This window comes from Pelophylax lessonae, assembly GCF_965119305.1.
Source record: "Pelophylax lessonae genome assembly, chromosome: 1".
In the NCBI taxonomy this organism is placed as follows: domain Eukaryota; kingdom Metazoa; phylum Chordata; class Amphibia; order Anura; family Ranidae; genus Pelophylax; species Pelophylax lessonae.
In genome coordinates this window covers 541,632,575-541,770,540 of record NC_138768.1, presented here as the reverse complement: position 1 = coordinate 541,770,540, position 137,966 = coordinate 541,632,575, and the positions used below count along the sequence as shown (strand labels likewise).

Here is a 137,966-nt window from a genome sequence, read left to right as displayed (position 1 = left end):
CCATGTGAGGACACAGCAAACATGTGGAAGAAGGTGTTCTGCTCAGATGAGACCAACATTTAACTTTTTGGCCTAAAAGCAAAACGCTATGTGTGGCAGAAGACCAATACTGCACATGCCCCTGAACACACCATCCCCACTGTGGTGGTATCATCATGTTGTGGGGATGCTTTTCCTCAGCAGGGACAGAGAAGCTGGTCAGTTGATGGCCAAATAACCCACTAGTCACCAAACCGTGGAAGAGCCTGCAACAAAATCACACCAGAGCAGTGTAAGAGACTAGTGATTGCCCATGGCAGCGGATGTGTTGAAGTCATTCAGAGCAAGGACCTGTACTCTTCCTACTAATTGTTGTATCCTTCATGTGTACAACCTTAGTTGTAATCTTTCCACATGCTACAGTCATAGCAGTTCTCCTACATGCTACAGTCATAGCGGTTCTCCAATTTTAGTACTTGTGTTTTCTACAAAATAAAGCTTTTTTTTTTTTTGTTGAAGTGCCTTTGTTCTATTAGCATTGTATAGCCACAACAAAAATTCCATCAAACAATGAGCAATGAAGATTACGTTGATTTTTTTTCAGAAATAAGTGTTCATAAATTGTTCTCAAATTTTGATCTCCAGTGCATGTGCCACTGTGTTTTGGTCTACAACAAAAACCCAATAAAAATGGATTTTTGTAAAATCCTCTTCTCTTAAGCTCATTGACAGACGCAGTCCTCTTTGATTAATATCAAATTGGGTTATACTGCCCTCTACAGAAGTAGGACACTAGGCAGAAGAAAACGTTCTGGCCACACCTTAGGGGCAGTCCCAGAGGTATCCTCTCTCTCTCTGCTACAGGATGTTAGTTACAGGGTTCGTACGGTCATGAAAATCCTGGAAAAGTCATGGGATTTTGACATGACACTTTCCAGGACTGGAAAAGTCCTGGAAAATGGGAAAACTTACTAAGTTTTGGAAAAGTCATGGAATTGTGTTGTGCAACTATTTAATTTTGTCTCAGGGCCCCCTGTATTCTGTGGGAGCGGGGACAGTAAGTGGGACTATTTTCTGTGTTTCGGGTTTAGGCGGATTAATCTTCCGCAGCGCACAGCTGAAGCCTGATCACTGGTCTCTTCAATATGAACAGACTGTGACAGGCTCGGAACTCTGCGGCGGATTGATCCACTGAAACTAAGAAATCGTGGCTATACTGTCCCGCTCTCAGGGACGTACCAGCGAGGGGGGGGGGGCGCGTGCACTGGGGGGTGTCAGGCCGGTGTCCGCGGGGCCGCCCGCATCTCCGCACTGGGGGGGGTGTCAGGCCGGTGTCCATCGGGCCGCCCGCATCTGTGTGAAGAAGGCAGCGGCAGAAGGAATGTCAGTGAGGAGTCTATTGTGGAATGTCAGTGAGGAGTCTATTGTGGAATGTCAGTGAGGAGTCTATTGTGGAATGTCAGTGAGGAGTCTATTGTGGAATGTCAGTGAGGAGTCTCGTGTGCTGGATAGGAGGGGGATGGGATAGCTGCATAGAGAGGAATTGAACTTTCATATTCCTCATGTCACTGAATGTTGTTTCTCCTCCTCTCAGAAGCTGCACTAGGAATATGGAAAGTTAAATTCCTCTATATGCAGCTGCCCCATCCCCCTCCTATACAACTTCCTCCGTGCTCTTAGTCTGGCTCCCCCAGTGATCTCCCCCCCCCCCTGGCTCCCCCTCAGTGATTTCCTGTCCCCCCCCCCTCCCCCTGTGCTCTACATCCCCCCTGGTTTTCCCTGCCTGCCCCCCCCCCCAGTGCTCTCCGCTCCCCTGCGCCTTCCAACCCCCCTGCAAGCCTCTAACCACCTCATGTATTATGTCCGCAGCCTCTAACTACCTCCTGTACCATGTCCGCAGCCTTTGACCACCTTCTGTACCATGTCCACAGCCTCTAACCATCTCTTCTATCATGTCCGTAATCTCTGACCATCTCTTGTCTTTTATCATGTCTGCAGTCTCTGAGGGGGTCTGGAGAGGAGTCAAAAGTGGGAGTGCTGTCGGGATGGGGATCACAGGAGAAGTCAGACATGTGTGGACTGGGGAGAGGAGACTACAGGATAAAACCAGAGCATGGTGCACCTAAGAGGAGGTCAGTGACAGTGCTGCCCGGCCAGTCTGAGGGGGGGGGGGGGGTCACTGATTTAAGGGGGCACTGTTATAAAGGTTCCTCCTTGTATCAGGACCCCCCCCCCCTTCCTTAGTGCATTCACTCTGTGGAAAGTGGTCTTTGGTCACCATAGTCCCTCCCTACATCAGAGTTCTCAGCTTTTTCACCCGTGCGCTCGAAGTGACACCCGCTCCCAGCTGCGGCAGTGGTGCTTCCATCTCATCCACTGTAAAACAAGGGAACATTTTTAGTCGCGCTGTATCCAGAAACGAAACCCTAACTGCAGAGGTATTGTACACTACTAAGATTGTCATTTATTTTAGTAAAAATATGCTGGGTGTGATATGGATTTTCTTCTTATTTAACATGTATACATAGACATTTCATGAAACTTTAGGTCATGAATATTTACGTGAAGTCATGGAAAAGTCATGGAATTTTATTGGTTAAAATGTGTATGAACCCTGTAGTTATGTCACAAAGCAGTGTCAGAGAATTTAACCCAACCGAACTCATAAATAGAGGGGCGGGTACTGCGTCTGTCAATGAGCTTAAGAGAAAAGGATTTTACGGTAAGATTTTACAAAAATCAATTTTTCTCTGTCGCTCATTGACAGACGCAGTCCTCTTTGATTAATATCAAATTGGGACGTCCCAAAGCAGTGCCACAAATGAGGGGTGGGATAACGGAAATCAAAATCCAATCTAGAAGGCCCAACCTTTGCCGACTAGAAGTCTTAAAGGCTCATCAGACAAAAGGATGAGACTCAACTGAAAACCCAACAGAAAAAAAACCCTCGAGGTAGACCAATGGTCTCCTCAAATTGCGGCCTGCAGAACCTTGCGGCCAAAAGAGGCATCCGCCGATGCCAACACATCAACTTTATAAAATTTTGTAAAGGTATGAACAGATGACCAGGTAGCCGCCTTGCAAACCTGGACCACTGACGCCTGATGGCGGAAGGCCCAGGAAGCACTAAGCGCCCGAGTGGAGTGCGCCTTAACAGGGAACGGGGGATTCCGACCCTTACTAGAATAAGCCTGTACCACCGTCTGTCTGATCCATCTGGAGATAGTCGCAGCAACCCCTTTTTGGGGCCATCCGTGATCACAAAAAGTGAATCCGTTTTACGAAACGAGTCCGTAGTTTTCAAGTATACCCTGATTGCCCGAACCACATCCAAGGAATGTAACGCAAACTCCCGAGGATGACTGGGCTTAGGACACAGGGAAGGTAGCACAATATCTTCATTCAGATGAAATTCTGAAACCACTTTAGGAAGGAAGGATGGATTCGGACGAAGAACCACCTTATCCCTATGAACCACCAGATATGGGGAACGACAGGATAATGCGGCCAGTTCTGACACCCTGCGTGCAGAAGTGATGGCCACCAAGAAGGCCACCTTCTGGGATAACGTAAGCAAGGTAATCTCCCTAATATTTTCAAAGTGAAGTTTCTGAAGAACCGACAACACCAAATTAAGATCCCAGGGCGGTAAGGGCGCGCGCACTGGCGGAGCCAGGTGCCGCACCCCCTGGATGAAATTCCGCACCAAGAAATGAGTAGCCAAAGGTTTCTGAAAGAAGATTGCTAACGCTGAAACCTGACCCTTGACAGTACTCAAGGCCAGCTTCTGCTCAACCCCCTGTTGCAGAAAAGCCAAGATTCGGGTCACCGAATAGGCATGTGGAGGAAATCCAAGGGATTCACACCACGCAATATAAGACTTCCAAGTGCGATGATAGACTTTTCTGGAAGTCGCTTTCCTTGCTTTAATTAGAGTAGGAATAACTGAAGTTGACAATCCCTTGTCCTTCAGCACCTGGGTCTCAATAGTCAGGCCGTTAAAACCAGCGATTGTAAAGCAGGATGGAAGATCGGTCCCTGAGACAGCAGATCCTCCCTGAGAGGAAGTCTCCGCGACCAGCCTGACCAAGTCGGCGTACCAGGGTCGACAAGGCCAGTCCGGAGCTAGCAGGATAACTGGAATTCCCTCCACCTCTATCCTGCGAAGAAGTTTCGGCAGCAACTTGAGAGGAGAGAAGGCATACAGTAGCTGATACTGTCCCCACGGGGCGACCACCGCATCTGCTGCGTCCGCTAGAGGATCTCGGGAGCAAGCTACAAACCTCTGCACCTTCCTGTTGAGCCGAGATGCCAACAGATCCACATCCAGGGTGCCCCAATGAAGGCACAGCTGGTGAAATACCTCTGGATGAAGAGACCATTCCCCTTGATCCAGAATCTGACGGCTGAGATAATCTGCCTGCCAATTTTCCACCCCCGGAATGAATACCGCGGAGAGAGCCGGAACAAACCATTCTGCCCAATGAAGAATGCTGGCCACTTCGATGGCCGCCAGGACACTCTTGGTGCCCCCTTGGTGATTGACATAAGCCACGACCGTGGCATTGTCCGACTGGATCCGAACCGGGCTGCCCTGGAGCTGCTCGGTCCAGTAAATCAGACAAAGTCTGATCACTCTCAGTTCCAATACATTTATCGGTAACCTGGATTCTATCGGAAGAAATTACTTCCCCTGGCTGAGCATCGGAGACCGAAGCCACCAGACCAGAGACTCCCTGGTCCGCTCGCTCAACCGGATCCGATTGTCCAGGGAATCGGGATTCCGATTCCATTTGAGAATAATCTCCTTTTGGAGAATTCGGGTATGAGACTGGGCAAACGGTACTGCCTCTAAGGAGGCTACCATCAGTCCCAGGACCCTCATGCAAGACTGAAGGGAAGGCCATTTGACGGACAGCAACATCCGAATCGTTGACTGAATCTTCTGGAGTTTTTCCGCAAGGAGAAACACTCTTGCCAAGGATGTATCCAAAGTTAGGCCCAGATAGTTCAGTCTCCTGGTGGGAACCAGGGATGATCTTTGGGAAAAGCGAAGAAAACGCTGATGTCCTGAAAAGATGGGGATATGAAGATAGGCATCCTAGATGTCTCTGGACGCCAGGAAATCCCCCTGATGCAAGGAGGCCACCACTGTACGGATGGACTCCATCTTGAATTTTTGTACCTGGACAAAACACTTGAGTGCTCTCAAGTCCAGAATTGGACGCACCTTGCCCTCTTTCCTGGGTGTTGTGAACAGGTTCGAATAGAACCCCTAAAAACGTTCTGTCCAAGGAACGGGAACTACCACTCCTTGTTGCATCAAGTCCATTACTGCCCCCCGCAAAGCTTTTAAGCGATCCGGGGATAGTCGAATATTGGAAGGGAAGAATCGCACCGGTGGAAGTGATCGAAACTCGATCTTGTATCCCGACCGTATGACCTCGCGAACCCATTTGTCCGGGATTCTGGAAAGCCATGGATACGGAAACCGGTGAAGACGTCCCCCCACCCCAGAGATGGGTGGGGGCGCACCTTCAGGCTGTATTGGTCTTATCTTCAGGTTTGGCTGAGCCGGACTTTTGTTTACCCGACCAGCGCCCTTTGAAACCCCCTGAAGGGGCTTTGGAGGGCTTCACCTTATCACCCGCCCCAGCGGAACGAAAAAACTTTTTATGAGCGGAAAAGGAAGGTCCTCGTCTGTTACGAGGTCCTTTACCCTTAGCAGTCTGTGGCAAAAAAGTGCTCTTGCCCCCAGTGAGATCCTTTATAATCTCATCCAAGGTGGCCCCAAACAGGCGATTCCCTTGAAAGAGGAGATTAGCCAAAGCTTTTTTGGAACCTTGATCCGCCGACCAGCACTTTAACCACAACACGCGTCTGAGGACTACTGCTGAAACCGATGCATGCCCCAACAATGGAGTGGCGTCCAGGGCGGCGTCACAGATGAACTGTAGCCCTTGTATCATCTGCTCCAGAAAATCTGATACTGCCGGGGGGATACTTCTCCCCTCTAGGTCACGGCGTAACAATTTGGTCCATTCTGTCAAAGTTTGTGAAACTAAACCAATGGCAACCACTGGCCTAAAGGCTGACCCTATCAGGGAAAAAATGGAGCGGGATTCCGCTTCCACCTTACGTCCTAAAGGACGGAGCGTCCTCCAACGAGATTACAGTGGCTTTATTTAGTCTGGAAATCGGTGAGTCCACCACTGGTGGTACCGTCCATTTTCTAAGGAGGGATTCCTCAAACGGATAGCGCCTAGCAATGCGTTTAGAAATAGCAGGGGTTCATCTCGGACGACCCCATTCTTCTTTAATTAGATTACCAAAACATTTGGGCAAGGGAAAAACCTTCGCCATTTTGGTAGGCTTGCTAGTACCAAAAGGAATTTCAGTATCAGCTACCTCTGCCGGTGTAACCTCAAGACTTAAGGTTTCCCGGACAGACACAACTAGTGCGTCCACCAACGCTTCTTCTTGTGCTATGGCGGAGGCAGAAATGTCCTCCTCACTGTCTGAGTAGACCGCCCGAGACAGCAGCCCCAGAAGAGGGACCTGCAGCTGCAGTGACAAGCTCAGAATCCGTATCTGAAGTGTCAGATGAAATAGGGGTAGGCGGGGGTCGCTTTTTTGCCCCCCGTCCCTGACAGGCCACCTCCACCCGGGATACAAAAGACTCCAAAACCGCTGACAATGCATCAATCATAAGTGGGGCACTGGAGAGTCCTGCGGCCACCTCGAGGGGATCAGGTGGGGATACATGTTTGGCAGGGTCCATGATTAATCCAAGACACTTGCCAGCAAACAAAAATTGCAAAAGAAAAAAACTTTTTTTTTTTTTGTAATCCCCCAGCGCAACAGCGCCCCTCAATGTTACCTGCTTCGGACCCCCACAGAGAGAGAGAGAGAGACCCCAAGGGCTCACCACCTGATGCACAGAAGCTTCTACCAAACTGCTCTCAGCGCTGTCCTTTACAGACAGGAAGTCTTGTGGATCGTTTTCCCGGGTAAAGGAGGCGGCTCCGCCCCTTTACACGCCTTCCGGTGCTGCCCCTGCTACTGGCGGCCCTGCGGGAGGATGGCGGCAGCCTGCGCCTGTGGAAAGATGGCAGCGGCCTGCTACAACGTGCGGCCTGCGGAAGGAAGGCAGCGGCCTGCGGGAGGATGGCGGCGGCGGATGGCGGTAGTCCAGGTAACTGCAACCTTATGTATAAGGTAGGATCATATCACCCTCTTACATGGCCATCTTAAACAGTAACGCCAGCCCCTGACCTCAGTCATGGTCCCTTTACAGTGCCCACTCATACAGTGACTATCCGATAGTCAGCTCCTAAACCAAGCCTCCTGGTTCTTATTCACCAAATCACACTCAAGAGGGAGATCTGTGACACATGCTATAGGATAGAGGGGGGACCCAGGATCAAGAGGGTCCGACCATCCACAGAGGGGCCCGTGTCTATTCCCAAAACCCGACAGGGGAGAGGGGGAACATACTAACCATACCGGAACCGGCGGGCACCCCCTCCTAACAGAACCCCTCTCCACCGAGGTGGGGTGCTGTCGACCAATACGGACGCCGCGACTCAGTTTCCAACTGGTCGTCGGCGTCCCGGCGAGACGTTTAACTCGCAGGGCCAGTCCCCGTCCAGTGGGACTATGTCGTGGCCGACCCAGCGCGGAGCTAGGGCCTGCACGCGCTCGTAGGCTGACTGGGGTGACCACTGGATCTTAACATCCAGCCCGTCACCCAGCTCAAGCATAATTGTTTAAATGTGTCGCGGCCGATCCAGCGCGGAGCTGGAATCTGCACGCGCTTGTAGGCCGGCTGGGGTGACCACTGGACCTCAAAATCCAGCCCGTCGCCCAGATCCGGCATAATTGCTTGAAGATCTCACAGGAACAACTGGAGACAAAAAGCTGCCTAAAAAAAATTTATCAAAAAAAAATCTTGCCAGGACCAAAGATCCCAGCAAGGAACTTAGGTCCTTACTCCTAACTAGACAGAAAAAAACTAACATCCTGTAGCAGAGAGAGAGAGGATATACCCTCTGGGACTGCCCCTAAGGTGTGGCCAGAACGTTTTCTTCTGCCTAGTGTCCTACTCCTGTAGAGGGCAGTATAACCCAATTTGATATTAATCAAAGAGGACTGCGTCTGTCAATGAGCGACAGAGAAAATTTGTTTTTGGTTGCAACATGACAGTGGAAAAATTCAAGGGGGTGTGAATACTTTTTCAAGGCACTGTAAGGGGGAGATTTACTAAAACTGGAGAGTGCTAAATCTGGTGCAGCTCTACATGGTAGCCAGATTCTAACTTCAGCTTGTTTCATTAAGCTTTGGCGAAAAAAAACCTGGAAGTGGATTGGTTTTTATGCAGAACTGCACCAGATTTTGCACTCTCCAGTTTTAGAGAATGAACCCCAATGTACAGGTGCATTCCAAAAAAATTAGAATATCAAAATGTATTTATTTCAGTATTTTAATTCAAAAGTGAAATTCATTTTATATAGATTCATTACACACAGTGATATTTCAGGCATTTCTTTTAATTTTGATGGTTATGGCTTACAGCTAGTGAAAACCCCAAATTCAGCATCTCAGAAATTTAGATTACATAAGACCAAAAAAAAAGAGAACAGAAATGTTGGATTACTGAAAAGTATGCCCAAGTACAGTATAGCATATACTCAATACTTGGACGGGGCTCCCTTTGCATAAATTACTGCATCAATGTGACATGGCATGGAGGTGATCAGCCTGTGGCACTGCTGCAGTGTTATGGAAGAAGCCCAGCTTGCTTTGATAGCTGTCATCAGCTCGTCTGCATTTTTTGGTCTGGTGTGTCATCTTCCTTTTGACAATACCCCACTGATTCTCTATGGGGTTTAGGTCAGGTAAGTTTGCTGGCCAATCACGCACAATGATACCATGAGCATTAAACCAGGTATTGGTAATTTTGGCAGTGTGGGCAGGTTCTAAGTCCTGCTGGAAAATTAAATCAGTATCTCCATAAAGCTGATCAGCAGAGGGAAACATGAAGTGCTCAAGAATTTCCTGCTAGTATTGAGTGCATACTATACTGTACATGGACATACTTTTCAGTAAGCCAACAATTCTGTATTTAACTACCTCAATACTGGGCACTTAAACCCCCTTCCTTCCCAGACCAATTTTCAGCTTTTAGCGCTGTTGCATTTTGAATGACAATTGCGCGGTCATGCAACACTGCACCTAAACCAAATTTGTGTCATTTTTTCCCCACAAATAGAGCTTTTTGGTGGTATTTGATCACCGCCATGTTTTTTCTTTTTTGGCGCACAAATAAAAAAAGACTGAAAAGTTTGAATTTTTGAAATTTTTTGTTTAGGTTATAAAATTTTGTAAATAGATACGTTTTTTCCTGCACGGATGAGCACTGATGACGCCGCACTGACAGGCACTGATGAGGAGACACTGATGGGGTGGCACTGATATGCAGAACTGATAGCACTGATATGCAGCATTGGTGGGCACTGATAGGCAGCGCTGATGGGCACTGATAGGTGGCACTGATAGGCAATAATGGGCACTGGTGGGCGGCACTGATAGATGGCAATAACAGGCACTGGTGGGCAGCACTGATAGATGGCATTGGTGGGCAGCACTGATAGGGGGGCACCACTGGCAGGCTCTCTGAGCCCTGTTTGCCATCCCTGGTGGCCATGGTGGGCATCCTTGGTGGTCATGGGTGGGCATCCCTGGTGGCTCTAGTGGCACCCCCTCCCCCCCAGGGCTGCACTGGTAATCAATCATCTGATTACCAGCACAGACCCCCCCTGTGATCAGTGAGTAATTATAAATACTCACTGATCCCCCCCAGCTGCAGCACCGATCCTCTCCTCTTCTCCTCACTGACAGGATCTGTCAGGAGGAGAAGAGATCGAAGCCGTTACAACGGCTGTATTGACATTACATGACGGCTGTGATTGGACACAGCCGTCATGTGATCAGGAGTGCCAATCACAGGGCCCTCCTGCCGCATCTTGTTGCTCTGTGTCCTAGGGACACAGGCACATTGAGATCGCGCCGCTGCGCGTGCCCGATCTCTCTCCTTGAGGACGTTCCGGAACGTCCGATCAGAAGGACGAGACTCCCACCCGGCCGTATATGTACAATGGCCCGGGTGGGAGGTGGTTAAAATCCTTTTGTTTTTATTGGTCTTATGTAATATTCTGAGATACTGAATTTTGGGTTTTCACTAGCTGTAAGCCATAATCATTGGGACGCATTTGTGATGCCATTACTGATCGACAAGCTTCGTGCGTTTTCGATTTTGCCACGCTTTATCATGGCAAAAATCACACCACGATTGGGATGCCATTAAGAAGTAAACGGCACAGTAAACGCACCCCGCCTTTTGCTGTGATTTGGAATTGTGGGCAGAATCGAGGGGATTCAAAAATTGCCTAGGTGTGAATGGAGCATTACAGTTTTTATGTAAAAATACACACTTTTTGTCAGCCCTGCCAGCTGTGGGTCTCCCTGGCCCAGAGAACTAGGATATAAATAGTTTTTTTTGGGCGGGGAGCTGCCTGGTTTCATCATGGGATCGAAAACCAAAGCTACAGCAACATGCGGTTTGTTTAGGTTTGTTATTGAGCTACCTCTTGGGGGGGGGGGGGGGAGAAGCAATGTAAATAACAAAATATCCATACCTGGAATTGTTCTGTAAGCACAAATTGCAGTTTCAATTTTCTATGTAATCATATGACTGCAAATACCTGGTCCCGGTTTGTGATGTGCTGCTGGTGGAATTTCCAGCTTCCATGGGGATCCGACATATATGGCACATGCATACTTAACATACAAGTGCATTTCACGCTTGGTTCACATCTTTGCATGTCAGAAATGTGCACAAAAATTGCAAGGGAACGCGCTGCACCTTAGCGGAATGGGTGGGGGGTGCCATTAATTCTTAATGACACCCACACACATTGGCAAACACCTGCCGAACCAGTACAGTGTGATTTTTTTTTTAAAGGATATCAGACTTTTCCCTGCGTTTCTCGTGGGTTGGACAACCAAGTAAAATAAATGTGCTGCCCGACATGTAGCACGCATACATGTGAACCAAGGGTCGATGCTGGGAGCACGCTTCCAGCATAAACATTTATTCCTGGGTGCCGCATATAACATGCTCCCTAGATGCCATATATGTGTTATGCGGCTGTGAGAGTTCAATCATGATCACCACCACAAAAAAAAACATAAACAAAAAATCAGAAGAGAATTTTTGTGTAGGAGCTTTACTGAGTATTTTCATTTGTTTACAAATTTGTTTGTTTACAAATCAGTACATGTTATTGACACTCAACAGAATGAAAAAAAAAATTAAAATCCAGTCGCTGAAATAAAAATACGCATTGCATTCAATTTTACACATGGACTTTGAAAAACTTTCAAACTTCAAGCAGCTTTCTTGAAGCCTTTTAAAAAACTTTGTAAAAGCTTCCTGTACAGACTGCGCTTATTCAAGCCAAAACATCCTTCATCCATGTTTGAAGTGACAGCACTCACGTTAAAAGCTGTGCTTGACATCCACAAACCTAAGCTAAAATCGTGCTTTAAAGCTTTCAAGAAAGCTGCCTGATGCTTGCAAATGCTTTCTAAAACACTTGCTCTACACACTGCTCTTATACAGGTTTGAGCTTGTGTGTACAAGACCTAATGCCTCGTACACACGCAACGATTGTCGGCCGTGAATTTTTGGCCAACGTCCGATCGGCCGATTGTCGGCTTGTTAGTATGATGCTTCCGACAACCGACTGCGACTTTTCGGCTGAACAAAATCTGGTGTGCATGCTATAAAATTTTTGTTGGCCGTCAACAGAATGGCCGATTGTTCGTCAGTCAGTACAGATTTCGGCAGACAAAAATCAGATGAGCAAGACTGGGCATGCTCAGAGAAGAAAAAACACACGGAAAGTAAACCAGCACATGACATCACTTCTGAAGTTGGTTGTTGTTGGCCGAAAAAATTAGTGTGCAGTCTAGAGCACTTTTCAACCAACACAACAACACTGGACAAAAGACGGCCGATAATCGTTGCGTGTGTACGAGGCTTAAGGCTATATTTCCACCTTCTTAGATTTAGTATATGGTGTTAAAAAAATGCTACTTGCTGCAGCTTCGATGTGGTTTCCATCCATAGGGATTAATGGTAATGCATGTAAATACATCCTGCAATGCAATGGCATTTCATGAAAACCACATGTAGCCTCATGCTAGCCACACACAGTGGCTTAATGCGTAAGCAATCTCAACAAGCATTCCATTGAAAACGCAACCAGACAAAAGCATTGCACCATTAACGTTTTTTATTGAGATCATGAAAGTGGTTGAATTTGCCTGAATATTGATTGCCATGTGTATTGCAAACATTGAAAAACATTTTCATTTTTTATTTAGCATACATATAAGTAATATTTCATCAATATGATCCACCTGAATTGTATGGTGGGTGAGGGGGGACTGGGCTTCTTCCAGCTGGTCACATGCACTCTGTTGGAGGATCTTGGATCACCAACTGTCAAGCAATCGGTACAGTGCATCCGGAAAGTATTCACAGCGCTTCACTTTTCCACATTGTTATTATGTTACAGCCTTATTTTAAAATTGATTCAATTCATTACTTAGCTCACAATTCTACAAACAATACCCCATAATGACAACGTAAACAAATATATTAAAAATATAAAAACGATAAAAAAAAAAAATCACACGTGCATAAGTATTCACAGCCTTTACCATGACACTCAAAATTGAGCTCAGGTGCATCCCATTTCCACTGATCATCCTTAAGATGTTTCTACAACTTGGGAGTCCACCTGTGGTAAATTCAGTTGATTGGACATGATTTAGAAAGGCACACAACTGTCTATATAAGGTCCCACAGTTAACAGTGCAGGTCCGAGCACAAACTAAGCCATGAAGTACAAGGAATTGTCTGTAGACCGCTGAGACAGGATTTATCGAGGCACAGATCTGGGGAAGGGTACAGAAAAATGGCTGCAGCATTGAAGGTCCCAATGAGCACAGTGGCCTCCATCATCAATAAATGGGAGTAGTTTGGGACCACCAGGACTCTTCCTAGAGCAGACTTCCCCCCCCCCCCAAACTGAGCGGACTAAACCCCCCCCCCCCCAAACTGAGCGATCGGGGAGAAGGGCCTTAGTCGGGAAGGTGACCAAGAACCCGATGGTCACTCTGACAGAGCTCCAGCGTTTTTGTGGAGAGGGGAAAACCTTACAGAAGAACTACCATCTCTGCAGCACTCCACCAATCAGGCCTGTATGGTAGAGTGGCCAGACGGAAGGCACTCCACAGTAAAAGCACATGACAGCCTGCCTGAAGTTTACCAAAAGGCACCTTAACCACTTCTCCCTGGGCGGACGTCATATGACGTCCATAAACTTTGCGGGAGTATACTGGGATGATGCCTCTAGCTAGAGGCATCATCCCGGTACCATGGTTTAGAGCCGACGGTTGGCTTTCCGTCGGTACCGACCGATGCGGCTCGGGAGCCACTCGATCGTTACCCGGGGGGGCGGGAGGGGACGTCCCCCCCTCCCGCCGCCTTCCGTGGCTTTTACCGGGGCTCCCGTCCCACCGGGAGCCCCGAGCACCCAGCCGGCGCGTCCGCCGGCTGGATGGAGTCCCGATCAATGCCGGAAACGGCTTCAATCGGGTCTCCGATGACGTAACCCGGAGGCGGCGTCCATGACGTCACTTCCGGGTTAGTGTGCTGCAAATTCGAAAAACGGCTGTATGCAAAAACGCTGTTTTGTAGTGGAGGGGTCTAGGGTCGCCCCCGTCACCGTTAGCTCGCACACAAAAAAAAAAACGTATACGGAAGTCGAGCCGCAAATGAAATCGCTGTTCAAACCACACGTGAGGTATCGCTGCGATCCCCAGAGCATGATCAATAATTTAAAAAAAAGAGCTACACTCTAACTCTAAACTGGTAACCGTTAAATTTAAAGCGTCGCCTATTGAGATCTCTATTGACCGTAGTTTGTCGCCATCCCACGGGGGGGCGCAATTTTAAACCGTAACATGTTGGGTATCTATTTACTCGGCGTGACATCATCTTTCAAAATATACAAAAAAAATGGGCTAACTTTACTGTTTAGTATTTTTTAAATGCAGTGAAATGTGATTTTTCAAAATTTTTCCCAAAAAAATGGCGTTTTAAAGACCGCTGCGCAAATACCGCGTGACAAAAAATATTGCAATGACCGCCATTTTATTCTCCAGAGTCTTTGCTAAAAAAATATATATAATGTTTGGGGGTTCTAAGTAGTTTTCTAGGAAAAAATACTGATTTTAACTTGTAAACAAAAAGTGTCCGAAATAGGCCTGGTGGGGAAGCGGTTAAAGACTCTCAAACCATGAGAAACAAAATTCTCTGGTCTTGTGAAACAAAGCTTGAGCTCTTTGGCCTGAATGACAAGCGTCATGTCTGGAGGAAACCAGGCGCTGCTCATCATCTGGCCAATACCATCCCTACAGTGAAGCATAATAGTGACAGCATCGTGCTGTGAGGATGTTTTTTTAGCGGCAGGAACTGGGAGACTAGTCCGGATTGAGATAAAGATGAATGCAGCAATGTACAGACACATCCTTGATGAACATCTGCTCCAGAGTGCTCTGGACCTCAGACTGGGGCAAAGGTTCATCTTCTAACAGGACAATGACCCTAAGCAGACAGCCAAGATAACAAAGGAGTGCCTACGGGACAACTCTGTAAATGTCCTTGAGTAGCCCAGCCAGAGACCAGACTTGAAAATGTTTATTTTTAACCACTTAAGCCCCGGAAGATTTTACCCCCTTCCTGACCAGGCCCTATTTTGCGATTCGGCACTGCGTGATTTTAACGGACAATTGCATGGTTGTGCGACGCTGTACCCAAATGAAATTGAGGTCTTTTTTTCCCCACAAATAGAGCTTTCTTTTGGTGGTATTTGATCACCTGTGGGATTTTTACTTTTTGCGCTATAAATAAAAAAACTAGCGTAAATTTTGAAAAAATAACAATATTTTTCAAATTTTTTTATATGAAATTCCCAAAAAAAAAAAAAAAAAAAAATGTAAAAATCTAAATTTAACATTTTTGGCCAATTTGTTTTCTGCTACATGTTTGGTAAAAAAAAAAAAAATCACAATAAGCGTATTTTGATTGGTTTGCGCAAAAGTTATTGCGCTTACTAAGGGAAAGATTTCTGTTATTTTTGGTGTTTTTAACGAGTAATGGCGGCGATCCGCGTTTTTTTTGCGGGACTGCGACATTGCGGCGGACAGATCGGACCCTTGACTGACATTTTTGACACTTTTGGGGGTACCAGTGACATTACTACAGTAAGCAGTGCTATACACATGCACTGTTACTGTAAAAATGACACTGGCAGGGAAGGGGTCAACTTTATTAGTGATGCAGGGGTTAAGTGTGTCCCTAGGGGCGTGCTTCTAACCGTAAAGGGGTGTGGCTAGTGATGTAACCACAGAGACATATGATCCTACATAGCAGGATCGTATGATCTCTGCAGTTAGATCAGGGAGAATGACAGGCGGCTTTGTTTAAATTAGCCGCCTGCCTTTCTCCCTCTTCACGGGGAGATCGCGAGTGATCGGCGGACATCGGGTCCGCCGGTCACACGCGCGGGCATGTTAGGGAACGAGCGGGGAGCGGGAGCTCGCCCCCTAGAGGCTCACAGGCTAGCGACGTAGTACTACGCCACTTTGCCTGTACGGGGCTGACCGCTGCAGTAAATAGTCGTGCGGCGGTCGGCAAGTGGTTAATACATTTGCAAGGATTACAAACAGACTTCTTTCACGTTGTCATTATGGGGTATTATTTGTAGAACAGTAACATCACAAAATGTGAAAAAAGTTAAGCGCCGTGAATACTTTCCGGATGCACTGTAGATCTGCCTGAACAATCTCTTGATGCCAGGCCCCCCAAGATCTTTTGCATCAGTAGAGACCACAAACCAGCCACAACAGAAAGCAATCCAAGCTTTTAACATATTTAGGAAAAATGTACTTAAATGCATGTTAAAGAATAAAAAAAAGGTTTTCAGTTTACGTTCTCCTGAATGGTCCATAAACCTGATCAACAGCTAAAATCATAAAACAAATTAAAACAAAATATATTCTATTGCAGCATAGTAGTAGTGTTTGCATTTTTTAATTCAACATACATTAGACATTTGTTTGCGGAGTACGCACTGACAAACTTATAAAAATTAAAATGTTTCCCTTTAACCCCTTTCATTAAAGTGGAACATAGGTTTAAATAAAAAACTGCAAGCAGGCAGATTTTTTTTTTTTTTTTTTTTTGCAGAACTGACATAGAATTTCTCCTCTGCAATAAAATAAATCTACCTACCTGCTTACAGTCATTTTAAGAATGTACACCAGGCTGCGCATGCGCAGTTCACTTTACATTCTGGCACAGATCCTCTGTGGTGGAATGACTACACTTGAACACGTGCAGGAAGGGACATCCTGCTCCTGCCAATAAAGACTGCAACATTATGGCACCCAGAAGCAGCTGGGTGGAAGATGCCAGCGCGGAACCTTGAAGAGGTAAAATATTGTGGACCATAGCCTCGCTTCAGTTGCTTTTTGCGAGTAAGCCACAAACACAAAATACATTAAAAAAGTGGAGCAGGTGGACAGCAAACTTACGACCCAGAAATTATAGTCTTAAATGTCCCAAAGAAATGACTTCCAAATGTAAATTCCTATAGTTCTAACCATGTTAGGCAGATGCTACAAAGCAGCTCAAATCTTCCAGAATATCCTCTTTTTGTAAAGAATATAGGCAATCAACACCCAGAGGGAAGTAGCAACAAGGTTCTGGGTGAGGTGCTGAGCATGAGACTGACTGTCCTGCATCTTCCACTTGAAGGGGAAATAATTTTCAAATACTTCATGTCCAACGTAAACAAGAATAGAGTTCATTCCTAGAAAAAAAGAAATAAAATTCTAAACGTATTGTAATTAATCTGCCCTGTGATAATGTGTGGCTGCTGGCAAAGTTTCATATACCTAAACCTAAAGGCTTACAATATGGTGTAATAGTCTAGCACCCGTGAATAGAACAAAGACATTATCGTCACTGGTGTTGCATCATTACACGATATTGTAAACAATACAATTGCTCATCACTCCGAACTACACTAAGTTACTCTCAGATGCACTTTTTCCCACCACGTACAATACAATAGTCCTACATTGTATGCAATAGCTCCCTGTACCCTCCAGACTTCAAGTGATTGTAAAGTCTCATCTAAAAAACAAAAATGCGATTTTTGTAAGATCTTACCGTAAAATCTTTTTCTCTGATGTTCATTGACAGATGCAGCCTCATCTTCATGAGCTGTGTAGGTTATGCTGCCACCTGCAGAAGTAGTCTAGGCAGTATGCTAGTACAAAGTTTTAGCATATACACGCCCACGGGGCTGTCCCTTCAGACATGACCCTCACAGACACAGCCCAGCACATCAGTTTTTCTGCCTAGAGAAGGAGTAGGACCTAGGTTTCCTGCTGGGACTCCGGTCTCAGTTTTTGTATTATTTTCAGAATATTTTCTTTTATTTCTCTTTACTCAACTACCAGAAAGGAACGTAAATGCTAAAGGCTAGGGATGCATCGATCCGATATCGGCCCCTATACGGGGAAAATAGCTGGATCGGTGGATCGGTAAAATTAACAGATCCACAGGCCGATCCGGTTTTTCTCTTTATAGCTTGTGAGGGAGCAGAGAACAGCTGTCAAAGAAAAAAAAAAAGCCTCCTGCAAATGCCTTTCAACTCTCCCAGTTAAGTAAACACAATGATAACAATGTATCTTTTTGTTCCATCTGCCAGAGGAGGGAAGTTTAACCTCTTAAAGAGGAAGTAAACCCTCCTCAGGAAGTTGTACCTATAGGTAAGCCTATGATAAGGCTTACCTATAGGTACTGTAAATATCTCCTAAACATGTACGGTTTAGGAGATATTTACCTTTAATGCAGCCAGTGACGTCACTGGCGCATGCGCTCTGAAGGAACGGCTGATCGTGCCGTTCCTTCAGAGCCCCGTGCCGTGACCGTCGGCTCCCGCGCGCGTGCGCGGGAGTGACGTCACCGCGGCTCCGGCCAATCAGATGGCCGGATGCCGCGATCCCGGAAGACGGGCGACTGAACATGTCGCTCGTCATACAGGTAAGAGAGCGGCACGGCGGGGGCTCGTTCTAAGGTAAGTATTTCATAATGAGCTAGTATGCGATGCATACTAGCTCATTATGTCTTTCTCTTGCAGGTTGTAAGAAAAAAAAAAATTTTTGAACGAGTGTACAACCTCTTTAAAGACTAAACCCATGACATTTTAGATTATGAATGCACAATTGTTATCTGCCGATACCGATCCGGAAGTATTATTTTGTTATAAGCTCATAAAACAGTACTTCCAGATCGGACTCGGGATCGGCAATTTCACAAAGCAAAAGATCGGGACCAAAAAAGTCAGATCGGTGCATCCCTACTAAAGGCTAAACCTAGCCAACTGGGCAATATGAAGCTCAAACAAAACAACATGAGCTCACCCAGGAAAAAGACCCCTAAGAGAATAAGAAAAAAAACAAAAAAACATTCTCTTAGGAAATAGCAGCCTGCAAAACCTTACGGCCAAAAGAGGCATCCATGAAGCAAACAAATCCACCTTGTAAAATTTGGTAAAGGTGTGCACAGACGAACAAGTTACTGCCTTACAAACTCTGAACCGAGGCCAAATGGCGAAAAGCCCAAGAAGCACTCGGCGCACTAGTAGAATGAGCTTTCACAAGGAAAGGCGGAACCTGACCCTTGAGTGAATAAGCCTGAACAACCGTCTGCCTGATCCATCTCAAAATGGTCGCAGTGGACGCAGCCAAACCTTTGCGAGGACCATCCGTAAGGACAAAGAGTCAGAGTTTCTAAAGAACTCAGTAACTTTTAGATAAACCCTTATCGCCCAAACCACATCCAGAGTGTGCAAGGCAAACACCTTGGGATGTTGAGGCTTAGGACATAAGGAAGACAACACAATGTCTTCATTAAGATGAAAATCCGGCACCACCTTAGGGAGAAAAGACGGTTTTGGCCAAAGGACCGCTTTATCCCTGTGGACCACCAAATAAGGCGGACAGGATTGCACCGCCAACTCAAACTCTGCGAGCAGAAGTGATAGCCACTAGAAAGGCAACCTTCTGTGACAAGGAAAACAGAGAAATCTCCCTAATATTCTTAAAGGGAGGCTTTTGAAGAACAGACAAAACCAGTTTGAGATCCCACGGCAGCAACAGGGATCTCCTCGAAGGAGCCAGATGACACACCCCCCTGGATAAAAGTGCAAATCAAGCTATTAGTAGCCAATGGACGTTGGAAGGAAATAGTTAAGGTCGACACCTGGCCCTTGATAGTACCCAACACCAAGCGCTGCTCAACAACTTTTGCAGGGACAGGGAAGGGGGGAGGATAGGACACACAGACCGGGCAGGCCTGGGGGACCTTTTGGGAGGCACAAATCCCATTATCCCCAGGAGAGGGCCCACATTCCCCCAAGGCCAGCAGGGGCAAAAGGGAGGCACATTTACTCACCATACCATGGACCAGGTGGGCTCCGCTCCGGGCAGACTGCCTCCCACCCGAAGTGGGGGTGCTGACAGCCAAGGGGTACGCTGCGACTCAGCGCATTCCAGGTCGTCGCGTCCCGGCGAGGTATCTGTTTGCAGGCTCGTCCCCATCCGGAAAAGTCCAGGCACTGTCGTGGCTAGATCTAGGTCGGGAATATAACTTGCTCACGCTCGTAGTGCAGGCTGGGGGGACCATAAGGATCTAGCATATTCAGTGCGAAGCCCCAGCCGGCATCGTTGCTTGTAGATCAGGAACATTCTTCCCTGAACACTAGATAGCGAGTAAAGAGAAATAAAAGAAAATATTCTGAAAAGAATACAAAAACTGAGACCTGAGTCCCAGCAGGAAACCTAGGTCCTACTCCTTCTCTAGGCAGAAAAACTGATGTGCTGGGCTGTGTCTGTGATGTGATGTATGCTAAAACATTGTACTATCTTACTCCCTAGACTACTCCGGCAGATGGCAGCATAACCCACACAGCTCATGAAGATGAGGCTGCGTCTGTCAATGGACAATAGATAAAATCATGTTATACTTACCTCCTTTGTGCAATTGGTTTTGCACAGAGCCGCCTGGATCCTGCTCTTCTTGGGTCCCTCATCCGTGTGTCCATTTAGTCACGGAGCTGCTGTTTGGTCCCGCCCCTCTGTCTCCTGAGGAAAGAGTCCTGGACAGCCGAGGGACTCCTTGAGATCACTGGACAGAGATGGGGCTCAGGTAAGTATTAGGGGGTGCTGGGGAACCCAGAAGGTTTTTTTTTTATCTTTATACATAAAACGCAATAGGATAAAAAAAAAAAAAAAACTTCTGATTTACAACTTCTTTAATGCGGAAGTAAAGTCACTGTGCGCAGGCAGGCTCTTTATTGCAAAAGACACACGCAATGTCTTATCTGTAATGTCTTTCTTTAAATATAAACCCATCTATAAACCCATCTACCTGCCTGCTTGCAGTCTTCTTTAGAATGTACACGCTCTGCCAATTGTGATCTCCCATAGGCCTTTGTAATTATTAAATACAAAAAAAAATATATATTTTGTATTTTTTTTTATATAGATTTTTGCCACGTTCTTGGTAATCCATCTTTTATAAAAAGTGCAAAACCCTTATATACAATTGGCAGGGATTGCAAATTACTGTACACCCCATACCAACATTTCTTCACAGGATGTTTCCCAGCCAGAAAATTCCAAAACGTTTTAAATTTATTAATTTTACAAATCTTTTTCAGGGAGGGGGTCTGCCAATAAGTTGGATATGTTATAATAGGAAATCTCAGCCAAAAGTTTAAAAACAAAAGCCTCATCTATGGGGCCACAGACCGTCAGAAGTTATCAGGGACAGTGTATGCACACAAGGGGCCAACGATATTCCCAAGCGCAGCTCAAGGAGAGAGCAACTTCTGTAGCATCGAAAGTCCTTATAATCTGGAGCCACAGACAAGCAGGTCTTATGGCAACATCAAACTTACTGGCAAACCCTTCCCTGAAGATCTGTAAAAATGAATAAATTGAAATACATTGAATTTTCTGGCTTTTCATCCTGTGAATAAATTCTTGTATAGGTGTACTGTGATGTAATCCCTGCCAGCTATATGTGGCTTTTGCACTTTATAAATAAAAGATGTATTACTCTGCCAAGTGCATTTTATTAAATAAATGACATAATGAAACAGGTTGTATTTTTTATATTGGTTTTGCCACAAAGTCCTATTGGAGGTCACAATCGGTATAAAACGTAGAATAAAGATGTTGGCAACCATAGCCTCCTACAAACCCAATATTTAAAATTTAGGTAGAGTGGAGAGGGATTAGAACACCTGTTAGTTTAAATTGCTGGCTGTGTCCCCGATAGGAAGCTTCACTGTCTCCCTTTGTTCTGCTTACGGTTATCATTATTGAAATTAAAATAAAATCCCAGATTTTGAATTCTCACCAGAACCGTAATGGAGGGAAAATCTTCCAATGGGGACAATAGTTCTGGTGACACCCCAGGATTCCCTCACTTTGGAGGGATTTCTTTGCATTTCTTGTTTGAGCTATGGTACAAAAAGTGAAGGGTAACATCCCCATTACGACACACATTTTGCCTTAAAGAGGTTGTAAACTCATAATTTTCACTTTAGTTTGTTGTAATCTGCAGAAACAAAGCAGTCGATAGATGCCTGTAAAAGATGTCTTACTTGTTTATTCTTCCTGTAATTCTTCCTGTAATTTTTGCTGACGTCATCGGCGCATGCCCAGTATGTTATCTAATCCACGGCACGCTCTGCATGCCGTTTCTGAGCTCTCCCTGTATCTGTCAGGGCACAGCTAAATCTCGCGATTAGCTGTGCCGTTCTTACCAGCTTCCTGTCATCTCACGGGGGAGTGAGCATGACAGGTTACACAAGGGGAGGGGGGAGGGGGGAGGAGGGAGCGAGTGAGTGAAAATTCCAAGCATTCCAAGACAGGGAGAGACTGAGAGCATGTCTTACACAGAGAGACTGCATTACAACTTCAGTAAGGGCGGAAATGACGGCAGCAGGGGGAGCAAAAAACAGGACTAAACATGGCGCTGCCGAGACCAGGAAAGAGGAAAAAGATAAACTTTAAAATAAAGGTATTTCTAGACGGTTATGATGTGAATATTTAATGTGTAATGTAATTATATTGCATGTACGTTTAATACATTGTAAAAGTTTGATTTTCATAGCTGAGTTTACTTCCTCTTTAAGTTCTATGTCAGAGAAATGCCTTTATGGCCAGAGTTCAGTTTTAAACTTTTATTTGCTCCCTTGCATAGTTCCAGTCCCCACTTACCTGGATAAAAAAATGGGCCACCTTTCCAGTAACATTTAACATCCACTAAGAAATAAATGATCAGTAACAGGATGAAAGCAAAGCAGCTGAGGGTTGTCACATAAGAGATGGACCTGTAGAATTTTAATATTAAAGGGTTAGAAATGAAAGGTAAAATATACTGAAAAGAGAAAAATAAGAAAAAAATCATGAAAAGCAAATACATAAACACCAGTTAAATTCTACAGTTTTTACAAACAATAGATGCGTTGTTCAATGGGGGATATTGTTCAAGGGTATTACATTAAAGATCAGAGCCCAACTGCTGGAAAGAGTAGTGAGCTTGTAATATTAGCAAGAAAAGAAATGCCTATGGGCATGTGCACAATACACCATGATGCAAGGTTATAAAACCTTCTGCTCTGTGAAGATGACGAATGACGGAATGCGTAGGGAGGGGCTACAACGCTGACATCACAGCGCATGGTCGGATCATACTAGCGGCTTGTGATTAACAGCTGGAGATGATCGGCAATACGAATAAGCGTTTATACCTTTGTGTGGAGGAGACACTTTAAGCAGGTGAGTGGATTCATATTCTTTTAAATAAAGCAGTTTTAAAAAATGTTATACAATGGAAGCCTTCCTTTGTTTCACTTATGTGTGGCCCTGACCTGCTTGAGGGTTTTCGGATTGAAAGACGATAGTGGTAGCCAGTATCTTAGAAATTTATACCAGCAGCAGCTGGTTTATATATTGACCAGCCAATAACTCTGGTGAGTCATAGTGTGGATGGTGAAGGATCACACCGGGTGTCACTTTTAGGGATTCAAAACACTAAGTTTATTTCTACAATTAATTTCATTAGATTCTCTGGGAGACCTTTCCTTGGATCACTTGTGGACTTTTTTTGAGTGGATTAATATCCTGCACTTTTTTCTTCAAAATAGCACTGGACTTTGCACCTCAGTATTTTGCACATTTTTTTGCAATAATTGCACTATATGTATTCGAGCATTAACCATAAATTGCAAATGCTACATAGAGCAGTGATAAAATTGCATTGCAGCGTTTGATATATTTTTTTTTACAGCGAAGTCACTTGATTGTTATATAGATCTATGCAATTGATATCAATATTACTGTTTTTGTATCTAGCACGTCAAGGTCTAGGATTACACATATAAGTAGTGTGCTATTTTTAGAATATACATTGGTCGTTTATATATATTGGGTCAAGAATTACAAGAGAGCACCACTTGCGGTTTCTTTTTATCAGTGCTGTAGGTATATGACCGAATTACTAGTGGTAGCTGTTTGAGATGATCCTTTCCTTGCATTCTCGGGTAACATCTTTGGCGCTGTAATCTTTGCTTTACAAGGTTATAAAGAAGCAACATCTGAGTTTGTCATTTAAAGAAATTGTTTGCCAAAAAGAGGACATGGAGGATTTGTTTATTGTACTGGTTTCATAAACTGGTTTGTATTAGCAGTAATAGAACATTTTTCACAAGTGTTTTTCCTTCAAGTGCATTTTTTCTAAACGTATCCTCTATTCTTGTTTTGCCATAGGTACTCCCCTCTGTTGACACCCAGATGAGGACATTGGTCTTTTGCACTCCTTTAGGGAATAGACTGAATTCTATGCAAAAATTAGGTGCATACTTTGCCTAACATTCACTCCATAACATTGATTTATGCTTACCACAGATTTTTGTTTACTGGAATAAAACCTTCATTTGTAGAACATTTTGTCAAAATTGCAGAAATAACACCCTGAATAAAAAAGGGTAGAAAATATTTAAATCACTTGGCAGACATCAGTTACTTTATTAAATCAATAGAGAGAAAAAAAAAAAAAAAAAACTTACGTCAAAGTGAAAAACATATGAAATCCACTATAATTCAATAACAAAAAAAAACAGAAAAAAAAAAAAAAATGGTATTTACCCCCCTTTTTTTTTTTTTTTAATAGGAAATGTATGCAACGCCTGTGCAAATATCAATTTCTTTTTAGAGGTTATAGTACAGGAAATTGTCTTTAGGTGTTAGCTCTATAGGGTGAAGTATGCACAAAGCTTTTTTTGGCCATAAGTTTCTTGCAGGTTATTAGGAGTACAATTACTTTTGCCGCTTGTGGCTCAGATTTTGCTGACAGCAGGCTACTGACTGCTTTCATCTGACAGGATTTAGCTCCCCCCCCCCTCCCGGTGTTCCAGTGAGTGCTAGAGAAGCAGAGCGGAGAGCAATGACTGACAGTCAATGCTCTCTGCTTGGAGCAGACTGAAAACTGAGCATTCAGCAGTCATGTGATTTGCTCAGTTCTCGGGCTTACAGCCAATGTGAGACAGCTGCAGCATCATATTGATACTGCAAAAGAGGAGAGTATGGATGTTGGGTGGATTGGACACTGGTAAAACCTTTCCTGAAAACATCCCCTCCATGCACCCTCCTATAAACCGCACCCATTTTGTGGGACTGCAATTTGATAAGAAAGGAATACGAAGACAAAAGGAAGAGAGGGGAAGGACCTCTGACCTGTACTGTATTCCAAGATGTGGAATTTACAGGCAAGTCATAATTCCAATCCTCTTCGCTGTACAGTACAGGACACAGGATCTGTAATAGACCAAAAGATGTCCCTAGGCAACAGAGGGGTGGTTAACAATACAGAAAAGAATGGTAAATCAGCCAACAAGGATCCACAGACCTCAAAATACTCTCAAGCAACATCTTGAAACACCTTGCATCAGTCAAGGCTTGGAGAGCCACACAGTAAAAAAACTTTAAGAAGGTATGAACAGAAAACCAAATGGCAAGCTTGAAGGCCTGCAAAACATGGATACTTGATGCTGAAAAGCCCAAACAGACAGATCTGGAAGGATTGGTCCAAACAGGAAGGATGGGTACCCTTTCTTTGAGGGCATAGATCCTGAAAATGAAATGCCTGAGCCATCTAGCTATACTGGAAAAGGAATCAGGATGACCTGAATCTCTTCCCCCTTCTATTTTGTGGAACAGTCAATGAAGAAACTTCACTGTAGGTAATTAATACACCAGATGGAGTCTGAAAAATGACCATGGCATCCACTGCAAAGGCAAGGGGATTGAATTAATCTGGGTTAGGCCATGTCACAGCCTGGCTTTCCCCATATCTGACAAAGCATCAGGAAGATCTTTTTATGGTGCCGGGACCGCTTCAGGGGAGAGGGGTTCAGTGTACGAGAATCAGTCTTCTGGCTCTCAGTTCCAGAACATGGATGGGGAGCGTAGACTCCTGTGAGGACCAAGTGCCCTGGACCATTAGGGAATTGTAGATCCCGCCCCAGCCTGGCAGGGAGAGAGGAGAAAAGGTTTCCCAGATTGTAGGGCCGAGTTGGACATCTACCAAGCCAGGGAGATCTTTGCCTGGCTGGATAGAAGTAGTGGGCGATAGAGAAGGGATCTATCTGTACCACATTGGGTCTGTAAGCATCTGAAGTGGAACTAAGCAAAAGGATCTACCTCAAAGGAGGCCACCAGGAGGCCCTCATGTAGAACCTAGTCAAGGAATGCCCAAGTAGGACATCATTTGCCTAGGCATGAAACCAGGTAGTAACTGAAGAAAGGTTAAGGTTAACAAAAAAAGTAACAAAAGTATATACGATATAGTTTCCTATCTATTTACTAATGCTAGCAGCATGAGGATTAAAAATAATCAATGTTGATTGGGAGAGTGAAGTTCCAGTTTAACTTGTGTGTGCTCAGAGGAAAGGTCTTTTTAGATTGGGGTAGCCATTTAGTGCAAGTGGTGAGCATTCCTCTACAAAATCATTTTCTGCATCAACCTCGTCCTCCATGATATCTTCCACAAAGAGGTTAGGAAGATCAGGGTCATACTCCTGAATAGACTCAGGTGGTGGAGAGCCAGAAAATGGGATTTTTGACTTACCGTAAAATGTGCATGAGCTGGGAAGCACTGGCAACTAGGTCACCACCCAAGCAGCAGTGTTGCATGTGGGACCAAAAAAAATAAATAAAAAAAAAAAAAAAGGTAAAATGTTACCCTTCCCTGATGGAGCAGAGACATTTACAGAAGGGGATAAGACTCTAGGTGAAATAACACCCTTTGTGTAAAACAGGACATGGTTAAAATTACAGGGAAACCCTGGCTTACCTTATCCACGCTGCAGATTCCTCAAGGGGACCAAACTAAACCAGTCAGTGGACATACCATCAACAGGGTCTGGGTGCAACAGGAATGGTCCACGGTCCTGGACCCGTGAAGCACTCTGCAGCTAACTATACTTGTTGCACCATGTGCCAAGATGGATGCCAAACGCAGGACCCAGTGCCTGAAGCAAACATTACAGGCTGGTCCCACTGATGCAGAGCCTGGGTGGGTTTCCCATGATATATATTGGAGGGCAACCGATCTGCAAACTGCAAGTGAGCCCTAATGCAATAACTAGTTGGATCTTGATAGAAGTATCAGTTGAAGGAAAAAAAAGATTCATGTAGAAACTTCCAGGAAAGAAGAAGATCACCTAAGAACGCTAGCAAAAAAAAAAAGTCCCACAGATTGGGTGGGGTTATAAAAGAGTGTACAGGGGGTGTTCCAAGCCAAGCTTTTGCCAGTGTCCAATCACTTGGCAGTGGAGGATTATAGCCCATGGTCCATGACTCCAGATCCTATATCCTGTACAGCTAGTATAAAACTTTGGTTTGGATACACCCAAACATGGTAAAGCTTTTAATATTTTAGGACTGTAGTATATCTAAAGCCAAAACGTTTTTTTAAAAAAATTTGGTCAGCATGTAATAGTAAAAACACCCATCAGTTTATTGCCATCTGAGCTCCTTTTGGAACATTTCCTTTCAAATATCTCCAATTACATAAATCCCCCTCAGTTTCGACTTTAGATATACTGTAACTACGTAATCAAATTTAAAACAGCGCTAGCATAAAATACAAATCAACATTCATAAAGTGAAATATATGGTGTATATAAATAATTTAAATCACATAAGTATATATCTCAAGTCCTTTCATTAAGTGATCAAATTCCAAAGTGGTCTCTATACTGTAACTAGCTCTGGTTTTAAAAAAAAAACCCTAAAAAAAATGTACAGGTTTATCTTTGTGTGGCATAGAAACTATTGTACATAAATAGTTATGAAAAAAAAATGCATCTTCTATGGGCTAATTGATCCCACACCTTATCCTCCTATGATCCTTCCCTCTGTCGCTGACCAACACCGCACAACCCCAGCTAGTCAGTCTGTGACAAGGAGAGCACCCAGATCGCCTTCAACTTATCACCTGCCCGAACGTTGGGCCGAGAAGGGCCGCGACCTCGGCCGCATTAGAGCTCCAAGATGGCACCCGGCAGCCTCTTCAGTAGTGACCCCCGCGTGGCTGGGAATAGTCTAAGGACATCAAGTGGAACCCCTAAGCCTCTGAAAGCACTCTGGGAAGGAACCCCCCCAGTTGGACTTGTTTTAATGCGCAGAAACTGTCCAGCAAGAGTCGTCAAGGTGTCCTCCCTAGTTCCTGAGCCTATATTTGTGGATGGGGCAGCCATCTTAGCAGAAGATATGTCAGAGAGGGTACAGGACCCAGAAACAGAATGAGGCATTGATGAGCACCCACAGCCTACACTACAACGGTACACAAAATGCACCGCTTCGGTAGATTACCTGAAGGAGAGATTTGGTGAATTGAGTGAGGTTTCCCTCCTCCACCAGGATTTACAGAAAATTTGAGAACGTAAAACATCAGCTGAGGGCAGAATCAGAAACTTGGAGGACCAGCTCCCCGCGATCACATGTGATGCCAAAATGGCTGCCCAACAGGTCTCCACTGCAAAGAAACGGGCAGATTACATTGAAAAACCTCTTCATTGCAATAATATCCGCATTGTGGGGTTGCCTGAGAAGGTGGAGGGATGCGACCCCATGGCTTTTGTGGAAAAATGGCTGGAGATCTTTGGCAAGGAGGCCTTCATTCCTCTGTATGCTGTAGAGGGCGCATCGTATGCCATCGAGACCACTACCATCTGTTATAACTTACAACTGATTACAAAAAATTTGGACTATAATTTGACAGTTGCAGAAAGTGGAGGGGTTTACATTGTACAGCCTGATATGGGGCAACCGGACATATGAACTTGCTAAACTACAGCAAGGCACTAGATTAGTGGTGTTTGGGACGACTAATTTAAATCACATTTTCGACCAGGGGACTCTAATACAGTTCCCAGTTCTGCGTAGAAATTCTCCCTTCCTCAATACATGCAATTATATTACGCCCAACTGCATTACGCTGTTAAGAGCCCAGGGTCGAGATACTCATTGGGTCTTGTCACCGACTCCAGTATTCCATCCCATCTCTTCACTCACTAATGCCAAAAGCCTTATATCGCAATGCTATAGCATGCTGCTAAATCATTTTCTTGATGGACACCCTTCAGGGATGCATTAGAGATGGGAGAGGGATGTAGGTCAACTATCAGGGGACCAACGGGTTGGAGGTGTTACAAGCTGTGGTAAAAAGTTCTGTGATTTCCTCGCAGAGATTATCCTAACTCCCTATAATTCTGAGAGCCCACTAGACTTCAACTAAGCTCCACAATATGGGAGTCATTGTAGAGCATGTATGCTATAGTTGTCAAAGAGATAGGAGTGACCTGATCCACCTCCTTTGGAGGTGCCCTAAGCTCCACCGATACTGGACAGAAGTTATGGGTACCCTTAACAAGGTTTTCCAGACCAAGGTACTCCCTTGACCCTAAATACTGCTTATTCAGCATTCTTAAATGACAGAATTCTGGAAGATGGTTAACTCACATGGGCCATACACATTTTTGAAAAGTACGTATACCAACATAGAAGTTGCCTTGTTGGATATGAAAGATTATGGGCACCATGGCTAGTTTCTCCAGGTCTTAGCCTGCGAGAACTGGTTCAAATACAGGTGATGCAGTGTCTAGCTAGGCCTGCACAAGAATAATGGGCTGCAAAATGTCATTTGTACATCTTTGGAAGCTTTGTAAGATGACATTACACAGCATGGTATTATAATGTGATGATTACACTGTTCATATCAGTAATTTAGCTGCAAAAAATAGTACTAAATCCTGCACTGTAACCTGTGAACTTGGCAATTGTTCTGGATACAATGTCAATTTAACTTTGTTGTCACCACATGGTTTTTATTTAGTTTAACACATCCAAATACATTTTTGGATAAAAAAAAAAAAAAAGGAGATATAAAATATAAATTGCAGTACGTACCATACCAACACTCCATGTGAAAAACCTCACCATGATCTGCTTATGTTGATTCTTGTAGAACACAAGCACTTTGCCAGCCTGTAATACAGGGTGAGGGATAAAACAAGAATATGGTGTTACAAGTCAAAACATAATGAACCAACCCACTGTGGCAGCAATGGATTGTTCTGTTGTGTGTAGACAAGAATAGGCCATCAAGAGAAAAGTCATAACATTTTCAGGTGAAAAAAAAAAATGTTTTACCTGAAGCCCAAGATATGCCATCACTATGGAATTCAGCGTTCCTAATATTCCTTCGGGATCATAAGGCACTGTTGTTTTATAAATTACCTGCATAGAAGCCATACATAATAGCTATTATAAACTGACTTTTTATTATAAAATAAAGAACATTACATTACTGTTTACCTTGTAGAAGATTGTATAACAATAGTTATGAGAGCCTGTCACTGGAATCATCAAGAAAAGGCACTTCAAGGTATCCTCTATCCAACAGTTAAAGCAAATCTGAAGTGACAAACTGCTGCTGGCACCAGAGAAGATACGGTACCTATGTGCAGGCACATCAGGATCATTTTCCACATCAATTTCCTATGCCAACATTAGAGCTTTCTGGGTAGAGAGCTTGGCCCCATCCCCACCTAAATATACTGGTGGGTAATCACCATGATAATCTGCCTCACTGACCAATAGCGAGGCTAAGGAGGTGAGAGAGTGGGAAGAGCTAGAACCTTTCAGGAAGACGAGTTGATTTGTTCATAGCCCACATAGACTTATCAATAAACTGCAGTCATTGAGCATGGACTCCCATATTGTTGAGTGGATTAGGCAGTGGCTGAGTGACAGACAACAGAGGGTTGTAGTCAATGGAGAACATTCAGAACAAGGTCATGTTACCAGTGGGGTACCTCAGGGATCTGTACTGGGACCAATTTTGTTTAATATCTTCATAAGGGATATTGCAAAAGGCCTCGATGGTAAGGTTTGTCTTTTTGCTGATGGCACAAAGATATGTAACAGGGTTGATGTTCCTGGAGGGAAACGCCAAATGGAAAAGGATTTAGGAAAACTAGAAGAATGGTCAGAACTCTGGCAACTGAAATTTAATGTGGATAAGTGCAAGATAATGCACCTGGGGAGTAAAAACCCAAGGGCAGAATATAGAATATTTGACACAGTCCTGACCTCAGTATCTGAGGAAAGGGATTTAGGAGTAATTATTTCAGAAGACTTAAAGGTGGGAAGACAATGTAATAGAGCAGCACGAAATGCCAGCAGAATGCTTGGATGTATAGGGAGAGGTATAAGCAGTAGAAAGAGAGAAGTGCTTATGCCGCTGTACAGAACACTGGTGAGACCTCACTTGGGAGTATTGTGCGCAGTACTGGAGGCCATATCTCCAGAAGGATATAGATACTCTAGAGAGAGTTCAGAGAAGAGCTACTAAACTAGTACATGGAATGCAGGAAAAAACTTACCAGGAAAGGTTAAAGGACCTTAACATGTATAGCTTGGAAGAAAGAAGAGACAGAGGGGATATGATAGAAACTTTTAAATACATAAAGGGAATCAACTCGGTAAAGGAGGAGAGCATATTTAAAAGAAGAAAAACTACCACAAGAGGACACCGTTTTAAATTAGAGGGGCAAAGGTTTAAAAGTAATATGAGGAAGTATTACTTTACTGAGAGAGTAGTGGATGCATGGAATAACCTTCCTGCAGAAGTGGTAGCTGCAAATACAGTGAAGGAGTTTAAGCATGCATGGGATAGGCATAAGGCTATCCTTCATATAAGATAGGGCCAGGGACTATTCATAGGATTCAGATATATTGGGCAGACTAGATGGGCCAAATGGTTCTTATCTGCCGACACATTCTATGTTTCTAGGTTTCTATAGCCGAACACCCTGGTATTCAGGGCAGTTGGGCCAGTAAAGGAAAACATGACCAAATAAACAGGTGTCTGGTACTGCCTACTATGTGATGGCAGCAATGTTTTGCTTTAATTTAGCTTGACAATGTTTACATTACTACAGGGTACTTTAAATGCATTGATTGCCTACTTTTACATGTTTACACTTATTTCTCCTCCACTATTTTGCGTTTTGTTGTGCTTTCAGTGATTCGTGAGGCAGAAACTCACATTGGATGAGGGATGCTGATAAATGTGATTTTCACCAAGAACTATTCGGTCGATGTAGCCAGCTGCCCCTCCTGTACAGTTTGGATACTTGCCCAAATCTCCAATACCTCCAGGTCCAAGGTAACCCCTAAAAAAATAAAAAGGAGCACTGAAGTAAGATGGCTGTCAAAGATAACTTCAATAATGTTGGTTTAAAGCAGAACTCTTCTTTATTTCTATCCTGTCTGCTTATGCCTCTGGTGCTTGATGGAAAACTTTACTCTTCAAAATGATCCCACTTCCCCTCCCCACTGGGTCCCACTGAAATGTAGGAGGCACACCCAGTGTCTCCACAAGGCTCACTGGATTTAAACACACCACTTGGGCTACAGAACTGTCAATCACTGCTGCTGTGCCCAGTGTTTGGACACACAACCTTCACTGAGCCAGTTTTTTTTTTTTTTTTTTTATTTCAGATAAAAGTGGCTGAAGAGCCTGTTTCATCCTTGTGCACAGCTGCGTGGTACTTAAACATAGCAAATGAAAAAAATCTGAGGCACGAGAAGGCTTGAGCTACATAGTTGAATTCTGTATTATATTATATTATATTATATATATATATATTATATATATATATATATATATATATATATATATATATATATATATATATATATATATATATATATATATATATAGATCTGGCTCTATTAATCATGTTGGTAAGTGTTACAGAAACTTCAGCTTGAGCAATTTCACCATATTTTACTGCCCAAGTATGCAACAAGTTTACTCTAACACTTTAAGTTTTCCTGAACATGTATGGCAGCAGGAGCAGAGGCTACAAAACATGACGACAACTTAAGTTTGTGCACCCGGGGTTGGCGGAAACATTAAGGAAATGTGTAGTATGTTTTTATTACTCACGTGGGGCATTCAGGAACAGGTAGCAAGAGAGTCAAGCTAAGCCAAGCAGCTTCCAAAGCAAGAATTATAAGCCACTGCGGCCAGAATAGAACCACATCTTGCAAAAGAAAACAAGTCCTATTCTGGAAAACAAAAATTTATTTAAAAGCATCAATATACAAAAGACTGGGATTAAAGAACTCCCTCAAATGTTTATAGTGGAATAATGAAGTGATCTAGGCATCCCCGTTGTCACAATCCACCAATCCATGAAGATTATTTGGGCCAATTTCAATATAAATATTATCGCATTATCTGTATTACACAAATAAAGCTAGCTATAACTGCAAAGATTTATCTCATTCAGCCCCTAGGCTGCACAATGTGGATGAAGGAATCTCCCCTTCTGGCTAAAGTATTCAGCAGCTGGTGGGACCCCCCCACACCTGAACAATAACCGCATCAGTTTGGATGCAGTTGCTGTTCAGCTGAAAATGTACCACTTAGCCCACCTGCAGCTTGAATTCTTACAGGAATATGTCAACAAGAACTAGAATGTAACATGTCTGCTAAAAAGCTCAGCTTAAAATCAGCCACGCTACTCACAAATAGCAAGTGTGCCTCCCACAATAAAAACAAACAAAGATAAATGTGCTCATGTGAACACTAAAGACTATTCTATGTTACCTGAGGAAGAGCATCTGGTAGTGGCTTAGTAAATAGCAACTCCAAAACAGAAATCACCAAATAGGTCAAGCTAAGGCGCTGAAGAACACCCATAATCCGAATATCACTCCATGACACTACAAACAGAATGAAATGAATTATACACATCATTTTTGGTGTTCTATACCATGTACACTTTGTGACTAATGCATGCTGTAAATGAAATTTCCAACTGTTCTAATATACTTGTAATGCAGGGAACTATTCGGCACTAAACAAATAAGGTTGTTGGGTAGAATACACAAGAAAACAACTTACATGGACCACGACAGTAATTCTCATTTATCACAAATAATCCAATGAGGAAAAGCTGAATACTTCTCCAAAGAACTTTCCAAAATAGCTTCCATCTGGAGTTCCCTTTTCGCAGCATTGAATTTAAAGACAGATGGATGGAAGTTCCCATGATAAACACAAACCTAAAAAATATTTAATTGTTCATTAACAGATATTACATTTTTGGTGGTAAGTGGTAACAAAACATTTTATAAACCCTACCAGCAACAAACTAGTAAAATGCTCAAATTCTCTTTTTAAAAAAAAAATGTAAACTGATTCAATTGCTTCTTCTACAAATATTTATTATCATATACATGTAGATGTCAGTATCTGTAGGCCATGGTTGGCCCTTTGTTGAGTCCTGCATCCGGACTTTTTTTTAGGTCTCTGAGGATCTCAAAAAACATTTTTTACATTTCCTCTCCTTTGCAGATACGAATAGTGAAACATATTTTACTGTCAATTATACATCTTGGAGTACAGTACAGGACACAGGCAACTTCTTCATAAACCATGAGTTATAGAGCAACACTTTCATCAGAGTTCATCCGGGTAGATCATACAATTTACGTTTAATCAGCATAGTATTCATTAAAAAAAAGAAGAAAAAAAAAAAAAGGAGGGAAGGCCAATCATTTGTCCGATATTCTGATCGTGTGTACAAGGCTTTAGGGATGGTAGCAAGTGTCCTGTACTCCAAGATATGAAATTTAAAAGGTAAAACAAATTCCTCTTATCTTAATCATACATTACAGGACTCGGGCAACTGATAAGGTGTTTCCAATGCTATGAATGTAAGGGTGGGAAACAACTAGGCAAACAGAACTATGCCAACAGGCCCAAAAACAGGGGTCAAAAGACCCAAGTTCAGAACTTTGTGCCAAAAGCTGCATCTGCAAGATCCATGTGGCCGAAAGCTGCATCTGCAGAAGAAAGGACATACACCTGATAAAAACTTTGAGAAAGCATGAACAGAAGACCAAGTGGTGGCTTTACACAGCTAAGGCTTGGTGCCTAAAAGGCTAACAATATGCAATAGATCTGGTGGAGTGGAGTGAGCAAGCAAAAGCACAGGAGGATTCTGCCCAATACCATAAGCTTGTGTTAATAAACTGTTAAGCTACAATTTAAACCACAAATAAATCATATACTGTAGGTATCCAATAACTAGTGTGTCCTTATTGTGCTTCAAAAAAAACTTAAGGTAGTTCATAAAGTGCTAGTGCATGAAATTAGCATAACGTGAGATCCATATGACAATCTTCAAGTGCTTAACCACTTCAAAACTTCTGTATTCTCAATGCCCTTACCTCAATAGTAGGGTATATAATGCACGTACAGACACATTCAGCTTGATATCTCCACTGATAGGCGATGGAACATTCCACTTTATTCTAATATGGCCTCTCTTACACCAGGATAGTCATATGTAGCCAGGTACTCAAGAAAAGCAAGAAGGGGGAAAAAACAGTACTGGTCCCTTTAAAAGCTTCTTATCTTGAAAATAATTGATTCCTGGGCCATGTTCAATTAAAGGGGACACCCCCAATAATGTAACAAGAAAGTAAATGAATACAGGCATTCACTGGGGTTACAAACTTCCATGTTCTGAAGTCACTTCCGAGCCGCAATCCCTCAAGCTCCGCCCTAAGTGTTACATCGTGCACCAATAGAGGACGACTGATATCAAGCCGGATGGGTCTGTACATATGTTGTATGCCACATTGAATTTAGCGGAAAAAACCCATGGTCTAAGAATTAAGTTCCTGAGTCCTGTACAGTGCAAGAACGTGATTTCCATATACAAAAGAAAATGGATTTTTGTATTACCGTAAAATCCTTCCCTCTGATGTTCATTGACAGACACAGCTTCACATCTTCTTTTACCGATGGGTTATGATGCTCTCCTTAGGAGTAGGACACTAGGTGGAAAAGGAGTAGGACACTAGGCGGAAAAGGGGTAACAAAGCTTGACTACGCCTATAGGGCAGTCCCAGGGAGTATACTCACTTCCTGCAATAGGATCTCTGTGGAGTTGGGTTATGCATTCCTCTGACATGCTTGTTATAAAACTGAGTGGTGGGTGCTGTGTCTGTCAATGAACATCAGAGAAAAGGATTTTATGGTAAAATTGATGGACACAGCTTCATATCTTCTTTGACCGATGGGACGTCCCAAAGCAGTGTCAGCATGAGGGGGTGGGAAAAAAAAACAAAAAAAAAAAAAAAAAAAACACAGCAATAAACATATTTCCCCCAAAAAAAGGGCTAAACGTAGCCAACCAGGTAAACCAGGAACAACTGGAGCTCACCTACCAGAAAAAAACAACCTCAGGAGGCAGAAGTTTATGACACAGCGGCCTGCAAAACTTGCTGCCAAACGCAGCATCTGCAGAAAGGCGAAAATATCCACCTTGCAAAACTTGGTGAATGTGTGTACAGACAACCAGGTGGCCGCTTTGCAAACCTGGTTCCCCTGATGCCTGATGACGGAAGGCCCAGGAGGCACTAAGCACCCTCGTAGAATGCACCTTACATAGTTACATAGTAGGTGAGGTTGAATAAAGACAATAGTCCATCCAGTTCAACCTGTGTAGGTGTGTGTGGCCGTAATCATCTCTCATAGCCCTGAATGTTTTTCTCCTTGAGATGTACGTCTAAGTCTTTTGAAAGCCACCATACTTCCCGCAGAAACCACCTCTTGTGGTAGAGAATTCCACAATCTTGTAGCCCTAACAGTAAAGACCCCCCCACATTGCCTGAGGTTAAAACGCTTCTCCTCCAATCGCATTGTATGCCCCCTGAGTCCTCATGCAATCCTTTCGACTGAATAGCTTTTTTTCTATGCCGAGATCCCCATTGAGATATTTATAAATTGCCATCATGTCTCCTCTCAGGCGTCTCTTCTCCAGGGAGAATAAATCAAGCGATTGCAGACGCTCTTCATAATTAAGGTCCTCCAATCCCCTAATTAGTTTAGTTGCCCTTCTCTGGACTCTCTCCAGCTCCAACACATCCCTCCTGAGGACTGGTGACCAGAACTGGACAGAGTACACCAGATGTGGTCGGACCAGAGTTTTATAAAGTGGAACGATTATAGTCTTATCTCTGGAATACCTTAACAGGGAAAAGGAGGAACCTGACCCTTGATGAATAGTAAAAAGTAAACAAACATTCTCACAACAGATGTGAATATTGCACATATCAACATATTCGATATAGGATCTCCAAGGTAGCCAGGGTACTACGCGATGCTGGATGGCATGCGGTGTACCGCATGAAAACCGCTGCGGCTAGGCTGACGCGGTTCGAGAACGAGCCCCCTTCCTCAGAGCCAGCCAAGGAATGCTGCTTGCTCAGAGACCATGCGTGCAGAAGTAATAGCTACCAAGAAAGTCATTTTCTGTGACAAGGTAAGCAGAGGAATTTCACTAATATTTTATATAAGGGTGGTAGATTAAGATCCCACGGGGGGACCGTACCAGAGGAGCCAAGTGGCGAACCCCCTGCACAAAGGCGCGAACCAAGGAATTTGTGGCCAACAGCCTTTAAAAGAAAAATTGCCAAAGCTGAAATCTGGCCCTTTGGTGCCCAGGGCCAAACGCTGATCTACACCCCTTTGTAGAAACTCAAAGAAAAGAGTGCCCAGATGGGACTTTAATTGGGGTGCACGCAATAGTCACTACTATGGAATAACGAATGTATTGGTTTATTATAAAAAAACATAACTGAATATGAACAAGTACCGACAAGTAACAGATGTCAAGATATTAATACAAAACATGATAAACATGACAGGATTACAGAGCAACATACATCTGAAGCAATAGACTTAGTATATAGCTTTAATTGAGTAAAAACATACAATAAAAGTTTAATGGTTAATTCACAGGCCAATGAGCATCCGTGCAAGGCATATGTAGCAGTAATACATGAGTAGAATGTCTTGGATTAAAACAACAGAAAATCTTGTAGAAAACTCAACGCGTTTCGTGGGTCTGTTGGCCCACTCATCAGGAGTGAATTATGTAAGCCTGAGATACTGAGATGTTTATCCATGCGTTTTTCAGATGGCTCTCCATCCCTTTGCCGCCAATCCTTGTCCCTTCAGCTCCTGGGTCAGACTTCTGGTACTTTTACCACATGACAGCATTCCCTCCACTAGTCATATTTAGCAGCATGCAAGTATGGTTTTCCCCACTTGGGTCATACACTTGTTGATACTCCATACTTGCTTCCTATTTTATAACATGTACACTATTGTCTTTGACAGGCTTACATAATTATTTACTCCTGATGAGTGGGCTAACAGACCCACGAAACGCGTTGAGTTTTAATCCAAGACATTCTACTCGTGTATTACTGCTACATATGCCTTGCACGGATGCTCTTTGGCATGTGAATTAACCATTATACTTTTATTGTATGTTTTTACTCAATTAAAGCTATATATTAAGTCTATTGCTTCATATGTATGTTGCTCTGTAATCCTGTCATGTTGATCATGTTTTGTATTAATATCTGTTTCTTGTCGGTACATGTTCATATTCAGTTATGTTTTTTTATAATAAACCAATACATTCATTATTCCATAGTAGTGACTATTGCGTGCACATCAATTAAAGTCCCATCTGGGCACTCTTTTCTTTGCATTTGAATTAGGGATGGAGGTGCACACAATGGCTAGTGTCAGACTATTCCCCCTTTCTTTCTTTGTAAAAACTCCAGCAGGCATGAGACCGAAAAGCAACATGGGAGAAACCACTCGAGACTCACACCAAGTAATGTACGCCTTCCAAACTCTTCCAAACAGTAAATCCTTAGAGAAGAACATTCCCTAGCTTTCAATAGCCAGGCCATTAAAGCCAGCAACCGTAAAGCAGGATGGAAGATCAGCCCTTGAGATAAAAGATCTTCTCTGAGAGGAAGCAGCCAAGGGGCACTAGCTACCAGTCTTACCAGGCCCGCATACCAAGCACGACGAGGCCAGTCTGGGGCCACCAGAATTACTGGAATCCCTTCTGCCTCAATTCTGCGCAGAAGTCTCAGCAGATGCTGTCGTGAAGGAAAGGCATAAAATTAGACAATACTAGCCCCAAAGGGCCACCAGAGCATCTGCCAGGGGTTCTCGAGACCTTGCCACAAAACTCGGAACCTTCCGGTTGACACGGGAGGTTAACAGGTCCACATCGGGGGTCCCCCACCAGAGACAGTTGTTGAAACCGGGTGAAGGGACCATTCGCCCGGAATCAGAGGCTGTCGACTGAGGTAGTCCGCCTGCCAATTTTCCACCCCTGGAATGTGCACAGTAGAAAGGGCTGGAACAAAGCTTTCTGCCCACCTTAGAATGCTGGCTACTCCTTTGGCCGCTAGAACACTTTTGGTGCCCCCTTGATGATTGACATATGCCACAGCCGTGGCGTTGTCCGATTGAATCCTTATCGGACACCCCTGTAAAACAAGCCGTCCACTGGGAGGCCAGAAAATCCCCTTGATGAAAGGAAACCACTACCGTGCGAATGGACTCCATTCTGAAGTTCTGAACCTGCACAAAGTGGTTTAGGGCCCCCGAGGTCCAAGATTGGATAAACCATGCCCTCATTTCTGGGAACCGTAAATCGCTTTGAATAAAAACCCTGAAAACGGTCCGACTCTGGAACTGGTACAATGACTCCTTGTGACAGTACATCCTGAACCACCCCGAGAAGGCCATGAAGCGGGTCCAAGGACAGGAGCAGGTCGGAAAGGAATAACCTCGCCGGGGGCAAGGACGGAAACTCGATCTTGTAACCAGACCAACTCGTGGACCCATTTGTCTTGAACGAAAGCGGTGCATGGGTCCGGAAAGAAGCAAAGATGTCCCCCCAGTCCAAGGAGGGGTGAGGGCATCCCATTAGGCAGAGGAGGGCTTGTCTGCGGAGCCCGCCTTAGACTTACTAACCCAGGGTCTCTTGAAGCCTCCTGAGAAGGTACGGAAGGATTTAGAACTCTTCTCCTGAGACCATGCAAGAAAACCAGGACCCAGTTTGGAGCGAGATCCATCAGCACCTTTTTGGAGGCCTGGTCCGCAGACCAGCATTTCAACCAGATCATGCGGCGCAGAGTCACTGCTGTCACAAACAACCTGCAGGCTAAAGGGGCCGCATCCAGGGAGGGTTATACTGTAACCCCTGTATCAACTGGTCTGCTAGCTCCGCCAGTTCAGGAGGATGCTGACCCCCTTCCAAATCCTGACATAAAAGCTTTGCCCATTCTGTCAAGGTCTGGGAGACCAAGGTTATGGCAAACACTGGCCTCAAGATTGAACCTGCAACAATAAACAAATGGCGGACCAGAGATTAAGCCTTCCTATCTACAGGATCTTTAAAAGGACAGAGCATCCTCCACTGGTAGCAACATGGACTTAAACCTAGAAACCTGAGAGTCCACCACCGGTGGCACTGTCAGTTTTTTTAAGAGGCACTTCTCAAAAGGATACCTCCTACCTAAACACTTCGGTATCCCAACCATGCGTTTCAGGGACCCCCCCACTGACTAGTGACAATCTCATTGAAATAGGCAGGAAAAGGGAACACCTTAGTCACCTTGGATAGTCTGCGGGTGCCAAATTGCACCGGCGCGGCCAACGCAGCATTAGCTGTGTCTTCCACTTTTAAAGTTTCCCACACTGATACAATCAGTGCCTCCACAAGCGGCTTTTCTTGAGCAGATGTAGTGGAAGAGGAATCATCCTCACTGTCAGAGCACTCGGCGTGCGTGGATGCCGACTCTCATCCACAGCGGCCAAATCAGCCACAGAATCTGGGAGCAAGCAGAGGATGCAGGAGGCGGCAGGTGAAGGCTGCTTTTTTTACTAGGTCTGTTTTGGAGAACAATGTCCACTTTTGACACCAATGACTGCAGGACCACCGTCATGGCCGCCATGGCAGACTGAGACCCAGAGGGTCCAGCAGCTTCTGAGAGCAGGTCAGGTGGTGACACATGTTCTAGGGGCTCCATGACACCCTGGGGACCGCCAACAAAAATGTGAAATTATAAAGCACACTGAAAAAAACAAACCACCACTGTCTCCGGTGGCACTACAGGTCCTAGCAGCTCTGTAATAGCAGAAAATAGGGAGATATACTGCCCTAGGACTCACCGCAGAGAGAGAGAGAGATGCCAACAGCCTGCCGGTCCAAAGAGGAAGAGGAAACGGTCGGGCTGTCACTAGAGGCCCCCCACCAAGTACCGCTCCATTCAGGCTACAAGAAAATGGCCCCACCATTATACAGTATAGGAGCCACCAAAAACATGGCCACCCAATTCTCTGCATGCAGACACTGGCAAAATGGCGGCGCTATGCGGCGAGGTGCACAATTCCTGGCCAAAAGGGACCCCTAAGACACTGATAGCAGGGCATTTACAGGGATCCCCCTCCAGGCCACAAAACCCACAAATAGCATAGGAGCCGTCAGCGCGCTCCCTCTCCCCTGTTAGCCATGGCTCACCCACACCACAGGAAATTTCAATAGTATAAAAGTAACATTTCTTCTTATCCCTAGAAGGGAGCGGGGGGGGGGTGCTAGAGAGGGTGTAACCCCACTAGAGGGGGGGGGGGGGGGTTTGCTTCAGGTGGGAAGGACCGATGGGGGGGCCTACTGACCCTGGGAGGAACCCGCATCCACCCCAAATTTGCCCGAGGAAGAGGGGAGCACTACTCACCAGACCATTGGAACCGGGCGGGCACCACTCCGGGTAGAGCACCTCCCCACCTTGGAACGGTGAGTGCTGCGACCAGGTCATGTGTGTCCTCGCAAGCTGTTTTACTCGCAGGCCAGCCCCCGTCCTGTGGGGCTATGTCGCAGCCGACCTAGTGCGGAGCAGCGGCCTGCATGTGCTGCCTGGCCAGACTGGGGAGACAAAGGATCTAGGATATCCGGTGTGTCACCCAGTCCGGCAGTTGATTGTAGTTCACACAGGAACAGACTTGATAAAAGAAGAAAGAAAAAAAAGTTCAGTTAAAGGAAAAAAATGCCAGGACCATAGATCCCAGCAAGGAGCTGGATCCTTACTCATGACTAGGCAGAAAAAACAGATCCTATAGCAGGAAGTGAGAGTATACCCCCTGGGAATTCCCTATAGGCTTAGTCAGGCTTTGTTAACCCTTTTTTTGCCTAGTTATCTACTCCTAAGGAGAGCAGCATAACCCATCAGTCAAAGAAGGTATGAAGCTGTATCTGTCAATGAACAAAAGAGAAAATCTACATATTTATTTCTGTGTTGATCAACCTGAACTAATAGGTGGTAAAGTCATTTTCTGCATGGAAAATCATCAAAATTTAAGCTGGAAAATTATGCTCACCATGGAAAGACGAGGTCTGCTAGTGTCAACCCTGCCAAAAAAATAAAACAAATAAAATATATTATACCATGCTTGGAAGTGAAATACTTGCAAAAAAATAAAAAAATATTTGGAAAGAGTTTACACACACACACGGATATTAAAGTGCTAGTTTTGTGCCTTTTGGGATAAAGGTTTTACATAAATGAATAAAAGCTGACCCTTGCAAGCACCCATTAGTATTAAAAAGGTTTGCCTCAAACCTCTGATATTTTGTCTGCACAACCTAAAATAGGTTGGTAAAATACCAAAATGTACTGGCCGGATCACCAAGTGAAAGCGGAGAACAAAAAAAAAATCCTAATAAATAAAAATACAAACACCATATCTAAGAATTGGTAAGCTGCAACTTGAAGCATTTATTGCGTTTACTAATGCTTTAAAGCAGCTCTTCAGTCATTTTTTTAAATCTTTCCATCTATCAAATCGTCTTCCCTTGGTGTTTCAACTTAGCATAGTAAAACTTTTCTGCCAGTAAATGCCTTATACAGCCCACTTCCTCTTTGTCTGGTCATTAGCCTAGGCCTTTGTTAGCTTTAGAATCTGCAGCTTGGCAATTCACGCTTTTAAGTCTATGATCTACCAGAATACCAAGATCCCTTACTACCGAATTCCCAAAATGTGTCCATAGTATGTGTGATGCATGCATTTTTTTTAACCCCCAAGTTCATAACTTTTACATTATTAACATTAAACCTCATTTGCCACATAGTTGCCCAATTATATTGTTTATTAGTGTCTGCTTGTAAGTTGGAGACATCCTGTAAGGGAATTATTCCACTGCATAAATTGGTGTCATTTGCAAACACTGAAACTGTATGTAGCACCCTCCTAGGTAGGTGCTAGAGAGAGAGTATAGTTTTTGGCTCTGTCTGCCTATCAGAGGAACAGAAGTCAAATCTATATTGCTTTCTACCTACCAGAGAGCAGGATCTGTGAGTTAGGTCAGCTCAGTGTGTGATTCATCTGGTTTACGGAGTGTTTGACATTGGTCCAATAGGGAGGCATATTGGACAGTGGAGGAAATTTGACCAATGGGTACACAGGCTTTGATACAGCCCAGTGATTGGCACAGACTGATTGTCTCAGTGCATTGTAGGGTGTGGTAAAAAAGCCAGGAGCACATGTGCTGCGGGGTCTTTGGCTGGTGAGCTGACTCAGCTGAGTCCCAGAAGGAGGGTGGTGGCTGCCTCCTCTTCTGTAGCAGTATCACGTGGTCACAGCTAGTCGGCCTGGGGACCAGAAGGAAGGAGCTGAGCCCAGAGGTCCATGAGAGCTAAATGGAGGGGTTCAGACACTGGGGCCCCTTTGAAAAACAGTATCGTGAGTACAGGGCATCGTGTAAGGACCTGACCTGAGAGGGGGCCACCCCGATGTAGGATAGTCAGAGGACGGGTGTCAGCAAGTCGAGTGAAAGGGGGTACTAGGTGTGTATCCCGAAGAGAATTCCTCCTAACAAGTAATCTAGAGGATTAATCCGACATTCATCTAAGTGGCATGGTGCATCAGCAGCCTGCCTCCATCTTCAGACAGGAGTCCTCATCTACTGTGAATAGTTCAAGTTGGAGTATCCCACTCTTCCCTCCTCCCATCTCCAATTTAAATAAAACCACAAAAACAACTACATCCCCTAGACTGTTCATTGACGGAGCAAAAAAGAGTAAAGAGTTAAATTGTGCATGCTGCAGTTGCTATCGGTATCCCAGGGGGGATCCCAAGGTGAACAATCCAGCAGTCCTCAAGGGGGCAGTGCTACATGTACTTAATTCCAAACTATCATTTCTCATTTATAAAATGTTAAAGTACAGGTCCCAACACAACCTTTGGGTACACCAGTAATAACCTTAGGCCCTTTTCACACTTGTGCGACCTAAATGTCGCAAGATTTTGCGCTGCGGTTTTGACTGGGCTTAAACCAATGCCTATGTCTTTGGACCTCAAAACGTATTAAAATTGGCTCAAAGTAGTGCAGGGACTACTATAAAGTCATTGCGACTTGAAGTCGTACAGATATGAACGGTAATCATTGCAAATCATGGAGTACGACTTGTCATGCGACTTTAGAGTCCTAAATCGTAGGACAAGTCTCAAGTGTGAAATGGGCCTTATACTATTCAGAGTAGCGATCGACCAATATCGGTTTTTCGTTGCCGATACCAATCTTTTGGCCAATGCATAGCGGTATCGGCTGATATTTTTATACATTTTAAAAAAAATGTTTTTTTCTTGACAAGTACTCTTGTGGAGGGATCTGGAGGTCTAAAAGACCCCAAACACCTCCTCTGCACTTAAAAGCATTCAAAACGCCAAGTTTGGCTATTTTGAATGCAGTCTTTTTTTTAATCTGGCGCCAGTACCCGGAAGTGATGTCATGACATTACTTCCGGGTTTTTGCATGGAGACCCAATCCGAGCTGAATGCGGCTTTGATTGGTGGGACAGGAGACTCGGGCAAGCCGCAGAAGGCAGCGGAGGGGGGGGGGTCCCCTCCTGCTCCTTGTAATGACAGCCGAGCGGCTTCTCAGCCGCATCGGTTGTCATTACAAGACAGCCGACCCTCGGCTATGGACGCCGGTACCGGGGTGATGCCTCTAGCTGCGGGCATCACTCCGGTACAAGCACTTTCCCGAAAGATCGGCAACCTCCGGGCCGATTCCGATATATCGGGGAAAGGGCATATTCGCCCTTGATATATCGGCTTTGCCGATAATCGGTCGATCCCTAATTCAGAGTATGGATCATTAAAGTGGTTGTAAACACGCACATATACCCAGGGGAGTGAACAGCCTCAGATACACAGAGAAGAAACAAATTCTAATACACAGGTTTTACTTTGATGGTGGATCGCAACGTGGAACTGTGCTGATGACAGCCCGACATGAGGCATGGTTGGATATCTGTTACATACATTGTCAGTGAACAGTTATAGTCTCCCTGCAACTGACTTGTGTGGCTACGCAAGTGCCTCAGTTGTACTAAGCATTTATTCACCATCCTCTGGTTATAGCACTTAAGCGATGTTTAGGTTATTTCTCTTTGCGGCCAAGATAAAAATGTCCTGAGGAATTATGTAGATGTGAAACGCGTCAACCTCTTGGATGTTATAACAAAGTCCTAACCATATTGGCATACATCGCATAAGAGGGATTGTTCATCTGTTTTTAGAAGGTTTTTGAATGATTTGTAATAAAATTTAACTTTTTATAATTTGTTGTGGCTGTCCCTCTCTGGTACCAGTAAAGTTCTAACAAGGTGGTGTTTTAGTATATAGTAGTTAACATGGATGTATTGCCTCCCTAACAGCCAAGTATTTCTATCTTGCTATAGCTTTTACTTGTTTATCTGCAGTCTTCTCTTCACTACAACCCTTCAAAAAAAGCAGATCGTGTTAAAAATCTTTCTTCATGTCAGGAGCACAGAGGAAGGGTGGAGAGGCTCCAGTTAAGAGTGTGAGAGCTGATAGCTGTTTGGAGGAAAGGAACACACCTCCCTTTACACAGCAGAACTGTGTTCTAAATAGACCAGCTCCATTCTGAGCTCCCCACCCCCAACACAAATTTATCTCATTAGGTCAGGAAAACGTGTCAGAAGTGACTCATGCAGATAACAGGGGAACGAAGCACCAGAGGGAAAGTACACTTAAAAGGAGAAGTATAAACCAAGCTAGTTTGGCTGTACTTATATGGATCACAGGAGGGCAATTTGTTCTGCACTCCTGTGACCCGTTTTCAGCAGAGAGCGGGCTGAAGTCCGCTCTCTGCTGACATCACAGAAGTCAGTCCAGGCACCACATTATTGCAGCAATGGAAGTTGGGATCTGCCAGGTGCCGCTGCCAGGCCGCTGAGAGGCTGAGCTGGCAGCTTCCCTGTCCCTCCCTCCACAGCCCAGCATTCCAGTGAGCGGGTAGCTACTGAATGACTCTGCTCGGGGAGCTATCAGAACAGAGCAATCGGTGGTGTTCGATCGTTCCGTTTGCAGTGCAGAGGCACCGGGGGACAGATGCAGCATCGGATGGATGCTGCATCCACCTAGGTAATACTGGAAAAAAAAACAAAGCCCTACATCTCCTTTAATAACATTGGAGAGAGAAGAAGAAAAGAAAAAAAAAAAAAAAACACTACTACAGATATATGTATTTTGCTCAGATTCTATGACTGAGGTTTACAACATCTTAAGTCACTGCTCTCCAAATACAGTCTTTTAGCCAATTTAATATACATTTACAAATCTACATTTTCTCATATTACATTTAAATTTAGATTTCCCTTAAACTAAAAAGTCCTGAAAGCCTTCTGACTACTTCCATCATACCCTGTACTTTTTTCTGTATAGTTATCACAATCTGTTGCATTTTGGAGACTTGATGTTGCTGACCACTAACTTTGCTGCCACAGGTATTGGCCTACAAGTGCCATTATGAAGGATTCAGATCTGGGTAAACAAAAAAAAAAAAAAATGGTTCTAAAATGCTGAGCATAGGGGATAAAAATGCAAAGGCGTTACACATAGTATATCTTGTTTAATATTTAAAATACATAAAATAATAGAACAACTATGGAGAAAAGCTTTACCACAGCTCCGATTTTCAATTTCCATAAATCAGCTCGTATGTGACAAATGGTGTGACAGAAAACAAATTCTGATATTACATTACCATTCCAACTCTGGTGTTTGAAGAACCAATACCCTCCTCCGCCATAATTGACAAATACCATAATTATAAGAGCAAGCCTAAAATATAAAACATGAAATTTGTAAGTTTTCTTTTTTTCTTTTTCAAAACCGTAAAATTACCTAGGTCTGCCTTTCTCATCTGGGGTTCACCTTCAAAAAGGATGCTATGGGTTCCTTGCACAACGAACAATTTCTGCTTTCAGATACATAACCATTGACAGCAATTAGCATTTTTCGTTTTAGCCATTTGTAGAGGGACATTCGTTTGAATGACCACCAATAAGTAGATTCTCCCCCCCCCCCACTGACCAAAGTAAAGAGTATTCATCCCAATAACCACCAACTAAGTGGCATTCTTGTCACTGACAGACAAAAAAAGGAGCATTGTTTTCACCAAGAGCGCAAGGCGGCCCTTTCCTCAGTGATCACCAATGTAAGATGTACCTTCTCACACTGACCACCAATTTAAGGGAGCCCTTCTCCACTAACCACCATGAAGAATTTCATTGACCACCTGTGTTTATTTTAAAATAGTTATTGATGAAAATAATGGTCCATAAAGTGGATGTCAAATGCATAAAGTATTTCACATTCCTTATACTTTTATGCATTCTTATATGTCATGCATTTTAATGTAGCATTATCTGTAGATATTGTAATCATCAGTAGGGGGTTCCTCCGACACCTGAAAGTTAATTCCAAAAGGTTCTTAGTTAAAAGGTTTGGGAAAGGCAGACCTAGCTTATTTTTACAAATATAACTGCGGGTTTCACTAAATACTTTTGGAATTTGTCATTTTTTTTCTCAGTGAACCAGCAATCAAGTTAGTGACAGTATCAGACAGATTAGTACAAATCAGATATCCTATAATTGTTAATCTACCTATAGCTGCCAAACCAAAATATTTCAATAGAATAAACCAAGGGTACAAATCTACTACTAGCTACTGATCTTTGGTATACCAACTTCTATACAGTTGCTCACAAATCCTTTCATACAGTAAACCGAACCAAAAATGTTCCTCGTCATCCATTAAGCTGAATACAGGTCAACCTACTCCCCACCATACCACCAAGCAAAAGTTTATGCAAATAGTAAAAAAATGCAAATTGGATTAAGAAAGAGTAAAAATAATGGAGGACTATTATAAAGAAAATTAGAACCTTTTAGTTACAATGCAATGTTTCCTAGGCACAGGAATTTCAGGTCAACACCTATCATATTGCCTTCTGACAGTACTGTATAGGCTTCTCCACGGACATTGTAGAGAAGGACACGGTTTAGCATATAACTCAATTTTCCACTGTAACTAGACAAAGTAATTACAGCATTTACATTATGCTATCCTGGCTTTAAAAAGGAGGACCACCTAAAGCTGATATTTTAAGTTGTAATGGACAATCCTACAAAAAAAAAAAAAAAAAAAACAACCTTGTGTTGGGGGTTAAAAATTTTACCGCACAAGACTTGATGGGTTCAAAGTGGCTCTCCTAAGAGCCTGTAGAACTACGGATAAATCCCACATTGGAAAGTGTATTGCAAACTGGTCTCTGCCCGTTCAAGGCATTAAAGAATCTAGATTGTAAGCTCTAACAAGCAGGGCCCTCTAACCCCTCCTGTATTGAATTGTATTGTAATTGTATTGGTTTCCCTCATTGTAAAGCGCTGTGCAAACTGTTGGCGCTATATAAATCCTGTATAATAGTGACCCAAGGGTTTTCAGCTAAGGGTACTTCTAAAAAGAGACTTCGCACCGAAACCTTACTCTTTAGGGTGCTGACAGCTAGACCTGTATCTGAGCGAGTGCATCTACTCCAAACGCCCCGTCCCACCTGTTCAGGGAGAAGAGCCGTAAACAGATCCACACATGGCACCCCCTCCCCCCATTCTGTAGACATCCTGATTGAGCATTCAGTCACCTCCCTTCAAAGTTCTTCTGCTTAGAAAGTCAGCCAATTGGTTCAATTCTCCCTTGAGGTTAACTGCTGAGAGGGAGAGCACACCAGGGCTTCGGCCCACTGAAGAATTCCTTCCGCCAGAACCCACGGAGACTTGCTCCTTGTTCCCCTTTGCCGGTTGACATAAGCAACTGCCGAGGAATTGTCTGAGCGGACTTGCACATAGGGTTCCTGCAGTTCTGTCTGGAAGGCTCTGAGAGCCAGCTCAATTGCCCTCAGTTCTCTCAAGTTCAAAGATCGCCTTGAATCTTCGCACTTCCAAGATCCTTGCACCAGTCAAAAACCCAAGTGTGCTCCCCAACCTGTGCCACTTTCGCCTGTAGCGAGGACTCTGGACAGACGGGACCAATAAGAGACCCTGCAACAGGTTCGAGACCCTCCACCACCATAGAAATCTTTTTACCTGTACTGGCGTGTGCATCAGGGAATCCAGAGATCGCTGACTGCGGTCCCACATCCCCAGGGTGAACAGTTGTAAAGGACGGAAGTGAAGACCCCGCCCACTGTACCACCGAAATTGCGGCTGTCAAACCCCAGATCTGACATGGCCCGTCTTAATCGATATAGGTCGACTGCTCTCTAACAGGCTCATTGCTCTGTTTATCTTCCAACTCTTCTCCAGAGGAAGACTTTCTAAAGTGTGGAATCTAACTCGTAGCCCAGAAAAGTGACCCTTTGTGCAGGCACTAGACTGGACTTTTCCAGAGTCAGGAGCTACCCCAGACTCTCCTTTGGGCTGCAAGTAAGCCAAGGTTGGAGTAAACACTAGAACTGAAGGGCGCCGGCTGACTGGGTTTAAATCTTCATGGTTAAGGCAGCGTTTCCTGAGAAGGAAGGAGCCAAGGTTTCTCAGAGATGGCTGTCCTAAAAGACGAGGGGGGAAAACCCACAACATTCCATTTATTATTTACTTAGAAGTCTCCTTTTCTTAGAAACCCATGAATAGCATCTGGCTGCAATACCCTGACCAAACAATCAGAAACAGACTTCATGAGAATGGCCAGAGGGCCCCACATCCTATAGTGGGCCCCATGCCTTCTGCCGGGTACTGTGGAGCTCAATTGGCATTAGCCATTGAACACCAGAATTGGCAGGTCTGCCACTGGCACCCTGTGCTTTTCACAGATGAGAGCAGGTTCACTCTGAGCACATGTGACAGACGTGAAAGGGTCTGGAGAAGCCGTGGAGAACATTATGCTGCCTGTAACATAGTTCAGCATGACCGGTTTGGTGGTGGGTCAGTTATGATCTGGGGAGGCATATCCATGGAGGGACACACAGACCTCTACAGGCTAGACAAATGGCACCCTGACTGCTATTAGGTATCAGGATGAAATCTTTGGGCCCATTGTCAGACCCTATATGCTGGTGCAGTGGGTGCTGGGTTCCTCCTAGGGCATGACAATGCCGGCCTCATGCCTCAAAGTATGCAGCCAGTTCCTGGAGGATGAAGGAATTGATACCATTGAATGGCCCCCATGCTCGCCTGACCTAAATCCAATAGAACACCCTCTAGGACATTAGGTTTCAGTCTATCCAATGCCACCAAGTTTCACCTCTGTTCAGGAGCTCAGTGATGCCCTGGTCCAGATCTGAGAGGAAATACCCTAGGACACCATCCGTCGTCTCATTAGGCACATGTCCCGACGTGGTGGCCATACAAACTACTAAGAACAATTTTGAATTTCAGCAATTAAATTTCAGAAGAATGGACTAGCCTGCTGCATCATTTTTTCACTTTGATCTTCCGGGTGTCTTTGAATTCAGCCCTCTGTAGGTTAATAATTTATTTCCATCAAACAATGTGGCATCCTTTCATTCCCAATACATTACCCAGTCCATATCAGTATGAATATCAAGCATGATAATTTTTAAGCAGTGTATATGTTAAATCAAACATACAGTGGGTACGGAAAGTATTCAGACCCCCTTAAATTTTTCACTCTTTGTTATATTGCAGCCATTTGCTAAAATCATTTAAGTTCATTCTTCTTCCTCATGAATGTACACATAGCACCCCATACTGACAGAAAAACACAGAATTGTTGACATTGTTGCAGATTTATTAAAAAAGAAAAACTGAAATATCACATGGTACTAAGTATTCAGACCCTTTGCTCAGTATTTAGTAGAAGCCCCCTTTTGATCTAATACAGCCAGGAGTCTTTTTGGGAAAGATGCAACAAGTCTTTCACACCTGGATTTGGGGATCCTCTGCCATTCCTCCTTGCAGATCCTCTCCAGTTCTGTCAGGTTGGATGGTAAACGTTGGTGGACAGCCATTTTTAGGTCTCTCCAGAGATGCTCAATTGGGTTTAAGTCAGGGCTCTGGCTGGGCCATTCAAGAACAGTCACGGAGTTGTTGTGAAGCCACTCCGTTATTTTAGCTGTGTGCTTAGGGTCATTGTCTTGTTGGAAGGTAAACCTTCGGCCCAGTCTGAGGTCCAGAGCACTCTGGAGAAGGTTTTGGTCCAGGATATCCCTGTACTTGGCCGCATTCATCTTTCCCATGATTGCAACCAGTCGTCCTGTCCCTGCAGCTGAAAAACACACCCACAGCATGATGCTGCCACCACCATGCTTCACTGTTGGGACTGTATTGGACAGGTGATGAGCAGTGCCTGGTTTTCTCCACACATACTGCTTAGAATTAAGGCCAAAAAGTTCTATTTTGGTCTCATCAGACCAGAGAATCTTATTTCTCACCATCTTGGAGTCCTTCAGGTGTTTTTTAGGAAACTCCATGAAGGCTTTCATGTGTCTTACACTGAGGAGAGGCTTCCGTCGGGCCACTCTGCCATAAAGCCCCGACTGGTGGAGGGCTGCAGTGATGGTTGACTTTCTACAACTTTCTCCCATCTCCTGACTGCATCTCTGGAGCTCAGCCACAGTGATCTTTGGGTTCTTCTTTACCTCTCTCTCACCAAGGCTCTTCTCCCCCGATAGCTCAGTTTGGCCGGACGGCCAGCTCTAGGAAGGGTTCTGGTTGTCCCAAACGTCTTCCATTTGAGGATTATGGAGGCCACTGTGCTCTTAGGAACCTTAAGTGCAGCAGAAATCTTTTTGTAACCTTGGCCAGATCTGTGCCTTGCCACAATTCTGTCTCTTCAGGCAGTTCCTTTGACCTCATGATTCTCATTTGCTCTGACATGCATTGTGATCTGGAAGGTCTTATATAGACAGGTGTGTGGCTTTCCTAATCAAGTCCAATCAGTATAATCAAACACAGCTGGACTCAAATGAAGGTGTAGAACCATCTCAAAGATGATCAGAAGAAATGGAAAGCACCTGAGTTAAATATATGAGTGTCACAGCAAAGGGTCTGAATACTTAGGACCATGTGATATTTCAGTTTCTTTTTTAATAAATCTGCAACAATGTCAACAATTCTGTGTTTTTCTGTCAGTATGGGGTGCTATGTGTACATTCATGAGGAAGAAGAATGAACTTAAATGATTTTAGCAAATGGCTGCAATATAACAAAGAGTGAAAAATGTAAGGGGGTCTGAATACTTTCCGTACCCACTGTACATATATATATATACACACACACACACACACACACACACACACACACACACCTCCAAGAAAAAGTATGTGAACCCATTGGAATGATATGGATTTCTGCTGAAATTGGTCATAAAATGTGATCTGATCATCATCTAAGTCACACCAATAGACAATAACAGTCTGCCTAAACTAATAACACACAAAAGAATTAAACGTTGCCATGTTTTTATTGAACACACCATGTAAACATTCGCAGTGCAGGTGGAAAAAGTATGTGAACCCTTGGATTTAATAGCTGGTTGAACCACCTTTGGCAGCAATAACTTCAACCAAACGTTTCCTGTAATTGCAGATCAGACGTGCACAACGGTCAGGAGTAATTCTTGACCATTCCTCTTTACAGAACTGTTTCAGTTCAGCAATATTCTTGGGATGTCTGGTGTAAATCGCTTTCTTGAGGTCATGCCACAGCATCTCAATCGGGTTGAGGTCAGGACTCTGACTGGGCCACTTCAGAAGGCGTATTTTCTTCTGTTTAAGCCATTCCATTGTTGATTTACTTCTATGCTTTGGGTCATTGTCCTGTTGCAACACCCATCTTCTGTTGAGCTTCAGGTGGTAGACAGATGGCCTTAAGTTCTCCTGCAAAATGTCTTCATAAACTTGGGAATTCATTTTTCCTTCGATGATAGCAATCTGTCCAGGCCCTAACGCAGCGAAGCAGCCCCAAACCATGATGCCCCCACCACCATACTTCACTGTTGGGATGAGGTTTTGAGGTTGGTGTGCTGTGCCTCTTTTTCGCCACACATCGTGTTGTGTGTTTCTTCCAAACAACTCAACTTTGGTTTCATCTGTCCACAGAATAATCTGCCAGTACTGCTGTGGAACATCCAGGTGCTCTTGTGCAAACTGTAAACGTGCAGCAATGTTTTGTTTGGACAGCAGTGGCTTCCTCTGTGGTATCCTCCCATGAAATCCATTCTTGTTTAGTGTTTTACGTATTGTAGATTCGCTAACAGGGATGTTAGCATTTGCCAGGGACTTTTGTAAGTCTTCAGCTGACACTCTAGGATTATTCTTCACCTCATTGAGCAGTCTGCGCTGTGCTCTGGCAGTCTTCTTTACAGGAAGGCCACTCCTAGGGAGAGTAGCAGCAGTGCTGAACTTTCTCCATTTATAGACAATTTGTCTTACCGTGGACTGATGAACAGCAAGGCTTTTGGAGATACTTTTATAACCCTTTCCAGCTTCATGCAAGTCAACAATTCTTAATCGTAGGTCTTCTGAGAGCTTGTTTGTGCGAGGCATCATTCACATCAGGCAATGCTTCTTGTGAAAAGCAAACCCAGAACTGATGTGTGTTTTTTATAGGGCAGGGCAGCTGTAAGCAACACCTCCAATCTCATCTCATTGATTAGACTCCAGTTGGCTGACCTCTCACTCTAATTAGCTCTTGGAGATGTCATTAGTCTAGGGCAGTGTTTCTCAACTCCGGTCCTCAGGGCACACTAACAGGCCTGATTTTAAGTATCACCTTGGGGAGATCCAGACTTGAATACTGCAATCACTGAGCAGCAAATGATATCACCTGTGATGTATTTCAGTTTTCTTGCAAACCTGGCCTGTTAGTGTGCCCTGAGGACTGGAGTTGAGAAACACTGGTCTAGGGGTTTACATACTTTTTCCACCTGCACTGTGAATGTTTACATGGTGTGAGAGAGAGAGAGAGAAAAAGACTCCCTTCTACCCAACTTTCCCATACAAATGGAAAATGTTTCTATCTGGTCTTCTTTACTGCTACTCAAATATTAAATTTAGTGAACATCATCATAGGACATTCAGGGTCTAGCCACTTTTTTGGTATTACCCCATTTGCCGCATTTATTAAATAAGGGACTAATGTGTTCTTATATTGTTTTTTGTATTATGGAACAGGCAGTCCCAAGGGTTGTCGGCTATGTCCATATCTGTAATTTCCATTATATATTGCCTCACATTCTGCCAGTAGTCCCATATCTTGGGGGACTCCCACCATATGTGCGCCATGGTACCCTCCAAATTATAACCTCTCCAACACAGTGGAGATTTCTCTGGTTGATACTTTTGTGCTTTAAACAGGTGTTTTATACACCATCTAGCCAGACATTTATAGTTCATCTCTACTGTTTAGGGCAACTACAGTGCTATGGACTGCTCTCAGAGCAGGGATCACGTCTGGTGAAGCAACAAATAAAGTACTATTTCCCATTTATTGATCAATGGCGGTATTCTTGGCTCTATATTCTGAGTATTTTATAGATTTGTGAACCTTATTGTTTTAGATTCATCTGAGAATTACACAGGCGTGAAAATGGAGAAAGATAGTTTTCTGGTCTAATAGGCTGAGGTAATGTGGACACAAAAGGTCTTAGCTGAAAATACCCCATTCATTCAGTATCAATAATTCCTTCTTGGGTTTCAATTCTTGGTATGAACATATCTTCCATTTTTTCACTACATCTTTAAGCTGTGTGTTTGTATCCATTATCCACTCTCCAAATTGTGCCCCATTTCCAGGAAAAAAAGAATTTGTCCTAGTGAATGAAATCGAAAGTGAATTGTTTTCCAATTTTTTTTGTTTATAAAATTAAATTCCAAACCCTGAACCTGCCATGATCCCTCGGCATCTCTTCCAGGTTCAGCGGCTCCGACGCCGTGATTGGCCGGAGCCGCGATGACGTCACTGCCGCGCATGCGCGCGGGAGTGATTCTCCGGCAAGCTCCCGGCAAGCAAAACTGAAGGTCCCCCCCGGACCTTCAGAGCGCATGCGCCGCTCGCGTGAGCGGCTGCATTCACTGCAAATATCTCCTAAACCGTGCCGGTTTAGGAGATATTAATTGTACCTACAGGTAAGGCTTATTATAGGCTTACCTGTAGGTAAAAGTGTAAAAAAGCGGGATACTACCGCTTTAAAAGGCAAAAAAACCTTTTGAATGGTTGAGTCTATCTCGTAGCCTAAGAACGTGATCCTTTGTGTCGGCACTAGGGCGGATTTCTCCAAATTCAGGAGCCATCCTAGGCTTTCCAAAACACGCCTTGCCTCTCGGAGATCCCTGGACAGCTGTTCCTGAGAAGGAAGAAACAGCAGCAGGTCGTCTAGGTAGGCGATGACTGACAAACCTTGAAGGCACATAAATGCCCAGGCCTCTTCCCCCCCACGTTTTTACCAAACTCATGGCAGAGGATAGCCCGAAGTGGAGGGCCTGAAATTGCCAATGCAGTACGCCCTCTTTTGTCCTTATGGCCAACCTGAGGAATTTTTGACCCCCTTCTGCAATGGGAATATGCAGATAGGCGTCTCTGAGGTCTATCGAGGCCATGAAACAATTTGGGGGGGGGGGGGGGGGGGGAAGGATAGCCTTTATTAAATAGATCGAATCCATCCTGATTTTTCTGTAAACGATTGAAAGATTTAGGGGCTTTAGGTTCAAGATCAGTCTGTAACTGCCCGAGGGTTTCTATACCACAAAGATGTGGGAGTAAAACCCCCCGCCTATCCCCTTTGGTGGTACCTTCCGAACGACCTTTTGTTCCTTCAGTTCTTTGAGGGAGAAGAGAATGGCCAAGGCCTTTTCCCTGCATTTTGGCATCTTGGTAATGAACATTCTGCAAGGAGGAGGGCTTGAAAACTCCAACTGATAGCCTCTTATGATCCCCAAAATAAATTGACTGGAGGTGATCTCTTTTCACTGTGGGAGGAAGGCCCACAGCCTTCCTCCCACCGTGGTGAGGTCGTCATTGTGATTTTTTGGGCCGTTCAGGATGGCGAACAATTGCCCCACCTCGACCCCTCCCCCCTTTGGCTCCAGGACTTCCTCTGCCCCTTGAATTTCCTTGGAGCAGAAAATTTTTTCTGGAGATACGATTTTCTAGTGAGACATGAGACCCCAAAGATTCATACCTAGGGTGGGACTACCACCTACCTGCAGGACCTTTCGACCAAAGCTTAGATCTTGGGCGGAGACCAAGTCGATCCTGTAGTGTTTCGTAAAAGTGGAATCACTGGACCAGATGGCTGCTCGGCCTATTTGCTGAATGGAGGCCCCAGCTCTCTCTGCCCAAGACGTGGCTATGGAGCGTGTAGAATGTGCCTTCATGTGTGTTGGTATGGCTTGTTCTTGATTGTCGTAAGCCATTTTTATTGCGTTTATCCATCTGGCAATGGAGTTTTTGGATGCTGGTTTTCCTTTATGTATCCCTCCGAACAGTACGAATAGATTTGTGGCTTTTCTAAATTGTTTCTAGATAGGTTAAGGCACACCTTCTAACGTCCAGGGTTGCGAACGTTGCCTCTCCTTGGTTAGCCGGATTTTGGCAGAAGGATGGCAAGATGGTTTCCTGAGATCTGTGAAACTCTTGACGAGATTTTAGGAAGAAACAATGGGTCAGTCCTGAGTATTATTTTGTCTGGAAAGATGGTGAGAAAGGGCTCTTTTATTGAGAGTGCTTGGAGTTCACTGACCTGTCTGGCTGAGGTAATTGCTACCAAAAAAGCCGTCTTGAGCGTCAGGTTTTTTACAGAGGCTTCCGAGATTGGCTCAAAAGGGGCTTGGGTCAAAGCTTTGAGTACCAGGGAGAGGTCCCATGGTGCCACGTTCATGGTCTCAATTGGACGTGATCTCGCTATAGATTTGAAGAAACGTGTAATCAGCGGGTTCACACTAAGCTGGGTATCCAGGAAGACAAAGTGCAGCAGTGTGTACCTTGAGGGTGCTTACTGTCAACCCTGCTCCTGCTCTGTCCAGTACAAATTCCAGCACTGTTGCTACGTTTTGTTGGTCTGTTTTTCTGGTGCATGTTTGCGGAGTACCTATTCCAGATTTTCCCGTATATTTTCTGTGTAATAGGTTTTCTGCTTTTGAGAAGGGTTTCTATGACTCTTGCCGTGAGGCCTTTTCTCTGTAGAATGCCCCGTTCAACATCCACGCTGTCAATTTTAGGGTTTGAAGTTGAGGGTGATAGGCTCCTGACTGGTGAAGGAGGTCGTTCTGTAGTGGCAGGGTCCAGGGTTCTGCCTCTGTCATTTTCCTCAGGGCCGAGAACCAGGATCTTTTTGGCCAGAGAGGTGCTACGAGGATCACTCTTGCCTTTTCTGTCAGAACCTTCCTGATTGTCCTGGGGAGTAGTTGTATGGGTGGGAAAGCGTACCCCAGCCTGAATGGCCATGAGAACCCCAGGGAGTCTATCCCTAGGGCGTCTTTCTCCTTTTTCAGAGAGAAGTATCTCTCCGCCTTCTTGTTGTTCGCCGAGGCGAAGAGATCAACCTCCGGGACTCCCCATTTCCTGACAATTTTGGCAAAGATTTGGTCGTTCAGTTGCCATTCTGTTGGGTCTAGCTGTTTTTGACTCAGTGTGCCCGCTAGTGTATTGAGCAAACCTTTTATGTGTATCACTGATAGAGACTGAATGTGCGTTTCTGCCCAGGAGAGGAGCGCATGTGCCGTCCTCATGAGGATCTTTGATCTTGTACCTCCCTGTCAATTGATGTATGCCACTGTCGTCGCGTTGTCTGACAGTATCTGCACGTGTTTTCTCCTTACCGTTTCTTGGAACGCTAGTAGAGCCCTCCATACAGCTGTTAGTTCTCTTAGGTTGGAGGATGCTCTTGTCAGAGTGGGGTCCCAGGTCCCTTGCCTGACCTGCTGCCCGATGTGCGCACCTCATCCGGACGCACTCGCATCCGTGGTGACCTGGACTTGCGCCTGTGGTAACCAGGGTTTGCCTTCCCTGAGAGTGGTCTTGTGCATCCACCAGGTCAGGGTTTCCCTGACTGTTCCGGGGATTTAAATGGTCTCTTCCAGTGATTTTGGGTCCTTGTTCCACCCACCTAATAAGTGGCATTGTAGGGCTCTCATGTGCAGTTGGTTCCACTGTACCGCTGGTATTGCTGCGGACATGAGTCCTAAGAGAGACATGACAGCTCTCCTGGTCCCCTGTTTTGCTGTCTTCAGTTGGCTTGCTCTGTTGCTCAACTTCATTATCTTTTGTGGAAGGAGGATCTTTTGTTTTGTTGAGTTGATGATGTAGCCCAAAAATAGGATTTCCTGGGAAGGGATCCTGATTGATTTTTTGAAGTTGATTTTCCAACCTATGTGGGTGAGGAATAGTTCGGACTCCTGTAGACCAGCTATGGCCTCTTCTTGGGAGGCCCCATAGATTAAGAAGTCGTCCAGATAAGGGATTATCTGGACCCCTCTTAACGCGAGTTTCTGTATTGCCTCCGCTATAATTTTTGGAAATATACGCGGGGCTGAGGAGATGCCGAAGGGCAGGGCTTGATACTGAAAATGTCACGTCCTTGACCCCTCCTGGATGGCAAATCTCAGGAATTTTTGGTGGTTGGGGTGTATCTGTACGTGTAGGTAGGCATCTTTCAAGTCGAATGTTACTAAAAACGCTGCCTTTGGGAGGATCGTTCGGATTGAAAAAATCGTTTCCATTTTGAATTTTCTGTAAGTTATCGATTTGTTCAGGTTCTTTAAGTTCAGAATCAAATCGGGGTTTGCCGGAGGGTTTAAAGCCCCGTACACACGTACCGATCGTCGGCCGAACGATCAGCCGTCTTTTGTCCAGGGCTGTTGTGTCTGTTGAAAACTGCAAAAGACTGCATACGAATTTTGTCGGCCAACAACAGCCGACTGCAGAAGTGATGTCATGTGATGGTTAACTTTCCTTGTCTTTTTTCTTTTCTGAGCATGCCCAGTCTTGCTAATCTGCTGTCTGTCGGCCGAAATCTGTACTGACTGGCGAACAATCGGCCGTTCTGGTGTTGGCCAACAAAAATTTTAATGCCTGCACAACAGATTCTGTTCGGCCGAAAATGCGCTGTCGGCTGTCGGAAGCATCATACTAACAAGCCTACAATCGGCCGATCGGTCGTCGGCCGAATATTTACGGCCGACAATCGGTACGTGTGTACGGGGCTTTACTCTCAGGAAGATGTGCGAGTAATGTCCCTGGGAGAAGAGGGATGGGTTTATTTCTGTTATTACTTCTTCCCTTAGTAGCTCCCCAATTGCGGATCTCATGATCTTTTTGTGATCTGATCCGGCTTGTACTTTCGTAGCCCTGAATCTGTTTGGCGGTTTTGAACCTAACTCTATTTTGTAACCTTGGGCTATTGTCTGTAGAATGAAGTTGTTTGAGCAGAATGTTTTCCACTGCGGAAGAAAATTACGCAGTCTGCCTCCCACGGCCTGACTGGCGTCATTGTGTCTTGCTGGAAGAAGCAGTATTTGGGAACAGGACACTGGGCTTAGCCTTGTTCCTGTTAAAGGTCCATCTACGTTGTGCCTGAGGTCTCTCGTTTTTCGTCTGTGTTTCGCGCGTTGGGTGACGAAAAAACTTCCTTTCTTTTTGTTTTGGTTTTTTGAAAGGAAACCCTTTCGTTCAGTCTGCTGATCTTTCTAGTACTTTTTCGAGTTCAGCACCAAATAGCAGGTTACCATCGAATGGGATGTTGCACAATTTATTTTTGGAGGCATAATCCAAATTTTGGAGGGAATCCAGAGCTTCTTCCGTTCCCGGGATTTTATTCAGATGTTCTTTGAGCTGCTCCACCCAAAGAGCGACATTTCTGGCAACACATGTGTTTGCGATGTTGGGTTAGAACCCCGCTGCCCCGGCTTCATAGGCTCGACGTAAAGTGACATCCATCTTCTTGTCGATCGGTCCTTTAATTGACCCATATCTTCAAAAGAGAGGTCCGATCTCTTTGATACTTTGGCCAGGGATGCATCCAGCTTCGGGCATTTGGTTCATTGTAAAGACTGTAGCGTAGACGTCATTTCCTTTTTGAAATCCATGAAGTCTTTCGCTAATGGCTTACTTTCCTCATCTATTATCATTTTAATGCATCTTTCGCATAGTAATTTGTCACTTTCAGGTGGCATCTTTGCACTGCATATGCGACAATATTTTCTCTTTTCTGTTTTTTCCGTGGCTTCTGCCATTTCCTGGCCTTTAGGCTGTGAAAAGAAATCACAGGGCCCAGGGTAGCAGAGAGAGAGAGAGAAGATAGTGAGTGAGACAAAACAGAGAAGGGGGGGGGGGAAGAGAGAGAGAGGAGTTTTAGTAAAAAGCCTTTGATACTCTCCTCCGTAAAGCCCCCTAGAATTGTGCATATAAAAGAATAGGGGTAGTTTATCTGACCGGGCATCCCATCCATCCCCTTGCCTCCTTACCGTATGAGAGCTGGGGGTAGATTCCGCAGCCTCTGGTAGTTTTGTCTGGTCCTCCGCCATGAGACCGTCCCGGAGGGGGGTCACTTCAGGGCCTGAAGTGGCTAAAGCGCTGCTGCTGTGTCCTGACATCCTTTTCGTATTAAAAAGTTTTGCGCCAGGTATCGTTTGGGGCCCGCCCCCTTGAGATAAGGGCACCCCCCTGGTTTGCGCTATGTTTTTTTCCCATATTTAAGATGGCCGACCGCCACTTCCTGTGGCGGCGCCATCTTGATGACGTCACTTCCGCCGCTGCAGATGGAAGTTTGGAGGAGCGATGACAGCAGCGCGATGCGGGGGGAGCGAGAGGGGAACCCGTCCATCCGCTCCCGCGCGAGCCTGCCCGTAGGCTTTGGAGGGCGGTCAGACTACGGTATACCACTGGTGCCATAGTAAGTTTCTCCTGGCTCTGTTTTCCCCCATCCCTCCTTAACCTAAAGCAGGGATGGGAGGCAAAAAGTAAAGTTTCCTTTTCTCCCCCCTCCCCCCCCAAGAGCACTTACCTCTTCAGTGGGGGGATTTTGTGGTTTTATGATGCTTCCCCTCCTTCCTCCTTCACCCCACAGCCTGTGACTGACTGCCTCGTCAGCTGTACCACAGGGGGGTGCAGGAGGTACCCAGGGATGCCTGCCGTGTTTCCAGGCCAAAAATAACAAACTGGGGAATTGTCCCCGGTGTTTGCAGGACACAGGAAACACAAGAACTGAGGGGGGCAGCCTAGGGTGGCCCGTTTTAAACTTGTGTGCTTGTTTCCTGCAGGAGGTGGAGCCTATCTCTCATGTGACCTTCCTGGAGGATGACTAGGGAAATTATATATATTATATACACACACATTATATATATATATATATATATATATATATATATATATATATATATATATATATATATACACATACACACACACACACACACACACACACACACATTTTCATGTGTTGATTACAATTGTTTGGTCAACTGGAGAGGGATACAGTTAATCAGCAGCAGTTTGTGGTGACTTTCCCTCTTTTTGTTTGACAATTTATCCATTGATTGCCGAGACGCTTGATCAAAAAAAACTTTCTTCTTTACGTTTTAGGTAGTATGGGCATCAGTAATAGGGCAAAGGTCTTATAAAAGCGTGGGGAGAATCCGTCTGGGGCCTTTTCCCATTCTTGAGGCCCTTAACTACTTGCCGCCCGCGCTATAGCTGAAAGACGGCTACAGCGCAAACCTTAATTGCTGGGAGGGCGTACATTGACGTTCTCCCGTGCACGAGCGGCCTGCGCGCTCCCTGTGGAGCGTGCCCGGCTCAATCTGTGATCAGCTAGTCAAAGAGACTCGCCTGAACACAGATAGAAGTAAGGGGGCAGCCCCGCCCCTTACCACGTGATCAGCTGTCAGCCAATGACAGCTGATCATGTGAAGTAAACAGCAGCCAGCGATCAGCTGTTTTTTTTATCCTCACACTGTCAGTGTGAGAAAAAAAAAAAGAAGAAGATCGCCGGCTGCTGTCAGAGGGACATCAGTCCCGAAGAGGAGAGGGCAAATTGTGCCCACCAGTGCCACCTACCAGTGCCAATCAGTGCCCCATCATAAGTGTCACCTAGCAGTGCTGCCTATTAGTGCCCAACAGTGCCCCCTCATCAGCGCACATCAATGGAGGAGAAAAATTACCTGTTTGGTTGGTTTTTGTTTTCAAAATTTTCGGGTTTTTGTTTGTTCAGCAAAAAATAAAAACCTCAGTAGTGATTATATACCACCAAAATTGGTTTGAAAAAAAAAAAGATAAAAATTTAATTTTGGTACAGTGTTGCATGACTGCGCAATTGTCAAAGTGCGACATCGCTAAAAGTGGAGAATTGGCCTGGGCAGGAGGGAGGTTTAGGTGCCCTGTAGGCAAATGGTTAATCACCTGTAGGAATTCCACATCTGTCAGTGGGGCTTCAAGTGTCTCAGACGTGGTGGTGGGTACAGAAGGGAGCCCTGTATCAAATATAGATATGTTCTCCTGAGTCACCAGGAAAGGAGGTAGGGTCAGTAAGTGGAAATAAGTTATAAAGGGAGGCATAATGTCTGAATTCTTCTGTGATTTCCATATTCGAGTGTTTTTTTGGTGTTTGAGGGGGGAGTGAATGAATAGAATTGTCTGTCTGAGTTGTTTAGGGTGTAAAAAGAGGCGAGTTGTTTACCACATTTGTTAGCCTGAGAATTGGATATATTGTCCCTTGTCTCTGGCAATCAAAGAGCAAGCAGAGAACAGATGTAAAAGATTGCGTCGTGCATTCGAGAATTCCACTAACATTGGTGCAGCTAAAGTGCATTTATGTGTAGATTCAAGTCAGAAATTTTAACTAAAAGACTAGTGATTTCGGACTGTCGGTCCTTTTTGAGTGTAGACCCATGTTGGATGAAGATGCCCCCAAGTACACACTTTAAGGCCTCCCATTTGATCAAAGGGTTAGTATGGTCATGAGCATGGTCCTTGACAAAGTTAGTGAGCTTGTGATATGGCTTAGGCGCATAGAGAGTCTAATAAAAGGTTGTCATTAAGGCGCCAGGAATAACCTTGTCTGGGCAAGGGTATACGCCCTAGCGTTAAGTGTACCGGTGCATGGTCTGACCATAGTCTCAGGCCAATCGCTGGGGAGGGGATCGAGTCTAGAAGTGACAGGGATCAAAAGGTAATCAATCCTGCTGCAAGAAGAGTGAGCTGGGGAAGTAAGTATAGTCCCGATTTAGTATCCTCCACACATCTATCAGCGCCAATTTGGCAAAGAGTGAGCGTATTTTTGTCAGGGAGGCAGGTGAGATTGAGGATTTACCTGATCAGGAGTCAAGTCGTGGAACTAGTGGGGCGTTGAGGTCCCCGCCGAAGATCACGTTTACAGCACCGAATGTTTCCAAGCAGGACACAACCGAGGAGAGGAAGCGCAACTGGTCCTGGTTAGGAGAGTACACATTAGAGGCCACAAATATCGTTTGCATGTACTTTAGTTTCAAGAAAATAAAAAGGACCCAAGGGATCAATGAGGGACTCCAGCACTTCTGGAGAGGAGTGATGAAATGTTATGGAAACCCCCTTGGACTTAGCGGAGGGATTTGTGCTGTAAAATCATTTGGGGTAGTGCTTATTGCTAAAATTGGGGAAGTTTATCTGAGCGAAAAGGAGTTTTCTGCAGCAGGAAGATTAGTGTGCGGGCCTTATGAAAGTGATAAAGAACCAGTTTCCTCTTCTCAGGGACATTAAAACACCTACAGTTAAATGAGGAAACTTTTAGGGTTACCGGAGTAGCCAAGTTACGTATATCAAAAGGTCATATGGAGGTATTTATTAGGAAAGAGCCCACATCCACTCTAAGGCACCAGGGGAATTGTGAGGGAGACCGGAAGAGGGAGGAAGAAACAAAATTTAGAAATAGAGAAACATGAGAAAAAATAGGATTCAGTGAAATTAGGGTATTACACCCTCTAGTGGCGTACACTATACTGATAAAGAGAAAAAGGCATCCATGGCACATATAATGCCAGGGAAAAAGCACTACAAGGCATAGTAATATCAGGGCCTCTAAGGGCACCGAAAAACCTATATCTCTGCACCTTCCAGTTGAGATGAGAGGCCAATTGGTCCACCTTGGGAATACCCCACTGGAGGCACAACTGATGAAAAACCTCCGGATGAAGAGACCATTCCCCCTGGTCCAATGCCTGTTGACAGATAATTTACTTGCCAATTTCCCACCCCTGGAATGTGTACAGCAGAGAGGGCTGGAATGTATCATTCTGCCCACCTTAGAATACCAACTACCTCCCGAGCCTTCAGGGTACTTCTTGTGCCCCCTTGGTGATTGACACAGGCCATGGCCGTGGCATTGCCCGATTGAATGCGTACCGGACACCCCTGAAGGCGAACTGTCCAATGATCCAGACAAAGCCTGATCGTTCGGAGTTTCAGTACACTGATCGGCAGTCTGGACTCTGGAAGAGTTCAGACCCCTTGAGCACAATCTGTGCCGAGGACACCTCCCCACCCAGGCAAGCTGGCATCTGTGGTGACAACCGTCCAGTACAAGTGCCGGAGAACGAAGCCACCAGATGAGACCCTCTCGCACCCTGGCACAACAGGATCAGATTTTCTAGAGACTGTGGAGTCTTGTCCCATTTGGCCAGAATCACCCTTGCAGGGCCTCGAATGGAACTGTGCAAATGAAACCGTCTCGAAGGCAGACACCATCAGGCCCAACACCCGCATACAAGCCCAGAGGGAAGACCGTCTGCTGGACAACAGAAACTGGATAACATCCTGCAATTTCTGGAGTTTTTCCAGAGGAGGAAACACTCTGGCTGTGGCCAAGTCCGGAGTCAGACCCAGATAGTCCTGTCTCATGGAGGGAACCAGAGCAGACTTCTGAAGGTTCAGAATCCAACTGAACTCCCTCAGAGTTCCCAGAAAGGGTGTAGGGGGGAAACAAGTCCGCAGAGGACCACTGAGAAGGAAGGGGGGGGTGCTGCATGAGGAGGGGAACCCGGGGGTCTGACCATCCCAGGGAGGGGCACATGTCCACCCCAAAAACCTTCAGGGTTAGAGGAGGAGGAGGAGGAGGGGGGGTGGCTGCTTACCATACCAGGAACAGGGCGGGCACCTTTCCTGACAGACCACCGCTGCATCAGAATAGGGGAAGCTGTTGTCCAGGAGGAATGCTGCGACTCAGGCCGAGGCCAGATCATATGCCTCAAGAGACATTTAACTCGCAGGCCAGCCCCCTTCCAGTGAGGCTATGTCGCGGCCGACCTGGCGCGGAGCTGAGGTCTGGGCGTGCACACTGGCCAGACTGGGGGGACCCTCTGGATCTAGATTGCCAAGTCCAGCAATTGATAGTAGATTCTCACAGGAAAAAATAAATAAATAAAAATTCCATTTAAAAAAAAGGAAAAAAGTTGCCAGGACAAGAGATCCCAGCAAGAACTAGGTCCTGAATGTCTATAGCTGAGAGTGGGAGTATACCCCCTGGGACTGCCCCATAGGCGTAGCCAAGTTTTTTCCTGTCTAGTGTCCCACTCCTGTAGAGGGCAGTATAACCCAACTGTCAAGATAAGGAGCTGTGGGCACTTTCTGGACATTTATTGTACAAAGGAAGAGGCTGCAAAGAGGACGAGATCAGCAGTGCCAACATCCAACAATTGATGGAAAAAAAAAATAGAGTTTTATTAAGCACACACACACACACACACACACACACACACACACACACAAGCCTATGGACTAATTCCTAATTGTTAAGTAGCCCCTAAGACCAACTCTTCTTCCGACCCTTAACCAGATACCAACGTATAGAATGAACCTTTACCCAAAAAGGTCATGTTTCTCTCGCCACATCACCCCCCCCATCTGTACAATTAGACATTTTTCACTTTTTTTTTTTTTAACCAAGCAATTTGTGTTAGAATGCAACATCTTCAGCGTTTCTCCACTAGGTGAGCATTAGGTTCTTGTCTCCTCGTCCCTGAGCGTGCGCAGATGTGTCACAGGGCTTTATGTCTTGGGAGATCCCTGTGGCACAGCTGCGTATGTGCTGGTTTCCCTGACCACCTGCAGGCTTTCCTAGAGGTGCACCCTCCCTGGTTGTTTTCCCCGCTTAATGGACCCGCTGGTAACATGGAAAATGATCTGGTCTGCTGTCCCCTCAGGCAGGAAGTCGAGTGAGGGCAAGATGGCCCTCACTCGACTATGGCCTTGGAGGACCGGAGCGGCGTCATACGTCGCTTCCTAGCAACCGATTTAAAGAGCCCATTTTTTTTCAAGATGAAAAAAAAAAAAAAAAAGACTTTTTCTTGTTTAGTGTAGATGTAAAGTTCCGCTTAACCTCCACAATAAATTAAGCATCACCAGTGCGGACAACTACCAGTCACATGTCACAGTTACTTCTTGCTTTTGTGTCACTCCTTTTTTATGTTAATAAATGTAATGGTTTTTACGCTATGGGACATTTTTATTTCCTATATGTGACCGCATAATTGATGCATGTGAGAATATCCTTGGATACGACACCTCCTTTGGTTGGGACCGGTGTACTCCACGATTCTGAGGGGCACTCCATTGAATCTATATCCTTTGGGATTTCCAACTTCTTGGTTCCTTAGACTGTTGCCTGCGTCATTTTAACATATTTCTGGTAAGCAGTGGTATATGTTAGAGGTGGTCACAGCTGTGGACTGGATTTGGTCGGATGTGATTGAACTTTGGCGGCTTTGGACTTATTTCCTCTTTGTGCTATCAACACATACGTGTCTGGTAAGCAGCCTGTGATGTTGGTGGTGGTCTTCTGCTCTTACCCAGCACTTATTCCCAAATAATACACATAGGTGATTCTATACTTGCCATGTGCACTTTTGTTACAAATACAGTATCACGCTATGAATATTTTATATATACATGATTGACGCCTATTGAATATATCGTGTCGTCTGAGGCCTGGAATCCCTCCTAAGGGTCTTCCCCTGGTTATACAGTGGATTTGGAGAGCCATATATCATCTTATCAGGCGATTGAATTTGCTGTTTCTGGTAAGCAGTACACACAGTACATCTAGTGTCAATCCCTCTAGAAGATTTATACATCATCTGGATACATTTGGACTATATATTTTACTTTTATTTTTTGTTTTTGTTCACTAAACATACAATCTATTATGGGACTTTATTAGGACTTTTGTACTCATTTTCACTTATAGTCCTCTCACTTTAGCGCAGCTTTTTCTATTTATTATATTTAACATGATGAGTCCTAACAAGCACCAAGATCTCAGAGCTATAAAATTACTGATATATATGGTTAAGCTCCTTAGAAAGGATCCACTCAGCCCCCAACCGCCACAAAAAAATAAAAAACAAAAACCACCACACATCAAAAACATGGCATGGCATTCAAATTGTCAGTATCTATAGGAAATCTATTCTCTAAACACTTAATAGTTACCCTCTAAAGGTATCCAACGATCGCAGCCGCTGCGGCACAGCGTTCCATGTAACAAGATGGGCATCCTGGTTACAGAGATCAGTCCTGCTTGGAGATCCCAGCTCCTTTGGAAACAAAGAAATGTTATTTACCGTATATCACATTTAATGTTTTTCTTTTCAATGAATTAGTCACAGTCCAGTGACTGCCTTTGACTGCAGTGTCTAAGCTAGTTTACCTGACCTAGAGAACTGGGCCTATATATACACATGCACAGCCAACTTTCTCCTGTAAGTTTTTTCTGCAAGAACTCATGCAATCCTGTAGGTAAACTCACATGCTTTTAGAAACATCTCCAACAACAGCATGAATGCACTTGCAGCAAAGAAATTGTCATTTATAAATCTTTAGTCAGTGAAGACACTGAAACAGATTATGGGGGGGGACGACGACTCATCCTTTGTCTGCAGTTACGGTGCACAATACAGACAAGTTGAAGGTGATTTCATCTAGGACCTGAACAGATATTTAGAATGCACAGGAATTCGTTTTTCACATGATTTGGATAATTGAAATCAATATGGTTTCACACTATGTGTGGAAAGGCTCAACTCTTCTAAATAAGGCCCCGCTCGTACTAGTGAGATTTCTACTAGGTCTGCTGAAGCGCTGCCATGCACAATGATGGAAATCACATTCTCTATGGTGCCCGTTTATATGAATGCAACATGGATCAGTGCAATTTTTCAAAAGGTGCAGGTGCTTCTTTTGGTGCAGCATAACGAGTTGTTGGCCCTATAGACTTCAATGGGGGATGCAAAGAAATCACATGTAAAATGCAAGTATGTGCATTTTTTAGAGATTTTTTTTTTTGGGGAGGGGGGGGGGGGGGGTTGTGAATGGTGTATATTTTACATTTTGCGTGTGTATATATATATATATATATATATATATATATATATATATATATATATATATATATATATATATATATATATATATATATAAATAAAACAAAAAAAAATAAACAAACACACACACACAATGAATGAAGTCCTACAAATCCCATGATTATACAGCAGCACTACCTAGGCACTACCTAGAACTCTGAAAACAAAGTAACATAACAAATAGATTGTAACTGTACCTAGTTGAGAAATACATAAAGACTGATGCACTATTTCACTACAACAAATGTTTTCTCTTACAGAATTAATGAGTCGGTCTGTTTCAGTAGGATTGATCTGTTTGCATAACCAATTCTGTACAGGGCTCCGCCTACAAAAGCAGGAAAAAAAAAAAAAAAAGAACTGAATGTGCACAAATTTTCCATAAACCAAACCTTTAGGAGTTTCGAAACTCCTAGTGCATTTTACGACTAATGGCTCAACATTTAAAACAAGTGCGTTAATCTATGTCGTCAACATATTCGGTAACAAACGGTCAACATAAATAGAATAATTCAAAACAAAAAAGGGGACAGATCCACACTAGCGCGACTTGTCAGCCTGACAAGTCGCGCTCCCTCGCGGTCCATTGACCGCTACAGGACCCGTTCTAATAGGAGCGACACAAGTCGCTCTGACTTAGAAAAAGGGTCCTGTACTACTTCGGGGCGACCTCGGAGCGACTTGCATAGACTTCCATTATGTGAAGTCCATGCAAGTCGCTCCGAAGTCGTGGTGCATGGTAATGCACAAGTCGCCCCAGTGGTAGTAGTGGAAGTAGTACAGAGTCGTGCCGCCCCAGTGTGAACCGACTCTAACAGGTGTTGTTACACAAATATATCCCAATCACCCAGCGCTTTAGGAAATAAAATTAAATAATAATAATTGTTTACAAATCAATGCATATACAGTGCCTTGCGAAAGTATTTGGTCCCCTTGAACTTTGCAACCTTTTGCCACATTTTAGGCTTCAAACATAGATATAAAACTGTAATTTTTTGTGAAGAATCAACAAGTGGGACACAATCATGAAGTGGAACGAAATTTATTGGATATTTCAAATTTTTTTAACAAATTAAAAACTGAAAAATTGGGCGTGCAAAATTATTCAGCCCCCTTAAGTTAATACTTTGTAGCGCCACCTTTTGCTGCGATTACAGCTGTAAGTCGCTTGGGGTATGTCTCTATCAGTTTTGCACATCGAGAGACTGAAATTTTTGCCCATTCCTCCTTGCAAAACAGCTCAAGCTCAGTGAGGTTGGATGGAGAGCGTTTGTGAACAGCAGTTTTCAGTTCTTTCCACAGATTCTCAATTGGATTCACCTGGATATGTTTATTTGTGAACCATTCCATTGTAGATTTTGCTTTATGTTTTGGATCATTGTCTTGTTGGAAGACAAATCTCCGTCCCAGTCTCAGGTCTTTTGCAGACTCCCATCAGGTTTTCTTCCAGAATGGTCCTGTATTTGGCTCCATCCATCTTCCCATCAATTTTAACCATCTTCCCTGTCCCTGGTGAAGAAAAGCAGGCCCAAACCATGATGCTGCCACCACCATGTTTGACAGTGGGGATGGTGTGTTCAGGGTGATGAGCTGTGTTGCTTTTACGCCAAACATAACGTTTTGCATTGTTGCCAAAAAGTTTGATTTTGGTTTCATCTGACCAGAGCACCTTCTTCCACATGTTTGGTGTGTCTCCCAGGTGGCTTGTGGCAAACTTTAAACTACACTTTTTATGGATATCTTTAAGAAATGGCTTTATTCTTGCCACTCTTCCATAAAAGGCCAGATTTGTGCAGTATACGACTGATTGTTGTCCTATGGACAGAGTCTCCCACCTCAGCTGTAGATCTCTGCAGTTCATCCAGAGTGATCATGGGCCTCTTGGCTGCATCGCTGATCAGTCTTCTCCTTGTAGGAGCTGAAAGTTTAGAGGGACGGCCAGGTCTTCGTAGATTTGCAGTGGTCTGATACTCCTTCCATTTCAATATTATCGCTTGCACAGGGCTCCTTAGGATGTTTAAAGCTTGGGAAATCTTTTTGTATCCAAATCCGGCTTTAAAAACTTCTCCACAACAGTATCTCGGACCTGCCTGGTGTGTTCCTTGTTCTTCATGATGTTCTCTGCGCTTTAAACAGACCTCTGAGACTATCATAGTGCAGGTGCATTTATACGGAGACTTGATTACACACAGGTGGATTCTTTTTATCATCATTAGTCATTTAGGTCAACATTGGATCATTCAGAGATCCTCACTGAACTTCTGGAGAGAGTTTGCTGCACTGAAAGTAAAGGGGCTGAATAATTTTGCACGCCCAATTTTTCAGTTTTTTATTTGTTAACAAAGTTTAAAATATCCAATAAATTTCGTTCCACTTCATGATTGTGTCCCACGTTGTTGATTCTTCACAAAAAATTACAGTTTTATATCTTTATGTTTGAAGCCTGAAATGTGGCAAAAGGTCGCAAAGTTCAAGGGGGGGTGAATACTTTCGCAAGGCACTGTACTTGTGAAAGGATGAAACTGCTGCCTCATGAATAGATAAATGAACAAAAGAGGTGTACAACTCCTCCTATAGAAATCCCTGTAAGAGTCAGACACATAAGCAGCGTTAAATAGCAAATAACCTTCTATAGAGAGGTATACACAGGTGAGTCCACAGTCATAATAGCAGCATCAATCCAAAAGATAGGATGGCCAAACACCATGCGCCTTCACTGCACCACGTTACCCCACCTTAGGCAATGCTCACTCACCAGCTAATATTAAGTTCTGTGCCTTTGAAAAATAATTCCATACTCCGCTCGAGAAGATCACAAACTGAGTGCCGATCCACAGATCACCTCCCAATAAGATGTAACAGCCAATCCACATTCAAGCTCATAGGGATGCGAGGATCCAACGCATATTACCGCGGTACAAGGCTCAAGCAGTTGAGTCCTGTTCCTCCCCATTACCTGCTTGAGCAGTGTACCGCGGTAATATGCGGTGGATCCTCACATCCCTATGAGCTTGAATGTGGATTGTGGACAAAGTATATTACACCTGGATACACTAAGTACTTGCGATGTCGGGTACAAGTTAACTAGCACATGTCAAGGTTGCAAGACTGGGTTGAGGCTTAGGATTTGGCTTACCTTCATCATGAAGGGATTAACCACCTGCCACCAGCCGCCATACTTTCACTGTGGCAGGTCAGCTCTGTCAAGCGAAACGACGTACCTGAACATCGCTTCGTTAGACAGCTAGTGGGGGCGCGCACATGTGCCAATTGGCCACAGGTGGAGCCAATCAGCGGGTCCAGTGAACGCGATGTCCCCTGGGAACCCGTGATCGCTTCCCATGGAGACAGAATGGTGGTCTGACGATGAAAACACAGCAGACCGCTGTGCTGTCAGTGCTGAAATCAGGGATCCTGTGTTCCTCCCATTTAGGAACACAGGTCTCTGTTCATCCAGCAATTCCATCCCCCACACAGTTAGAAAGCATCCCCTAGGGACACACTTAAACCTTTGATCGCCCCTGATATTAACCCCTTCTCTGCCAGTGTCATTAGTGTGAAGACCCTTAAGAAGTCACATGACTGGTGACGCAAAGCGTAGGAGGAGCCAGTCAAGTCAGCCTTGTCTGTACACAGTGCGATTCGTGTTGGACGGTCAGGAATTGTAGCTGCACATGAAATGTAGAAATGAGGATTTTACGCGGTTTTATGTCTACATAAATGTGAGTGTTCTGGATGAAAATATTTTACTGAATGTTTTAAAAACCTACTACACTATGAAATCATTCTGTTCATATACATAACCGTGGAGCATACCCAGTCAGATTTAGGAGGCGGATACCAGAGAAACCATAGGACTCCCATAGGTGAATTGGCTTACTATATACTACACATTACCTTTGTGCTGCAGGTGAATGTGCATTGCACTCAAAAGGTAGACAACTGGTGGATGAATTTAGCACTAAAGTTTTTTGAAGAAGCACTGCATGTCAAAAGGGATTCACGGATGCACCATTTATTGGAAAAGATTTTTCACAATACTTTGTCATTTGTTATTTTTTTTTATGAATTCACACTTATTTTGGATTTATTGCACAGTGCATGATTGGCACATATGTATATGCGTGCCAATTTTCATGAGTTGTAGCAGTTTGAATAGGATTTTGCAAAATTATGCACCTTTATTATAATTTTTATTTTTCACTGTACTCCGAATAGCACACCACCTTGACGTGGTTATTTAATTGATATTCAAGGTTTGAGTACTTGGTTTTGGTGGTAGCAGCAATTAAACTTAACTTAGTCACTACATCTTGATCCCTGGCATTATCAAATAAAGGAAAAAAAATCTATCCCCTAGTTTGTAGACACGATAAACTTTTGCGCAAACCAATCAATATACACACTTATTGGGATTTTTTTTTTACCAGAAATATGTAGCAGAGTAAAAATTTGCCTAAAATGAAAACATTTGTTTTCATTTTTTTTTACTAGGAATGTTTAATAGCAGAAAGTAAAAAATAGTTTGCAAAAAATGGCCTGGTCATTAAGGGGGTAAAACCTTCCGATCCTTAAGTGGTTAATAGAGCTTATATTAATTGATGAGAATAAATCGTACACATGCCACAGCTCCCTTAAAATATTCTACGGTTAGAAATCAATGATTTCTGCCCTGTTGGAGGGTGCCCAGTCAAACCTTGTGTTGAACTGCTAGCTGTGTTTAAAAGCTAAACTCTTCTGCATCCACGCTGGGAAGCATTTAGCACATTCACATTAAACACATGCCAAGTATGACAGGAAACCTTCAGCAATGTGTAACAGATTGATTCATTTGCAATCCTCTGCAGATGTTGGCATTTACAGCTGCATAAAGAGGAACTGCAAATGCTGATCCTATAAAACGTGATCATAGTCTTCCTGTTTTATAAATCCTATATGCAGAATCATTTAAAGATTACCTACAACTGGGGGGGATTTTTGTAAGAACTTACCGTAAAATCCTTTTCTCTGCAGTTAATTGACAGACACAGCTCCTTCTCTTCACACCTTATTGGGTTATGCTCCTTATCGGAATAGGCACTAGGCAGGAAAAAAAAAAAAAAAAAAAAAAAAACTTAACCACGCCTATGGCATAACCCCTCAGACTCTGCTATCATCAAACAGTTTGGTTGCAAGCAGTGTTTAGAAGACAAAAAACCCCATACCTCAGAAGTGGGGGGGGGGGGGGGGTGCTGTGTCTGTCGAACTTCAGAGAAAAGGATTTTACGGTAAGTTCTTACAAAAATCAATTTTTTTCTATTGTTCGACAGACGCAGCTCCTTATCTTTACGACTCATAGGGATGTTCCAAAGCAGTATAAGCATGAGGGGTGAGAAACAGAAATGCGGAAACAAAAACGTATGTCCCCAATAGCTAAACTTAGCCAACCAGGTAACATGGAGCTCAACCAGGAACAACTGGAGCTCACCCGGAAAATATTGAACCCTCAAAAGAGAAACTAAACAGAGTTCTTTTTTAAACTCCAGCCTGCAGAACCTGGTCGCCAAAAGAAGCATCCGTGGATACCAACACATCTACCTTGTAGAATTTTGTGAACGTATGCACAGACGACCAAGTTGCCGCCCTGCAAACTTGTAGCACCAACACCTGATGGCGAAAAGCCCAAGAGGCACTCCGCGCTCTCGTAGAATGAGCCTTCACTGGGAAAGGAGGAACCTGACCCCTCAGTGAATAGGCCTGTACCACCGTCTGCCAGATCCATCTGGAAATGGTCGCAGCAGACGCAGTCAATCCCTAACAAGGTCCATCAGTAAGGACAAAAAGAGGATCTGATTTTCTAAAAGGACTAAGTGGTCTCTAAATAAACCCTGATCACCCGAACCACATCTAAAGAATGCAAGGCATACTCCTTAGGATGCTAAGGTTTAGGGCAAAGTGAAGGCAACATAACGTCTTCATTCAGATGAAAATCAAAATCCACCTTAGGAAGGAACGACTGATTAGGTCGAAGTACCACCTTATCCCCGTGTGCCACCAGATAAGGTGAGCGGCAAGATAACGCTGCCAATTCAGATACCTTGTGGGCAGAAGTGATCGCCACCAAGAAAGCAACCTTCTGAGACAAAGAAAGCAGCAAAATCTCCCGAATTTTTGCAAAAGGAGGCTTTTGAAGAACAGATAACACCAGATTTTGATCCCACAGAGGTAACTTGGATTGCCTCAGAGGAGCCATATGGTGCACTCCCTAGATAAAAGTCAGAATTAGGACATGCGTGGCTAATGAGCATTGAAAATATATAGCCAAAGCCGAAACTTGGCTTTTGATGGTACCCAAAGCCAACCGCTGTTTAACCCCTTTCTGAAAAAAGGCCAAAACCCTAGAGATCAAAAACAAGCGAGGGTGCACCTTTAGCGATTCACACCATGAAATGTACGATTTCCACGTACGATGGTAGATCTTCCTGAATGTCTACTTCATAGCATTCAAGAGCTTAGGAATCAGAGAGTCTGAAAGACCCCTATCTCTCAACACCTGGCTTTCAACAGCCATGCTGTTAAAGCCAGCGACTGTAAAGCAGGATAGAAGATCAAACCTTGAGACAGCAGATCTTCCCTGGGAGGAAGTCACCAAGGGATATCGGTGACCAGCCTTATTATGAGGGCTGCGTACAAAGACCAGCAAGGCCAGTCTGGAGCCACCAGAATGACCGGAAGGTTTTCCATCTCTATCCTGCGCAGAAGCCTCATGGGGGAAATGTATAAATCAGCCTATACAGACACAAAGGAGCCACCAGTGCATCTGTGGCATCAGCCAGAGGATCTCGAGACCTGGCTACAAATCTCTGCACCTTCTTGTTGAGGCGAGAGGCAAACAGATCAACCTCGGGGGTCCCCCACCAAACACACAGGAGGCGGAACACCCCTGGGTGTAGGGACCACTCCCGTTGATCCAACACCTGACTCCTCAAGTAATCCGCTTTCCAGTTTTCCACACCTAGAATGTGTACAGCAGAAAGAGCTTTCTGTTCAGGCCAGAATCTAGGCCACCAATACACTCTTGGTGCCCCCCTGGTGAATGATGCAAGCCACAGCCACAGCGTTGTCTGATTGAATCTGAACCGGACAACCTTGCAGAGGAGTCGTCCAATGACTCAGAGAAAGCTTTATTGCTCTGAGCTCCAAAACATTTAATTGGAAGTTTTAACTCTTCCATCCTCCAGGTACCCTGGAGCACCCTGCCCGTTACCACCGTCTAAAACAACTGAAGGAAGGACTTACCCTGGCACAGTGCTGGAGACTGAATCCACCACAACAGAGCAGATTTTGAGTTGTGGCTCAACCGAATAAAAGAAGACAAGGACTTTGGATCCTGGTTCCATTTTACAAGAATCTCGCTTTGCAAAGGCCTGGTTTGGAACTGAGCAAACGGAACTGCCTTGGAGGTCGATACCATGATACCCAAGGCAAAGCATGCAAACTTGTAGAGAGGACAGATAGTTTTCCAACAACTGAATCGCCCCCTGCAACTTTTGCAGCTTGTCCGGAGGAAGAAAAACCCTCGCCAAGGCTGAATCCACAGTCAAGCCAGTCTCAGAACCGGAGTCAGCGCTGATTTCTTGAAATTGATGTTCCAACTGAACTCCTGCAGAGTTCTGACTGTCATCGTCCGATCCCCCAACAAGGCTGAATGAGAGTTCGCTCTCAACAGAAGATCGTCCAGGTACCACAGTACCGCAATCCCCCGCCGACGCAGCAGTGCTAATACCGGTGCTAGTATCTTGGAAAAATCACTATGGGAGCGGAGGCTAGACCCAAGAGTAATGCCACAAATTGATAATGCTCCTCTGCTCCTGCAAAGTGAAGAAACCGCTGGTGTCCAGCATAGATAGGGAAGTGTAGATATGTTTTCTTGATATCTATTGAGGCTAAGAAAAATTCCCTGATGAAGAGACGCTACTACCGTGCAGATGGACTCCATCCAGAATCTCTGTACCCGCACAAAGCGGTTGAGGGCCTTAAGATCCAGGATGGGACGCACCTTGCCTTCTTTTCTGGGTACAGTGAATAGGTTTGAATAAAACCCCTGAAAACGTTACTGAGCGGGAACAGGTGCAATCACTCCTTGCGACAGCAAGTCGTGTACGGCCCCTCGCCAGTCCCTTTAGGCCCCATTCACACTAGTGCGACTTGTCCCGCGATTTTGGACCGCAAAAATCCATTATTTTCAATGAGCCCCATTCATATCAGTGCGTTTTGAAGTCGCACCGACTTCAAAGTAGTTCCTGCACTACTTTGCCACGATTTTAATGCATTGTGAGGCATATAGCCTTGCCCATGCTTTCAAAATCGAGGCAAAAATCGCGCCGCGAAATCGCGGCAAAATTGCGTTGCAATAGTGTGAAAGGGGCCTAACTGGACTGGGAATAATTGAAGATTGGACGGGAAGAACCTGTCCAATGGATGAGACTGGAATTAGTTGTGTGAAGTCTGTAAGAGGAGAGGTTTCCTTATTTTGAACACACAAGATTCACATAGATTTCAACTGAATTCAGTGAAAGTTGTGAATCTTGTGTGGGGAACATTGATAAAAATGCATTTCATACTGATTGTGAATCCTTCCAGCAGGAACATCGATCGCAATAAAAACTTGAAAGGCGGTTATAACCCCTCACCGCCATTAAAAACCAAAGTTTTGGCTTTGATACACTAACTAAATGCATGCCACAGTCACCATACCTTGGAAAACACTAACATACATTTCAAGTAAGTGTAGCAGATACTGTATGTAATAGTACCTGCCACAACAGCATCCAACATATATAAATCATGGCATTTTAAAACCATTTATCCCAAAATTATCCTCACATAAATTTTTTTTTTTTTGTAGTTTTAACAGAATAAGTATAGAGATTATATTGGGTTATCATACCTTAACAAAAATGATCCCACGTTCAGGACAATAAAAATGGCCAAGTAGACGAAAAATGCTATAACAATGGCTGCAGAAAGAAAAATTGAAAATTATTACAGTTTTTAAAATTTACATAACAGATCTATTCACTTGTATCAGACTTCATTCTCAGGCGCCTATATACATAGTAGGCTTGATGTTATAGATCCTGTGACCCTGTATGACAGGTGCAGAAAGCTCCACTTCATCTGCTTTGGCTGGGGCCTGAAGCAGAGGCAGAGTCCAGATGCACTGTTTGACAAGTTTTAAAAACATACATACATAACCCCCCCCCCCCCCCCCATTCCATTTTTATCTATTCAAGTTTTTATTTTCCAAACTTTCTTTTTTTACTGCTGTGATCTGACTTCCTGAAGAGGATGGCTATGTTTGCTCTTCATAGTCTCACTGTATGCAAGGAAAGTTGCTACCAAGATGGGCTATGGGATTTATGGTGTATATAGTGCAGTGCCCAGGACCACAACAAACATTTACTGCTCATTTCAAACAAATGGAAGGAAGTGGCAGAGGAAAAGGCTCGGGATATTGCATGTCCCTTCTGCAAAAGCCTGGCTGCTCAGAGTTTGCTTAAAAGCAGAACTAAAGTTCTGCTGTCACAATGGATTTGTATTGATTGTTCTTGGAGAATAAGGATATAGTTTAGTGTCACTTTCACTACCTTTGCTTTTATATTTGTTCTCCATCCAGAACAATTTTCTTCAGAACTGCTTTAAAACAAACAGGAACAAATCCCACTGTGCTGCTTGAAAAACGTACTGTGAGATATGATGTTTCTGTAAGGCTCCATTCACACCCATCGTATCGTTTTCAGGTGTGTTTTGCAGTGTTTGGAGGCAGGCATTGACATCTAACAAAAACATTTGTAATCTGCCAAAAAAGAAGCTTATGTACTTTGAGCTTCAGGCGAAAAAATGCTCAGATGTGCACAGGGGCTATTGAAATGAATAGTATTTTGCTTGTTGGGCATTTTGAGACTTTAGAGAGGAGTTTCATCAGCTGAAAAACGCTCAGGTGTGAGCAAGGCCCCGTTCACACTTCGCCTATTTGAAATCAGACAGATTTGCACAATTCTGCCCATGATTTCAGACTACACTAAAAATCACGGCAAAAACACGCATTTTGGCACCATTAATTCTTAATGACACCCCAGACGAGGTTAACAGATGTGCGTTTTGCTGCATGACAAATGCTCCAAAAATATGCACTGAAAACTGGGCAACATAGGATCTTCTTTGGTGCATTTGTCGTGCATAGGGTAGGTCTAGTCAAGTGCATAGGGTAGGTACAGTCAAGTGAATGGGCTGCCCTATGCACAACTCAGGGAAACATGTTAAAAATCAAGCAAAAAGAAGGCAAGCGGGTCTGTGCTACATTACGGGAAGTGTGAATTGTACAAAAGAATACAACATGGGAAAGTACATAAAAAAAAATTCAGTACATCTCTATTTTGCCCTGACAGACTTAAGTTATTTTTAGAATAAAAGGGTTATTGCAATCTGCATCCAAGCTGGGGAAATTAAAGCTGTTAAAGTTCTGCTAAAAGGTTTTCCTTTGCTAAAGCTGTAGTCAGGTAACTTTCCTGTAACAAAATGTATCCCAGGTCCTGAAGGTGAAAGAAATATTTCCACTGATACCTGGTGCTCTTCACTGCCCTGAACTTTGATGCTGCATGGGTTAAACAGCTTTAGATCCAACAATGCAGTACATTGGAAAAGGTCCCAACTGTGCTTTTCACCTTTCTCCCACTCCTCCATTCACAACAAACCTTGAATTGTGTTCACAGATTGTAACACCTGTGAAGGGGGAAAGAGCAGATGAAAGAGTGTATCCCCTCCCCCACCGAGTTACCTTCATGAAAACAATGCAAAGACTTTTGTCAATAGAAGAGGGGGGAGAAAGAGGCCAGCTTCCCATCAGGACCTTTCAATGTAATGCATGTTAAAGTACCGGTAAGCACTAGAAGTTCACTGCTGTCAAGAGGATCAGGCATCAGTGCAAAGATGATTTCTACAGGAGTCATCAGCCTTCAGGACCTGGCATACACTTCATTAGAGGCAGGTAAATTTGACTGCAGCAATGAAAAAAAAAAAAAAAAAAAAGGTTACTAAACTTCAGCTTTAAGCTTTGCGAACTATCCAAAAAACGATTGCCTTTGGTACAGAAAGTAATGAGAAAGACCTTTCATTCGGTTGTTACAGGTCCAGGGGGTGATTTATCTTACAATAGTCAAATCTGCTCTGGTGACAACTGTCCCCTTGCTTTGGAAAGATCTTCTCTCACTTCCTGTTGTGTCTCCACTACATAAATCTTCCCAGTGTGCATGTACAGCAAAAACCCAAACACACACCTTTTGGGGGCCTGGACCATTCTCTACTCCATATTCTCTCTAACTTATTCTAACCCTTTTGCTGCCACCAATATATATGTCATACGTTGATGGCAGTGGGGGTGTTTTACATATACAGCCACCTGATCAATTTCACTAGCTCCTGCAGTGTGGGAGCTGCAAAGAACCTGGAAGCAGAATGTATAGGATCACTTCTGGTTTCAGGTGCCTTACTGTTCGCTGTTGCCAGCTAAATTGAAGTGCAAGCAGTCTGCTCTTCAATGGAGAGTAGATAAAGAGGTTTCACTAAAGAGAACTGGCCACAAAAGACATTGGGGTTGATTTACTGAAACTGGAGAGTAAAACATCAGGTGCAGCTGTGTATGATAGCCAATCAGCTTCTAACGTGCTTGTTCAATAAAGCTTTAACAATAAAACCTGGAAGCTGACTGTTTACTATGCAGAGCTGTACCAGATTTTGCACTCTCCAGTTTTAGCAAATCATTCACATTAGATCATATAGTACGTTCATCCTCCTGTGATATAAATGAAACCCATTAAGGCTCCATGCACACTAGCGTTTTTTTTTTTTTTTTTTTAAGCTCTTAGAAGCCTTTGGCCCCTTTCACACATACGGTCCGTTCAGTTCAGTCATGTCAAAATGTATCAGTTTTTCATCCATTTTTCATCTGTTTTTCGTCAGTTGTTATCTGTTTTTAATCCGTTTTCATCCGTTTTTAATCCTATCCGTTTTTTTGACGGATGAAAAATAGGGCATTCATCCGTTCAAAAAAAACAGACATTGACGGAAGCGGATGAAAACGGATGATCATCCATTGTCATTCGTTTTTACATAAAGATACATTGATGTCCATTTTTCATCCGTCAACGGATGGATGAAAAACGGACAAACGGACAGCATGTTTGAAAGGGTCCTTTAGCATTTCTTTTTCCTGCTCCTAGAAGCTAAATAGTTCTATCCTATGTGTCCATGCACACTACTATTAGCTATTAGGCTATTAGCAGTTTTTGAGTTACAGCATCTAGGATCAGAAATAAAATGTTTTTTGTAGAGTTTCTTGAAGCGTTTTTTCAGCAGAAATGTTCTTAAATGCTACTAGCTAGCATTTTTTGAGCTTTTTTTTTTTTTTTATTAAAAAGAAAACTTAAAAAAATGCTAATAAAAAACACTAAGGGCTCTTTCACACGGGCAATCCGATCAGATCCGCCTGTCAGTTTTTTAGGCGGATCTGATCGGATCCTCCATGCAGCTCTATGGGGCAGCGGATGTCAGCGGAGACACCTCCGCTGACACCCGCTGCCATCCGCATCCGATCCTGTGCTTGAAATCTGGACGGATGGAAACCCTATTTTTCCATCCGTTCAGTAATCGGAGCGGATCGGATCTGATGAGAGAGGACAAGCGGTCCGCTCTCATCCGATCCCCCATAGAGGGCAGCGGGGGCTGAGACACCTCCCTCTCCGCTCTGTAAGCGGAGACGGAGCTGTCATCCGCCGGCTCAGCGGGGATCACGGATCGATCCCTGCTGAGCAACACGGATCCGCCTACGGAGCGGACTGTGTGAAAGAGCCCTAACGCTCCTAAAATGCCACAACAAAAACAAAACAAAAAACACACACACACACACACGTTAGTGTGCATGGAGCCTAAAAGTTAATTTTAGAGGACACAATAGGCGTCCATGATCGGCATGGGGCCACTGCTGATGGTCAGTGATCCTCTGTGTCTTTCCAGTTCCTGTCCCGCAGAAAGTGAGGTGGTGGATCTGGAGTCAGACTGAGGCTAGGACCGCAGGGTGAGCCACACTCGCCTTCTGAGGATCTTCCGGCGTGCTTATGACACGTTTCGGAACATGCGCACTGCGGTGGGATACCAGCGCGTGCTTATTTTTAAAGCTAGATCCGAAACGCGTTGTCCGCATGCCGGTGGATCCTCAGACGGCGAGTGCGGCTCACCCTGCGGTCCTAGCCTCAGTCTGACTCCAGATACACCACCTCACTTCCTGCGGGACAGGAACCGGAAAGACACAGAGGATCACTGACTATCAGCGGTGGCCCCATGCCGATCATGGACGCTGGAGGACACACCTATCTACATTTACTTATTCAGATGTAAGTTTTTAATGTACCTCGCTTATTTAATGTTGCAGTCTTTACTCAGAGGAGCCTGTCTTCTCTTTGTGTCTTACAGCGTTGCATGACTGAGAAATTGTCATTCAAAGTGCGACAGCGCTGAAAGCTGAGAATTGGCCTGGGCAGGAAGGGGGTTTGAGTGCCCAGTAGGCAAGTGGTTAAACATGTCAGTAGGCAGAGCTTTAGAAGCCCCTTCTATGTCATCAGTTTAGCGTAACGGAGGTCTGGTGCTAAAATGATTGCCCTTATTCCGGAGTGCATGGCAATATGCAACGTGTATCACAATCAGCGTTGCCACGGCATTTAAGTTTGTACATGAGTATATGTTGGGGGGGGCCTCAATTTCTTTTCCACTTTTTTCCATCACATAAAATTCTCTATGCGGGGGAGGGGCACATATGGGGTGTGGGGAGCATTCAGGCGGTAGCCCTGGCGCCAGGTCAAAACGTTTGGTCACTATTGTGACCTGGCATCTGGGGGTTTGTCGAGGCCTGTCCAAAACAAATATTTTGCCTGCAGCAATTATTGCCTAGGTCTGTTTCTCAGCAAGTATTGCAGCCAGCCAGCTGATATTTTCACAACTGGCACTATGGCAGCCTACATAACTCTCCAAGTACAGGTCTTATTAAACTCAAAGGACCAAAGCCTGCCCTCTACAAAGGAAATTACAAAAAAAGCATAAAAAAGGAAAGTGGTAATAAACCACCTGTCTTTTTTTCATTTAAAGTGACACTGCTGCTACAAAACAATAAAAGCCCTAAAAAGTTCTCTCAAAAAACAAGGAGGTAGTCACTTTAAGCTGGGTTTTTAATGTTAATTATATGCAAGATTCACAAAGGGTTTCCTTCATACTTACGGTAGTTGGTGTATCCAGGATTATAATTGATTATTATGTCACACGTTACAGCTTTGGTGCTGGAATAGTTGGACTTTACCCATAAAGAATAATTCCCAAACTCTCTAAATCTGTAGTGGACTCTATTTGGGGGGAAAAAAAAGGAAAAAAAGGTCATCCGAAAAAAAAAAAAAAAAAATTCTCCTATATACACAAGTAGGTGTGTGTTAAGGGGTAGTAGGTTATAGTGACAAGGACCTTGAGATTTTCTTATTAGTGAGGACACTCTATACACCAAAATACCTAGAAACTAGTGTATAAAAGCTGGAGCAAGGAAATCTAAAGCAGTTTAGAAACTTGACAGATTTATTTAATTTGTCCACTGAATGACATAACACCTGACTGATAGCTGTGAACAGCTATTCTACTTTTAACCACTTTTCCAACCCCATTTTTAATACAGGTAACTCAAATGTTTGCTTACCCTGGCAGAAATCATGAAATTTTGCAGTGGATATTAAAAATATGACTGATCAAGGAAAAAAAGGAAAAAAAGCACCTGTCTTACGGACCAAGTCTATTTCTGACATGTTGTTTACAAGTTAAAAGCAGTATTTTTTGCTAGAAAATTACTTTGAACCCCCAAACATATAGATTCAGTCGTTGCAATCGTTTTTGTCTTGCGGTATTTGCGCAGTGGTCTTTCAAACGCATTTTTGGAAAAAATAAATGTCACTGGATTTCAAAAAACTAAAGTTAGCCCAATTTCTTTGTATATTGTAAAAGAATAGGTCACGCCGAGTAAATAGATACCGAACATGTTTTGGTTTAAAATTGCACACACTTATGGAATGGCGACAAACTACGGTACTTAAAAATCTCCATAGGAGACGCTTTAAAAAATTTTAACGGTTACCAGTTTAGAGTTACAGAGGAGGTATTTTGCTAGAATTATTGCTCTTGCTGTCGATCGCGGTGATACCTCACATGTGGGATTTGAACACCGTTAACATTTGCAGGTGCGACTTACGTATGAGTTTTTCTTTGTGTGCACGAGTTCATGGCGACGCTTTAAAAAAAAAAAAAAAAAATTCCCCTAATTTATTTTATTTAAAAAAAAAAAAATCTGGATCACTTATTGCTGTCACAAGCAATGTAACATCCCTTGTGACAGTAGTAGGCAGTGGCAGGTACTCTTTATGGAGGGATCTGGGGTGTAAAGGACCCCTGATCTCTCCACTGCCCTTCAATGTATTCAAAACACAGAAATCGTCATTCTTGAATACTGACACTTTTTAAATTGGTGCCATTGGCAGCCGAGTAAACCGGAAGGGAGATTGTTATGTCGCTTCCGTGTTACATGATTGGAGACCCGATTGAACCCGAATCCGGCTTCATTAAGGAAAAAACCAGCCAGCACAGGGACCCGGGCAGGGAGGCAGAAAGCGTGCGGGGACGGGGGGGGGGGGGGTGTTACGTCTCCCCCTGCTCACTGGAATAACGGCAAAGCGGCTGCTGAGCTTCAACGGTTGTCATCTCAAAAAAGCCGACCGCCAGCTCAAAAAAACAAAAAAAAAAACCAAAAGGGCATCACCCCAATACAACCACTTCTTCAAGCAGACGTACAGGTACGTCGACGTCGGTTTGCAGGGAGTGGTTAAAGGATAGTGATAATATAAAGCTATTTATCACATAGTTGTTTGGCTCCTTTTATGGCCCTGTTCAAAATGCTGCATACTCTAGTTCCTACTACTGTGTAATGTTCCCGAATTCTTGCAGGTTGTATAAGCTGCCCATTTATCTTGGCAAAATCCCTCTAGGTCATGCAAAGTCTTTGGTTCTCTTGCATGAACAGCATGTTGAGATCTCCACAGAGTGGCCCAATAAGGTCAGGAGATTTACGGCCACTCCAGAACCTTGACCTTTTTCTGCTGTAACCACTGAAGGCTCAACTTGGCTTTGTGTTTAGGGTAATTGTACTGGAAAGTTCAAGAGTGCCCCATGAGCAGCTTTCGTGCAAAAGAATGCAAATTGCCAGCCAGAATTTTCTGATAATATGCTGCATTTATCTTGCCTTTTCCCCGTGCCTTTAGAGCTCATCACACCCAAAACATCAGTGAGCAACCATCATGCTTCACAGTGGGGATAGTATTCTTGTCGCTGTTGACCCCTCTCCAAATATAGCACTTACGTTTGGGACCATAAAAATTCTATTTTGGTTTTGTCACTCCAGGATTACAGTGTGCCAGATGCTGTGAAGCATTGTCAGGCACATTGTAACCAGGTTTTTTTTCTTTGTGGCATTTTTTCAGAGCAGCCTGTATTTATTATATCCCCATTTTTTTTCCTTCCCCCCCCCCCCCTCATTTATAAAAGTTCCATTACTTTCTTATGCAGGTGTTGACAGATCTTTTCTGCTCCCCATGGCTCAGGATCTAGCCTGCTCAGTGCAGCCACGTGAGTTCTAACAAACTCATTGACTCTTTATACCCAGACACAAATTGAAAAAAGCCAGATATGGAAATCCTTTAACCACTTAAGGACCACCCCACGTACATATACTGTGGCAGGGCAGCCCTTAAGTGCAAAATCACATACCTATACGTGACTTTGTTTTAGGGCACTAAGGGGCACGTGAGCCATGCTCCCGCTGTGATTAGACACAGCCGGAGCCAGTCCGCAAGACCGGCGGCCGTTGCCTTCCGCGATCGTGAAGGAGAATGACAGAACATGGGTCTGCATACATAATCAAGGCAGACCGCTATGCTGTCGGAAAGGAAGAGAGAGAGAGAGAGAGAGAGAGAGAGAGAGAGAGAGAGAGAGAGAGAGAGAGAGAGAGAGAGAGAGAGAGAGAGAGAGAGAGAGAGAGAGAGAGATCGTGTGTTCCTACTAATCAGGAACACAGGTCTCTCTTCCTGCAGTCAGCCCAGTCCCCCTACAGTTAGAAAGCATTCCCTAGGAGCACACTTACCCCTTGATCACCCCTGATGTTAACCCCTTCCCTGCCCGTGTCATTTATACAGTAACAGTGCATATTATTTTGCACTGATCACTGTATTGGTGTCACTGGCCCCAAAAAGTGTCATTTAAGTGTCATATTTGTTTTCTGCAATCCCGCAAAAAAAAAAAAAAAAAAAACATGGTCAGTCATTTTTAATATCATGATATCGGCTTTACACATACCATACCACACCACTAGTTTACACATACATCTGACCTGCAACTAAGGACACCCAGTGATTGGGTTTTCATTCCAAGCGTTTTAGTGTAGGGTCCAGTCCAGATGCAGGCAGCCTGAAATTCAATGGCAGGCTGCAGCTGGACTAAATAGTCCACTGAGTGGTACCAAACTTTAGAGCCCTGTGCATTCAGGGACCAAGGTTCTGGAACACTGGTCTAATTAAAGGAATTGACTGGTAGAAACAAGGACAGCAGAAGTAAAAAACCTTTCATATCAATGTAGAGGGTGTAGAAATAAATATATAGAAATCTGGTCTTTTTAGTGACTGCAATATATGGGCAGAGCTCAGTCCTAGCGTGCACATCATGCAGGTGGCTCCAGTCGCAAGATTGCCAACTACTCCCTCTGCTCTCACCCTGTGACCTAGCCACCTGACATGGGCGACGATCACGTGACCATCAGTAAATAAGTAATCCAATGAAAAAAAAAAAAAGGCGGGGAGAATCATGGATTCAATGCTTCCTTATCTACAATGGCACTATTTACTTAAAAACGCACCAATATTTGTTAATATTTCTAGGCATAGGGCAGAGTTTGTGTATACGGACTTCTCCTGCACAAGGAGCCAAGAAGTGACAGGAGAAGTCGATTAATAAACTCTGCCCCATGCAATGATGAATATTGAATAATGAAATATAATTAATTGAATAATAATATACAATAATGAAATAATAAATATTGTGCGTTTTAATTATTTTTTTTGGACAGTAGAGATGGATTAGAACACCCATTAGGTCTTTATTGCTGTCCGAGTCCCAGTTAGGGAGATTCACGTACATTTGTACTTTTTACCATCATCATTTAAAAGTGCAAGTAAAAAAAAGAAAAAATTCCACATTTGGGTTTTCCCAAGAAAAAAAAAGAAGGGGGGGAAATTGTCTCAACAGGGACACTAGTTCTGGTGACCTGGGGGCCGCCCAAAGGATTCCCTAACTTGCAAGGATTTCCTCTCACTTCCTGCTTTAGCTATGGGACAGGAAGTGAAAGGAACTTCAAATGGCAAAAAACTGACAGGGGGTTATAACCCTCCTTTACTCTATCCAGAATTAAAAAAAAAAAAAAATCAAGGGTTTAATACTTCTTTAGGGCAAAGCATTGATCAGCAATGTTCACTAGCCCACAGCAACCATTCAACTCTCACCAGTTTGGAGCAGTTACAACAAGAGATACCGGTAACTGATAATTAGTTGCCATTGGTGACTGTACTTTGCATGTTGCTATTTGTAGTTTTAAATACCAGAAACAATATGGCATATTAGGAATTATTAAATGTGGCTTACTAAAAAGCAGTTTAATAGCAAAAACAACAATAAAATAAAAATACAATTATAACACAGCTGTGAAACTTACTGACAGAGCGCTACATTTCCTGAGGTATCATTAAGTTGCAGGGTAATAGCATGTCGAGTATCTACTATAGCCACATCAGCGTCTCTCCCTTTTGTTGGACTTGTGACAGATAGAGTTTGAAAAAGGCACTGTAAAACAACAAAAAAAAAAAAGTAATTTTTTTTTTCCCCCCCGACTATCCATGTTCAGTTAAAATGATTACACTTTCTTGCCAAGTTAAAATCTGTAACTACAAAAAGGTAACAGACTTGGATTAAAGAAAACTGCAGGAATTGCAGCATTTTTAAAAAGTATGCCGTTTATTAAGTGGTTAAATCTATGGAGTTGTAAAGTCTATTGAATTGTATGCCACCTTCTGGACTTCTTTATTTACATTCTTATTAAGTGCAGGGAGTACAGCCATTGCTACAGTATATGTCTGACGCTCTGACAAGAGAAAGGCTTTCAGCTACAGAGGAAGCGCTCTGCCAGCCCCTCACCTCGTCAATTCACAGCATGCTTTGTATTTTGGGAATGCTTCAGGGAGGCACAGAAACTTATAGCCCATGAATATGCACTTTGTTTATGTAGCTTCAGCCACCAGGTGCTGCGTGCAGGCAACCCATTCTTGTCTGCTGGCGCTCAGTGGCTGCGCAGACGCAGCTGCACGCCCCAATATATGACAGCTGTGCGGTGAGCAGACCCAATTGCAGACTGCCTGTGTTTAGGGGCGCTTATCTGCATCCACATGGCTGTCATTTCGGGACGAGCTGCTGTACCTGAGCAGCCTCTGCGCCCTAATAGACAAGAATGGGCTGGCAGCATTCAGCACATGGCAACTTAGGGCACATAATCAAGGCGCCTGTTCACAGGCTACGGGTGTCCACACCTGTTTCAATGGGGTTTATTCATTAAAGCTGAAAAGTGTAAAAGCAGGCTCATTTCTGCATTGAACCCATTCAGCTTCCAGGTTTTATTGCCAAAGCTTAATTGAACAAGCTGAGGTTAGAAACAAATGGGTGTCAATGCAGAAGTGAGCCTGATCTCGCACTCTCCAGCTTTTGTAAATAAACCCTGATAAAGCAAATGGGTTCGTAGAATCGAAAATCTTTCATGATTGGGCAAGAGGAGAACTGCAGAAAATGACTGTAGCTGCTGTATCAGAGACCTGAAGACCCAGAGCTGGAAAGATAGCAATAGCTATACCCTAGGTGCACAGTAAAAATTTAAATCTTAAAAAAAAAAAAAAAAAAAAAAAAAAAAGGATACACAAAACTTATTGGACGTAAAAACTTCTAAAGCAGAACATTTTGAAAGTGCTGTAATTCCTGAATTTCGGCTTTAAAAAAAAAAAAAAAAAAAAAAAAAAAACACAACACAAAAGGTGTACATAGTATGTAAAACCCTATAAAAGTATCCATCATACCCAAAAAGCAAACCTCAGCAGCATCCCGGTTCCTCTTTACACTGCACAAATTTCTGCTGCGCTATGCAAGGTTTATATTCAATATTTTTTTTCCTGGGCACACAAAACGGTCTATGGCCAGTTAGCTAATCATCAGATCTCTCACTTACACCTTTTGCTTCCTGAATAATCGGATTTTTGTAAGATCTTACCGTAAAATCCTTTTCTCTTAACTCATTGACAGACGTAGTCTTCTTGATTCTCAAGAGCTGGGTTATGTTGTCTCCGCAGGAGTAGGACTAGGCAGAAAGACAAAACGTTCTGGCTCCACCTTAGGGGCAGTCCCTGAGGGTATATCCTCCCTCTCTCTGCTACAGGGAATCAGTTCTGTTCTAAAGCAGTAACAGAGAATTTAACCCAACCCAACTCAATGATAGAGGGGCGGGTACTACGTCTGTCAATGAGCTAAGAGAAAAGGATTTTACGGTAAGATCTTACAAAAATCCGATTTTCTCCATCGCTCATTGACAGACGTAGTCTTCTTGATTCTCAAGAGCTGGGACATCCAGAAGCAGTGCCACAAATGAGGGGTGGGATTGACAAAAATCAAAATCCAATCTAGAAGGCCCAACCGGTGCCAAACTAGAAGTTTTAAAGGCTCATTATAAACAAAGAATGAGACTCAAAAGAAAAATTTCCAACGGAAAAAAAACCCTCGAGGCAGACCACTGGTCTCCTCAAATGGCGGCCTGCAAAACCTTGCGGCCAAACACGGCATCAGATGATGCCATTACATCAACTTTATAATGTTTTGTAAAGGTATGCACCGACGACCAGGTAGCCGCCTTGCACACCTGGACCACTGACGCCTGATGGCGAAAGGCCCATGACGCACTAAGCGCCCGAGTGGAGTGCGCCTTAACAGGGAACGGGGGCTCCCGACCCTTAATAGAATAAGCCTGTACCACCGTCTGTCTGATCCATCTGGAAATGGTCGCGGCAGATGCAGGCAACCCCTTTTTGGGTCCATCCGGGATCACAAAAAGTGAATCTGTCTTGCGAAACGAGTCTGTCGTTTTTAAGTATACCCTGATCGCCCGGACCACATCCAAGGAGTGTAAAGCAAACTCCCGAGGATGACTGGGCTTAGGACACAGGGAAGGTAATACAATTTCTTCATTCAGATGAAATTCTGAAACCACTTTTGGTAGGAAGGATGGATTCGGACGAAGAACCACCTTATCTCTATGAACCACCAGATATGGGGAACGACAAGATAATGCGGCCAGTTCTGACACCCTGCGTGCAGAAGTAATAGCCACCAAGAAGGCCACCTTCTGGGTCAACGTAGGTAGAGGAATCTCCCTAATATCTTCAAAGGGAGGTTTCTGAAGAACCGACAATACTAAATTAAGATCCCAGGGTGGTAACGGCGCGCGCACTGGCGGAGCCAGATGTCGCACCCCCTGGATGAAATTCCGCACCAAGGAATGAGTAGCCAAAGGCTTCTGAAAGAAGATAGCTAATGCTGAGACCTGACCCTTGATAGTACTCAAGGCCAGTTTCTGCTCAACCCCTTGTTGCAGAAAAGCTAATATTCGACTAACCGAATAAGACCGTGGACGGAACCCCAGAGGTTCACACCATGCAATGTAGGACTTCCATGTGCGATGATAAATCTTTCTGGAAGTCGCTTTCCTTGCTTCAACTAGAGTAGGAATAACTGAAGCTGACAAACCTTTGTCCTTCAGCACCTGGGTCTCAATAGCCAGGCCGTTAAAGCCAGCGATCGTAAAGCAGGATGGAAGATCGGTCCCTGAGACAGTAGGTCCTCCCTGAGAGGAAGTCTCCACGGGACGTCTGCCACCAGTCTGACCACGTCGGCGTACCAAGCTCGACGAGGCCAGTCCGGAGCTACCAGAATTACCGGAATTCCTTCCTCCTCTATCCTGCGAAGAAGTCTTGGCAGTAACCCGAGAGGAGGGAAGGCATACATTAGCTGGTATTGCCCCCACGGGCGATCAGTGCGTCTGCGGTCTCTGCTAGAGGATCGCGGGAGCGAGCCACGAATCTCTGTACTTTCCTGTTGAATCGTGATGCCAACAGATCCACATCCGGGGTGCCCCACCGTAGGCACAACTGGTGGAAAACTTCTGGATGGAGGGACCATTCCCCCTGATCCAGAGTCTGACGGCTGAGATAATCTGCCTGCCAATTCTCCACCCCCGGAATGAACACCGCAGAGATAGCTGGAACAAATCGTTCCGCCCAGCGAAGAATGCAAGCCACTTCTTTGGCCGCTCGGACACTCTTGGTGCCCCCCTGGTGATTGACATAAGCCACGGCCGTGGCATTGTCCGACTGGATCCGAACCGGGCTGCCCTGGAGCTGCTCGGTCCAGTGAATCAGACAAAGTCTGATCGCTCTCAGTTCCAATACATTTATCGGCCACCTGGATTCTTCCAGGGACCAAAGTCCCTGGACAGATAACTGACCGAGAATTCCTCCCCATCCGGATAGACTGGCATCCGTGGTCACTATCGTCCAATATATTGGCAGAAATGACTTTCCCTGGCTGAGCATCGGAGACCGAAGCCACCAGACCAGAGACTCTCTGGTCTGTTTGCTCAATCGGATCTGATTGTCCAGGGATTCCGGATTCCGATTCCATCTTAGAAGAATCTCTTGCTGAAGAATTCGGGTATGGGACTGGGCAAATGGGACTGCTTCGAAGGAAGCCACCATCAACCCCAGAACCCTCATGCAAGTTCGAAGAGAAGACCAGCTGTTGGATAGTAACAACTGGACTGCTAATTGAATCTTCCGGAGTTTCCCTACTGGAAGAAAAACTCTTGTCCTGACTGTCTCTAATTAGACCCAGATATTCGAGCCTCTGGGTGGGAACCAGAAATGACTTTTGCTGGTTCACCAGCCACCCGAATTCCTGTAAAGAAATTATAGTAATTTCTATGTTTTGTAGCAAGGTCTGAGGAGACTCTGCATGAAGCAGAAGATCGTCTAGGTAACCAAGAATCGATATGCCTCTTTGGCGCAGTAGTGCCAACATTGGGGCCAACACCTTCGTGAAGACCCGAGGAGCCGTGGCGAGACCAAAAGGTAACGCCACAAACTGATAGTGGTTCTCTTCTACGGAAAGCGTAGAAACCGCTGATGTCCTGCGAAAATGGGAATGTGAAGATATGCGTCCTTGATGTCTATGGACGCTAGGACATCCCCTGGATGCAGGAAGGCTGCTACTGTGCGAATGGACTCCATTCTGAATTTTCTTATGTTGACAAAAGAATTGAGTGCCCTTAAGTCCAGAATTGGACTCCCTTTGCCCTCTTTCCTGGGTATTGTAAATAGGTTTGAATAAAACCCCTGAAAACGTTCTGTCCAAGGAACGTGGACTACCACTCCTTGTTGTAGTAAATCCGTGACTGCTCTCCGCAGATCTTCTAAACGATCCGGGGATAGTCGAATATTGGAAGGGAAGAATCGCGCCGGTGGGAGAGATCGAAACTCGATCTTGTACCCTGACCTTATGACTTCGCAAACCCACTTGTCCGGGATTCTGGAAAGCCATGGATCCGGGAACCGGCGAAGACGTCCCCCCACCCCAGTTATGGGTGGGGGCGCACCTTCAGGCTTTGGACGATTTATCTTCAGGTCTGGAGGGGGCGGGCTTTTGCTTGCCCGACCAACGTCCCCTGAAGCCTCCTGAAGGAGCTTTGGAGGACTTAATTTTTTCACCCGCGGGACGAAAAAACCTTTTGTGAGCAGAAAAAGAAGGCCCTCGTTTTTGACGAGTTCCTTTACCTTTAACATTTTGCGGTAAAAAGGTGCTCTTTCCACCCGTGAGATCCTTAATGATCTCATCTAAGTTGGCTCCAAAAAGACGCTCTCCTAAAAAGGGGATATTAGCCAATGCTTTTTTGGAACCTTGGTCGGCTAACCAACCTTTTAGCCACAGTGTACGCCTGAGAACCACCGCTGAGACTGATGCTCGCGCCAATAATGGAGTGGCGTCGAACGCCGCATCACACACAAACTGTAACCCCTGTATCATTTGTTCCAACAAATCTGATACCGCCTGAGGGACCTCTTCTAAGTCCCGGCGTAACCACTTGGTCCATTCAGTTACAGCCTGCGAAACCAGACCAATAGCAATTATTGGTCTGAAAGCTGATCCAATCAAGGTAAACATGGTGCGAGACATAGCTTCTATCTTGCGATCCACTGGATCTTTAAAAGACGGAGCGTCTTCTAGAGGAATAACCGTGGCTTTATTCAATCTAGCAATTGGTGAATCCACCACAGGTGGTTCTGTCCATTTCTTAATGAGGGTTTCCTCAAACGGAAAACGCCTGTTAATGCGTTAAGAAATAGCAGAAGTGCGTTTTGGCAGACGCCATTCTTCTTCGATTGGATTGCCAAAACATTTGGGCAATGGAAAAACCTTCGCCACTTTGATGCGTTTTTTTAGTCCCAAAAGGGATTTCAGTTTCAGCTATTTCCGACGGAATACCCTGTAATCTTAAGGTTTCTTGAACAGATACAATGAGTGCGTTTACCAACGCTTCCTCTCTGGCTATGGCTGATGCCGAAACATCCTCCTCACTGTCTGAAGAGACAGTACACGAGACACCAATCCCAGATGAAGTACCTGCAACTGCAGAAATAGGCTCAGAGTCTGAATCCGAGGTTTCAGATAATAAGGGGTTAGGCGGGGGTCGCTTTCTTGCGCCCTGTCCCTGACAAGCCACTTCCACCCGGGACACAAAAGTTTCCATAATAGCTGACAATGATTCAATCGTCAGTGGGGTGCTGGAGGATCCTGCAGACCCCTCGAGGGGATCCGGAGGAGATACATGAGTGGCAGGGTCCATGTTAATTCAGGACACCTTTGCCAGAAAAAACAAAAAAACTTTTTTTTTTTTTTTTTTTTATGTGTCTCCCCCTAGCGCAATAGCGCCCCTCAGAGTACCTGCTTCTCGATCCCCGCAGAGAGAGAGAGGGACCCCCAAGGCTCACCAACCGATGCAGTGAAGTTTCCAACCAACTGCAGTCAGCGTCTGTCTTTTACAGACTGGAAGGAGCTGTTGCTTTTTCCCGGGTAGAAGGACGTGGCTCCGCCCCCTGTGTACGCCTTCCGGCGTTCCCAGCTCTCCACGAGGTAGCTGGGCTCATGAAACATGGCCGCCCCCATACAAGAGACAATAGACTCCAAAAACATGGCGGCCGGCGTGACCTGAGGACATACATGCACCTGGTCTACGGCAAAATGGCGGCGGACCGCCGAAAGAGTTTTCCCAGCACATCCACCTGCATCTCTGCTAAGTGGCGATTTATTGAACTACAGGAGATACACATAAGGTAGGATTATACCTCCTATGTCTGCTGTAATGCTACAGTCTGCTGGGTAGAGTGTTAGCTCTCAAACCAAGTCCACTTCCCACCAAACACATACTGTATTTACAAGGGGGACTTTTAGAGTCAGATATATACTGACCATGTATGGAGGGGCCCATAATTCATACTGCCTCATAACGAGGAAAGAAAAAAGGGAACGTTTACTCACCATACCGAACCGACAGGCACCCTCTCTTCACAATACCCTCTCCACCGGGGTGGGGGGTTGTGGACCACTCCGGACGCCTCGACTCTCTGGTTCCTGGCGTCCAAGCGAGACTTTTAACTCGCAAGGTCAGTCCCTCCACTGGGACTCCGTCGCGGCCGACCCAGCGCGGAGCTCTGGTCTGCACGCGCTCGTAGGCAGAAACCGGGGTGACCACTGGATCTCAACACCCAGCCCGTCGCCCGGCCCCGCATACTTACTTGAATGTGTCGCGGCCGACCAAGCGCAATGCAATGGTCTGCGCGCGCTCGTAGGCCGGCTGGGGTGACCACTAGTGTCGCCCAGTCCGGCGTATTTGCTTGAAGATCTCACAGGAAAAAAACACTGGAGAAAAACTGCCTAAAAAAAAAAAATCTTTTTTTTTTTTTTTAAAGAAAAAATCTTGCCAGGACCAAAAAGATCCCAGCAAGGAACTTAGGTCCTTACTCCTGACTAGACAGAAAAAAACTGATTCCCTGTAGCAGAGAGAGGGAGGATATACCCTCAGGGACTGCCCCTAAGGTGGAGCCAGAACGTTTTGTCTTTCTGCCTAGTCCTACTCCTGCGGAGACAACATAACCCAGCTCTTGAGAATCAAGAAGACTACGTCTGTCAATGAGCGATAGAGAAAAAATGTTTTAAAGATTTTTAGTATACACTACTTTTTCAGCTGCCTTCCGACTGGTCAAGCGACATTACAGGTCCTCTTCCTCGTCTTCTGTCATACTACAAAAGGCAGTCCTGAATGCTGCAGAGAGCATTCTCAGCTGCACTCTATGTGCTCAGGGCAGCTTGATAGACATGATCTAGGACAGCCTTTTTCAACCAGGCTGCCCAGGGACACTGCGGTGCCTTGAGGTTTCCTCAGGTGTGCCTTGGCAAATGCCTAAAAATTGCCCCAAAACTGAGAACTACCCAATCATCTTACAGGAAAGCAACCTGAAAAGGAGAATAAAGTAGTAAAGAGGCTACCTCATGATGGGACCACTGGCTGTAGAACTTTTCTGCTGAAGGCTAGGTCGTGCTGCGAGTGGACCTCTATTTTGTCTAGTTTGACAAAGCTATCCTGACTAGATCAAATTGCCACACTGCAGATTTGCTCTACTGATGCTCCTGCGTATTCTGCCTATAAGGTTACCAAAGATCTGGTACAACGTTCCTTTAATGAAGGAGGTACCTGTGAAACTTTAGGCCCATTTCACACTTCTGCGATTTGGGACTGTAAAGCCGCATGACAAGTCATACTCCATGTTTTCCAATGAGTACTGTTCATATTGGTGCATCTTTAAGTCTCAACAACTTCAAAGTAGTCCCTGCACTACTTTGGTCTGACTTTGATGTGTTTTGAGGTCCATAGACCTCAAGATTACACAGGCATTGCTTCAAATCCAGTCAAAATCGCAGCAAAAATTGCACTAATTTTAGGTCGCACAAGTGAGAATGGAACCTTATACACAAAGGCTATAGCTTGTTTTATTCATCTAGCAACTGTGACCTTCAAAGCGTGTAAGCGCTTTCTTGGACCACTGAAAAGTCAAGAAGATTGCTAAATCTTCTGAAGACCCCAACTGCATCTACAGTGGATATAAAAAAAAAAAAAAAAAAAAAAAAGACAAAAATAAATTTTTCCACCTTTAATGTGACCTATAAACTATATATACTATGCTCAGTTGAACAAGAAACTGAAATATTTTAGGGAGGAGGGAAGTAAAAATTAAAAGAGTTCGGTACCTGGTAACTTTTTTTTTTTTTTTTTTTTAAGAAGTCTTCCAGGGCAGCACCAGAGAGATAGGCTCCTCCCACCTGAAACACTCTAGTCCACCAAAAATAACCAACACAAAAACAAAATCGTGTAGCCTACCGCTACCGAGCTTAGAAAAAAAACAGTTTTCCATGATTTCCTCTCCTGGCGAGAGGGAATCACCCCCGTTCTCCCCGCCCAGAGACAGTCATAGCCATCAGAACAGGAATAGAGGTGGTATCTTCCAGAGGGGACACCAGTTTTAGTGACAACTAAAAGAATTTCTCTTCCATTTTCGGTTGTATCTGCAGGGCAGGAAGCATAGGAAGAATATTCCTCAGTGACCCCCATTTCATTATTGTGTCCTGCAGTGACTAGGGGGTCTACGGGAGGAACCACAGCAACCAGTGGTGGGACCCACTAATTGACCAACCGGTGAAGTAGAATCAGATCAATGCTGGGAGTTCTACTACAGAGTGAAGTTTTAGCAAATGGACTGACAGGTACGTATACTTTCCTCACTGGTTAATAAATGTATTTTATTGACCACCTGACAAGGGTCTGAAAAGGCTTAACAGTGCCAAAAGGCTATACATTTTAAGACAAGGATAACATGGTACCTGGTAGCACTGATCAGAACGCCAATAGATGACAAATTTCTCATGTATCTCATTGTGAACCAGAAGAACTGCTTGATCCATTTTAAGCTTCGGTGATCTTCTTAACAGACCTTTATGAAAAAGATGAGAAAAAAGAAACAGTTTACACAACAGTTTATACTCTATTCTTGTAACAAAAGTGGGATTTTTGTCTTACCGTAAAAACAAATTTCTCTAATGTTCATTGACAGACACAGTTCCTGATCTTCTTAACCATTGGGTTATACTGCCCCCCTACAGGAGAAGGACACTAGTCAGAAAAAAAAAAAAGGCTTGACTACGCCTATTGGCAGTCCCGGGGGGGGGGGGGGGGGGGGTATGCTCCCACTCTCCGCTATAGGCATTCAGTTTTGTTACAAGTAGTGTCAGAAGAACACTCACTGGGTGTGCTGTGTCCATCAATGAACATCAGATAAATGGATTTTACAGTAAGACAAAAATCCCATTTTCTCAAGCGTTCATTGATGGGACACAGCTCCTGATCTTAACCATTGGGACGTCATAAAAGCAGCGTTAAACATGAGGGGTGGGAACAGCAGAAAAGTGTTGCAAGGCTTAACCATAGCCAACCAAGCAACATGGAGCTCAACTAAGAACAGGAGCTCACCTGAAAAAAAAAACAAAAAAAAAAAAAAAACACAAGATACACCCTGAAAGAAGACCAGGTCCTCTAAACAGCAGCCTGCAAAACCTTGCGGCTAAAGGAAGCATCAGCAGATGCCAAAACATCCACTTCATAACATTTTGTAAAAGATGTGCACAGACGACCAGGTAGCCGCCTTAATCTGCATCACTGACACCTGATGACTGAAGGTCCAGGAGCCAAAAAGCACTGTAGTAGAGTGCGCTCTAAGAGGGGAAGGAGGAACCTGACCCTTAATTGAACAGGCTTGAAACACCGTCTGTCTGATCCAGCAGAAGCGGACACCCCCTTCAGAGGTCCGTCCGTGAGCACAAATAGGGAGTCCGACTTCTTAAAAAAGACTCTGTACTGCTGGGTACACCCTATTTGCCTGAACCACATCAAGGAATGCAAGGCAATTTTTTGGCCTGGGAAAAAAATGGAAGGCAATACAAGGTCTTCATTCAAATGAAAAATCAGAGATACCCTATGGAAGGAACGACAGACAGGGGCAAAGAACCACCTGATCTCTGAACCAAGTAAGGTGGACAAGACAACGCAGCCAGCTCTGCGCGCAGAAGTGATTGCCAACAAAAAGGCCACCTTCTGGGATAAATGCAAGCAGGAGAACCTCCCTAGGATTTTCAAAAGGTGGTTTCTGGAGGACTGAAAGCACAAAATTGAGGTCCCAAGACGGCCATGGAGACCACACTGGAGGAGCCAAGTGTCGAACTCCCTGGAAAAAAGTACACATTAAGGAGTATGTGGCCATCGGTTGTTGAAAGAAGACCGCCAAGGCAGAGACCTGGCCCTTAATAGAACTCAAGGCCAGGCGCTGAGTTGGAGGAAGGTCAGGATCTGAGCCACCGAAAAGGAGAGAATGAACCCCAAGAGACTCACACTATGCAATGTACGGCTTCCACGTGCGATGGTAGTTTTTCCTAGAGGTAGATTTTCTAGCTTTGAACAAGGTAGGAATTACCGACTCCGAAAAACTTCTATCCTTTAGCATCTAGTGTTCAACAGCCAAGCTTTTAAAGCCAGCGACTAAAGCAGGATGGAAGATCAGTCCTTGGGACAGCAGATCCTCCCTGAGAGGAAGCATCCAAGGAATGTCGGCGATCAGCTGCACTAGATCGGCTTACCAGGCCTGGCGAGGCCAGTCTGGGGCCACTAGGTTGACCAGAATCCCTTCTGCCACGATCCTACATAGGAGTCTGGGCAGAAGCTTGAGAGGAGGGAAGGTGTAGATCAGCTACTGACACCATGGGGCCACCACGCGTCTGTCAGAGGATCCCTTGACCGAGCCAAACACCTCTGCACCTGTTAAGCTGAGACGTCAACAGATCCATCTTGGGGGTGCCCCAATGGAGACAGCTGATGAAACCACTCCTCTTAGTTCAACGCCTGCCGTCTGAGGTAATCCGCCTGCCAGTTTTCCACCCCGGGAACGTGTACGGCAGAGAGGGCTGGAACTAACCATTCTGCCCCCCATAGAATGCTGGCTCCCTCCAGAGTCACCAGTGCACTTGTGCCCCCTTGGTGATTGACATAAGTGACGGCCGTGGCATTGTCAAATTGAATGTGCATCCCTGAAGATGATCCTGACAGACAGTCTGATCGCTCGGCGTTCCAGGAGAATGACCGGTAGTCTGGACTCTTCAAGTGTCCAGATCCCCTGAGCAGAATGCTTGCAGAGGAGGCCTCCCCAGCCAGATCCCAGAGCAGAATGCTTGCCGAGGATGGCTCCCCAGCCAGACAGGCTGGCATCTGTGGTGACCACTGTCCAATACAAGGGGAGAAAAGATTTTCCCAGCTGGAGCACGAAGCCACCATATCATGGACTCAGCCGGATCTGATTGTCCAGAGACTAGGGAGTCTTGTCCCATTGGTCAGAATCTCCCTCGTATGGAACTGCAAAATACTGAACAGCCTCGAAGGTAGATACCATCAGGCCCAGCACCCGCATTCAAGTCCAGAGGGATGACCATTTGTTGGACAGCAGGAAACGAATGTCAACCTGCAATTTCTGGAGTTTAGCCAGAGGAAGGGGCACTCTGGCTACAGCCGAGTCCAGAGTAAGGACCAAATAGTCCAGCTTTATGGACTATTTCATGGAAACCAGGGCAGACTTCTGAAAAGTCAGAATCCAGCCAAACTCCCGCAGAGTCTGTATTGTGATCACCAGGTTCTCCACCAGAGCAGAGGGAGACTCCACTCGCAGAAGGAGAGCATCCAAGCAGCCCAATACCGCAATCCTCCGTTGGTGTAGCAAGGGTAGCACCAGGGCCAACACTTTTGTGAAGACCTGAGGAGCGGAGGCGAGATCAAAGCGTAAACCCCACAAACTGAGATTTCTCTCCCACAGCAAAGCGGAGAAAACACTGGTGACTGGCACATATTGGAATGTGAAGATATGCATCCTTGATATCTATAGGAGGCGAGGAAATCCCCCTGACGCAGGGATGCCACCACCGTTCGAATGGACTCGATTCTGAACTTCTGTACATGCACAAAGCAGTTTAGCACCTTGAGGTCCAGGATTGGATGCACTTTGCCTTCCTTCCTGGGGACTAAACAGGTTTGAGTAGAAACCCTAAAAAAAAGAAAAAAGAAACCCTAAAAAAAAAAAAGAAGAAAAAAAAAAAAAAGGAAAACCTATGAGCAGAGAAGGAAGGGCCATGTCTATGACGAAGTTCCTTGCCCTTAGTAGCCTGCAGAAGAAAAAATGTACTCTTCCCCTCCCCTGTGAGACCTTTAATGTCGTCATCCAGAGTAGCGCCAAAAAGGCCATCTCTTTGAAGGGGAAGATCAGTCAAGGCCTTTTTAGAAGTCTGGTCCGCAAACCAGCATTTGTGCCAAAAGTCACACCAAAAGGACTACCGCCAAAACAGAGGCAGCCCTGAAATTGGCTGGTTCGCCAGCTCAGCAAAAGTAGGAGGGAGACGATTTCCCTCCAGGTCACAGCCTGCCCACTTGGTCAGAGTTTGCGACACTAGGGCAATGGTAAATACCGACCTCATTGCCGAACCAGCCAAGGTATACATATTGCATACCACAGCATCTGCCTTCCAGCCAGCCTGATCCTTTAAGGCCAGGGACCCTTCTCATCGTTGGCTCGTTTATTCTGGAAACCGGAGGGTCCGCCACTGGTGGCACAGTCCACTTCTTAAGGAAGGACTCCTCATAGGGGGTAACGCCTAGTGAAGCGATTCGAAAGGCCACGGGGACGCTTTCGTCATCCCCATTGTTTAGCGACAATTCTGTCAAAATAGGCGGGGAAGGGAAACCTTTGTCACTCTGGATGGCTTGTGAGTGCCAAAGGGTACCTGCGCCTCCATTGCAGATTCACCAGTGTCCTCCATCTTTAGGGTCTCACGCACAGATACAATCAATGCATCCACCAGCACCATTTTGTGCGCTGGCGCAGGCATGGAGGAATCATTCAATCATTCTCACCATCAGAGAATTCCAGGTGCATGGTCCCAGACCTAGCAGAGTGACCCACGTCCGCGGCGACTGCATCAGATTTAGGATCTGATGGGACAGATGAGGCAGGGGGAAGGCGGGGGCACCTGTCACCCGAAAGCTGCTTCCACCCGGGACACGAGGGACTCCAGAACCACTGTCAGTGTATGGATGGATGGATGGATGGTTGGAACCTGGAGGGCCCCGCAGCCTTAGAGGGGATCAGACGGGGAAGTGTGCTCCAAAGACTATGAGTCACCAGGGGGACCCCACACAAGAAAAAGTGTAACACTGCTAAGGGACAACCCCCACCACTCTGGCAGCTCCACTAGGTCACCAAGCACAAGGCAAAGAGCGATCCTCAGGGGAGGACCCCACCATACTCACCACCTGCCGACATAGGCAATTGCACTACATGTGCAGAAAACCAGAAGCTAAATGATACAGGAGTAAGCACCAAGGGCTCCCACCGCTGAAATCCCCGCCCACGGGGCTCCACTGCCATGGCCCCCGCAATTTGCAATGCAAAGAAAATGGCCGCCGGACTACACAAACCTGGCCGCCATGTATAGGAATACACAGGGCCACCTCAAAAAACGGCAGCTCCACGAGACCTACAGGGACCCAGAAATCGGGGGACCAGGCCTCAGTATAGATCCAGGCAGGACAGGGGGTCCTGGCAGGAGCCCCCAACAGGTACAACCCCCCCCCCCCACCAGTCGATGGCGGGCCACCCCCATCACCAGTTAGCGCCCTGCACCCACACCAGGAAAGTGCTTAGACCACCCCAAAAAAGAAAAAAAAAAAACACATCCCAAGCGTATGTAAAGGGGGTGTCAGGATGAGGAACTTGGCAGGGGGGGGGGGGGGGGTGAGGGAAGGAGGTGAACTCAGGAGTCCGACAACTAGGTCCCTACTCCTGACCAGAGCAGGAAGATGGAGTATACCCCCTGGGACAGCCCATGGGTGTAGCCAGAAGTTATTTCTACCTGGTGTACTTCTCCTGTAGTGAGCAACATAACCCAATTGTCAATGACAGGAGCTGTGTCCATCAATAAACAAAAGAGAAATACAGATACAGGGACTTTTTTTATATTAATGCAGCAACAGCATTACAAAAAAAAAAAAAAAGTTAAAAAAAAATGTCCAGCCTTTACAACCACTTTAAAGTCACTTCATATTACAAATTTAATTTCAAGTCAAATTTCAAGTCAAAACATGAAACAAAAAAATGGTAGAACAAAAGAAAACCAGGTCAACTGTAGAAAGCATTTATATTACATACACTGACATTTTTTTGGAGAAATAGTAAACAATATATAACAAAATAATTAATTACTCAGCAAATATACTTCCTCCTTTTCTTACAATAGCATGTTCGTTTTCTAAACAACATTCACTTTACTGCTAAATTCAATACTGTTTCTAAGGGTAGTCACAGACACTAGGCAGTGGTCAGATGTAAATGCAAAACCCCATATGCCCTCAAAAAATGGTCCAATAAAATGAGGCATAGGCTTCACTGATTTGCTAGCGAAGCTTTTCCAAACTCAAAGTTTACTTCCATAGACAGTGGTGGGAAAATAATTTAAAGTCATTGAAGGAGACGCTGGCAGTAACTGCTTATTAACCGCTTGCAGACCACCCGCCGCAGATACACTGCGGCAGGCTGGCTCGGCTGTGCGAATCAACGCATGGGTACGTCGGTTCGCAGGAGCAGTCCTGGGGTTGAGCGTGCTCCTGACCCACAGGGCCGGGCACCTGCGAACATTCCCTGCTGAGAGAGCATGACGGTCAGCTGTAAACACAGCAGAGCACTCTCTGAAATGATCAGAGGGCCTGTGATCCTCCCACATAAGATCACAGGACTCTATGATAATTTCACAAGTTCCCCCCCCCCCCCACAGTTAGAAATACACTCCCCTAGGCTTACAATTAACCCTTTAATCGCCCCTAGGTTAACCCCTTCCTTACCAGTGTCATTTTTACAGTAACAGTGCATATTTTTAGCACTGATTACTGTAGTAATGTCACTGGTCCCCCTAAAAGGGTCAAAAATGTCAGTTAGGGGTCTGATCTGTCCGCCGAAATCCCGCTAAAAATCGCAGATCACCGCCATTACTAGTAAAAAAAAAAATATACAGTGGGTACGGAAAGTATTCAGACCCCCTTAAATTTTTCACTCTTTGTTATATTCTGCTACATATTTTTGCTAAAAAAAAAAAAAAATCACAATAAGCGTATTTTGCTTATCACTGAAGTTATCGCGTCTACAAACTAGGGGAAAGATTTATGTCTATCTATATATTATATTATTTATTACTAATATATATATATATATATATATATATATATATATATATATATATATATATATATATACACACACACACACATACATATACAGTGGGTACGGAAAGTATTCAGACCCCCTTAAATTTTTCACTATTTGTTATATTGCAGCCATTTGCTAAAATCATTTAAGTTCATTCTTCTTCCTCGTGAATGTACACATAGCACCCCATACTGACAGAAAAACACAGAATTGTTGACATTGTTGCAGATTTATTAAAAAACAAAAACTGAAATATCACATGGTCCTAAGTATTCAAACCCTTTGCTGTGACACTCCTATTTAACTCAGGTGCTTTCCATTTCTTCTGATCATCCTTGAGATGGTTCTAAACCTTCATTTGAGCCCAGCTGTGTTTGATTATACTGATTGGACTTGATTAGGAAAGCCACACACCTGTCTATATAAGACCTTCCAGATCACAATGCATGTCAGAGCAAATGAGAATCATGAGGTCAAAAGGAACTGCCTGAAGAGCTCAGAGACAGAATTGTGGCAAGGCACAGATCTAGCCAAGGTTACAAAAAGATTTCTGCTGCACTTAAGGTTCCTAAGAGCACAGTGGCCTCCATAATCCTCAAATGGAAGACGTTTGGGACAACCAGAACCCTTCCTAGAGCTGGCCTTCCGGCCAAACTGAGCTATCGGGGGAGAAGAGCCTTGGTGAGAGAGGTAAAGAAGAACCCAAAGATCACTGTGGCTGAGCTCCAGAGATGCAGTCAGGAGATGGGAGAAAGTTGTAGAAAGTCAACCATCACTGCAGCCCTCCACCAGTCGGGGCTTTATGGCAGAGTGGCCCGACGGAAGCCTCTCCTCAGTGTAAGACACATGAAAGCCCGCATGGAGTTTCCTAAAAAAACACCTGAAGGACTCCAAGATGGTGAGAAATAAGATTCTCTGGTCTGATGAGACCAAAATAACGGAATTTTTGTAAAATCTTACCTGTAAAATTCCTTTCTCTGAGTCCTCCGACAGTCGCCGCCTCTTCATATTCGTCACATATGGGGTATTAGACTTTGCTCTGAAGGAGTAGCTAGGAAACAGAATATGTTAACATTAAAGCTTTTAACATATCCCACCCTCAAGGGGTGGTCCCCTCAGTCAATACCCTCCTACTTCCTGCAACCATATCTCAGTTTCAGTGGAATAGCAGTAGAGTATATAACCAAACCCCAAAAGAGGGGCGGGGGCGGCGAATGTCGGAGGACTCAGAGAAAGGAATTTTACAGGTAAGATTTTAAAAAAATTCCGTTTTGTCTTACGTCCTCCGACAGTCGCCGCCTCTTCATATTAGTCACATATGGGGACGTCCCAAAGCAGTGCAAACATGAGGGGTGGGAAACGCATCCGCGCCGAAAGGCAACGCAGTCTCCGCATCAAAGAAAGGAACCTAACCAAAGGAAGGAAACCAGCTGGGCTACAGGAAAAATAATTGCTCAACAGGAGCAACAACCCAGGAAAAGACAAATAACCAGGGGAAAAAAAATTTATCCCAACAGCCAGAGGTCCCCAACAAGGGACCCTAGGGAATTGCCGCACTAAGAACCTTGCGGCCAAAGGAAGCATCCGCCGATGCCTGAACATCTACTTTGTAGAATTTTGTGAAAGTGTGCACGGTCGACCAGGTCGCCGCCTTACACACCTGGGCTACAGAAGCCCCATGACGACAGGCCCAAGACGTACACAGAGATCTAGTAGAGTGCGCCTTCACAGGCACAGGGGGAACCTTCCCCTGCAAAGCATAGGCCTGTTCAATGGTCTGCCTGATCCATTTGGCGATGGTAGAGGCCGACGCCGCCATGCCCTTCCGAGGACCCTCTGGAAGAACAAACAAGGAGTCCGTCTTTCGAAAAGACTCAGTCGATTTAAGGTAAACCCTTATCGCCCGAACAACATCCAAAGAATGTAGTCTCACCTCCTTTGGATGTTTAGGCTTCGCGCACAGCGAAGGCAAGACAATATCTTCATTAAGATGGAATTCCGAAACTCGCTTCGGAAGAAAAGAAGGATTAGGTCGCAAGACCACCTTATCCAAATGAACAACCAGATACGGAGACTTGCAGGACAAAGCCGCCAGCTCCGACACTCTGTGAGCCGAAGTGATCGCAACCAAAAAGGCGACCTTTTTGGACAACATAGACAACGAGATCTCCCTGATCTGTTCAAAAGGAGCACGTTGTAACACAGATAGAACGAGATTCAAGTCCCAAGGGGGCAGAGGATCCCTCCTAGGAGGAACCAGATGCCGCACTCCCTGAACAAAAGTGCCAACCAAGGAGTTGGAAGCCACGGGACGTTGAAACAGAACGGCCAGCGCAGACACCTGACCCCTTTATCGTAGCCAGCGCCAAACGCTGATCGACAACCGTTTGAAGGAAGGACAGCACTCGGGAAACCGAGTACGTGCGGGGTGAAAACCCCCTGGACTCACACCAGGCAAAATAGGCCTTCCAAGTACGGTAATAAACCTTCCCCGAGGAAGACTTCCTCGCGTTGATCAAGGTAAGAACGACCTCTGGGGAGAGACCCTTCTCCTTCAGGACCTCGGTCTCAACAGCCAGGCCGTCAAAGCCAGCGACTGTAAAGCAGGATGGAATATCGGGCCCTGAGACAGGAGATCGTCTCGAAGAGGCAGACGCCACGGGGCGTCAACCGCCAGATTCACGAGGTCTGCGTACCAGGACCGGCGAGGCCAGTCCAGTGCCACAAGAACCACCGTGCTGCGTTCCGAGTGTAACCTGCGAAGGAACCTGGACAGCAACTGAATCGGTGGAAACGCGTACATCAGCTTGTACTGATGCCACGGGGCCACTAACGCGTCCGACGCATCTGCCCGAGGGTCGCGCGTCCTTGCCACGAACCTCCTCACCTTGTTGTTGAGACGAGACGCGAACAGGTCCACATCTGGAAGACCCCACTTCGCGCACAACATCTGGAAGACAGCCGGGTGGAGAGACCATTCCCCCTGATCCAGGGTCTGGTGACTCAGATAGTCCGCCTGCCAGTTCTCCACCCCTGGAATGTGAACCGCCGTTATCGCCGGGACATGAGTCTCGGCCCAAGACAGAATGTCGGCCACTTCTCGAGCCGCTCGGGCACTCCTGGTGCCCCCTTGGTGGTTGATGTAGGCCACCGCCGTGGCATTGTCCGTCTGCACCCGAACCGGGCAGCCCTGCAGCCGGTCCGTCCAGCGATGAAGACAGAGTTTGATCGCACGCAATTCCAGAATGTTGATCGGAAGGGAGGACTCCCCCTCCGACCAAGTCCCCTGGGCGGACAGAACGCCCAGAACACCACCCCAGCCCGACAGGCTGGCATCCGTGGTGATTACCGTCCACGAGATAGGACGAAACGACTTGCCCCCGGACACCATCGGGGACTGGAGCCACCACAGAAGGTCTCTTCTGGTGCGATGACTCAACGAGATTTGAAGATCCAGAGATTGAGGTCGCCCGTCCCACATGGACAGGATCTCCGCTTGGAGACCCCGCGTGTGAAACTGGGCGAAGGGAATCGCCTTGAAGGCCGAGACCATCAATCCCAGACATCTCATGCACGTCCGCAGAGACGAGTGCGGAACGTCCCTGAGGGACCTGACTTCCTCCTGAAGAGTTCCGAGTTTGTCTTCCGGCAGGAAGACCTTCGCCTGCACCGAGTCCAGAATCATTCCCAGGTAGGGAAGACGAACCGACGGACTCAGTGTCGACTTTGGAAAATTTATCGTCCAACCAAACTCCTGCAGAGTTTGCATCGTGACAGACAGGTCCTTCTCCAGACCCTGGCTGGTCGCAGACCGAACCAGAATGTCGCCCAGATACCCCAGGACAGAAATGCCCTGGGCCCTCAATAATGCCAGAACCGGTGCAAGCACCTTGGTGAAGACCCGCGGAGCCGAGGCGAGACCAAAAGGCAACGCCACGTAGTGATCCTCCGCAATGGCGAATCGAAGGTACCTCTGGTGACCCTCGAAAATGGGGATGTGAAGATACGCATCCTTCAAATCGATGGAGGCCATGAATTCCCCCGGAACCAGGGCAGCCACCACCGACCGCAGGGATTCCATGCGGAACTTGCGAACCCGCACAGAGCGGTTCAGAGCCTTCAAGTCCAGAATTGGACGAACCTTGCCCTCCTTCTGGGCACGGTGAACAGATTGGAATAAAACCCCCGAAATCTGTCCCGATGAGGCACCGGAACCAGCACTCCCTGAGCCCTCAGGTCCCGCACCGCCAGGTGCAGGTCCCGTAAACGCTCCGGAGACAGTTGAAGATTTGAGGGAAAAAATCTGCTCTCCGGCCGAGAGAGAAACTCGATCTTGTAACCAGATCGAACGATCTCCTGAACCCATCTGTCCCGCACGCGGGCCAACCAGGGTTGAAGAAAACCGAGCAAGCGTCCCCCCACCCCAAAACTGGGTGAGGGCGCCCCTTCAGGCCGCACTGTTATGGGCTGCGGATCCGGATTGACCGGACTTCTGTTTCCCAGACCAGGGCTTCTTCTGAGAGCCTTGACCTTTGAACGGTTTGCCCTTGTAGTGCGACCGAAAGGCACGAAAGGACCCCTGAGGGGGCCGAAAATTAGCATGCTTCTTCCCAGAAGCCCCCTTAGCCTTGGGGAAATGGGGCAAGAGAGTGCTCTTACCTCCGGTGATCCCCTTAAACACATCCAAGGACTCCCCAAAAAGGCGAGACCCATCATAAGGCAGATTGGCTAAGGTCTTACGTGAAGATTGGTCCACCGACCAACATTTTAACCAAACCAGACGGGGAGACAACACCGCCACGCTGTGCACACGTGCAGCCAACGGGACTAGGTCCAAGTCCGAATCACACAGATACATGACACCCTGGTGGATTTGATCCACCATATCCAGGGTCGCCGGCGAGGCCGAATCGGCCACTAGGACGCGCCTAAGCATCTGTGTCCAACTTGCGACAGCCTGGGCCGCCATGAGAGAGGCAAACAGAGCCTTAAGCATAGAACCCGTAACAGAATAAGTATGACGGGCAAGAGACTCCAATCTCCTATCCGTGGCATCACGGAACACAGGGGAATCCTCTGCAGGAATCGCAGTGGATTTGTTTAAAACCGCAATTGCGTGATCCACCGGGGGTGGCACACACCACCTTTCATCAGTGGAAGGCGAGAAAGGATAACGCAGCTTGAACCTACTTGGTACAGCAAAAGGTTTGCGTAGATTGCGCCATTGTTCTTTAACAGCGCGCTGAAAATCATCATTGCAGGGAAAAACCTGCGGCGTCCTGCGTTTTCTCTGCGTCCCATAAGCCGCCAAGGCAGCGGGGGGACACACTTCATCCTGCAAACCCAACGTTTGTTTTATGGAAGCAATCAATTCATCCATGATTGCAGGCTCTTCAGGCGAGCCAGGGGGAGAATTATCAACCCCTTCAACTTCAGCCTCCACCTCGGACCCCACTAGATCCAGGGAGGAGCGGGACCCCGATAAGGAGGCCCCCGCCATAACAGCCCCATCACCTTCACCCTCAGAATCAGAGGAAAGAGAAACTCTGGGTCTCTTAGTAGATTGAGCAGCCACCAGCATCTGCACCTGAGCAGCAAGGCCAGCCACAATAGTGGCTAAATCCCCCCCTGGGGGGGGAAACAGCGGTCCCCTGGCTTTCCACCAAGGCGGTAGGAAATTTTCCCTCCTGAGAATCCATTGCCCCAATTACAAATGCCGGATAATAAAGGGTTAACTGCCCCTTTAACAAGCGCGGCGAGCGCAGCCCACCGCACTACCCACAAGCACAATGAGACCCCCACAGGGACAATAAAACTGACACAGGCAATGGATAAGAAGGATATAACCTGAGGAGACCCTTGCCGCTGCTGCTGCCTCGATCGGTGTATCCTGGAGAAGAGGAAGTGATGCGGCCAGGGCGCTCTATTAAAGCCTATGGGAGGCTACAAGAAAATGGCCGCCATGCATGTAGAACATGCGGCCGGAGCAAGTGTAGGCAAAATGGCGCCGTTTGGCGCCGAAACCGCCGCTCCACAGTACAGTAATGCACACATGTTATCCATGTATAAAAAAAACATGTTAGATCGCCGCAGCGATCGCTGTATAGTGCCCAAACATGCCACAAAACATGCCCCACAGCACACAGCTTCTCACACTGACAAGGCTGACACACACAGTGTCACACAGCTCCCCCCCCCCTTGCAGCCCACAGCATGCAGCCGAGTGATAGGGAGACAAACAGTGAGAACAGAGGCAGGTTACACAGTCCCAGACTGACACCCCCCCCAGACAGACAGGTCCCCACATGGATACACTTACCTCACAATGGCGTGGGGGACCCGCACAGGTGAACAAGCCGCTGCACATGAGGCAGGGAGAGTCGCATACAAGACGCACAGAATGGGGGTTAAGAAACCGCACAGCGTCCAGTGAGGTAGCCACCTCACCAATCATCCCTGCACCGAACAGGGATGGGTCGTTCACTGTGCCAGGAGCGTTACCTGGCTGAACGCTCGATGGCAGGCTGGGAAGCCACTGACCCACGACCTGCGACCAGGGGGATCAGCCCGAGACCCAGCCCGCATGATCCTCTTCATCCGAAGAACTAACTAACGCTGACAAAAAGAACAGCTAAGTAAAAGGTAGAGAGAAAACTCAAACAAAAAATCAAAAAAGAAGAAAGAGTCTGGGGCACAAAGCCCCAGCACAGAGAGAGCCAGCCACTCCTGACAAGCTAGACATTGAAACTGAGATATGGCTGCAGGAAGTAGGAGGGTATTGACTGAGGGGACCACCCCTTGAGGGTGGGATATGTTAAAAGCTTTAATGTTAACATATTCTGTTGCCTAGCTACTCCTTCGGAGCAAAGTCTAATACCCCATATGTGACGAATATGAAGAGGCGGCGACTGTCGGAGGACGTAAGAGAAAGAACTTTTTGGCCTTAATTCTAAGCGGTATGTGTGGAGAAAACCAGGCACTGCTCATCACATGTCCAATACAGTCCCAACAGTGAAGCATGGTGGTGGCAGCATCATGCTGTAGGGGCGTTTTTCAGCTGCAGGGACAGGACGACTGGTTGCAATCGAGGGAAAGATGAATGCGGCCAAGTACAGGGATATCCTGGACAAAAACCTTCTCCAGAGTGCTCTGGACCTCAGACTGGGCCAACAAGACAATGACCCTAAGCACACAGCTAAAATAACGAAGGAGTGGCTTCACAACAACTCCGTGACTGTTCTTGAATGGCCCAGCCAGAGCCCTGACTTAAACCCAATTGAGCATCTCTGGAGAGACCTAAAAATGGCTGTCCACCAACGTTTACCATCCAACCTGACAGAACTGGAGAGGATCTGCAAGGAGGAATGGCAGAGGATCCCCAAATCCAGGTGTGAAAGACTTGTTGCATCTTTCCCAAAAAGACTCCTGGCTGTATTAGATCAAAAGGGGGCTTCTACTAAATACTGAGCAAAGGGTCTGAATACTTAGGACCATGTGATATTTCAGTTTTTCTTTTTTAATAGATCTGCAACAATGTCAACAATTCTGTGTTTTTCTGTCAGTATGGGGTGCTATGTGTACATTCATGAGGAAGAAGAATGAACTTAAATGATTTTAGCAAATGGCTGCAATATAACAAAGAGTGAAAAATTTAAGGGGTTCTGAATACTTTCCGTACCCACTGTATATATATATATATATAGTAATAAATAATATAATATATAGATAGACATAAATCTTTCCCCTAGTTTGTAGACGCGATAACTTCAGTGATAAGCAAAACACGCTTATTGTGATTTTTTTTTAGCAAAAATATGTAGCAGAATACAAATTTTGCCTAAGAGGATAAAAAAAAATTAGATTGTTAATTTTTTTTTGGGAATGTTATATAGCATAAAGTGTAAAAAAAAAATTTGGATTTTTGTCTTACCGTAAAATCCTTTTCTCTAATGTTCATTGACGGACGTAGTCTCTGATCTTCATATCAGTAGGGTAGTACTGCTCCCTACAGGAGTAGGACACTAGGCAGAAAAAAATTCTGGCTACGCCTATTGGCATTACCCGGGGGGGGGGGGGATACTTTCTCTCCCCTATAGGATGTCAGTTTTGTATCAAAAGCAGCGTCAGAGAAAATAATACCAACCCAACTCAATAGAGGGGGCGGGTACTGCATCCGTCAACGATCAGAGAAAAAGGAGTTTAGGGTAAGACAAAAAATACAATTTTCTCTATCATTCATTGACAGAAGCAGTCTCTGATCTTCAGATCAGTAGGGACATCCCAAAGCAGTGCCATAAAAATGAGGGATGGGAACAGCAGAAAAAAAAAAAAATTCCCCAAGGCTAAAACATAGCCAACCAGGCAACACAGGACTCAGAGCAACAAGATGAGACCCACCTGAAAAATCAAAACACCCTCAAGGGAGACGAGAAAACGGCAGAAAAACTTTGCGGCCAAAAGAGGCATATGCAGATGCCCGCACATCCACCTTGTAAAAAACTTTGTGAAAGTGTGAACAGACGACCATGTAGCCGCCTTGCAAACCTAAAGCACAGATGCCTGATGGCGAAAAGCCGAGGAAACACTAAGCGCCCAAGTAGAATGCACCTCAACAGGGAAAAGGTGGGACCTGACCCTTAATCAAATAAAGCCTGCACAACTGTCTGTCTGATCCACCTTGAAATAGTCGCAGCAGACACAGGCAGCCCTTTCCTTGGGCCATTCGTGAGTATAAAGAGCGAATCTGACTTTCGAAAAGACTCAGTAGTCGCCAAGTACACCCTGAGTGCCCAAACCACATCCAAAGTATGTAATGCAATTTCCTTAGGATGTTTAGGCTTAGGACACAAGGAGGGTAAAACTATGTCCTCATTTAAGCGAAAACTGGAAACCACCTTCGGAAGGAACGACGGATCCGGACGAAGTACCACTTTATCCCTGTGAACCACCAGATAGGGAGAATGACAGGACCACGCCGATAGTTTCAACACCCTGCGCGCAGAATAGCCACCAAGAAGACCACCTTCTGGGATAAGGCAAACAGAGGAATCTCCCGAATACTTTCAAAAAGGAGGTTTCTGGAGAACCGAGAGAACCAAAAGTCAAAGCCAGCGACTGTAAAGCAGGATGGAAGAAGATTTGCCCTAAGACAGTAGATCCTCCCTGAGAGGAAGTCTCCAAGGAGCATCTGCGACTAGCCTGTCCAGGTCGGCAACCAAGCTCGGCGAGGCCAGTCTGGAGCCACTAAAAATGACTGGAATCCCTTCCGCCTCGATCTTACGAAGAAGTCTTGGCAGCAATTTGAGAGGAAGAAAAAAGGCATACATCAGCTAAAACTGACCCCATGGGGCCACCAGCGCGTCCGTGGCATCTGCCAGAGGGTCCCGGGAGCAGGCCACAAACCTTTGCACTTTTCTGTTGAACCGAGACGTCAACAGATTTACATCTGGAGTGCCCCAATGAAGGCACAACTGCTGGAACACCTCCGGATGGAGAGACCATTCCCCTTGATCCAAGGTCTGTCGACTGAGGAAATCCTCCTACCAATTTTCCACTCCTGGAATGTGAACAAATGGAGAGAGCTGGAACAAAGCATTCTGCCCATTGGAGGTTGCTGGCCACTTCTAAGGCCACAATGACACTTTTGTTGCCCCCTTGGTGATTGACATAAGCCACGGCATTGTCCGATTGAATACCCACTGGACAACCCTGAAGGTACTCGGTCCAGTAGAGTAGGCAAAGCCTGCTCGCTCTCAGCTCCAGTACATTTATCAGGTAACCTGGATTCTTCCAGGGACCAGACTCCTTGAGAAGAAAACCTGCCGAGAACCCCTGCCCACCTAGACAGACTGGCATCCGTGGTGACAATTGTCCAAAATATAGGAAGGATTTCCCTTGTTTGAGCATCGGGGACCAAAGCCACCAGATCAGGGACTCCCTGGTCACCTGGCTCAGCTGGATCTGATTGTCCAGGGAATTTGGATTCTTGCTCCATTTAAGAAGGACTTCCTTCTGGAGGATTCTCATGTGGAATTGAGTGAAGGGGACAGCCTCGAAGGACGACACCATCAGTCCCAGAACTCTCATACAGGTCCGAAGAGACGACCATTTGCTGGACAGCAATAGCTGAATCGCAGCCTGGAGTTTTTGAAGTTTGTCCAGAGTAAGAAACACCCTGGCGGAGGACGAGTCCAAAGTCAGCCCCAGATAGTCCAGTCTCATGGAGGGGACCAGGGATTTCCGAAGGGTCAGAATCCACCCGAACTCCTCCAGAGTTCTCATTGCGATCTCCAAATTTATCACGAGCACCGTGGGTGACTCTGTACAGAGAAGCAGATCGTCCAGGTAACCCAGGACCAATATCCCCCACTGTCATAAAAGTGCAAGGACCGGAGCCAACACTTTTGTGAAGACCCGATGAGCAGAAGCGAGCCAAAGGGTAACGCCACAAACTGATAATGAACCTCTCCCACGGCAAAGCGCAGAAACCGTTAATGTCCTGCCCATATTGGGATGTGAAGGTAGGCATCTTTGATGTCTATAGAGGCCAGGAAATCCCCAATGTAGGGAAGCCACCACAGTGCGAATTGGTCTTGTATCCAGGATAACCACAAGTTAGGGAACAGGCAAAGACATCCCCCCACTCCAGATCCAGATCTGGAGAAACTCTATTTTTATTTTCCAGACAAGGGTGGCTTAGGAACCCCCCCGGTGATCAAATACCACCAAAAGAAAGCTCTATTTGTGGGGAAAAAAAAAGGACATAAATTTTGTTTAGGTACAGCGCCGCACGACTGCCCAGTTGTCCGTTAAAGTAACGCAGTGACGAATCACTAAAAATGGCCTAGTCATTAAGGGGGCAAATCCCTCCAGTCCAGAACTGGATAGCATGGGGTTTTGTCAGAGCAAAATAAGCATAGAATACACTTGTGCAAAAAAATTATGTGAATGGTTCTCTGCACAGCACTGCTGAAGATGTAAGAGTTACAGTATCTCCAGTATCTCGCAAGAGTACACCCCTCACATTTTTGTAAATATTTTAATATATCTTTTCATGTGACAACACTGAAGAAATGACACTTTGCTACAATGTAAAGTAGTGAGTGTACAGCTTGAATAAGGGCTCTTTCACACGGCCGCTCCGTGTGTCCGCAAATCATCCTATTTTTTTTGCGGATGATTTGCGGACATAAATGTAAGTCTATGGCATTGCAGATGTCAGCAGAATACCAACCGCTGACATCCGATTTTTCTCCTTTCAGTTCTGTTCCGTTTTTTGGAACGGAACAGAACCCTATTTTTCCTCCGTTCAAAAAACGGAAAGGAAAGAAAATCGGATGTCAGCGGTGTCATCCGCTGACATCCGCAATCCCCATAGACTTACATTATGTCCGCATATCATCTGCAAACGGATGGGATGATATGCGGACATACGGAGCGGACGACACAAATGTCATCCACTCCGTGAAAAATAAAGTCCCGCAGCGGAGCTTTCACACGGATCGGCCGTGTGAAAGAGCCCTAACAGTGTAAATTTGCTGTCCCCTCAAAATAACTCACAGCCATGTCTAAACCGCTGGCAAGAAAAAGGAGTACACCCTCAAGTTAGAATGTCTAAAATTCGGACCAAAGTGTCAATATTTTCTGTGGCCACCATTTTCCAGCACTGCCTTAACCCTCGAGTATGGAGTTCACCAGAGCTTCACAGGTTGCCACTGGAGCCCTCTTCCATTCCTCCATGATGACATCAAGGAGCTGGTGGATGTTAGAGACCTTGCGCTCCTCCACCCTCCATTAGAGGATGCCCCACAAATGCTCAATAGGGTTTAGGTCTGGAGATATGCTTGGACAGTCCATCACCTTTACCCTCAGCTTCTTTAGCAAGGTAGTGGTTGTCTTGGAGGTGTGTTTGGGGTCGTTATCGTGTTGGAATACTGCTCTGTGGCCCAGTCTCTGAAGGGAGGGGATCATGCTCGGCTTCAGTATGTCACAGTATACGTTGGCATTCATGGTTCCCTAAATGAACTGTAGCTCCCCAGTGCCGGCAGCACTCATGCAGCACCAGACCATGACACTCCCACCACCATGCTTGACTGTAGGCAAGACACACTTGTCTTTGTACGCCTCACCTGGTTGCCGTGATACGCTTGACATCATCTGAACCAAATAAGTTTATCTTGGTCTCATCAGACCACAGGACACGGTTCCAGTAATACATGTCCTTAGTCTGCTTGTCTTCAGCAAACTGTTTGTGGGCTTTCTTGTGCATCGTCTTCAGAAGAGGCTTCCTTCTGGAATAACAGCCATGCAGACCAATTTGATGCAGTATGCGACATATGGTCTGAGCACTGACAGGCTGACCCCCCACCCCTTCAAACTCTGCAGCAATGCTGGCAGCACTTATACAGCTATTTCCCGAAGACAACCTCTGGATATGACGCTGAGCATGTGCACTCAACTTCTTTGGTCGACCATGGCGAGGCCTGTTCTGAGTGGAACCTGTCCTGTTAAACCTCTGTATGGTCTTGGCCACCGTACTGCAGCTCAGTTTCAGGGTCTTGGCATTCTTATAGCCTAGGCCATCTTTATGTAGTGCAACAATTTTTTTTTCAAATCCTCAGAGTTCTTTGCCACGAGGTGCCATGCTGAAAATCCAGTGAGAGCGGTAACACGAAATTTAACACACCTCAGACATTGTAACACTAATGACGCATATGACACCGGGGGGGGGGGGGTGGCTAATTGGGCCCAATTTGGACATTTTCACTTAGGGGTGTACTCACTTTTGTTGCCAGCGGTTTAGACATTAATGGCTGTGAGTTGAGTTATTTTGAGGGGATGCCCTAAGAAGTACGATAGAGTCTGGGCCAAATGGCTAGCGAAACCTTCCACGGCTGTGGATAGCCAATCAGCCTATGCCAGATAAGATACACTTCTCCTGTTGAGAGCATGTAATAGAATGCCCTGAGCGCTCTTTGATGTTGACACAGCCAAGGCGGTTAAATGTACACAGGTCCTTTCCATTTTAGAAATAAACTTTAAAAACAAACAAACAGTCTTCCATTCCGGTATCGCTGGCTGTTGCTGTCCCAGGCAGAGTGCATTTGCTATCACTCTGCCTGTGACAGGAAGTAGTGCTATTCAGGAAGCACCGGCTTATGCTGCTCTGCTCCGTGGCCACTTGTTTCCTCTACCGCTAGCTTCATTCACAACACTGATGCTCTGGGATTGCGGATCGGTGACCTGTGATTTGGGCTTACCAACCAGCAATCCCAGAGCAGGAGGCCACATCAGATGGCTCCACGGGATACATCTGGCCCCCAGGCCACTGGTTGGGCACCTCTTATTTAGAAGTCTTATCTTATCCGGTGAGCAGATTGGTTTGCACATGTGAAGGTTCCTCAACTCACATACCTTGGAACAGGAAGGCTTTTTTGGGGTGAATTTTGATGTATGCTATATATATTTACAGAGGACTATTTATGGACGATTGCACACTATATGTTGAATATTTTTTTTTTTTTTTTTTGGATTTTCAGTCACATTTATTTTTAATGATTTGTAAGTAGTATAATTAATATTTTCTGCATATTTATATGTATTGAGTGCGCTGCAAATTCTGATTTTGTAATATCTTCCCATATCTGTTGGCAAATGATTTATCTAGGCTGTACTCGCGCAACTTTGTGCCTCTTATTTCTTTGAAAAACAAGGATATATTGTGATTGTTGGAGCACACTTTCTCATGGATGGGTAGATGGTACATACATAATCCCGCTTACCTATCTCAAGAATATTAGGTCAATATGGAAGAATTTTATCTAGGATTTTAAGACAGCACGCAATAAACATTCTATTCTTTAAAAGGCAGTAAACTTGAAGGGGGTATGACTTTACTGGACATCCATTTTTACCAAATGGCGTCTCACTAGACTGTTGGACCGATGCAGGAACTCCCAGAAAACAATGAGTCGCCATGTAAGAAGCAGTAACCCCCCCATGCCCTTAGCAGTGCTCCTGTAGAGTCCAGTTCTTCCTTCCTCTGCATTACAGCACCAGCCATAGGGTCTACATGGCAAATCTGCTTTATTGCCTTTCACACTTACGATATCTCCCCATCCCCTTCTCCATGTTATCCAATTCGAGATAATCCTAAATTTGCTCCTGGTCTTTTGAGGGGTGCCTTCCTGTCTATGCCATGGGGACATGTATTCTGCCATACATTACATTAGAAACTTCAAGTGGCTTACTGACTCCCAAATGTGTCAAAATCAGATCTGCAACCTGGGACATTCATTTATTACTTCCTGAAGTCACTACCTGCCATTTATTTTTTTACCTGACCATTTACTATATTTGAATGCGAGTGCCTTGCTGATGAAGCAACCAAGTATGCTCTCTAATTTACAAACTACTGCTCACTGCGACCTCACAGTCGCTGCCTAACGTTTTAGAAAAGTGAGAAAGGGAACACCACATATGTTGGACACCTGCAGAGCATAATACGATTCTAACCTAGTCATTTAAATCATCCATCAGTAATACATTTCAAAAAGCTGGCTACAAAATTGTAACCAGGTGGTACTGTACCCTGAAGCTCCTACATCATATTTATCCCTCTGTCTGGCAGGTGTTCGCGATGTGGTACAGGCAGGGCTGACATATTACATGTATACTAGTAATGCCCGAAACTTCACACAGCTTTTCAGGAGAAAAAAAAAAAAAAAAAAAAAAAAACACGACATTTGGTCAATGATGGTCGGGCGTGCATTCTGCCCACGTGGAAATCACCAGGATTAACCTTCTCTGTGCCAATAGTTCTTCAAAATAAAAAGAACTTTATAGACAAATGAAGGGGTCTGATTAGTTCCCTGAAAGGTAACCCTTTTTAAAAAAATTGACTAAAACCTGTTTTATTGGCTTGATTATTCTTATACAGAAATACTTAAAGCGGTAGTATCCCGCTTTTTGACACTTTTACCTACAGGTAAGCCTATAATAAGGCTTACCTGTAGGTACAAATAATATCTCCTAAACCGGCATGTTTAGGAGATATTTACAGTGCATGCAGCCGCTCGCGCGAGCGGCGCATGCGCTCTGAAGGTCCGGGGAGACCTTCAATTTATTTGCCGGGAGCTTGCCGGAAAATCACTCCCGCGCGCATGCCGGAGCCGCCGAACCCGGAAGAGACGGCGAGGGATCATGGCAGCGCCCGCAGCGATGTCCGGGGGTCCGTGTCGGGGCTTCATTCTAAGGTAAGTTACACATAATGGGCTAGTATGCAATGCATACTAGCTCATTATGCCTTTGTCTTGCAGGTTTTTTTTTTTTTATTTTTTTTATTTTAGGGTTTACAACCGCTTTAATATTGGTAGGTTGAATGCTGCAACTCACCGGATACCCGCTCTTGCCTAGAAATAGCTGATAGGACATGGCTTTTTTTTTTTGGTACTGTCTACTTTTCTTTCCAACTCATACCTACTTTTGGTCCCACTCTTTCAGTCTACAGGGCGATAAATGGAATATCTATAGAGGTTGGGTCGCTATTCACACAGTTCACTTGGGCTACCTGGGATAACAACCTAGACCCATACTTTGATCTATTTTGAGATAAATTTGGTGTACACAATGTCATTCTCTTTGTATTTATCTACAACTTGCACAATTGGTAGCTGACTAAATACTTTTTTGCCCAACTGTATACATTTGACTGCATGTATATTCCAATTATTGATATTTGTTGTAAACCTTGAAAACTGCCATAAAGAATGCATAAAAACAAAACGAGCACAAAGTGACAACTTCAATACAGCAACCAATACAAACCCCAGTAAACACACACACACACACACACACACACACACACACACACGGACACTGTTGGCCTATGTGCAAGATCATAAGTGTCCCTAGGCATTGGCAAAAAAAAAAAAAAAAAAAAAAAAAAAAAAAAAAAGAGGCATGAAGCTTTTAATGGCAGAAAGTGGGTATAGTTTAAATTGTGCTTAAATATTGGGTGTGGCTTATCTACTTGCCTACTGGACACTTTCACTCCCTTCCTGCCCAGGCCAATTTTGATCTTTCAGTGCTGTCACACTTTGAATGACAATTGTGCGGTCATGCAACACTACCCAATCAAAGTTTTTATCACAGACAGATACAGCTTTCTTTTGGTGGTATTTAATCGCCACTGGGTTTTTTTTTTTTTTTTTTTATCTTTTTTTTTTTTTTTAGCAAAAAATAAAGCAAAAATTTAACACACACAAAAACAAAACAAGATTTAGTTTCGATTATAAAATGTAAATAAGTAATTTTTCTCTTTTAATGATGTGCGCTGGTGGAGCTGCACTAATATGAGGCACTAATGGACACTGTTAGGGCTGCACTGACCATCAGGACACTGTTGATCAGGGCAGATGTTCCCTGTGTGGATTACTGCTTACCATCTCTCCTCTCATGCACTTAGGCTCCCTTAACATGGGTGGTGCACCCGACGTACTCAGTTTTGCTCAGCGGGGATCGATCCGCCGATCCCCGCTGAGCAGGCAGCCCTGTGTGCAGAGATGGAGCTGTCAGAGCCCCGCTCTCCTCTATGGGAGATCGGATGGTAACGGACTGCCTGTCCGTTTTCATCCGATCTGATCCTCCAGGCGGATGAAAAATAGGGTTTCCATCCATCCAGATTTCACGGACAGGATCAGATCTGATAGCAGAGGGTGTCGGCGGAGAGGTCTCAGCTGACATCCGCTGCGCCATAGGGCTGCGCATGGGACATCCGATCAGGTCCCCCTGAAAAACTGACAGGTGGACCGGATAGAAAAGCCCGCGTGAAAGGGGCCTCAGTACGAGGAGAGGAATGCCGTTAACCGGCAAATCCTGTTTTACATTGATCAGATGTGATTGGCTATTTACCATGTGATCAGCTGTGTCCAATGTGATTGGCGCTTTACCCTGATCTGCGATCAGCTGTGTCCAAAGGACAAAGTAAACCCAGATCCCTGCCGATGCAAGCTGCAGGGAGCGCGTGAGAAGCGCAATCACATTATGAAGAGGTTAAATTGAGTCTGAGATAAATTACATAGTGCAGAATGTGGTAATGTTAAATAGGGAATGTATGGCAGTGGGTATGTGCAGGACAGAGGTGTGGAGTGCAGGGCAGTGGGTGGTATGTGCAGGATAGTTTACGCAGGAGAGGAGACAGTGTACGGTGGCTGGTAGTAATCGGCCAGTGGACAGTGTCAGAAAATTGTATTTAATCATTTTTTTTACTATATATTTGGATTATTTTTTTCACAATGTTTTTGAGGGAGGATTTTGGGGGAGTGCAGTGGATGGTGTTAATAAATTGTAAATATAAAACAATTTACATTTTTTTCCATAATGCTTTTGATGGGGGGGGTGGCGCCAGTGTATTGTGTCAGTAGGGCAGCAGAGAGTGTCAGAAATGTATTTTTATTTAATCTTTAACTTTTTTTTTTTTTTTAAGGGGGGGGGGGGATTGGGAGTGGGCGGTGTCTGTTTTTTTTACAATCCTATTTTTATTTTAAATAGCCCTGTTGGGGGGGGGGGGGCTTTGGTGAGATATCAAGGGTCTAAATATCTCTCTGAAAAAACCCTGACTTCTCACCTTTGAGACAGACAGGGACTGAGAGCACAGATTCCCTATTGCCTCTCTTTGGAGGAGAAGGGGCCTTCAGCTGCTTCATGGAAAGCCATACAGGGAGATCCGGGCTTGTAAGTGACCCCACCTCCACACCAATTACCTCCACTGTCAAATTTCACCTGCAGCAGGAGGTACCAACAAGGGCCGGATCAACTATGAGTCCAGTGTGGGTCAGAGCACAGTGCCTTCCCCCCTCCCCCCTGGGGGCCCATGTGCAGTGAACACCTTGCACCCATGAATGATATTGCCAGTGACTTAAAACTTGCTGTGTTCAGAGCAGAAAGGTAAATCAGGGACAGCACGGTAAGACAGGGTACAAGGAACAAAGGGCAAGATAGGTTCGAAAAGAGTAGCAGGTACAAGGGCAACAAGGACACTTAGATGAGAAGCAAATCAGCATAAATAGGAAAAACACTGAGGAGCTGTAAGCCTCTTGAGGTAGGCCTAAATACCTATCCAGCAGCCAACATCAGGTGGAGATAAATTACTGAGACCTTCTGCCTGCCAGGAAACACCTGCTGGTGGACACTGGATGTGCCCCATTCAGGTCAAAGGACCACAGTGCTGCCAGCAGATGTTTTAGATACAAACAGTAGTTCTATCTAATGCTGACTAAATATTCATTAATGAGTAACCCCAATTATATAATTGTATAATAATTTGACATTTTAATTAAGATCATGAGTTTATCATCGACCATTGCCAACACCTTTATCTCATGAAAAGTTCAAGAAAAATGCTTCCATTTAAATTTGGTTTGTCTTCAGAATGGTCCATTGTGCTGCCATTGTGTTTAAAATCTTGCTGGCTGCATTTGTGGTCAGTAAAACCACACCAAAAATCACCACCCCATTGAAAATGCAGCAAGAACACAAATAAAACGCACCCCTTTCATCACATTTTTCTCATCATTTATTTACAGAACATGCCCACATTTAAAGGTTTTTTTTTTCTTTTTTATTGTGAAGCAAACAAATAGGACAAAATAACAGAAAAAAAGTCAATGTGCATAATTATTCATCCCCCCCTAAAGTTAATACTTTGTAGAGCCACCTTTAGTGGCAATCACAGCTCCAAGTCGCTTTGTATAAGTCTCTATGAGCTTGCCACATCTTACCACTGGGATTTTTGCCCATTCCTCCTTACAAAATTGCTCCAGCTCTTCAAGTTGGATGGTTTGCGCTTGTGAACAGCTATCTTTAAGTCTGACCACAGATTTTCTATTGGATTGAGGTCTGGGCTTTGACTAGGCCATTCCAACACAAAAGTGTCTATATGTAATGACAGATCATGCGATTGCACACAGATGGATATCATTTCACAAATTATTACTTTTTCAAGGCAGTGTGTGTGTGTGTGTATTATTTTTTTATCTCACAAAAGTGAGTACACCCCTCACATTTTTGTAAATATTTTATTAAATCCTTTTATGTGACAACACTGAAGAAATTAAACTTTGCTACAATGTAAAGTAGTGAGTGTACAGCTTGTATAAAAGTGTAAATTTGCTGTCCCCTCAAAACAACACAGCCATTCAGGTCTAAACCACTGGCAACAAAAAGCAAGTACACCCCTAAGTGAAAATGTCCAAATTGGGCCCAAAGTGCCAATATTTTGTATGGCCACCATTATTTTCCAGCACTGCCTTAACCCTCTTGGGCATGGAGTTCACAGGTTGCCACTGGAGTCCTCTTCCACTCCTCCATGATGACATCACAGAGCTGGTGGATGTTAGAGACCTTGCACTCCTCCACCTTCCTTTCGAGGATGCCCCACAGATGCTCAATAGGGTTTAGGTCTGGAGACATGCTTGGCCACTGCCATCACCTTTACCCTCAGCTTCTTTAGCAAAGCAGTGGTCGTCTCAGAAGAGGTGTGTTTGGAGTCATTATGTTGCTTGAGGTCATTAGAAGACCTCAATGTTTTAGTTCTTAAGGGAATTTCAGAACTATCCAGGAAAGGAAAACTTGAATTAAGAAGGATACTTCTTTTTGACACAAAAAAATAACGGCTTAAATTTAGATATGGGTTTCCTTACTCATTATCCCAGTTTTACGACCCCCTCTGTGACTATCCCCCCCACCTTCCCCCTTGTCCTCCGCTCTCCCTCTGTCTTATCTCACAAACGATTCTAGTTTTATTACCATTGCCAATTAAATTTGTTTATGTTTATTTGGTTTTCTCTTTTTTTTTCCTTTGGCTTAGGCTCCGTTCACCTGTAGGCGTTTTGGGGGAGTTTTTCTGCTCTAGGATCAGCTCTCAAAACGCCCAACAAGACAAATCCTATTCATTTCAATGGCCCCTGTTCACATCTGAGCGTTTTGATGCTGTGAGCAAAACGCCCAACACTCAAAAAAGTACATGAGCTTCTTTTTGGGCAGATTACAGGCGTTTTCCATTGGTCTCTATTCAATCTTAAAACGCATGCACAAAAACGCCTGTAAAATCGCGGTAAAAAAACGTGCGAAAACGCTATGCTCAGCTGTGAATGTAGCCTTAGAGATTTTGTGTTTTTTTACCATTCTGCTAAACATTTTGTGAATCAGTACTGCTTGGATCTTGAAGAAGGGGATATACCCGAAAAGCTTGTCCTGAAAAATTGTAGGTTAGTGCAAATAAAAAAAAGTATCACGGACAGTACTCAATTGTCTGAGTCATTATGTTGAAATACTGCCCTGAGGCCCAGTCTGCTTCAGTATGTCACAGTACATGTTGGCATTCATGGTTCCCCCAATGAACTGTAGCTCCCCAGTGCCGGCAGCACTCATGTAGCCCAAGACCATGACACTCCCACCACCATGCTTGATTGTAGAAAAGACACACTTGTCTTTGTACGCCTCACCTGGTTGCCGCCACACAGGCTTGACACCATCTGAACCAAATAAGTTTATCTTGGTCTCATCAGACCACAGGACATGGTTCCAGTAAGCCATGTTCTTAGTCTGCTTGTCTTCAGCAAATTGTTTGCGGGCTTTCGTGTGCATCATCTTTAGAAGAGGCTTCCTTCTGGGTCAAAAGCCATGCAGACCAATTTGATGCAGTGTGCGGTGTATGGTCTGAGCACTGACAGGCTGACCCTCCCACCCCTGCAAACTCTGCAGCAATGCTGGCAGCACTCATACATCTATTTCCCAAAGACAACCCCTGGATAGGACGCTAAGCACATGCACTTAACTTCTTTGGTCAACCATGGCGAGCCCTTTTCGGAGTGGTTGTTATTTTGAGGGAACAGTAAATTCACTCTGTTATACAAGGTGTACACTCACTATTTTACATTGTAGCAAAGTGTAATTTCTTCAGTGTTGTCACGTGAAAATATAGATTAAAATATTTACAAAAATGTGAGGGGTGTACTCACTTTTGTGAGAAATTTATATATATAATTTTTATTTTTTTTTTCCCTGAAGTGATGTCAGCCGGCTTCAGCCCACTGTCAGCTGAGTACGGGTTACAAGAGTGCAGAACTAATCAGACTCCTGGGACCCACAGGTGAAGGATAGCCAAAAGAGCCTTGTCCCTACTTCTTTAATCCTATGGGGCTGCATAAATGTGTACCTATTTCTTAATGATAGCCTCAGGTCTCAAAATGAACAATCAGGAACCAGGAGTTATCAGTTATTGTTCAGCCCACCCCTGTACTTTGTCTTCTCTTCGAAGGAGAAAAGGATACATTGTATCTTGTTCCCTGTGCTAGAGGGGAAAAAAAAAAAAAAAAACGTTAAAAATGTGTAAAAAATAAAAAGAAAACAAAAAAAATCAAGAAAATAGATAGGTCAAGGTTGGGGTCAAAGATCAGGGTATTTTCAGGTAGGATTTCAAAAAAATAAATACACAACATTTTTAAGTGTAGTAACAGTGTGTTTAGGTAGGTTTAAGACCCCTTTCACACTTGTGTGACTTATCCTGCGACTTAGGACTGCAAAGTCGTATAATACGTCATACCCCATGATTTCCAATTAGTAACGTTCATATCTGTGCGACTTCAAGTCGCAGCAACGTCAAAGTAGTCTCTTCACTACTTTGGTCTGACTGCGCTAAAAATACAATAAATTATCCTGATGTACAAGTTTAAATTATAAATGTGTATACAAACACAGTGATAACAAGTGTACAAAGTGAATAGGTGACAAATTCCAAAAACAAAATGATGCTCTAGAACTTCAAAGTGAATATATCTATACACAAAATAATCAGAAATAAAAGTCAATTTATCCACGTGACCGGTGCATATGACCATTCAAATGAATGTGAATAGGTGACAAGACAAATTCCAAAAACAAAGTGATGCTCTAGAACTTAAAAAAAAAAAAATGCACGTGGTATAATCAGAAATAAAAGTCCATTTATCAAGGTGACCAGTGCATGTGATCAAAAAACGTGATGTGTTTCAATGATGAAGGTCCATTTATCCCCGTGGTTGGTGCAAAATCCCACCACCTTGCAAGTTATATTCTTACCAGACGGATATGGTTAAGTGCATAACAGCTCCTCTCAAGTGATCTCCTATGATGTGACAGTGATAGGTGTTCCACTGCACACAGGTGCATTACCAGATGGAAATAGTTTTTGAACAAATGTAGATCTCCTCACAGGAAATGACACCCGCATTAGGTTGAGACTTGAAGGGTTAATGAGCAATCCTGTACCTCCTATTCTCCTGAAGACAACAATTTTTTCCTTCATGAGCAACTTTCCTCTCCCAGCAACTTCCCAGCTAGTTCCAGATAATGACTGTAGGTGAGTACAAGTCCCAGGTAATGCATACAGTGACAGGGCGGATATACTCAGCTGTAGACAAGCAGGATGCAGACAGATACGGCTCCTGATCTCATCGGTGAGAATGTGGCTGTCAGGTGACCACATTCACATATATTTGTCCAATTCAGTTATTGGATTTGGTAGCAGCTTCATCATTTAATCAGCGCACCTTTTTCATTTTGCACTTTGGTCTGACTGATGCGACTTGAGATCCATAGACCTCAAGATTACACAGGCATTGCTTTAAGTCCAGTCAAAGTTGCACCACAATCACGGCAACAATTGCACGACTTTCAGGTCTAATAAGTGTTTCAGGGGCCAAAAAAAAAAGAAAATATATGTGCGATATTGTTTTTGGGCTTTACTACAGGTGCAAACACCCATACATATGTGGTATCTCTGTAATAAGGAGCATAATAAATAAATCATTTTGGATTGTTCATTGGTGGCAAATTATGGTAATAAAAGATGCAGCTATATTTTGAAAAATTTAGTTTTCTAGTAGTTTGTGGCAGTTTTCCTGTGTTAACCACTTAAGCCCCAGAAGATTTTACCCCCTTCCTGACCAGGGCCTATTTTGCGATTCGGCACTGCGTGACTTTAACCACTTAAGCCCCGGAAGATTTTACCCCCTTCCTGACCAGGGGTTTTTTTGCAATTTTTTACTGCGTGACTTTAACGGGCAATTGCGCAGTCGTGCGACGCTGTACCTAAACGAATTTGACGTCCTTTTTTTCCCCACAGAGCTTTCTTTTGGTGGTATTTGATCACCTGTGCGATTTTTTTTGATCATGCACTATAAACAAAAAAAAGCGTAAATTTTGCAAAAAGAACAATATTTTTCACATTTTTTTATATGAAATTCCCAAAAAAAAAGAAATATCGCAAAAAGCGTATTTTGATTGGTTTGCGCAAAAGTTATCGCGTTTACTAACAAAGGGAACGATTTTTGTCATTTTTGGCGTTTTTTTTTTTTTAACGAGTAATGGCGGCGATCTGCGATTTTTTTTTTTTTTTTTTGCGGGACTGCAACATTGCGGCGGACAGATCGGACCCTTGACTGACATTGACACTTTTGGGGTTACCAGTGACATTACTGCAGTAATCAGTGCTATACATATGACTGTTGCTGTAAAAATGACACTGGCAGGGAAGGGGTTAACTGTATTGGAGAGGGAGGGGTTAAGTGTGTCCTAGGGGCGTGCTTCTAACTGTGATTGGACATGGCTACTAGTGTAAGAACAGAGATCAACGGTCCTACATAGTAGAACCGTCTGATCTCCATTTTTACACAGGGAGAATGACAGGCGGCTTGTTTACATTAGCCGCCTGCCTTTCTCCCTTCCCGGCGAACGATCGCGAGTGACCGGCAGACATTGGGTCCGCCGGTCACACGCACTGACTTGATAGGGAACGAGCTGGGGCGGGCGCCTCAGCGGGCGCGCGCTCGCCCGCTATTGGCTCACGACGTACCGGTACGTCACTTTGCCTGGCCGGGGCTGACCGGCCAGTATTGGTGGTATTTGATCACCTGTGCGATTTTTTGATCATGTGCTATAAACAAAAAAATAGCATCAATTTTGCAAAAATAACAATATTTTTTAAAATTTTTTATATGAAATTCCCAAAAAAAAAAAAAAAAAATGTAAAAATCAAAATTTAACATTCTAGGCCAATTCGTTTTCTGCTACATTAGTTTGTTAAACGCAAAAAGCGTATTTTGATTGGTTTGTGCAAAAGTTATTGCGTTTACTAAGGGAAAGATTTTTGTAATTTTTATTGTTTTTTTTTTTTTTTTTTTTTACGAGTAATGGCGGCGATCTGCGATTTTTTTTTTTTTTTTTTGCGGGACTGCAACATTGCGGCGGACAGAACGGACCCTTGACTGACATTTGACACTTTTGGGGGTACCAGTGACATTACTTTTTAATATACATGTTGCTTGGTCCATAGCTGCACTGGCTTTAGATATACATGTTCAGGGTTTGCTCCCCCAATTTTTTGCTTGTTTATTATTATGTATTCGGTCTGACCAGACTTCTGGGGTTGAGCATCCCATCCCCCACACACACCTGTACTCTATTGGTGTCCACTATCAAGTAGATACAGGAGGAGTCCTTTGTAGTGCATTAGCACATCTTTCCCAGCAAGGAGTGTTGTCTCCAAGGGTTGGATTCACCCCTTTTTTATGGATAGTGTAGGACCCACTGATAATGGGGTACTTTGACGCAGTGGTGGGCTTGAGCACGATATGGCCATATGGTGGGACTAAATCCCCATCTTTATTTATGGATTGTCTCCATATTTGATAGTCATTTCTTTTGCATGTGTGCGCTATTCTTTTTTAATAGACATTACTACAGTAATCAGTGCTATACATATGCACTGTTACTGTAAAAATGACACTGGGAGGGAAGGGGTTAACTTTATTGGAGAGGGAGGGGTAAGTGTGTCCCTAGGGGCGTGCTTCTAACTGATTGGATGTGGCTGTGTGTGTAACAGCAGAGATCTACGGTCCTACATAGCAGGACCGTATGATCTGTGCTGTTACACAGGGGAGAAAGACAGGCGGCTTTGTTTACATTAGCTGCCTGCCTTTCTCCCGGTGTATCCGACGATCGCGAGTGACTGGCGGACATCGGGTCCACCGGTCACACGCGCAGGCTGCTTAGGGAACGACCCTATTGGCTCACAGGCTAGTGACGTACCGGTACGTCACTTTGCCTGTGAGGGGCTGACCACCGCCGTATATAGTTGGGAGGCGGTCGGCAAGTGGTTAAAAAAAAAAAATAATAATAATTTGCATATACCATTTACCACCAAATAAAAAGTACAATTCTCCCTGAAAAAAAATAAAAACATAACTATAACCTGCATATACAAAGTAGTCGCCAGGATATGTGCAGTTTTACTAACACGTCAAGGTTCCAAAACAGTGTTGAGGCGTTAGGATTTATTTTACCCTCTATCATTAGGGGGTTAAGGCTCAGTTCACATTGGTGGAAGACATTGCATGTGATTTGCACCGCACTGCTGTGCAAATCACATGCGATGTCTGTGCGATGCAAATTCAGCCATATAGACTGTATGGTTGAACTTGCATCGCATTCGGACCAAACTCGTGCAGGACCCTTTTTGGTCTGCACTAGAATCGGATCGCATGGGGATTCACACCTATGCGATCCAATTTCTGTTCGAATTGACAGTCAACACTGCTATATGCAAACTGATCTGGGGGTGTCATTAACTTTGCATTGACACTCCCAGCGGTTCGCATATGGCAGTATGAACTGCCTGCGAGTCAGGTGTGATGCGGGAACCCGCAGTGGATTTGCAGGGTTTCCTGCATCACACCAATGTGAACAGTGCCTAAAGCTGAACTCTGAAAAAGTACAAAGTCCTCCCTTGTATTGGGGATGTGCCTGCAATATAGGGGCTATAGGCTTGTTTAGCCTTGGGGAAAGTAAAAGGCACACTTAATTGCCTTTTCCTCTGCTGCCTGAGTGCTTTGCTCTGGCAGTGGACTGGGACCTCTGCATTCTCATGCCCAATGCAGGTCTACGGGCTCTACACTGGTCTTAAAAACATCAGAGGACCTTAGGGTAGAAGGGTCTGCAAAGACCGCTTTACCAGTAGAGAGGAGAAAAGGATCAAGTAAGTAAAACGGTTTTACCAAACCCCCTAGACAGAACCAAGCAATTAACTCTTAAAAGGATATCTATTCATCCATCCACACACATAGTCTACTGGAAGTAGCCATCAGAAAATGGGTACATTATAGTCCTAAAAGAGATGGACATGGTCCGCAACAATACTCAAGTAAGCCGTGGCATTTAACCACTTAAGCCCCGGAGGATTTGGCTGCTAAACGACCAGAGGGTATTTTGCGATTCGGCACTGCGTGACTTTAACGGACAATTGCGCGGTCGTGCGACGCTGTACCTAAACGAATTTGGCGTCCTTTTTTTCCCACAAACAGAGCTTTCTTTTGGCGGTATTTGATCACCTGTGCGATTTTTTGATCACGCACTATAAACAAAAAAAGAGCGTAAATTTTGCAAAAATAGCAATATTTTTCCCTTTTTTTTTATATGAAATTCCCCCAAAAAAAAATGTAAAAATCAAAATTTTTTAATATTTTCGGCCAATTTGTTTTATGCTACCTATGTTTGGTAAAAAAAAAAAAAAAAAAAAAAAAAATCGCAAAAAGCGTATTTTGATTGGTTTGCACAAAAGTTATTGCGTTTACTAACTAAGGGAAAGATTTTTGTCATTTTTGTTGTTTTTTTTTTTTAACGCGTAATGGCGGCGATCTGCGATTTTTTTTGCGGTACTGCGACATTGCGGCGGACAGATCGGACCCTTGACTGACATTTTTGACACTTTTGGGGTTACCAGTGACATTTCTACAGTAATCAGTGCTATACATATGCACTGTTACTGTAAAAATACACTGGTAGTGAAGGGGTTAACTTTATTTGAGAGGGAGGGGCTGTGTGTGTCCCTAGGGGCGTGATTCTAACTGTGATTGGCTGTGGCTTCAACTGTATGCAGAGTGATCAATGGATCTACATAGTAGATCCATGTGATCATCTCTCATACAGAGAGGAGAATGACAGGCAGCTTGTTTACACAAGCTGCCTGACTTTCTCCCTCTCCCCCGCCGATCGCAGAGTGGCCGGCGGCGATCGGGTCCGCCGGTCACACGCGCGGGGGGGTCCGTGACCACGCGGGAGCGCGCCTCCGGCGGCGCGCGCTCGCTCCCTAAACCCTCACAGGCGAGCGACGTAGACCTACGTCACTTTGCCTGTGAGGGGCTGACCGCCGCCGTAGATAGTCGTGCGGCGGTCGGCAAGTGGTTAAACGATGTTCAATTGGTACTAAGGGGCCCAAAGTGTGCCAAGAAAATATCCCCCACACCATTACACCACCACCAACAGCCTGAACCGTTGATACAAGGCAGGATGGATCCATGCTTTTCTGTTTACACCAAGTTCTGATCCTACCATCTGAATGTTGCAGCTGAAATCGAGACTCCTCAGACCAAGCAATGTTTTCCAATCTTCTATTGTCCAATTTTGGAGAGCCTGTGTGAATTGTAGCCTCAGTATTCTGTTCTTAGCTGACAGGAGTGGCACCTGGTGTGGTCTTCTGCTGCTGTAACCTATCTGCTTCAAGGTTCGATGTGTTGTGTGTTCAGAGATGATATTCTGAATACCTTGGTTGTACCAAGTGGTTATTTGAGTTTTGTTGCTTTTCTATCATTTAAAGCCAATCTGCCTATTCTCCTCAAGGCTTTTTTGTCCACACAACAGCTGCTCACTGGATATCTTCTCTTTTTCTGACCATTCTCCATAAGCCCTAGACATGGCTGTGCGTGAATATCGCAGTGAATCAGCAGTTTTTGAAATACTCAGACCAGCCCGTACCATCTGGCACCAACAACCATGCCACGTTCAAAGTCACTTAAAAGCAGAGGTCCCGGCTCCTTCAAACAAAAAAAAAAAAAAAAGTCAACAGATACAAATACTGTAGCTGCTGACTTTTAAGATTAGGACACTTACCTGTCCAGGGATCCAGTGGTGCCTTCACCCCAGCTGTTTTTTCAGTCGGATCTCAGGTGCTGCCGCCGACATCTCTGGTAAGGGAAACTGATAAGCCTTGTGACTTCACAGCCGGTTCCCTACTGTGCATGCGTGAAGCGAGCTGCGCTTCGTGAATGGCCTGACGGCGGGGGAACGAGGGGAGTGGTCTGAACTTGAGGAGGAGTTCACCGTGGCGAAGTCAGCCAGAAGTGGGTACCTGTCAAAAATGAGTTACTTGCTTACCCCGAATGGTGCCAAAGGTGGCAGCAAAAGGGGGAAGGGGGGGCAGGGGAGAGGCAAATAAGCCAAGCTTCCCCTTTTGGGTGGACCTCCACTTTAAATCCAATTTCTTCTCCATTCTCATGCTCAGTTTGAACTTCAGCAAGTTGTCTTCACCATATATAGATTCTTAAATGCATTGAGTTGCTGCCATGGGATTGGCGGATTAGCAATGTGTGTTACCTAGCAATTGAACAGGTGTAGCTAATAATAAGAGTGTGTTATATTTTATCAGGGCTTTTTTCCCCCTCAGAGAATAGGTGCAGGAACACCCCCCTGCTGAGTCACCTCTGATCTCCACCCAATACTCCCCATCTGAGCCCCATCCCTTGGTTCCACCCCTTACCCACCTCCCAGTACCACCACTTTTAGAGAATAGAGAACCAAGTATCATTTTGTCGTGCTAAATAATTTGTATGGAATTTGTTCATAACAAGGAAATCAGTAAAATAGTTCCCCTGCAGCCAGCAACAATAGACCCCCCACCCACAAAAAAAAAAAAAAAAAGCACATCTAGCAACAAAAGATCCACCCCAGCAACATTAGACCCCCTAGCAGCAACAACAGATCTCCCAGCATCAATAGACCCTCCATCAGCCAGAACAATAGATCTCTCCCTTCACAGTAGATCCCTACCAGCAACGCAAGACCCCCACCCCCCAAAAAGCTAAATAAGAGGCATATCCAGGAACTGCAGCCCATTATGTATTTAAGACTTCGACACAGTTGAGTATGGCAGACTAACTATGCTTTTTTGATGCTATATATCCAAAAATATATATATCTCCCCATTATATATTTTTTGATAATAATAATAATAATAATAAAAAAAAAAAAATATTTTTTCACATTTATATAAAAGATTATGGTCTCCTTTCCTTTCTACCCTGAAGAAGAAATCACGTTAAATTCTGAAACATGTTGGAGATGTTTGTACACTACATACGGGGTTGGCTCTTTACCGCTACAAACCAATCCTTTGTTCCAGCTTTAGAGCATATCTGAGTACTTGGATGTTATATACTGTACTTGCATTGGGATTTTTAATAATTCTTTGATGTTTTTATAATACTTTTGGTGAATCTTTTCACCTTTTAGGCTTGTTGAAATATATTTTCTTAAATAAATTTGTTGATTTTTTTACCTTGCTACTCCTTTGCTCACTCTATTTTGTTGGTCTATATGCCTTAAAAATCCCTTTGGGGCTCCCATTATTTTTGGACGTATTTTTCGCCCATGACAACCACCCAATTGTATAGAGAAAAGTAAATAAAAATACACACACACACACACACACACACATACATACATATATACACACACACACTTTTTTTCCCCATGTGTGAAATAAAGTATGTATGTATGCTATAGAATGCTAATCTTCTTCCACCATGTCACCTATGTATAGATAATGAAGAATGAGGAACCCATTGGTGGTCACTTACTGTCTCCATGGCTGGTACCCAGGGCAGAGTTGCTGAGTAGAAGGACAAGGCTGAGGACTAGCACTAAGGACAGACAGTAGGTAGAGACACAGGTGGGCCACACCGAGCCCATCCTCCCGCAGTCCCCTCCGCTCTCCTCCTCCTCCTGGCTGTGTGTCTTGTGTATCTTCCAGCGCTTCTTCCTCCTCACTCTCCGTCTTCTTACTTCCTCCCCGCTCTCCAGGGCTCCCCACAACTAACAAACCCCTCCACCCTTATGACTGCTAGCTCAGCTGGGAATGTTGCATTGCACAACCTACCCGGCGTATTTTCAGGCTTTACACATATTTTTAATGTGTCACCTGACTAATTAGCACCGCCCTTGCTTCCTATTTGTGGTTATGATCACACCCTGATATCACACGAGACCAGGTGTTCTGTCGAATAGTCACCTCCCGTCGAAAAATGCATGCGACTAACTGCGCATGCGCAGTAAGTGATGGCACTCCAGCTGATATCTCGATCAGCTGACGTGACGATTATACTGCCATGCGCAGTTTGTCGGATGCGTTATCCGACGAGCTTCTGCACTATCTGCGCATGCGCGCAACGGAAATGTATTATTATTGGGCGGATTATTCCTATTTAATATTCATATTGGGGGAATTGTAGGAATATTGTGAGTACAGACCACACAGCTCGGACCGGGACACATAGAAGTATATCTGGACACTAATGTAAGGAGGGACTCTAATGGGGACACTAATGTAAGGAGGGGCTCTGATGGGGACACTAATGTAAGGAGGGACTCTGATGGGGACACTAATTTAAGGGAAACTCTGATGGGGACACTGATGTAAAAGGGCACTCTGATGTAAAAGGGCACTCTGATGGGGACACGGATGTAAGGAAGGACACTGATTTGAAGGGGCACTCTGATGTCAGGGGGGACTCTGATGGGGACACTGATGTAAAGGGGTACTCTGATGTAAAGGGGCACTCTGTTGGGGACACTGATGTCAGGTGGGACTTTGATTGAACACTGATGTAAAGGGGAACTTTGATGGGGACACTGATGTAAAGGGGAACTCTGATGGGGACACTGATGTCAGGGGGAACTCTGATGGGGACACTGATGTAAAGGAGCACTCTGATGTAAAGGGGCACTCTGATGGGGACACTGATGTCAGGGGGAACTCTGATTGGACACTGATGTAAAGGAGCACTCTGATGTAAAGGGGGACTCTGATGGGGACACTGATGTAAAGGGGCACTCTGATGGGGACACTGATGTCAGGGGGAACTCTGATTGGACACTGATGTAAAGGAGTACTCTGATGTAAAGGGGGGACTCTGATGGGGACACTGATGTAAAGGGGCACTCTAGTGTAAGGGGGCACTCTGTGGGGGACACTGATGTAAAGGGGAACTCTGATGGGAACACTGATGTAAAGGGGAACGCTGATGGGGACACTGATGTAAAGGGGCACTCTGATTTAAAGGGGCACTCTGATGTAACAATTAAGCATTGGCCTCTAAAAATGCATGTGGCCCCTGGGGATCCTATAGTATCTCTTAGCCAAGTTTGAGGCCTCTAGCCGCCAGGGTTCAGGTACCATGAGGCCCTCAATTTCGGTCAGCTTGGTGCTGTATGGCAATCTTTGAGTAGGCACAGTTGCAGCGCCCCAGCTTGGGCACCAAACAAGTCTAGGGGCCCATATATGGCACAGATGTAGGGGGGATCTTCCTTTACCAATCTTAAAATGTTGGAGTAGCTAGCCTGAAATATTCTGGTCAACTTTTTTAGGGGCCCCTTTGCAGTGTGTGGCCCTCGAGCAGTACGGTGGAGCAGAGACTGCTGTGTACCATATTAATCTCCATATTCTTAGCTATCCAATGGTACCCGTGGAGCAGGGCTCACTGGTACCTATGTTCCACGGTATTAGGGCAAATTCGACCCCCATGCCAATCCTCCTAAAAATGAGGTATCGGGCACAAAAAAATGTGTGTGGCCCCTGTAGGTCATCTAGTATCCATGTACCAAGTTTGGTGCCCGTAACCCCCAAATGGCTACCACATGGCTCTACATTTATGGTAGATTGGCCCGCAATGTTAATCTATGGCTCGATCATGGTTAGGAATTTGAGGGGCCACAGCTTGGGCCCTGAAAGAGTACAGGCTCCCACAGCCTGAGCCCCTGGACATGTTTGGGGCCCGAGCTGTAGCCCCTCAAAATTCCCTATTGCGCCATATATTACCATAGACTAGGCCAAGCTAGCCTAAATGTAGGGTCCAGCAGAAGCGGAACAATGTTGCCCAGGGGCACCAAACTTGGTATAGGGTTACTAGAGGACCCCCAGGGCCCACAACATTTTTTTGGGGCCAATGCTGTATGGGGGTGGAATTTGCCCGACCACCACATGACACAGGAACTGTTGAGCCCCGCTCTGCAATTCTGCAATTCTGCAATTACCGTTAAATAGCTAAAAGTCCAGAGATTCCTGCAGTACTCACCAATCCCCGCTCCACAGTAGCGCCGAAGGGCCACGCGCTCCCAAGGGGTCCCTTAAAAATTTGACCATACAGTTTTAGGCTAGTGACCCCAAAATTGTAGGGGTAGTAAAGGACGACCCTTACTACCTCTCTGGTAAATTTGGGCCCCTGGACTCATTTGGGGCTCGATCTGTGGCCCCTCAAATTCCCAATTGCGACTGCACCATAGATTAACCACTTTAGCCCTGGAAGACTTGGCTGCTCAATGACCAGGCCACTTTTTTTCAACTTGGCACTGCTCGATTTTAACTGACAATTGCACGGTCATGCAATGCTGTACCCAAACAAAATTTACGTCCTTTTTTCCCACAAATAGAGCTTTCTTTTGGTGGTATTTGATAACCTCTGGGCTTTTTATTTTTTGCGATATTAATAAAAAAATAGCAAAAATTCTGTGAAAAATTGACATTTCTACTTTGACTGTTAAAAAATATCCAATATATTACATTTTTGTCATATATTTCGGCCAAAATGTATTTAGCTACATGTCTTTGACAAAAAAAATTCTCAATGAGCATATTTTTATCCACTTTAAGACCGGAAGTTTTTACCCCCTTCCTGACCAGGCCATATTTTGCGATTCGGCACTGCGTTACCTTAACGGACAATTGCGCAGTCGTGCAACACTGTACCCAAATTAAATTTATGTCCTTTTTTCCCCACAAATAGAGCTTTCTTTTGGTGGTATTTGATCACCTGTGCAATTTTTAATTTTTGAAAAAAAGAGCGACAATTTTGAAAAAAAAAAAACAATATTTTTCACATTCTGATATATAACATTCTCAAAAAAAAATGTAAAAAAATCAAACTTTTTTAACATTTTAAGCCAATTTGTTTTCTGCTATATATTTTTGGTAAAAAAAAAAAATCGCAATAAGCGTAATTTGATTGGCTTGTTATTGTTTTTACTAGTAATGGCGGCGATCTGCAATTTTCTTGCAGGACTGCGACATTGCGGCGGACAGATCGGACCCCTGACTGATATTTTTGACACTTTTGGGGGGACCAGTGACATTACTACAGTAATCAGTGCTATACATATGCACTGTTACTGTAAAAATGACACTGGCAGGGATTGTTGGTGATCAAGGGGTTAAATGTATGCCTCATGCTTACTGACGTGTGTGGGGGGAGGGGGTTCTGTGACAGAGACATGCTGAATCTAGTGATCTCTCCCTGTCTGTCACAGAGAAGATCCACCCGCTTTGTTTACACAACCAGGCGGATTTTCTCACACTTTCCCCGACGATCGGGGAAGAGAGACGTGATCGCCGCCTCTCCTCCTGCGGCCCGACTCCCGCTGTGTCTAAACACAGCGGGAGGGAGCCTCTCCGGCGGCGCGTGCACGCCGCCGAGACAGCTAGGAGTTCAGCGACGTAGGTCTACATCCCTGGACACAGGGTTGCCACTGTGCCGCAGTAGCAGCACAGTTACCGGTCCTAAACTGGTCATAGCGGGCCAGGCTAGCCTAAATGTAGGGCCCTGTGGTAGCCGAACCACGGTGCCACCAAATTTGGCATAGGGATACTTTATGATCTCCAGTGGCCACATACATTTGTTTGGGGACAATTCTTTATTTTCACAGGGACCTGCATTGGGGTAGACTTTAGCTGACCACCGCAGTACATGGGAACTGCGGAGCTCCGCTCTGCAGGTAACGTTAAATAGCTAAGAGTCAAGGGATTCCTGCGGTATCCAGCACTTCGTGCTGCGCTATACAGCCCGGGGGCCACATACTCTCAAGGGGCCCTAGAAAAAGTTGACCAGGAAATTTTGGGCTAACAACCCCAAAATGTTTGGGGTGGTAAAGGAAGGCCTTCCCTACCTCTGTGCCAAATCTGGGCCCCCCCCCCGGACTCATTTGGGGTCCAAGCTGTAGCCCTTCAAACTTCCAAACTACGACCCTGCCATAGAGTAACATAAACGTCAAAAGTGGGACAAAAAGCGCTACCCCTGACCAAATGAAAAACTTGCTTGCAAACTAAAAATGCAAAAGGCTCAGGTTATTGGCAAGTACATCACAGAAAATTATCCAAGTAATAAAGATCCAAGTGATAAAAAGATGCTGGCCACCATATAGGACAACATGGATGGAAAAAGGCAGTACCTTTGGATGTCCATCCATGTTGTCCTACTTGGATCATTTTCTGTGATGTACTTACCAATAAACTGAGACTTTTGCATTTTTAGTCTGCAAGCAAGTTTTTCATTTGGTCGGGGGGTAGCGCTTTTTGTCCCACTTTTGACGTTTATGTTACTCTATGGCAGGGTTTTTGTTGTTCGTGTTACTTATCTCATTGGGCCTGAGTGTGGGTTAGCAGCACCCCTGACAGTTACAACATTCATTTCTTGATCTCTACACATGTCAGTTCTCAGAGCCGGGTTTCTTTGTGTGTTTTTCCATAGATTAACGTAGCAGACCAAGCTACTATAAATTTGGGACCCAAACCATGGGGGTTCAAGCCAGGGCACCATACTTGGTAAACTTATACTAGAGGACCTCCAGTAGCCACACAAATTTTTTGGGGACAATGCCTATTTTGGCAAAATACTGCAGAACATA

The 137,966-nt window shown here is 44.9% G+C and overlaps 1 protein-coding gene across 1 annotated transcript; it reads right to left on the bottom strand.

The window, feature by feature from the left end:
* Window positions 1-16,787: 16,787 nt before the first annotated feature.
* HGSNAT (heparan-alpha-glucosaminide N-acetyltransferase) lies at window positions 16,788-133,278 on the bottom strand. The gene is made up of 18 exons (XM_082252958.1): window positions 132,872-133,278; window positions 96,679-96,788; window positions 87,317-87,444; window positions 82,747-82,868; window positions 77,369-77,438; window positions 68,698-68,767; window positions 67,511-67,614; window positions 46,803-46,879; window positions 42,110-42,140; window positions 33,746-33,906; window positions 33,449-33,564; window positions 32,783-32,904; window positions 31,877-32,003; window positions 29,977-30,063; window positions 29,734-29,811; window positions 24,164-24,234; window positions 22,480-22,592; window positions 16,788-16,988 (listed from the first exon to the last, which is right to left on the bottom strand). Exons 1-18 carry the CDS (start codon window positions 132,981-132,983, stop codon window positions 16,807-16,809), a joined length of 1,881 nt encoding a protein of 626 aa, XP_082109084.1. The 5' UTR covers window positions 132,984-133,278; the 3' UTR covers window positions 16,788-16,806.
* Window positions 133,279-137,966: the final 4,688 nt, after the last annotated feature.

Coding starts and splice junctions, on each gene's coding strand:
- HGSNAT (XM_082252958.1), bottom strand. CDS start 132,983: ATGGGCTCGGTGTGGCCCACCTGTGTCTCTACCTACTGTCTGTCCTTA. Junction 29,812..29,976: donor TGGCATATCTTGGGCTTCAG/GTAAAACATTTT, acceptor CCTGTATTACAG/GCTGGCAAAGTGCTTGTGTT. Junction 24,235..29,733: donor TCACATGGAGTGTTGGTATG/GTACGTACTGCA, acceptor TTTTTTATTCAG/GGTGTTATTTCTGCAATTTT.